The sequence below is a fragment of the Rhinolophus sinicus genome, linkage group LG06 (genome assembly GCF_036562045.2).
Source record: "Rhinolophus sinicus isolate RSC01 linkage group LG06, ASM3656204v1, whole genome shotgun sequence".
Lineage (NCBI taxonomy): Eukaryota > Metazoa > Chordata > Mammalia > Chiroptera > Rhinolophidae > Rhinolophus > Rhinolophus sinicus.
In genome coordinates this window covers 64,285,441-64,429,619 of record NC_133756.1, presented here as the reverse complement: position 1 = coordinate 64,429,619, position 144,179 = coordinate 64,285,441, and the positions used below count along the sequence as shown (strand labels likewise).

General features: G+C 42.0%; 1 long non-coding RNA gene and 1 other non-coding gene across 2 annotated transcripts; both read right to left on the bottom strand.

Moving 5' to 3' along the window:
- Positions 1-34,927: 34,927 nt before the first annotated feature.
- Positions 34,928-122,207, bottom strand: LOC141572399 (uncharacterized). The gene is made up of 3 exons (XR_012497762.1): positions 122,083-122,207; positions 48,485-48,628; positions 34,928-35,074 (listed from the first exon to the last, which is right to left on the bottom strand). It is a non-coding gene; the product is annotated as an uncharacterized LOC141572399 (long non-coding RNA).
- Positions 122,208-131,244: 9,037 nt separating this feature from the next.
- On the bottom strand, positions 131,245-131,353 carry LOC141572524 (U6 spliceosomal RNA). The gene has a single exon (XR_012497849.1). It is a non-coding gene; the product is annotated as a U6 spliceosomal RNA (small nuclear RNA).
- Between the last annotated feature and the right edge of the window lie 12,826 nt (positions 131,354-144,179).

Here is a 144,179-nt window from a genome sequence, read left to right as displayed (position 1 = left end):
CAGCAGCACCCCCACACCTCCCGGAGCCCCAGCAGCCAGCAGCCAGATTACATTACCAGCCCATATTCCAAGTCCAGAATGAGCGGGAGAGGGATTTATTCAAGGTCTTCCAGCAGCTGGAGGCCAAACCTTGGGTAACACTAAATCCTAACCTTGCGTCTCGTCTTTCACGGCACTATTTATCTCGACTTGTGGCTTCCAGGGAAGTAACAAAACAGAAAAACAAACAAACAAAACAAAAAAAAGCAGTTTTTTTCCAAGAGCAGTCAAGGCCCTCCTTTGTGGGAGCAATCTGGAGTTCTCAGAGGATCTAACACAAGAGTTAAGAGAAAAAGATCACATTTTTCAAACCTAATGGCTCAGGTTTCTCACACCCCACCCTCTAGCTGAATAGAATAAACTCTGGATTCCTGGAGACACTACGAATCGAACACGATGTGTGAACCGGAGATGTTTCTGAGGAATGTGAGACTCCATCAACCCTCAGCTTTGGGTACCTCCAGATTTCAAGGATCAACTCTCCAACGAAGGGCTGCTAGACTTCACACCAAAGATCCCCTCAGAACCACTACAGTTCACTGGAGATTCAGGACCTCCCCCTCCAGCTCTCTCTGTTCCATTCAGTAATCAGGAGGTCCTACAGAAACACAAACAAGTGAATCTCCTGCTCGCAGGAGCACAGCTCTGTTGGTAGAAGAGGAAATGAGGCCAGACTATCATCCAGCAGGGATTTGGGGATGACTTGTCTCAGGCTTGGCACAGATGCTGGTTTCCAGAACAGAGGGTTCCTATTGAGCAAGTCACGAACTCTGTCTGACTCACCTGCCTGGCGCATGTTTGCTCTGTGTGGTCAAATAACTATTGGATGAAGTCCCAAGAAACAAACATATTCTATTTGATTCTCTCCTGGTAAGAACACAGCTGAATGAGGGAGAGAATGGGCAGAAGGTGAGGGCAGGTGTCTGCACTCACCTGGATGTTCCACCTATTGTTTGCTCTGCTCTGTCTCTGTCGGGTGTTTGCTCCTGACAGTCAACCAGAAGCCATGTGTGGGGACAGAGTCCGAAAGAGCAGTTTCCAGGCTCTCAGCCTCACGTGGAAAGGTGTTGGCTCGGGTAGTAGATGGCTGTCAGCTGTGGCTAGTTGGCCGTCAGCTATAACCAGTGAGCCATTGGCCACTAATATAACTGCCGTAGCTACGCTAGCAGAAAAATGAGGACTAGCAAGAAGATGGTGGCTGGCAAGCGCGGACTGCAGTTAGCACAGCGGAGTGCGGGTTGCAGATTGCAGAGAAGTGGATGGCGGGTTGCAGATAGTGTGGCTCCTGCTTCCTGTGTCTGTGGGGACAGAGCCAGGAGTTCAGTTTCCAGGCTCTCGGCTTCACATGGAAAGGTGCTGGCTCAGCTACTAAATGGCCATCAACTGTGATTGGATGGCCATCAGCTGTGGCTAGCTGGCCACCAGCTGTAATCAGTGAGCCATTGGCCACTAATATAACTGCTGTGGCTACGCTAGCAAGAAAAATGGGGGCTAGCAAGAAGATGGTGGCTGAGCTAGCAAGAGTGAATTGCAACTAGCAAGGGGTCGGTTGGCAGGCAGAAAAGTGGACAGCAGGTCGCACGTCGTGTGAATCCAGCCGCCAGCGAGACTATAGTGGTATGACTCCCCTACCTATGGCTCTGTGGGTGTTCCTTTTTGGCCTCACCACATCCTGAGTTCTTATGTGGGGAGCGGGAGCTGAGACCCCGCAGGCCGCTCCGCGTGACAAGCTCTCTGCCCTTCTGGGTTTCTTCCTACCTTGCTGTTTCTCTTCTGTCTCCTTCATGGATCCACTTCCAAAGGTGGAAGCAGGGGGATGATCCACTCCCAGGCCTCATCCTTGTATTTTCTTCATCATTCGCCTGCTCTGAAATAGCACATTGGTCCTCATTGCTGATAGAACAACATACTGATTCATGTTCCTTGCCTTTGAGGTCTTCCTCATGACCTTACCCCAACCTTATCTCTCCCTCTTCCGTTTCGCTCCAGCCAGGCTGCTGGCCTCCTTCCTGGATCACAGATGTGAATTCACTGGTTAACTCCAAGGCTCTACTTGAACCACATCCCTTCTACTTTCCTCCTCTCTATCTAAATCCTACTCTTATTTCAAAGTCTAGCTAAACTCTCATCTTGTCTCACTTGTATTATTAATACACAGAAAACCAGGAAGGTGTCTTATACTCTTGTATATCCCCTAAAAGCCTATGGAAGATACATGGAAGCCAAACAAAGCCAAATATATCAAAGATATTAAACAAATTCACTTAATAAATATACTTTATATATCTTTTTGTCTTGATCATCAGAGCAACAAGCAAAACGTAAGACATCGTTTTTGTTCAAATATTGCTTACTTTACAGACATTGGTGACCACAAAGTCTATTACTGTACATTAAAGTTTTTATTTCATAAGTTTAGGGCAACAAGCCCAGTACTAAATAGACCTATTTTTTTCCTCCTACTTATTGGCAGGGATTAGGGTAAGTTGTCATGACCTAGCAATAGCGTGTCACACTTGGCTACGTGGCCTAAACAGGATGGCTTATGCCATCGACATAGTTTCACTGAAATGGCGATAAACAGACTTTTCCTATTTTATAAAATAGAGCACCTTGTTAAAGCAGCTAAATTTAAACACCCAATAACGTCATACCAAATACTGTTTTAAAGACAACACTGCTGCTGTAGCTTACTATTTGAGAAAATAAGCACCTAGGGGGGAAAATTAGTATCTTTCTTATACATATTTAATTGTTAATAACTTAATCTAAGCTTTTTATTTCACATATTGTTTAAAATATCCCTCCACAAACCAGATCTGCTGTATCAGAAACAGCGAATTGTTCAACATTGTGCATTCCCTTCTTCAGTACTAGAACACTAATTTTTAGCTGCAGATTTCCCAGCCTGGCTTTCAGCTAGATATGGCCTGTAACTATGTCTGGCCATTGAGATATCAGCAGAAATGTCATGTGCAACTTCTGGAAAACATCTAAAGGAAAGGCGTGTTCCCTTCTTTCTCTTTTCTTCCTTCCTGATGATTAAATATAGACAAAACCTTGGACCCTACAAGCCTGTTGGGCCATGAATGGAAGCACCTGTTGAGTATCGTGGAGTAACCAAACAGAAGTAGCCTAGTCCTGATTTTTATAGAGCAGACACACTAGCCCTGCAATACCTGCCTCCAGAGTTCATTTCATGAAAGAGAAATAAGTATCTATGCTATTTAAGTCACTGTTACTGGGGGTTTTTCTGCTATATGCAGCTAGACCTCATCTTAACTGACTTAACTACCTGAGAATCAAAACTTATAACTCAATTTATAACTTCCAGAAACTCCAAAATCCTACCATACACACACGCGCATACACACAGCTTTGCTTCCGAAGTCCATGTATATGCCAATCCTTTTCTTTGTATATTAAATGGATTCATGACTCATTTCAATGAAATGGACTAAAAAAAGCATTATTGTTTTTCCTCATCTTTGTTCCTTTGTGGCTTTCTTTACACAGATAAAAGAGAAGCTGAGTGGTGTCGTGGAACGCGCATGCAATTTGCAGTATGGGAAGCTTAAGTTGAGTCTCATATCTGCCCTTTATTAGCCATGTGACCCCGAGTAAATGATGTTCTGCATTCAAAAAATGGGGTGAATACTTTCCGTTTGAATCATCAAAATCCCCACCGAGGTTGCTGTGAGAATTAAGTGACATAAATATGTTAGAGCCTGGCCAGTATCTGACATGTAGGCGGGGTTCAGTAAATGCTTGTGGAATCTAAATATATATATATATATATATATATATATATATATATATATATATATATCACAGAACATACAGCTCCCAAGTGATTGGCTTCAAATCAATAAGTATTTCCTTTTTTAAGTGGAGAGAAAAACTGTGTTGCTCACAACTGACATACCAACCTGAGAATCAAAACTTATAACTCAGTTCATTACTTCCAGAAACTCCAAAACAAAATCCTGGGGTTAGGGTCTTCTATACAGAGCTGCATACTGAGACTGTCAGCCTTGAAATGTTAGGGTTGTGAAGTCCAGCTCCCCGATAGACAGTAAAGATTCGTGGGGAGCCCATGACGAGAACGATCATTTCATGCAAGTTAAAGGGTGCCACAGAGCGCCTGCAAAGATGGCAGCTAACCACCCTCTCAACTCCACACATACACTTGCACAACAGTCCTTACAGCAAGAGGACTCTTTTTACCCTCCCCTTGAAACTTGCTTTCACCAATAGAGTGCAGCAGAATGGCATCCTGGGAATTACAGGCCTAGGCCTCAAGAGGCCTTACAGCTTCTTTTTGTTCTCTTGGAAGCCAGCCACTAAGTAAAGAAGCTTAGGCTAGACTACTTGCTGAATGATGAGAGACCTTCTGGAAAGAACCAAGGCCTCCTAATCGACAGCCAGCACTAAGACACCAGATAACCACCCTCATGGATGTCCTAGCCCCAACCAAGTCCCGGACACGTGCACCACAAATAGTTCCAGCTAACATCAGGAGGAGCAGAGCAGCCTAGCTGGCCCACAGAATTGTGAGAAATAACAAATCACTATTGGTTTAAGTCACTATGTTTAGGGAGGGTTTGTTACACCGCGATAAGTAGCTGATACAAAAGATGAAAGCTGTCCGCCAGGGTTTAAAGACACAGAACACAGGACCCACCACCTCAATGCCTCCTTCCAATGAACCCCCAAGCCTGTGACCTCAGAGAAGACGTCTACCTATAAACTCAGCAGCCCCTACTTAAAGGCACTTACTTATCCTCACGTACCCACACTGTTTGAGGTAACTGCTTTACTAAGTCCTTTGAGCTCATTTTTATTATTCTCTATCTCTTGTGTATTATCATTAAATGGTAGCTAAGAAATAATGCAAAGGGAAGAACTATGAGGATAACCCAGACCCCAACAAAGAAGTTTAGTGAATTTCTCCCCACTAGTTGGCTCTGCCAATTTGCCATAGTTAAATTCCTATTTTCCACTGTGAAGTGAATTTCTTGTTATTAAACTCTGCAGTAAAAATAATAACAGCTAACATTGATTGCATTCTTACCATGCACAGGCCACTGTGTCAAGCATTTCAGAAGCAGTATCATTTCATTTTTTAAACAACTCTATGAGGCAGATCCTATCCATTTATTTATCAAATGTTAATCAACCAGGCTCTGTTCCAGGTACAGGGGATAAAGAAATAAACAATATAAGCAAAGCACCTGCCCTCATGGAACTTGCATTCCAGGGTTGGAAAGAGACAGTAAATGCATAGTGAGGAGAATGGTGAGAAATGCAAAGTAAGGAAAAAATAAAGCCAAATAAGAGCCTAACTGATCAGGTGACCTTTGAGCAGAAAATGAGGGTATTTGCCCTGGGGATAAATATGTGGGAAGAGTATTCCAGGCCAGAACACTTCCCTGAGCCAGGCACGGGCTTAGGGTGATCTGAGAATAGCAAAGAGGTCTGAACGGCTGGATCAAGACAAGAGCATTTAAGGGTGAGGACAGAGAAGGAAGGAGGAGACAAGTCAAGCGGGGGGAGGGGGCTTCGACGCCATGGCAAGGACTTCGGCTGTGTCCTGAATGGGGATGGAATGCACAGGAGGGTTTTGAGCTCACGTATCTAAAGAATCATTCTGTCTACTACATGTATGGCCAGAGAAGGGGGGGGGGGTTGCGGGTTAAGAGACTAATAGAATAATCCAGGTGGAATGCAATGGTGTCTTGCACCAACGTGGCAGCAGAGGAAGTGGTGAGAAGCAGCTTCCAGAAGCATTTGGAAGGCAGGGTTCTCTCTATTACTGTTAGCATTATTATGTCCATTTTACAAAAGAGGTAACTAAAGGTAGAGTAACTTGCCCAAGATGATACAGCTAATAAATGCAGAGCCAGGACTCAAATCAGAGTTTGATTCGAGAGCTCATCCTCTTTGTCACTCTGCCCTACTGCCTTACTTTCAAAACCTCTGATCTTCATAAGTCAGAAATTCCACGGGTCAAACTGTCCCAACTCGACCCTGCCCCATCCACATGTAAACCAGAAATAGGCCAAACCCCAGTGTCAATTCAGCAGATTACTGAAGGAGCACTGTGCCCTTATGACTTGAATAATCCCTCCCCTTTACGTGACATAAGACCCAAAGCCACATTCTGGGTCGTGGACAAGCCCAGCCACAGCAGGCTTTACCAATCACCCGCAGGTACCTCAAAGATCTGGATGAACGGCTTTCTCTCACAGGGAGGTTGCCAAATGGGTCCTCTTAATGATTACCTAAAGACATCACAGCAACAATGTTATCAATTACAGAGAGGACTTACGAAGCAGTAATTTTTTACATGTTAAAATGATTTTATCACAACCTGCCACTCAGTAAAATTAAATGTGATGTTGGAAAATGAAGGTTTCTGCTCACAATTTCCAGGAAGTGAAGAGATTTGATTCTCTTACTCTGTTTGGAATTTTATTGCTCATGAACTTTCACAATGACACAAAGATAATCCAAATGTGTTTGTGTGGGTGCTTCTTAGAAGAGATGTGTGTACACAACGGCCCTTACATCAAAGAACATGGCACTGTAAATAATCAGACAGTCATGACCTGAGGGACTCCATTTTGAAATTTAAAAAACATATATTCTTAGTAGTTTAAAGCCTTGTGGAAAATTATTTAACATAAAATATATTTAATAAAAGGAGCCTAATTCCCTTCCCCAACTTTCAAATTTCCTATCACCAAAGTTGAAAACACCAAAGTATCAACAAAGTTGAAAAAAATATATTTTATTAAATAAAATATATTTAATAAAAGGAGCCCAATTCCCTTCCCCAACTTTCAAATTTCCTATCACCAAAGTTGAAAACAAAAGGGCCTTTTCTGAACTTCTCTCTCTCTCTCATTCTCTCCCCTCCCCCAACCCCCTCTTTCCAAGGCAGAGGACTCCAAGATTTTCAGCTGCAAAACCTTGGAGACTCCAGAGGTTCAACTGTTAAGAACACCAATTTCCGACTAAGGAATCACTCGCAAAGAGAGTGAAGGAGATAACTGACATTACAATTTATTGCCCAAAAACAACCTTCTCAACTCAAAGCAAAACCACAATTATTAGTGAGAAAGATACTGCCTGTTAACTGGCGGTAAAAGAGTGATTTACAACCATTCTCCCTCCCAGTAGAAGGCCTTTTGGCAATCACAAATACAGGTTTTGTGTATTGAGAAGCAAAGCTCAGAGGAGCGAAAGAGAGTAAAAAGGATACAGCATGGGGAATGTGCCCTTTTCCCCACATTTATTCCATAAAGTCACAGCACTAAGCTTTTGGAAAATTCCCCATTAGGAAAACAAACTTGTACCATGATAAGAACACAGACTAAGCACTTTCTTTTTTTCTTTTTCTTTTCCTCTTTTAAGTAGTTTCATATCCACTGAAATCTCCCTCTCGGTATTTATGGCTTACAGGAAGACAGCACTTGCACTGATGAGGAAAATGCTAATACAACTTTCAGTCACAGAATGACACAACCTAACCTTGCCAGAGATACACGACTTAAAATAGTATTAAATTCTTGTATCTGGGGGCTGTCGAGCATTAAAGGTAAAACAACAATACGAGATAAGCAGGCATGTAAGAGTACACTTTCCTGATGTTACCAGGAGAGTCTAGTTAAAAGAAATTGCAGGAAGGTTTGGAAAATGAAAAGGGCGGGAGAAAGGAAAGGAGTCTGGAGGAAGGAGAAACCAGCCCAGGGAGCAGAGCTTCAGAGGAAGTGCCTGGAAAAAAGAAACTGCTTGGCAGTGGGACCCTTGTTTCCTACCATTCCCATTCCAGGTAGCATATTTCCAGAGAGCACTGGATCAGGAACCCACTGAGACTTCTCCCAAAACCTGGAAAGCTTCTTACATGTTTGTCCTAGTTTTTCCAGTCAAAACAAATGCCCCCCAATGCAGGAACACAGGACTCATTTCCCTCCTAAGACAGACATGGTCTCCCAATAGGATGAATCTTTGGAAATTCCCTCCAGGGGATTGGGAATTAGTCCATTTTAGGACTAGTAGGAAATGGGTGTATATAATAAGAAAGAAATGAGTATGGATTACAATCATCTTTTCAGAGTTTTCTTTAGCAGATATGAATGCCTATACCCGCAGAGTGAGAAAGGATGGAATTCAGAACAAAAGGAAACCTAGGGTTCAAATCCAGTCTGTCTTCAAGGAAGTAGTAACTTAAACTCTGGTCTTATCTGTCCCATGGGGTTGGATTAACTATGTGAAGGAGATGCTGGTAATAGGCCGAGGAGATTTATCCAAAGTGCCTGACACAGGGCCGCCACTAAGTTGATGCTCAGTGTGGGGAATATCCGTCCTGTGCTGCAGTATCAGAGTTAATCACCCTAAAACCACACACGTGGCTTTGTAGGATCACAGAGGGCTAAGGATCAGTTGGCTGTGTTGGCTGTGCTGAGGCTAAAAATGAGAAGAAAATGAAATATCTAAGGCAAAGAAATAGATTGTCCCCTGTCAAGAAGACTCGATTGTATAGAGAAAGGGAGAGGACAATACCTGATATCCTATCAGCACACCAGCCACAGGCCTTGGATCATGGCTGGGGTTGTCAGAGAAAGCACAGGACACCCAGGTGCCTTTGAGTTGCAAGTACGCAAGGAATAACTTCAGTATCCGTATGTCGCAATTATTGCATGGGCACACTTGCACTCAAAATTGTATTTGCTATTTATCTGAAATTCACACGTAACAGGGCATCCTCCATTTTCACTTGCTAATCTAGCAACCCTGCTCATGGGTTCACCAAAGCAATTCAGAAAGAGATCCAAAAACTGTTTGGGCAATCAGAAAAAGAGAAATTCAGGGAGCCCATCATCCACTTTGCACTCACTGACTACAGAATGTCACCCCCAGTTCTTAGGCAGGATCAAGTGGCTGGGGAAGAGTCAAAAGGAGTAAAGGCGTAGGGAAGAACAGAGCCAGGTTTGGGAGGAAGGCACGGGATGAAGAAGGAAGGGAAAGGGAAAGCAAGAAAGAGAGAGCAGGATAGGAGGAAGGGCAGTGGGACAGAGGAAAGCAAGCAACACACACAAGAGAATTCCTTAGCTAGTTTGCAACGATACCTGAATACATGGCACAGCATACTCTTTTCTTACAATTTAACAATGGATGTGAAACTCATTTCCTGCCACCAGGTGCCGGGGTGGGCTGAGGTTGGGGTCTGTCTTCTACTAGTCCTTTCCCGCACACAGAGAGTTAAAGTCCAAGGTTTCATCATCATTGCAGCATCCCTAAGCCTCTCAAGGAACAGGGCCACTGCTCAGGTTCCACAACAAGAGCCTGGGCTTTCTGCACTCACATGATTGCTTTTCTCTAGACACCTTCTTGCATTTGCCATAATTGCTATGTCTCTCCCTACCTGAGGAAATAAGCCTCCCCCCGCACATCGGGTCTTGCCATCATCCAAGATATAAATCACACCTGCAAGTTGTCAACAGAGATTCCCCTTTCCCCAAAGCCTGTACTGCAGACGAAGCTGGGTGTGAGAGGTGAAGAAAATAACATTGGCGTAATGAGAACTTTCCTCAGGGGTCCATGGTCTTGGGCTGGGTGGACACACAGAAGAAGGCCTGGAAACCTTGAGAGGGTAAAGTGCAAATGCATACAAGACAGACACAGTAGATTTGAAGAAACACAGCCTTCAGTTCCTCTAGGCCACAGGGAATGTTCAGCACTTTGTGACATGTTCAGGCTTTCCCCACTCAATAAACATAAAGGAAGCTGGGACCAGGACTAGTGCAAGACAAAGAAATCCAGGGGCCCCAGCAGCAAGCTAAAAGATGGTTTGTTAGCTGTGAAGAAAAGACCAGCTCTTGCATTTCCTCCTTCCTGCTGTGGAAATGCACAGTTGATGAAGCCCATTCCATCACCCACAACCCACACACATCATGGAGCGGAAAACACAAGTCTGAAAGTCAAAGGAGGAAGGTAGGGGAGGAAATTGCAAGGTCAAAGTGACCTCCTGGGGAAGTCTGATTACTCGACATGCTTAAAGCATTATTAGATGGTCTGGAAGTAGTAGGCGCAGAGTGAAAGGGGGAGGGGGCCCAAAAGCTTAGCAAAAGAGGGGGCTGTAAACTTGAGAGTCCCTCCTGGAGTTTTACTGAACAGGCTGCAACACTCCCCGGGTGCAAATTAAGAGAGGGCAAATGAGTAAGGATTCAGCCAGCCAAACACAAAAGGAAAGGAGTGTGGAGTTGAGGTTAATTGTGGCCGTCAGAGATGAGCGGTTACATGGGGAGATTCATTTAAAATTAACGAGGCGTTGGTTGCGTTTTATAGGTCTTCCTGGGTAGGAAGATCATAAGCCAAAGGGGCAGAATGGAATGGTTCCTTGGAAACTTTTCCCAACCTTTCAGGCCAAATAGATAGACATGGAGTCTCCACACCAGAGAATCACAAAGGTGCATGGAGTCCAATAGCCAAGGATAGAAGAGGGTCCCACCCAGCGTGCACGGGTCAGAGCCAGTCCAGAAGAAGGCATGGCAGTCCTGGGGAAAGGCGAAGCCACGGGCCCTGAGGACGGACATGCGTGACACTTGAAGCTGGACCGTTTGCTCTGCCCTGAGATCCCATGAAAGAAAGAAAATCTCAGTCCCACCGTGTTTGAACTTCATCTTACTCTCACCACCCTCAGACCTAGAAGGAGGATGAACAGGGGGTTTCTTTCACTCATCCAGGCAGTGCCAATAACTGGTTGGCACAGATGCTTCTAGAATCTGACTTGGTATGGGGGCGAAGATGGACTAGCCAGACTCTTGACTCTTGGTGTCTCTATCAGCGTGATCCTGAATCAGAAAACAGTCTCAAAGTTGCCTCCTCTGAGAAGCTTCCACTGAAGCCCAGGCTCAGTGAATTATTTCCTCCTTTGTGCATTTTGTTCAAATTTCTATTATCTTGTTTCCCTGATTTTTTTTTTTTTTTTTTACTGTTTGATTCAGGAGAACTCTGTCTCATTTATCTTTATCCCCACCACACGGCATAATGAAAGCTTAATAAAATTGTCCGTAGGTAAAGGAATGAAAAGACAGAGTGAGTGTCTAACTATAGTAACTAACCAGAGATGAGAATGAACCAGAAAAAGAGGGAGGATGCAGGGGAAGACATGTCCTAAAGCTGCAAGCTCAGAAGGAAAGGGGATCATGTTAGCGGGCAAGACATCCAGAAATATTCCAGGTGGACTGGGAACATGAGCCTGCAAGCACTGTACTGGTGAGTGAGTAAAGAGAAGAAATTAAAACAGAAAGACAAAGTGCCTATCTCTTCTTGGAGGATCCAATTTTCCCAATGCCAGGAAACAGACTCGTACGACTTCAGGAACCAGAAATCATTCAAATGGTCAAAATTTCACCTAGCCCCAAATGCTGTGGCGCTGAAGGGGACCACAGTTTTGCCTTTGGGAATATCGATTTTAAGCTGATTATCAAGAAACAAAAGACTCAGAAAGAACCTTTCATCCCTCCCCTCTTTCCTGCCTAAGAGATTCAGAGGGAAATCTTAGAATGCTCTCCTTAGCCTAATTTGAAGTAAGTATGTTTACTAGATGCCCCCCTCTGTCTTATTGTTTCTGGGTTGCCTAGAAAAAATTTACCCACCCTTTGCTTTCTGCTCTTCCTCAACTATCTGTAAATTGCCTACTTCCTTTGAAATATCAGACCCCTAGGCCCCCCTTACTCTTTTGTTCAAAGTGACATACACCCAATTTCACCTCACTGTCTTTGGAATTTTCATGCTCATGGGAAGTCCCTGTGTGCATGTGTTAAAATTTTATTTTCTCCTGTTAATCTGTCTCTGTCTGTTTGATTATTAGCCCAACTAGAAGAACTTGGAAGATGGGAGGAAAAGTTATTATTTTTTTAACCCCCACAGCCCTAATGCTGAGATGTCTAAAATTGTAATTGACTGTTCACCAGTCGATTTCTCATCAAATCCACCCTGTGAAGAAATCTGAAATAGTGGACGAAGAATCCTGACATGAATCGACAAGCTCCCCTTTTTCCTCTCTAAAGAAGCGTACCTACAGAGTGTGCAGGTAATACCCAAAGTCAAGAAAATAGAAATGAGTTGTTCAGATGAGACACCAGGATTCAAAGTAATAAATTATAAATTCAAGGAACTAAATTCCAAGCTGCATACTGGTCAACACTTCCTTCCCCTAGGAAGGCCTCACCAGGACTGCTTTGGAAATTTCAAGCACAGACTCAGTAGCCAAAATGCCTTCTTCCTCTTTATTTAATTCTTATCCCACTCGCACAAAAATGTACACATTTTGAACCTCCAGGGTAGAGAAAGAATGTCTTGTATGTCTTTTGCAAGCTTCCCTTCCTCTTCAAAAGAGTAGGCTCATGGTAGCTATTCCAGGCCACATGACCAAAGCATAATGGGTACTAGGGAAGAAAAGTGGTTTAGGACTATTATTCTGAACAGAAAGCTGAAAGCCAGTAGAAATTGGATGGTGAAGAACCATACAGCCCACTTAAAAAGCTTTATCTTAACTCTGTCAAAAATGGGGAGACATTAAGGAGTATCAGGGAGGGAGTCATGAGGCCTTCATCTCAGATAGATGACCCTGCAGAGGTAGATTTGAGGGCAGCAAGCCTGGAAGCCATTGTAGTTGAATAGGCAAGGGCTGACAAGAGCCTCACCTGGGCCCTGCAGTGTGAGGAAAGAGGAAGGGTGTGAAGGTGGTGTAAGCCAGACACTGCAGGGGGTACAATGGCAGATCACATAGTCCCTCCCTTTGGACTCTTGGGAGGGGCCAGAGTATGAGTTGTTTGTGGATCCAAAGGGCTTCATTGAGATGGGTGGTTGACCTTGGGGGCCAGACTCACCCTGGGGGTAAAGGTGCCACTTTCTTCTTAAGGAAACAAATGTGTCCATTGTCAACCATGCGAGCAACAGAGAATGAGTGGGCTTTGAACTTGGAGAAGGTATCAAAGAGAAATTGTACCCAAGATTTGTTTAAAAATAGCTTGACAGATTTTATTCCAACTACTGCAGTAGGGGACAGAGGCTTCAGTATAGAAATGAGCTGAACTCCAACCACAGCACAGACAGCTGCGGATGTGTAGCCAATGAATAGAACGATGGGTCAATAGATGGAAAATTACTCAGAGGAAATTGATTAGATATCCAGTGGGCAGGAGGGGGGATTCTCACCAAACTGGGTTCAGCAGGCCAAGGCCAAGGCCCGGCCCAGAAGAAGGTCCAAAGGAGCCTAGTTAAAGTTTGGTCAAAGAGAGTCCTTGTAAGAAGGGAAGAAAACCATCTCTGCTCTACAGCCAGGGCCCAGGAAAGGGGCCTGGAGAGCTCTCCACAGATACATAAAAGCAGCAGGGAAGAGGTATAAGGGAATCTGCCGGAAGCCAGGCAAGGACCTGAAGCCAGGTTTGAGGCCTCTAAGACCCGAGAGAACCCACTGCAGGGGTGAAAGAAAAACAAGTGAGCAGGCAACCTAGAAAATTCCATGACTGAGGGAAAGGGAGATCAGCAGCGCATACTGGCAGAAGCAACAAGGGTTGATCCATACATCAGATTTAAATGACAGGATTCTACCAGGATGGATTTGTGGAACAAACTGGCATCCATCCGGAGAGCCAGAACCTGTAAGGGAAACCCTTAAAGAAACACTAAACTTCTTCCATCTGGATATAACATAATAGAGCTCTCAGCGTGATAGTGTTTTGAACATTACAAAAAAATGTGACCTTACTTTATACTCTAAACAGTGAGGTAGGGCATTCTGGCTACCACAGATTTTATCTTTGTAAATGTCCTATGTTCTAGGGACCAACTCTGCTGACACAGATTGGTAATGATTTTTGTTTGCGGGGTAGGAGAGAGCAAAGTCAACCTGAACTCAGAGAAATATTTCACCTGGGGACTCAAATTTCTTTGTCCACCCGGGCCCTGAGATCAACAACACAGTCCTTGCACAAGTGAGGTAGAATCTTCCAGCATGCTGCCAAAGAAAGCTAAATTTACAAGCTAAACTCGGCTCGATTCAATTCAGCATGTTACAATCCCTTTCCCAGCCCCCACAGCCGATTTTCTTGGCTTTATTATATATGATCAAGTGAGTTTGAATGAAACTGCCTCCAAGTCCTCATTTTTATTTCATACTGACAATATTATTTTTATCAAGCTCATATTTCAAGAAGCTTTATTCTACTCTGACTTTCCTGAACCAAGGGAAATTATCTTGTTCCTTCCCTTGGGTTTGAAAGAAAACCTTTCCATAACTAATGTTTATCAGTAGCACAATTTCTTTTGCAAGAAATTGAAATCTCCTTGACATAGCAAGGAAAACACCAGGGCTGGGATGACAGACACCAAGAAAAGCTTTAGAGAAAGGGAAGTCCATCTTCCAAAAGCTCTGCGCTCTGTGCTTCTTCCTGGGCAATGTACTCTCAGAGTCTAGCCAAGAGTGGTTTCAAAACAGGTAATAACCAGTGCAGCCTGGAAGCTGACCAATCAGAACAGCAAAAGGTCCCTGGCTGAATTCCTGCTGGGCAGGCTTTAACTCTTTCACTTCTGGATCATGGGGAAATCTCTGGGAAAGGGCAGCAAAGGGGGTGTATTATTCAGGGTTCTCCAGAAAAAGAGAACTAATAGGAGAGACAGAGACAGAGAGAGATTGAGATTTTAAGGAATTGGCTCATGCAATTATAGGAAATGACTAATTCAAAATTGGTAGAACAGGCCAATAGCCTGAAAACTCAGGCAGGATTTGATTGATGCTGAAGCCTCGAGGCAAAATTTCTTCCCTGGAAAACCTGTTTTCACTCGTAAGGCTTTCAACTGATTGCATGAAGCCCACCACCTTATCAAGGGAAATCTCCTTTACTTAAAAGCAACTGATAGCAGATGTTAGAGGCACATCTACAAAACGCTTACACAGTAGCACGTAGATGACTGTTTGACTGAGTAACTGGATACTAACTAAACCAAGTTGAAACATAAGACTAACCATCACCGTGGGGTGGGGTTGGGGGGAGTAGAAAAAAGAGGGGAGGAGAAGGGGGAGGGGTCACTCAGGAGATTTGAGGCAGCTGCTATCCATCACCACATACAAGAGTACTTCAACATTTTAAATAGTAGCCCTGGTGTCCTGCCTAAATGGGGTTTCTGTAAAAGCTCACCGCCCTTTAGTGGTTGTAGCTACAACTTTTTATCATGGTTCTGTGCATGTGACCTCACAAGGGCTGCTGGTGGGGAAAGCAGGGCAAACTGGGGCAACCCAAAAGGGGCCTCCAGGAGCAGTTTCTAGGAGGAGCTGCTCTGTAGTGACAATGGAATTTCAAAATGTCATTGATCTTCAGGACAAAATTCTGCCTCCAAACTTCATACCCACTTGGAGGAAACTATCACCCTCACCCTAAGAGGAAAGGCAAATTCACTGCCATTCTCACAGCAGTAACAGCTGTGAGATGCCATGAAAGCTTCAATAATAACATTTAAAAGGTAAGGGTTATTATACCCCCTCTACAGATGGAAAAACTGAGGCTTCAAAACATCAAGCATCTTGTCTAGCACCATCCAGGTAATAAGTGGCAGAGCTGGGATTAAATCCAGCTCTGCTCATTTCAAAGTCCATGCTTTTGCCACAATATTATGGAAGCAAATGGATGTGCTAACTGGAGATTGGTGTGAGGTTGTGGGTTGCTCTAGTTTTGGTCATCTGATAAAAGATGCCCAAGGTTAAAGACCAGCAGTTTTAACCAGAGTAGATGAGTAGTTTTCATTGTTGCTTGTTCATCTCTGGTAACCAAACCTCACATTATTGGTAGAGCTAATTTTCAAGAAGATCCACTAATCCTTTGTTTTGCTTTGGGCTTGCCAAACATTTACATTTTCTTCCAGTTCCATAAGTCTAATGAGAAAGAATGCAAGCCATGGTTGATACTCTAACACACATAACTTTCTATTAACAATGTGGTAAGTAACTAAAAAATTTATCAGCATATTTTGCTGCTGTATTATTCTGAATGGCATCCTCCTTGCCCCCAAAGCAATAATACTTTGATTGCAAACTATTTCCCTAACCAAATATACTCTTTCCCGCAGAGAACCACTACCATGGAAATCTATGCAATAAATTCATTTTTGTGGCATTGCATATCAAATTTGACAACATAATTTTGACATTTGGTAAAAGTACATCTTTGTCTACATCCTCATAAGAAGACATGCTTAATAGCATTTTCCACAAATGTTTCTACAGTACATATTTTATGCTGACATCAAACATGGGGGCAAAGTTATCTTGTTTTTGGTTTTGCTTTTGCTTTTTGGTTTATGTTTTTCAGACATCTGAAGAAGAAGTTTGCACAAAGTTAAAAAGGTACATGAAAATCAGGGTGTGATGAAAAATGATTTGCAACTACACAGAGTATTCACTGTTATGAATTCAGTACTAATGGCCAATCCCCCTTTTGCAACACCCCTAACCACATGCGTTCCTCGGCATTCTTCCTGATGCCAAACTCCTTTGGAAAGATTACTCTGAATCGGATTCATAGGAAACAAATTGGACTTATTTCACTCCAAGAAATTGGAACCACATCTAATAAAATAATGCCAAATTATGCTTGGAACTAGGATATGCTTGATTCCGATTTCTCAAGACAAAAGAGTTCCAGATTACAGTGAATGTGTACAATGTGGAATAAATCCTTTCTTATTTTTAGATATAAATGTCCCTACCATTGTGCAAAAGAAATTCTTAATTTTATTCCGCCTTCACCATATTACTGCTCCTTAAAGAGCGGGATTTTATACAAAAGCGTGAGTTAGATACCATCCAAAAGTGTTTATTTATTGAGGTTGCAAAAAAGGGCTTATTACGAAATGGTCTCATAGTTGGTTTGAAAGCATGAAGCTCAGGTAATGTTTCATAATGAGGCTCCAGTGAATTCCTTTTAAGTATCTACTGAACTCAATGTTAACAGCTTACCATTGACAAAATAATCTGTCATTTCATTCTCTCCCCAAATGAAAAGTGCCACAAGGTTACTTCTCTTTTAACCTCATGTATAAAGAAAAACGGAGAGGGAAGACCTACTTTCTGGTATGTAGATGAACTCTTCATGCCTCCAAAAGCATATTTCAATCAATGACTTTTTAAAAGATTTTTATTAAAATATAGCTAACATACAATATTGTGTTAGTTTCAGGTGTACACAGTAGTCATTCAACGTTTATATACCCAAAGAAGTGATCAATGTGATAAGTTCAGCAATCATCTGACACCGTACCATAGTATAATAATATTATTGACTACATTCTTTATGCTGTATATTATATCCCCGTGACTTATTTTGTTTCATAACTGGAAATTTGGACCTCTTATTCCCCTTCATCTTTCTCCCTCCTTTTAAAATTTTTAATTACACTTGACGTTAAATATTATTTTATATTAATTTCGGGTGTACAGCATAGAGGTTAGACATTTATGTAACTTAAGAAGTGATCCCCCTGACTAGTCTAGTATCCACTTGGCACTATGCATAGTTATTACCATATTATTGATTATATTCCCTATGCTTTACTTGACTATTTTGACATGACTATTTTGTAACTACCAATCTGTATTTCTTAATCCCTTTACCTTTTACACTCTGCCCCCCAAACCCCTTCCACATATCACCCCAATAAATCTAGTACCCATCTGACACCATAGTCATTACAATATTATTGACTGTATTCCTTATGCTATACCCTACATCCCCATGACTACTGTGTAACAACCAATTTGTACTTCTTAATCCCTTCCCCTTATTCATCTACCCACAACCCCTCTCCCCTCTGGCAACAATCAAAATGTTCTCTGTATCTATGAGTTTTTTTCTGTTTCATTTGTTTGTTTATTTTGTTCTTTAGATTTTGCATATAAGTGAAATCGTATGACATTTGTCTTTCTCTGTCTGAGTTACTCCACTCAGCACAGTACCCTCTAGGTTCATCTATGTTGTTGCAGATGGCAAAATTTAATCCTTTTTTATGGCTGAGTAATATCTCATTGCATATATGTACCACCTCTTCTTTATCCAGTCATTTATTGATGGACACCCAGCTTTGACTTCATATCTTGGCTGTTGTAAATAATGCTGCAATGAACATATGGATGCACATGTCCCTTTGAAGTAGCATTTTGGGTTTCTTCCGATAAATGCCCAGAAGTGGGATTACTGGATTCTTTTTTGTCTCGTTATAGCCTTTGTTTTAAAGTCTATTTTGTCGGGTATAAGTATTACTATCCCAGCTTTTTTTCCTTACATTTCAATTTTCATGAAATATATTTTCCATCCCTTTACTTTCCATCTGTGTGTCTTTCGATCTGAAGTGAGTCTCTTGTAAGCAACATATGTAAGGATCTTTTTTCTTATCCATCCTGCCACACCATGTCTTTTGGTTGGAGCATTAATCCATTTACATTTAAAGTAATTGTTGATATATATGTAGTTATTGCCATTTTATTATTCATGTTTTTTGTCTTTTTTTTTTTTTTTGTCTTAAAGAAGTCCCTGTCACATTTCTTGTAATACTGGTTTGGGGGTGATGAGCTCCTTTAGCTTTTTCTTGTCTAGGAAGCTCTTTATCTGTCCTTCAATTCTAAATGACAGCCTTGCTGGATAGAGCAATCTTGGTTGTAGTTCCTTGCTTTTCATCATTTTGGATATCTCATGCCAATCCCTTTTGGCCTGCAAAGTTTCTGTTGAGAAATCAGTTGACAGTCTTATGGAAGCTCCCTTATAAGTCAGTAGTTGCCATTCTCTTGCTGCTTTTAGGATTCACTCTTTGTCTTTAACCTTTGTCATTTTAATTATGGTGTGCTTTGCTATGGGCCTCTGTGGTTTCATCTTGTTTGAGATTCTCTGTTCTTCCTGGGCTGGAATGTCCATTTCCTTCACCAGGTTAGGGAAGTTTTTCATAATTTATTCAAATAGAGTTTCAATTCCTTGCTATCTGTCTTTACCTTCTGGTACCCCTGTGATGCAAACATTGGTATGGTTGATGCTATCCCACAGGCCTCTTAAACTGTTTTCATTTTTCTGTGCTGATTGAATGTTTTATGCTACCTTATCTTCTAAATTGCTGATTCAATCCTCTGCTTCATCTAATCTACTGTTGATTCCCTCTAATGTATTCTTAATTTCAGTCATTGTATTCTTTATTTCTAACTGGTTTTTTTTTAAATGTTTTCTATCTCCATATTTATGTTTTCTATTTCTTTGTTGAAGTTCTTCCTGAGATCACAGAACATCCTTATAGCCAGTGTTTTGAACTCTGTGTCTGGTAGGTTACTTGTCTCCATTTTGTTTAGCTCTTTTTCTGGAGCTTTGTTCTGTTCTTTTCTTTGGGATACATTTCTTGGTCTCCCTATTTTGGCTGGTTCCCTGTGTTTGTTTCTATGTATTAAGTAAAGCTGCTATGTCTCTTGATCTTAGTAGAGTGGCCTTATGTATTAGGTGTCCTGTGGGACCACAATCTCTCTGGTCACCAGAGCTGGGGGCTCCAGGTGTGTCCCTTGTGTGGGTTGTGTGTGCCCTCCTGTTGTAGTTGAGCCTTGGTTGCTGTCTGCATATCAGTGGGAGGGACTGACTCTCAGACTCATTGGTTGTGAGGACCAGCCATGACTGCAGTGAAGGGGCTGTGGTGCAAGAGCTGACCCTGTAGAGCAGGATTTGCTTTAACAAAACTCTGGTGACTACTCAGTCTGCTCTTTCAGTGTGTCATCCTTGGAAGCAGCTGTGTGATGCTCTGGCTCAATCTGAAGCTGAACACTGGATGTGCCAGCCCTGGAGCCTCCTGGGATGGGACCTGCTGCAGGCCAAGTTCAGTCACAGCCTGTGCCTTGCCAGGGGCCACCTGGCATGAGCAATCCACAGATGGCCACCACTCACATTATGCTTGGAGGTGCCTGAAGAGGCCATGCCATGAACCAAAGCCAGCTGTCATTAGTGCCAGGCTGAGGGCTGCTCAGCCAGAGGTATGGGACACACCAAAACCAGATGCTGCTTGTTTGGGTTTTGTGAACCTTTGAGACATTTTAGGAAAGTCCGCAGCATGAGCCAAGGCAGGCCTTTTGTACAGAAAAGCCAACAGAAGTGGCTTGGGTATGCTCCCAAGTTAGAGGGGTGGGGTCTCTGAATCACCAGGGTGGGACCAATGATAGAGACTCAGATATAATGGCCTCCAGTGTCTGTACCTGGATGGGGGAGGGCTCAACAAAGAATCAATAGCTTTTGCCAGCTCCTCTGTCCTGGAGAAAGCCGCCTTCCAGCCCTTGCCCTGAAGCCAGACAATTCAGTTCCTCCCCGTGTGTCCCTGGTGCCTTGGAGCTGCTGCCCCAGTGCTGGAGCTCAGAGCAAGTGAGTCTATCAGCAAGTAAGTCCATGCACAGGCCCTCTAAGAGGATCCTCTGAAACTGCAGCCACTCTCCATCTCACTCAGCTACCATCTCTGCTGGTTTTCACAACCAGAGTTATGGGGACTTCACTCCCTGGCACTAAAAGCCTGGGCTAGGTAACCTGGTGTGGGGGTAAGACCTCTCACTTCTCTGAGGTGGAGAACTCAACAGCCAAGATATCTCTCCTGATTTTTAATGGTCACACACAGGTATGGAACCAGCCTGTTCTACCAATCTTAAAGTGGCTTCTTCTGTATGTTTTTATTTGTAGGGCTTTGGTTCAGCTAGACTTCAGGCAGTTCTAAGTGATGGTTGTTCTGTAGTTTAGTTGTAATTTTGATGTGGTCATGAGAGGAGGTAAGCACAGCATTTATCTACTCCACCATCTTGACCAGAAATCCCTAATCGATGATTATTAAAAACCTGCATAATTGAAGGTATTGGTATGTTCAGTTTATAAATTCCTGGTTCATTCTTCAGTATATCTTGTTGCTATTTGAGCTTAGACAAAAGGCCAAATAGAAATGATATCTTCCATTTGTTTCTACCAAGACATTGGCAAAAAAGTTCTTTCGCCCAATACCTGTGTTAGGAGCAACAAGGGATACAGAAGTGCATTATGATGGCCCAGTTCTTGAGAAGCTTAAATGCCATTATAAGATGGTATATACATTTGCTTAACAATTATCAACAATGCAGAACAAAAACAGGACAATGAACACTCTAGTTTATTACACATCTATCCGTTTATCAGTCTCTTGATCCATCCATCAATCCATCTTATTTTTTTGTTGGATTTCAAAGTAAATTGCAGACTTCCCCCTAAACACATCAACATGCATAACACTAACTAGAGTTCAATACAATAAAGAATGTTGAACATGATCAAATTTGGGGGTGAGACAGAACCCACTATTGCCAGTGGGGAGGATGGTGTGCAAGGGAAAGGCTCAGAGGCTGGGGGCAGTCAGGGAGGCCATTGCCAAAGACCCAGAGAGAGAGGATGAGGGCCTGGACCAGGGAAAGTGTAATGAGGTTAGAGAAGAGGGATAAGCTAATAGCTCTTGAACTAAGAGCTCTTGAAAATTAGTTAAACATGGTGGGGGGTGGGGGGACTGGATAGGATGAGGGAATGGGAGGATTTTACAGTAACTCCCAAATTTCTACCTTGAGCAATAGTTAGGAACTGATTTTAGGAAGGTGAAACATATTTGGGGGGAAAAGTTGAAAGTTGAATTTTGGATGTAATTTTGGGATACCTATGAGACATCCAGATAATTGGCCAGTAAATAATAGGATAGAAAGTTCTCAGTTAGAGAGGCAGATTGGAGAGTTAGCAGCATTTATGTGGTGTTAAAAGCTTTCATATATAAAGGGAGAGGGTGCAGCCAGAACTAAGAACAGAGCTTAAGGCAGCACATGGATTTAAAGGGCTGGCAGTGGGGAGGTGCCTGTAAAAGAAACTGAGAAGAAGCAGTTGGTGAGGAAAGAGGAGAAACAGAGAGAATAGGATCTTGGGTTTAAAGAAAGGGGACAGTTTCAAGAAGGTGAACTTGTCAATGGTATAAAATGCAGAGAAGTCCAGAAAGATGGGACTTAAGAGTCTATGGGATTTGGCCACTTGAGGGTTGATGGTGACCTCTGTAGAAAAGAATTTTCATAGAGCTGGGGAAATGAAAGTCAAATTTCAGTGGGTTGAGAATTAAATGAAAAGTGAAGTTATTGAAACAGTACATGAAGACTAATTTTTCTAAAAGTTTAGCCATGAGAGGAAGAAGAGAGGTAAGGCATACGCATTGAGAGGAGGATGAGGGTCATGGAGGACCTGCCTTACAAGCAGAGCACCTTGGTCATATAAAAATGAATGCCTGTACTATTCAACTGATATCAAAAATACATGGCGTTACACTGAGAATTTTTATTGTGCACCTGTATTATCTGCCTGTCAGCCTTAAACTTCCCTAAGCAAGTGGACCATGTTCTGCACTCAGAGTCTTATGGAACATAAAAGCTTGACTATGTCAGAGATCATTTACTCAGCCTGTCATCTTATGGTTGAAGAATCTAAGGCCAAGAGCGTGAGTCACTCAAGGTCATGCACAGAGTAGTTTGTGAAGAACTACCCAGGCCCTTTACATTGCATTTTGCAGGAAGGAGAAAGGTTTTGTTTCCCAACACAATTATCTGGAAGTACCAGTCTGGGAACCATCTCAAAGGCATAGCCCCTGATCACATGGATTTCCTTCCTGTGTCTCATACCAATGTGGTCATCTTTACTTGGATAAAACAAAGTCAACCTCTACTCATGTCCCCAAATTCGAATTGATGTGTTGGTACAAAATTTCCAGGCAATGCGCTCTTGCAATTCCTATCACCTCTCCATCTTGCTCATCTCGGTCGCATTTAATACTAAATAGGAGCATTTTCACATTGCAAGACAGAGACTGTTCCTGGTTTTTCTGGCCTGTCAATAGCAGGTGGATAGCAACGTTTTCAAAGGAACACCTGCCTTCAGAACCCCACATATGTTCAGGAATAATATTCTATGAGTTAATTTTGGATTTCAACTAATAAAATGAATTTGGCCAAAAGTGAGTGAGTCAAAGGTTTGGGCCAGACTTTTGAACCTTTTCCATTTTCCATTCCTGCTTCTCCAGCTCCCTCTTCAAGTTCCTTTCATTAGCTAAACTTCAAGCCCTTTTAAGTTCCCTAATATTGGGCAAATGTAGTTGCCTTATGCAGAGAAAGAGAAGGATGAGATAACCCACTTTCAGGGCAACTGATTTATTACATGCAGAGAAACTTCTTGTTAGGTTCCCAAAAGTTATCTCTCCTCTTGTAATTTGGTAAGCACAGTAATTTTCCACTTATTCTCTGATGTAAAATAGATTGTTTGAATCTTAGAGGAAGCTCCTTTGTGTGTGTGTGTGTGTGTGTGTGTGTGTGTGTGTGTGTGTGTTTTCCTGGAAGACCACCACAATCACTTGGCTGTGCAGGAGTTGGTTACTGCACTCTACCACACGTGTGGGGAAAAAAAAAAAAAAAAGTTATTTTCTAGAAATGGCAAGAAAAAGCCTCTACAAGCTGAACTTATAACATCTGCCTCTCCAAAATACGTTAATTTTATTGGCAAAAAGAGCATTTTGTATTTGTTAAAGCCGACTTTAACTAAGTTGTTGGAACAACACCATTAAAAGGATGATGACAATATTAGACTCAAATAGATTTCCTTAAAAGAATTGCTCTCCCCCACTGAGTGCTGGCATGACACTAGTGATGCTCTGAATGGGTCATGAGGCCCAACAGAAGAGTGTCTCTTTCTGACCCATTCTCTTTTTCTTTTTCTCATCCTTACTTGCCCCAATTGTACGATCTATTGAATCTTGTTTTCATACCTGCATCACAGCCAATTACTTTTTGGTTGTTGTTGTTACAGTAAATATGTAGCTTCCTCAATAGTCCAGCGGTTACTGCTTCTTTATATTGTCTTGATGAAAATCTTTTTATTCTGGGAGTCAAACATTCATTCTGGGAGTCAAACAAAATTAAGACACTGATTTTGAGAGCTTCACCATTACAGAAATTGATTGGTCGGCCATGAAATCACAGGTCTGCATATTGTGCCTCTTATCTTAGGTGAACGTAAGAAGGGTGGCAATGACCTACATGAAATAGAGGGCATCCAATGCTTGCTGGGAAGAGACTGAGTCAGGACTGGTCGCAGTGCCTACCTGTGCTGTTTGGCTGGGGTTGGGGCGTGGAGAACAACCTGGTTTGTGTAGGAGAGGCTGGCATAAGGCTGTGAATATGAACCAATAGGGAACTCAAGACTGTGTCTCTGAACAAGAAAGCCACTAGAACCAAGGGGAAATCTAAAATGTGAAGTGAAAGGTATCTGGAAAAGAACTGAGGAGAGGCAAGACAGAGAGAGACAGAATTTAAAGAGATTCCTGGAGACATATGCATGTAGATGGAGAGGGCATTTTATAGTTGCTCCTTGCTCTCATTGGGCAAGGAGGAACTTGTTTCAAAAATCAACTTATAGGGCCGGCCCAGTGGCTCAGGCAGTTGGAGCTCCATGCTCCTAACTCCGAAGGCTACTGGTTCGATTCCCACATGGGCCAGTGGGCTCTCAACCACAAGGTTGCCGGTTCAATTCCTCGAGTTCCGCAAGGGATGGTGGGCTCCGCCCCCTGCAACTAAAATTGAACACAGCACCTTGAGCTGAGCTACCTCCCGGATGGCTCAGTTGGTCAGAGTGTGTCCTCTCAACCACAAGGTTGCCGGTTCGACTCCCGCAAGGGATGGTTGGCTGCGCCCCCTGTAACTAGCAACTGGCAACTGGACCTGGAGCTGAGCTGCGCCCTCCACAACTAAGATTGAAAGGACAACAACTTGACTTGGAAAAAAGTCCTGGAAGTACACACTGTTCCCCAATAAAGTCCTGTTCCCCTTCCCCAATTTAAAAAAAAAAATCAACTTATACAGGAGAAAAATCAGACTACGTATTCATTGTTTTATGTCCAACTCAAACAGAGGCAGTTCGTAAACTAATGCAGAATATACTTAATCTCTGTGTGAATGCAGTAGCTCAATAGTGGTACATATGAAGTCAGAGGGTAGAAAGCATTAGCTTAATTTTGTTGATGTTGAATTTCCGTTCAGCCAGTGTCACTGGATTGACAGATCACTTTGGCAAACCTATCCAGAGTTATTAAACTAATAGTTTAAATCATGTCATCTAAAGATCTTCTCTCTTTTCCTCCATTTAGAATTGTATTCTAGATATACAATCAAGCTGTGAGTACTTGGTTTTTTCCCTAAGTGATGCATGGAGGATGGATGAAGGAAAATTGAAACACTTTTCCGCTATGTTACCTTTTCAACCCATTTGTTTACAATTTATCAACTACTTACGAGTAACAAAGAAAATTCACCATGATTTATTGCTTGGAAAAATGATGCAGAGAATTTGAGAGAGAATCTCTAATAAATTGGTGGTGAAGTGCTTTGTTAATATAGAGTGCAATTGAAATGTATAATGAGGAGGCCCCTACAAGGCCACGCACTGAACAAGAGGGAGAACTCTAGGTGCCTTACTCTTCACCTAACAGACCCTGGCATACAAAGTCTAAATATAGCACATCTTTAACCCCACTTGGGTACTTCCGAAAGGGGTCCCCACTTATTTCTACCCAATAATCTGGGCAAAGTTAACAAAGTAAACAAGGCATAGAGCAGTGCTTCTCAAGCTTTAATGTGCAAACAAATCACCTGGGATCTTACTAAAATGAAAGTCGTGAATCAGTAAGTCTGGGGTGGGGTCTGAGATTCTGCATTTCGAATAAGCTTCCAGGTGATGCTAATGCTATTCATCCAAGATGGTACTCCAATCTAAAATGTTTGGAGAGATACACAGATTCTTTTAGTCATTAGGATTTCAATGTGCTGTAAAAGACCATTTCCAAAGGAAGATAAAGGGTTTTTTGTTTTTGTTTGTTTTATTGTTCAAGATACAAAAACAAAAGCAACCAGGTAGAAATGCCCAGAGGGCAGCTGGAAATGTAGAAGTGGAGTTTAGGAAGACAGTAGAGCTGTGGATAATATTTTGGGAACCATCCACACAAATGTTTCAATTGATAACATGAGTATAGATAACTCCATTGATAGATAAACAGATGACATGGAGGCAGTTCATGGCACGTTATCATCAAGGGCACATGGAAAGCCCCATTTTGGTTTGATGTTTTATAATTAATTATTTCATGCATTCATTCATTCATTTCCTTTTATCCCCATCCTCCCTACCACAATTTTCTAATGTGTTTGATGGTACCTTTTTATTTTCGTACCTGTTTTTATATAACGTATCTTATTTTTAGTGCATTTTTTTAATTGAGGTATAACTACATACAGTAAAGTGAAATAACTAATTATACAGCTTGTTGAGTTTACACACATATATATACCTATGTAACCAGCACCCAGATCAAGACATAGAGTATTTTCCGCAACTCTGTACACATATTTTTAATTTACATAAGTGACATTATAGAATAGATACCATTTTGTTTCTTACCTCATTCCACAGCACAACATTTTCAAGGTTGATGAATGCATCCATGTTTCTATATTTGCTTCCAACTACTTCAGAGTATCCCCCTTGTGCATCTGCCACAATTTATTTAACATTTCCCAATGAAGGACATCTAGATTGCCTCCAACTCCTTTGACACCCCCCCCCCACACACACACACACAAAATGCTAGAATGACCATCTTCATTTATGTTTTCTTATGGACCCAGATGAGATTTTTTTTTTCTTCTGGAAATATAGCCATGAAAGTGATTACTGAATCATGATGTGTACACATAATTATCTTAACTAAAAGTTGAGATTGCTTTCCAGAATGGTTCCACCAATCTGCACTTACAAATACTTTCTTCCTAGAATCAAATTTATGTTTCTTTTGAATGTTCACTATGTTAAACTGGACTCAAAACAGCCAAGTTTTATTAGGGTTATATTTAGATTTTGCCTATGAATGCCAATTCATTCATTCACTGAATATTTATCGAACACCCACAATATGCCATGTACTCTTCGAGGAGGCTGGGAATACAGATGTGAAGAAGATAATTTTCCACCCACATGGAATTTGTGTTCTATTCATCATAACATTAAATGGGTGAGATCATTTAGGAAGAGAATATAGAATGCGTAGGAAAGAAAACCAAGAGCAGAACTCTGAGAAACATCAAAAGATTAAGGGGGACAGAGAAAAAAACAAAAGCTAGAGGGAGATTAAAAATGTTCTCAGAAATAGCAAGAGAACCAAGAGAAAATGATGACATAACCAAAAGACAAGACAGTTTCAAGGAAGCACAGCCTACAAATGGCATATAATTAGGAGGTGAATGGTCACCAAGAAGGCTTTGGCACCATTATTGGTGGAGAATTGGACAATAATAGGCAAGTACACATCCTGTGGTCCTCAGTCAGGTCCCTTCTGACATGGTAACAGTGTCCGTAGACCAAACCCATAACCTCCATTTTTCTGAAAACATTGAGACCTTCTCTTCTCCCTTCAATGTACATTCTTTTCTAAGAAACTCCTTCCTCCCTCAGTAAAGAGACCTGGCTCTTGCATCCCTCTAGGCCACAGCATAAATTTTGAATTCTGGTGTACACACCACTTAGTGATCAAGGATAAAATTTTGCTGATTATTCCAAAAAGTGGGACCCTTGTCCTATCCAAGAATTTTGCAAATCCAATGACAAGTCTCTTCTTACAAGAGAGAGGGAGAGAGAGACTTCAGACAAATCGAAGAGGAGAAGACATAGAGACACAAAGATGTGAAAACAATGTGAAGGTGGCAACAGAGATTGGAGTGATGCTGCCCAAAGCCAAGGAACTCCGAGGCATGCCACCAGAAAGTAGAGACGCAAGGAACAGATTCTTTCCCAGAGCCTCCAGAACGAATGTGGCCCTGCCAACATCTTGATTTTGGACTTCTGGCCTCTGGCACTGTAAGAGAATACATTTCTGTTCTTTTAAACCAGGCTATGGTAGTGTGTTAAGGCAGCCCTAGGAAACTAATAGTCATTCTTTCAAGTGAAAATTGATGTTCCATGACAAAAGCTGCTATGTTAGCTGGCAACTCAGTCACACAGTACTTTTCCTCAAAGTGGTCATTATATTTCAATATGGAGCAAGTGCTTTATGCACACTCCTCATTTCATCATTCAAAATATTTCAAAAATATGCACTCAAGAATTAAGATCTAATTAAATTAGTCATTTGTAATGCATCACCAGGGACACTTTTAATTGAAGCTGACATTTTTTATACTATGACTGAGTGGCAGTAAAGAATATTGTGACTACTGGTATAGTGGGTGCCACTGCCTCAGTTCACGCTAAGGCACCAGAGTTTTACATGCTCTCACTTTTGTCCCATCCATGCAAAATCAACACAGAAAGAAAGGCAAATCACATTTTAGCATAATTATTAAAATTGTTCTGATCCCAAGGATCCTCTGAAAGTGTCATGTCGCCTCCAGGGCCTGCAGACTACATTTTGGGAACTACTGAAGCAAATATAGCAAGAGGCTGATTATAAAATCAGAAGGTAGATCTACTGGTGTTCACTGTACTCGTCTTTATATTTTTCTATTATTTTCAATTTTCATAATAAAATTTTGGGGGCGGGAGGTGTATGTATGAAAAAAAAAACAAAAAAACACCTTGTTAGCTTGCTATGTGTTTCCAAAACTGAAGGGTGAAATTACTATTCTTGGCCTGTTGTGTTCTGGCTCTGCATTCCCTGACTAGTCTCATCTCTTTTTAACTTGTCTTCTTAACTACCTAATGATCTACAAACACTGGCCTGCTGGGAGCCATCCAAATGTGCCACAGTCTTTTCTGTCACCACTTTTTTTCACATGCAATTCCCTAAGTCAAAATGCTAATCTCGCCACTTCCACCCCTCTTTGTCTTCCAGGAAACTTTTAATTTAGCCTTCAAGTTCAGGCTCCAATACTTCCTCCCCCTAGGAAACTTCCCTGTCTCCTTTCCGCCTGACTTTGGGGCATCTGCTCCTAGAGTTGCATTAAAGAGCAGGGCAGCTGGGCATCTGCCCAGGACACCAACAAACATGAGATGCTAAAACCACTGGAATAAATTTGATGGATGATGCCACTTAACTCAGGTTTCTACAGATGACTGTTTATATAATAGGTGAAATATAAATTAATAATGACTGTTAAAGTACACAGTGATCCAAAATGGACCCATTCTACTTCTTCACTGACCTGTCTCTCATAAGCATTTTTGCCCTGGACATGAGAAATTGTTTAAACAAACGCAGGCCATTTCTGAGACATTTACCTTAAGTCATAGTTGGAAGTTACAAAAACTCTGAAATCAAACAACACATGGTAGGACAGTATTTACCAGGAATAGGTGGGTTGTATTACTATAGAAATCTTAAACACTTCAGTATTCCTCCCCAAAAGTTGCCTGATTTCAAAAATTGTAGTTTCGAAAAGGTTAAACTGTTCTGGATTATTCAGTGTCTGTCATAAATCTCTTATTTTGAACGAAAAGAAAAAGTTATTATTAATAGAGAATATTTTTCTTTACCTCCATTCTGATTATAGGTTGAATATACACGAAAAAGTATCAGCTTGAAGAATGTCAAATGAGTCGTCTGCCTGGGATACACATATGTTTTTAGCCAGTCTTTTATCTTCCATTCTTTCATCATAGCATGATCTCATTGTAACTTAGTTATTTGGCATTCCATCTCCGAAGGTGATTACAAACTCCTTGAAGCCAGGGACTGTTTAACAATCTTTGTGTCCCAGGGTGTAGCCCAGTGCCTGGTACCTAGGACATGCTCAATAATTATTTGTTAATTAAGTGAATCATGACAGTGGGGGTAGGCCTTGGCACATTCAATAATTCAGGCATCCATTATACAAATCCCATCTATAGTACCTGCATTGATAATAAAAGCTGAGGTCCCAAGGAGAAAACCCAGCTCCTTTGGTGATCCACTCAATCAATCAAGTATTTGATGAATGACAAACACCAGCAACTCTCCAGCCTCACAGCTGAATGCTGGGGGAATGCAGAACAAAACAAGGTCCCTGCCCTTCTGGAGTGAATAATGCCAACTCTACAGACAGCCACGAAACAATTTGAGAAAGATTAAGCGTGTGGAATTCCATAAACAAAAGCTGGCAGAAGCCCTTCAGGGGACCCAGAATTTGAATGAAGGATGCTACAGAAACCTGTTCTTTTATTGTACAACAACTGAATGCACATAATGGAACTAGGGAATCTGAGGCCCAGATTTCCAAGTAAGCTAATAGGCCATGCAGTATATGTCAAAAAAAAAAAAAAAAAAAAATCAAGTTAACAAGAGAGAAAAGAATTCTAAACAGCATCTATATACAGCATATCCAAATGTCTACTCAAAAATGAAAATTAGAAAATTTTAATCCTGTTTTGGTTAACCAACCCATGGGCTAACCGATTGTTTTTCAGGTCCTAAGGTAAATTTACCATTCACCTTACCCAGAAGAGATTAACAATAATAATAGCAACCACTGATCAAATAATTTTATATTTGTTATCTAATTAAAACCTCACACATCTCTAAGCATCAAAGTCCTTAGACCTGGTACCCAGGGTCCCTGTTCTGGGCCTCACATTCCAGAGCCCCTTTCCTGCTGTCCTCCAGTCACGCCCTTCCCAGGGAGCCAGACGCCAATCATTTTTTTATAAATAATGTCTCATAATTTATATATATACATTTATACACAGACATACACACACGCACACACACACACACACACACACACGAAGGTGGAAAGTTCATGAACTTAATTGTCCTACCTAGTTATGTATGTATATATATGTATATATGTGTGTGTGTATATATATATGTGCACATATATGTATATATGTATGTGTATACATATATATTATATATGTATATGTATGTGTGTGTATATACACACACACACACAAACATATAGGAGGTGCCAAAAAAATGTATACAAGTGGGCACTTTGGTCAACGTTGCTCAAGCAGTAATTCACCATAATCAGACGTTTCTAGACTCTGATGGTAACCACTTTGAGGACCTCTAGTAATTACAGAAGTCAAACGTGACTTGTATTCTTCATCGTTTATTATTGGTATATATTATTACAATTTTAATACAGTTTTCTTTTCTTAAAATGTGTATACATTCTTTTGGCACCCGCTGTATATGTCTCATACTAGTGAATTCCACCCCAACTGTATGACTGAGCCAAATGCCACCAGCCCCATGCCCTCATTCCCTCCCACTCTGCGCATGGCTGGGAACAATCGCTCCCACTCTCTGCACTTTCTCTGTACCTCTGCACTGCTTTCCTTCCTATCCCACAGCACAGGACGGTCACCCCTGTGCATGTCTCACCTTCCCTAGATGAAAGCTATTCGCTGACAGAGACCTGTTGTAGGACAGTGCCCTGAAATCACATGTTCCTTAAACTAAGGTGTTTGAGACTTGCCTGTTGAAACCTCGACCTTCCTCATATGCTGGGGTTCATGTTAAGCCAGAGTGAGATCTGTGCTTGGGAACCCCGTGACTCACGGCTGCATGACACATTCTTCCTCAGTGTCGGTGAGTCACGGAGGAGCACTTGAGGGGCCCTCCCTGTACCTCACTCTCCCAACCCCCAGCACAGCTCTTCAGAGAGCATCACTGAGGAAGGTGAGGCATGACAAGTAGCTGCTTCCCTTTTCTCTTCCCTCATTGTGATTGATAAAATTAATCTCATTAGGGAACATCTATCCCTACAGATCTGTCTCATTTTTCTCCCTGAAATTACATCAAAAATCAATATATTTAAATTATAACAATCTTAAAAGTTAGTTACAAACCAATAAGAAAAAGACAAAAGACACTCCAGGAGGTCAGGCCATACTTCACAATATTCACAAAATAGGCAAAAGGGCATTTAAAGAAAACTCAGGCTCATTATTATTCAGATAAATGGCAACTACTTTTCCTTTAAAGTTGCAAAAAACACATTTAAACTTATAAGACAAGTTTTTGGCAAGAGTGCGTTGAAACGGGCACGCTTCTGTACTGACAAAGGAAGTGTAAACTTGAAAACGTCTCTGGAGAGAAGTTTCTCAGTTTGTACCCAGAGCCTTGAAAACATTTATATTTTTCTGACCTAACAATTCCATTTATAAAAATTTCTCGTGAGAATACATCAGATAAGCACTTGAGAGTTTTCACAGCTGCGTTATTTAAAAACAAAGAAAAAAGTGTGAAACAAATAAATGCCTAACAATAGGGGGATGACAAAATAAAATTTAAAATATGCATATAATGAAAAATTGTTGTTGTCATTGGAAATCAAGTTTTTAAGAGAATTCCCGACATAAGAAAATATTGTATTAACCAGGATAAACTAAGTTATACTATACTAACAACTTCAAAATTTCAGTAGTTTAGCACAACAAAAAATGTTCTTGCTCACATTCCACATCCAAATGAGATTAGGCCGGCAGGACGGGGGAAGCTCTCTCTCTCAGGCCCCAAACTCTCAGGCCCCAAACTCTGAGAGGAACATATGACGACCCTCTTAACAGGGAAAGATACAAGTATAACCCCACAGATATTATATGTTCAGTCCAGAAGCAACACACATTACTTTTGCTGGCATCCCTTTGGCCAGACTAATCATAGCTCCACTTACCTCCAAGATGGGTGAAAAAATGTAATCCTACTATGTGCCCAGGAGGAGAGGAGAGCCAGATATGGGCAGTGCTAAAAGTTTCTACCATTATATTGATGATATACTAGTAAAAAAAAAAGTGAAATACAAAATTGCATATTTAACACAACCTAATTTTAAAGAAGTATTTATGGTAGTTTCATATTTGTATGTATAAATGAAGGAAATCCACTATACTAATACAGGGATCTGGGTTGTGAGATTATAGAGGTTCTTATTTTCTTCTTTGAACATGTTTGAATTTTCCAAATTTTCTATAAAGAACACATAATAAGAGGGAAACAAGTTTTATGTTTCAGTACTAATCGTGATATCCTGGGTTTTCTTGCCTCCCAAAAACAAATTTTTCTTCTCCCTAGTTCAGCAAATTTTTTTCTCTCAGCTCCATCCATAAAATGGGTACCATATTACTTGCTCTTCTAGCCATAAGGGAGCTAAATGAGAAGTAACCAATAAATGTTCCTTTATTTCAACATTTGGTTCAACAGTATTTGAATAAAAAAATACATTTGCATCAGGGGGGAAAATATGCTCATTAGACACAAAACATTATAATGTTTCCCTCAAAACTGGTAATTAAATTGTATCACTCTACATAAGAGATTAGATAATATCTTGCTGCCATTTACCCCAAAGATATGCCCAATTCATTTGACTAATCCCTAAGGAAATATGATCTTTGCCAAATAGTTCAAATATATGGAAAAAAAGTAGCTCAGCATATTCACTCTCATAAATGAATCCAAGTGAATGGATTTTATCTCTTGGTTACCAAGTTCATTGCTGCTATCCCTTAAGTCTTCCTGGCTAACTTGGACTCCAGGAGCTTTTGCCTATCTCTGAATCCTTATTGTACTGTATCAGACAACCAACTGAAACACCTTGTTTCAAATACTAATTTCCAGAGTCGGGGTTCATTTCCCTAGCAGGGCAGAGACCCTCTTGGTTCCTCTCCATACCTCTTTTTGTACCCCGGACCATCCAGCTCAACACCAGCATAGCTCAGCTCTGCTTGATATAGACTTGTCAAGTTGATCTGAACCCTCCAGGGGGGAAAGTAAGTTGTGGGTATGATCCTGGCCCCTTCCTCACAATGCACCTCATCCAATGCCTTTATGCTAATACTGGCCATGCATATAAATTAGAAATGGGAGCAGAACAAAGCATAACCCTCAGGAACCAAATGGAGAGTCTGTTATTAAACAAACAAACAAAACAAAACAAACAAACAAAAAAAATCACATGCTCTATCTATTCAAAGAGAAAAGATGTAGTTTTACAAGGCCTGTCAGCCCACCTCTTCCAGTGAAGAATGAAAAGAAAATGTAACTGAAGGAAATCCCAGTGCATCAGGGACAGATGGAAGGCTGGCATTTGGGGTCTTTTGTATTTTTAATACACCCCACTAGCCAAAGGTCTCCATCGATGTGACAAGAAATTAATTAGTGCAGCATCACCATTGCAGCATAGTTTAATTGCTGATGTGACAGTGATGGGGAAGAAAAAAGAAGAAGAATGGGTTTATCTCAAAACAGATGAAGTTTTAATTAACAGTGTCTTGAGATGTCACTTCTTCTGGAACAAAGTAAGAATGACCTCTTGTCAGGTAACGGATCCAACGCCACATTCACTGTACAAACATAATACTCACTTTATCCATTTAGTTCCCAACTTGGAAGGAGAAGAGTGGAGGAAAATGTTAAGGTGGCAGGAATATTCTCTGAGCCTCATCACGTACCATCTCTGCAGGCCCAGGGACACAGAGCCCCAGGGGGGCCTTTCTGGGTGACACATGGGTATGGGGTACAGTTTTACCAAAGCATTCACATTGGCTTCAGGTTGTGCAAAATCATGCATTTGTGACCCAGGAATCACAGTCCGACATTTAAAATGATTACCAACCCCTTTTGACTTCTTAGCTGTAAGTACAAGATTTAATCATAACATTTGGCTCTGTGATTTATGGATATCATAAATCACCTTGTGTTTTTAGTCTAGTAGTATCTGTCACAGTGCTATGAGACCAGAGCAACTGGCATTTTAGGAAGCGATAAAAACAAGACTATTTATAAAGATATTTTGGAGTAAATGACTTACTGGAAGCTAGAGGAAATGGTACTAGCCACAAATCTTCCACCATTCCCTTTTCACTGTGGTGTGGGTGGGAGCTGTTATTGGTCTTCCTCCACCGTCATCTGATCCACTCTCTCCAGCCAAACACTGGCACCGATCATCACCTCCTCCCTTGATGGGGACACAGATAGCACCGCTTACAAAATCAATATCGCTCCGTTTTTGCCTAACATGAATTATTACTCTCCAAAGATAAGAAGAAAAGTTATGAAAAGGAAGACTGACTTATATTACCTCCTGGGGCTGTACTGATTTGTGAAAAGTATGGAGAAGAAAGTTCAAGTTCACCTAATAAGTTAATCAAGTAGCACGGATTAGAGCTATCGCCAAGTCTTACACGAACTATTATACAGTACACCCGGCTCCTTTGTTTTTGATTGACATTATACCAATAGCTCACTTCTGGACCTCTGCAACTATTGGCTTCATCCTAATGTTTAATAATCCAGATAAGATTTGCTTGCTGTATTAGTTTGCTAGGGCTACCATAACAAAATACCACCAACTGGGTGGCTTAAACAACAGAATTTTTATTTTCTCATTTATTTCCAGTTCTGGAGGCTAGAAGTCCAAGATAAGATGAGAGCAGGGTTAATTTCACCTGAGGCCTCTTTTCTGGGCCTGCAGATATCCAGTGTCCTCACATGGTTATCCATTGGTGTGTGTGTCTGTGTCCTAATCTCCTCTTTCTATAAGGACACCAGACATATTGGATTAGGGCCCACCCACATGACTTCACTTTAATCTTACCTTCTTCAAGACCCTAGCTCCAAACAAGGTCACATGTTGAAATAGTGGGGTTAGGACTTCAACACATGAGTGGGGAGGAGGGACACAATTCAGCCCATAACATTTGTTTTTCCCATAGTATCACCTAAGGTCAACATTTACATATACACACACTTTATGTTTTTCTACAATATGCTCAGAAATTCCTATTCTAACTATTACGGTGGAGCTGGGAGGGGTGGGGTGAAGAACTCAGTTTCTTGTGGTTCCAAACAGTCTCACTGGAATATACCCAATCACTTCCAGTAACTGCTCAGTTGTACAGGGTGTCTCCCTTTCTCACAGACTCCCACATCCCCGTTGGCAGGTGTGAGGTGGCAGGGAGGCCAGGTGTCACACTCTCCTCTGGGTACATGTCTGCCTTTGCCATCACTGCTGCTGTTGCTGAAGTGCCCAAGGCCAGCATGACTCGGTGTCTGTTCTGGTGGGGGCCCCACAGAGTAGATGATCCCAGAAACCTCAGCCTCCCCATTCCCTGCTGACTAGCACCCACCCACCCCCCGCCCCCCCAGTTCTCACAGGCCCCACAAGTGCCCCATGGTCTGGCTACAGCTCCCTTTTGATCCTCAACTCTGGCAATCAGCCTCTTTTTAACCTTGGGGACCTCCGCCAGCAAGCTCACTGAGCCAGGCCCTCAGCCATCATCCACGTCTCCCAAAACACACAGTGGCAGCAGCAGGGGTCAGAGCACAAGGCTCCTTTGACTAACACATGTGCCCTTTTCTTCTCTGGGGAGCTGCCCCACCTCAGCCTGTGGCACCACAGGAGGTGAGCTCCTTTGGGTTCTGAACGTGGAGTGGGAATCCCGGTGCCTCTATGTCAAGTCCTCCTCAGCTTCTCTGGGATGTGTTTACTACCTTCCACTTCCTCACCTTCACGTTCCTCCCTTCACCAAGAGGTCTAAACTCTGAGGAAGGAACTAGAACATACCTACTATTCCCTTTCTCTCACTCTCTCCTCAGCTCTACCTCCCTGGCCTGGACAAATTTTCTATTTCCAGCAGTATGGAAACTTTCCGTATGTGATATTCTCTCTTCTCCACCTCATGGTTCAAAATAACACTCCATCTCAGGCCTCCCAGGTTTACTCTTGATATACAGATGGAAGCTTTTTGGAATTTGGGAAACACTGTTCTGTCTCAGCAAAGCATGAATTTGAAGACTCTCTCACTTTTCACATAACAATTCTAACATGAAACACAAAGCTGAGCCAAGACTCTTTATTCTGGGTGGTCTCCCCTCTTCCGCGGAATTAATAGAATCAGTGCCAGAACAACCTGATAGCAAGGAATAAAAATACATGGAGATGTTGAGAATAGGGTTCCTGCTGCAACAGCAACTATGAAACAAATATTCTAGTACATCCCCCAGAATAAGCTGATTTGTGTTATGGACATTTATTGATCTAGTTACCACTGGCATTATTTTCCTTAGTAGATGGACAGCGAGGGAGGCAACAGAGAGAACCATTAAATGCAATCATTGAGAATTTACTAGCAGGCACCTTTCTCTGGTCCATAGTCAAAAAACCTTTGTCATCCAAAGAGCTAAGGCAACAACAAGAACAGCCATTGTCTTCCCAGGAACATGAAGGTGCCCACCTCCCTTACTATTTGCTCGTATCTCCCTTGGGACCACTAAGAGCTATGGAAACTGGCAGAAGAAAATCTTTGGGAAACTTCCAGTATAGACAGATCAGATTGGCTGGATTCCTGATAACTACATTAAAACAGAAAACCTGTCTTGGAAGCAATGCAACCTGGTGGTTAACACGAGAACAAAAGTCAGGCTGCTTAACTTCATGTCCTGTTCCCTCTTCCTACCTGTGTCGCTCCAACCAAGTTACTAACCTTCTCTATGTCTGTTTTCTCATCTGTAAAATGAGGGTTAGAAAAGATCTATGTTCAGTGCTGTTGCGAAGCTTATAGGAGTTAATGCAAGTAAAATGCCAGAACATGTTTGACACAGAGTAGACTCTCAGTAAATGGTAGTGTTGTTTTACTATCAGGTTGTGGGAAAGCGATTATTATGAATAATAGTAATAGCCAAAATTTATTGAGTGCTTATAATATGCCAAGCAATATTATAAATCCTTACATGTGTAACAGGAGCTAAAAATTATTATTATAAGAATATTTTTAAAACCTTTTTTCCATCCTTTCCTACATCTGGTCACCCCCACTTCCACTAGTAAAATTCCGACGGTTCATTTGGCATTTCCCCATATCCTCAGCTCGTGTGCTTTAACCCACAGATTGGGGGGAAATAATGTGTAGCCTGAGAGGCAAGGAGATTTATATGTGAAATGGAGAAAATGCCTGGCAGAAACAAAGAGTAGCTCCAAGAAAGTATGGCAGGGTGAGCATGAGAAGTTTTAGTTGGCAGTTGGGAGTGGAATAAGCAAAGACTGTCAAGTACAGCTACTCTCTGTTGAAAGTGAGGGTTGGACAAGTTGAAGACAGACCATTTTTTTAAAGTCTAGCTATTCGTTTGCATGTACTACCCTCTCGGAATTTTTTAAAGAAACTACAAGACACATTTGAATTGCTTTTGATTGAGCTTCTCTATTGGCATCTTTTTTCTTTGAATGTGATTCTAAGCTAAGACAGGATCACACGGGAACCCACCTTTATGCAGGCTATACACACAATCTTTCATTTTATTTTCACAGCAATCCTGTGAGTTGGATACTAGTATTATTCCTTATTTGAAAAGAAAACTGAAGCTTACAGAGATAACCTGCCCGCAGTCACACAGAAAGTACCAGAGCTTGAATTCCAGTCTAAGTCGTTTGACCTCAGAGCCTGCACACTGACCACTGTGCTATACTGATCAATGACCCCTTTCAGCCAGCAGTAAGTCACGCTTCCTCAATCGTCCTCCTGAGACAGATGTCTAAGGAAACTTATGCCAGGTTTCTTCCCAAGGCATAAAAATGTTTCCTTTCAATTAAAAATAAAAATCAAGGTATGTTTGTGTATATATACCTTTTAATTTAATTAAATATTCACATTGTTTAAAATCGAAAAGGTACAGATGGTATAAAGCAAAGTCTCCCTCCTAACCTTGTTCCCCTAGCCATCTGGTTTCCCTCCTCAGAGGCAAATAATGTTATTAGTTTTTACTGTATATTTTTGGATAAAAGCATCACAAATAAATACATTCTCTCTCTCTCTCTCTCTCTCTCTCTCTCTCTCTCTCTCTCACACACACACACACACACACACACTAGATATGTTTTGTACTTTGAGTGTTTATATTTATCAATATTGGAAACAATCTTGGAACTCATTCCATATTGGTATACAAGGAGTGTCCTCATTTTTCTTTACAGCTAGAAATAATCCATTAGGATGCGTTATCATTTATTTAATAGGTTCTCTAGCTGTTGGACATTCGAATATTTCTAAATCTGTGTTAGTGTAAGTGAGGTGACAATGAATACCCTTGAACGTAACATCATTTTGCATGTTAGTATGTCTATAACATACATTCCCAGAAACAGAATTGCATGGATTATTTTTAACAAAGTACATGCCTACCAGCAACATATGAGATTGTTTATTTTCTCTCACCTTCTCCAGTACAGTAGATTATTAAACTTTCTGGGTTTTGCCCATCTGATAGATGAAAATTGAAAATCCATTTCTTCTCTTGCCTCAGGTTACTTGAGTTTAAACTATAACTTGCTGCCCACAAACCCCTTTATTCATTCATTTAAATAGTATGAGACATTTCCCACAGACAGGCTCTATCCCAGTTACCCATTTGCCCTGTAAAGCAGAACCTCTCTCCAAAATCACATGTGTGTGGCTCAAGGTTCCTCCAGATGGCTGGGATTTGAGTAACTCCTGATATTGTTATTGTAGAATAATAGAATAATTAGTGGGGTTTTGGAGGAGCAAATAAACAATATTCTTGTCTCAATTCTCTCCTCAATCCCCATTCTACCAGCTTCAAGTTGGAACCAATCAAGAGAGTCACAGGACTCGAACAGATGGAGATGAAAGTCTGCTTTATGTCTGATAAAGCCGATTGGAATCCAAAGCTTACACCAGGAAACAGATGGGTTTTCTAATATCTGCCCTGAACCCCCACGCCCTACCCCACCCCCAAAAAACAGTCATAGGCAGGCCTGGACAAAGGCAGGCTTCTCTGCAGAAATGGCCACTTATCATAGGGCCTCAGAGGAGCATAGATTTCTTGAGGACAGCCAATCCCAATGAGAGCCTGCAGAAAGGGCCAGCCATGTAGTCTCCGAAACCAGACCAGCCGTATGAGTTACATGCGAATATAGCCACAGAACTGTCCATCCCTATAGCTTTACTTCCAGAGACAAGGAAGTTCTCAGCCCTCTATGCAAAGGTACAGAGGGGGGATAAGAATACTACACTAATTGTTTCACCTTCAGGGATGAAGTTATCAAGAAAATGGGATCTTTCTGGGGGAAATTTTTTTTTTTAATGTGAGAAGAATGAAAGGTACTGATGACCTCGCTCAACAAATATTGCTTGAGAATTTACCTTGTGCTAGGCTCTGTGCTAGGATCGGGGACTATGAAGATGAAAACCGCTCAGATCCCACCTTGTATAGAATTTATATTATACAAGAGTGATAACTACATAAATAAATCATCTTATACAAACTCTCATTGAAGCATGGAAAAGGAACCGACAAGGCTTAGCAGGGAAAGTACCTTGAGCTGTGCGAGAAAGGATGAGTAGGGCAGTGAATACCCTTGTACATGACGTTATTTTGCATAAGGGGCTTGTGGATGGGGCATGAGGGAAGTCCATGTCAGAAAAAATAGCAGTTGCAAAAGTAGAGAATGAAATTAGGTTATATCTGGGGCATGGAAATATTTCTGTGCAGATGGAGAGCTATGTAAAGGGTAAGACAGGGACACAGCTGATATAAGATGAGGCTGGAAAGGTACCTAGGGTCAGACTGAGAAGCCTTTGTAAGCCACACTCAGGAACTTGTGCTTAATCCTTAGGCAAGGGGGTACTTTTAATGCTTTTTAAGAAAAACCGACATGATTCTATTTGTTTCAGGAAGATCACTCTGGCAGCAAATGAGGAGGATAGGCTAAAGAAAGGGGACGGGAAAGGAAAAGGCAGGTGGGAGGGGTGGATAAAAAGCAGGACGGCCAGTTAAGAGTTAACAAGCTGGTCCAAAAGAAAGAAATTAAGAGACAAAATTAGCATAAGGATGACAAGGAAAAGTTAAGAGACTCAGCAGACATTTCACAGGTCGCATGATCAAGATGTGATGATTGACTAGACGTGAGTGGGGAGAAGTCCAAGGCAAGTAAGTGTTCTTTTTGAATGGTGGGGACATAACCAACACTGGGAACAAAAGAGAAGCAGGTCCTATGGGAGAAGAAAATGAGTTTAGTCTTGGACATGTTGTGTTAGAAATGCCTGAAACATACCTCGCAGGAAGTCTGGCTGGAGCCTGGAAATAAAAGTTTGAGCTCAGGAGAGAAGTCAGGGTGTGGATATGCTTGGCAGCTATTGGTATAAGGTCTACACGGGAAGCTATGGGAATACCGTAAGAGAAGTATGCTGAGAAGCAACGAGGCAAATGAGAGAAACGAGATGATGCAGGAGAGCCAAACAGGCAATGGGGGTCTGGAACAGAGCACAGGTCAACGGAGGACATTGCCACGGTGTATGAGCAGGTTTGGGAGGTAAAAAGGAGGGAAACGCTTCAACAAATCACGGAGGAGATCAAATTCTGCCTTCTCCTAGTTTCTCAAGACCACACTGTATCTTTAGAGGGGGCAGTTTTCTCATCCATGCTTGTCCTGGAACATTTACTTCTCTAAGGCTGTCTGGAAAACTGGATGAAAGACAGACGGATGAGGATGATGGCTGGACAGAGAGCTCCAGCGCCTGAAAGACGACAGAGCAGGGTGGGTCTTTCGGATCATCGTCCACAAAACTTTGCAAAAGCTGTGTTTACAAACATCAGAAGGAAATCGAATATCCTTGTTTGTGGGTTTCTCCCCAGTGAAGCCTGATCTATCTAACATGGAACCCCGCCAGGATCCCTTCTGCCCACACCATCTGCTCCAGCCAACCTGGTCACCCTCCATGCTCACTTTTCTTTAGCCATCAGATCTTGGCACAAGCTAATCTATGTGCCTGGAACATCTCATTCATTCTATAAATTTCTATTGATTTCTTCAAAATCATGCTTAAGTCTTACGCAGTCTATGAAGCTTCCCTTCATTTTCTTAGTCTGAACTCAACATATGACTCACACTTATTGTGTTTATAGACTTGGTTTGTGTTCCTCTCCTCCTTTTTTTCTTTTTACAAAAATTATATTATTTGTCATAATTATTTGGGGAAATAAGCAGACTTTTCTAGATAATCAAAGCTCTACTTCTAAGAATCAATATGTTACTTACTTAATTCAACAAACCAGTTTTATTTATTGAGCACTTACTTGTTATTTGCCAACTACTGTGCTACATGACAGATTTTAAATAAAGGAAAGTAAACAAAGAGAAAGCATTCATTACATAGGCCAAGAAATAAGCCTGGGCCTCCTTTAAGGGGTGAAAATTTTACATCTTAACTATTCCCACTGCCTGGTTTGGTAATTCTTGCTAAAGTAGATTATCTTCTTCCCTGCTTTCTTAAACAGACACAAATGAACAAAATCTGAAACATGTGTGTTGACTTAGGTACATCATTTTGGACATCCTGTTCTAATAGCTTTTCTTTTTTAATTAGAAAAACAATATGTTGCTTGTGAAAAGTTGAAAAAAAATTTCTAATCACCCATGGTCATACCAATGAAAAAGCAACCACCACTAACATATTTGTGCATCTCTTTCTAGGCTTTTATCCCATCCATTTTTAGGAAGTTTTGCCTTAATAAAAATATAATATATTGAACATAAAAGTTCATAGCTTCCTCTCTTACAAGTTCACATTATAGTACAGACAGTTTTCTAGTAAGTATCCTTTGTTGAGCAATGTCTCTGGCTGGGTAAACTGAGACTTCTCCCCTCCCATTTGACTCCTCCATGGTCCCCACACAGCCCTACACCCAGGAGATAAATCGTGGGCCTCCACTCTTTCCCTCACTTCTTTTCCCCTCCTGCCCCCTGTGTGGGAGCAGAGCCCACCCCTCCTCTGCTGTGACAGCAGAAGCTCGAAAGAGCAGAAAAGTGGTGCAGACTAAACAAATGCCGAGGTTCTGGAATTTGTAGGACCCAAGAATGAACTAAGAGACAGAGTCCTCTTATTTCTGTAGAGAGGAAGTACAAGTCCCAGGGAGCACGAGGTTCTAAACATTGAAATGGGAAGAAATAAAAGGGAGAAATTGTAGGAAGTGAAAAGAGATGTGGGGAGGGGGGGGCTGTGACATTCACGTGAGATACCTTCTGACTAGTGGTGGTGTCTGTTCTCCCTATCATGACAGCCTGTTGGGGACTATTGCGTATACTAGCTGAGAAGAAACACCCATCTGAAGACTATCGTCCAAGTGGAAAAGACTATAATATGCTCCATCTTGAAGGCCCACAAGTTTCTATAATACCTTTTCCATTTCCAGAGGATTCTTTGGGCACAAACCCTGTGAGACAGGAAAAGAAACTTTTATTTGTGTTATATTTGTAATACAGTAATGTCTCCCAGGACCACCGATGACTAGGAAAGGAAAGCCTATCTGGGTACCTATTTAGCACATTGTCTGACTTTCATGCACCCCAAGGAAGATACTGCTTATTGAAATGTGAAGAGTAATTGTCTCTACATAAAATGGCCCCAGGATACCAGGCAATTAAACATCCATTGTTCTGCCTTAACCTTCAGTGCAGTGACTCCCAACCTTGTTGGCACTTTGGAATCACCTAAGCAGCTCCCAAAACTACTAATGCTCGTGTTGTACCTCAGGAGCTTGTGCTTTAATCTATCTTGGGTGTGGCCCAGACTTACAAATTATTAAAAGATGCTCAGGTAATGCTAATGTGTGTCGGACAAGTCTGAAAACTACTGCTTTAAGGTCAGGTTCTCAGAAGACACTTCTTTTCCTAGGTAGTGTGGGGACAAAGCCAGCAGTGCAGTTTCCAGGCTCTCGCCCTCATGTGGAAAGGTGCTCACTCAGGTAGTAAATGGCCATCAACTGTGATTGGATGGCCATCAGCTGTGGCTAGTTGGCCGTCAGCTGTAACCAGTGAGCCATTGGCCACTAATATAACTGCCGTAGCTATGCTAGCAGGAAATGGGGGCTAGCAAGAAGATGGTGGCGGAGCGCGGAGTGTGGATTGCGGCTTGCAGAGAGACGGATTGCAGTTAGCAAGTGAGGTTGGTTGGCAGAGAAGCGGACGGAAGGTTGTGGATTGTGTGGCTCCTGCTTCCTGTGTCTCCAACACAGCTGCCAGTGAGACTATAGTAGTGTGACTCCCCTATCTATGGCTCCGAGGATGTTCCTTTTTGGCCTCACCATGTCCTGCGTTCTTATATGGGGAGTGGGACCAGAGACGCCACATGACACCCTGCATGATAGTAGTCTATGGCCATTCCTGGGGACAAACCATCTCCACAACTCTAACCTGGCATGTTCTGGAAAATCTATCGAGAATATGTCCAAAATAAGGGAAAATGAATTTGGAAAAATGCAAGTAAAATGCATGCATTATAGACTAACATTTAAAAAAAAAAAAACATTTTAAAATGTCTGCTTAGAGACCTCAGCATTTTCTGAGCTGGCTGAAGCAGCCACCAGATAAGCAAAGTTTTATGGCATCTGTTATGCAGGGTCTTTGGTCCCGCTCTCGCTGGGTGGACACAGAGTATGGTGAGGCCAAAAAGGAACAACAACAGAGCCATAGATAGAGGAGTCATACCACTATATTCTCGATGGCGGCTGGTCCAGACACAAAAGCAAACATCTGCCAGTACCCCCACAAGGGGTCTTCCTGCACCCCAATCTCACTGGCGGCCTGGCAAGACACAGGAAGTAGGATCCACACAATCTGCCATCCACAATCCTCTTGCTAACCGTGCTTGCTAGCCGCAACCTGCCCTCTGCTTCTCTGTCGCTCAACCAACCAACCCCCTTGCCAGCATAGCCACGGTAGTTATATTAGTGGCCAATGGCTAACTAGCTACAGCTGATGGCCAACTAGTTACAGCTGGTGGCCATCTAATAACCGAGCCAACACCTTTCCACATGAGGTTGAGAGCTTGGAAACTGCTCTCTGGGACTCTGTACCCACAACATCTCTATATGTGTGATGGGTTATGTGTTTATATATACATATTCTTATAGATATTTAGCCTAAAAGTGATGAATTCAAACTATAATGTCTTCCCCAAGAGTTCAAGCAATTTGAGAGCAGGTATCATATCTTCAATGCGTCACTGTGTGGCATCTTGAAGAGAAACTTAACACCTTAACATTCCCAGTAAATGTTCAGAGGCATCTTTAACACTCCTGTTGCTGTTGATTCTCCCAGAGATGACTAATGAACGAAGGAACAGCCTCGACTCTTACGTGACAAGGCAGTCCTTACCAAAGTGATGTCTGGGGTCCTTCTTGGGGATATCAAATAAGGTTTCCTCCCAACTAAAATATTCCAGACAAGAACAGTGCCTTCCCCAGGGAGGGCACTGACAATTAGAGAGCTAAAAGCAATGCGTTCACCTCACAGCTTCCGACTCAACTGCCCTTTAAATGTGAAAACAATTATTTAAATCATTTTGAGCAGGAAGCTGCTCAGAACGAGCACAGGTTCTCTGAGCATCCTTGAGAGACCTGGACCAGGGAGAGAGCTGCTCCTCAGAGCTCCCGGCTGATGCAATCTGAGGACATTCCCCAGAAGATAGGCTCCTCTCTTCTTAGTTTAACAAAATGAATTAAACGTTTAGGAAAGCCACCCTAAACATCACACTAATCGGCTTCAGAGACAAAAGGCGATCTAGCCCACAACAGCTCAGCTCAGCGTCCATCAAAACCCAAGAGTCCCTGAGAGTCTGGGTCCCACCAGCGGAGGGTAACTATGTTCTGTTGGTGCCACTGCCACAAGCACATGGGCAAACCAAAGCATTCTTGCTCTCTGCCTTGCCTTGCTTTTTTAACCTTCTTTAAAAACATTTTTTTCCTCTTATAGCAGAGCCCTTCATAGAGACTGTCTAATAATGTATTTAATTAACAGAGCACAGAATCCAGTCTCAGTTGTGTTGTACCTCTGTGTGCTACAGAGGATTCCTCCAAACTCTTTATAAAGAAATAACTTAAAACGAATATTGAATACATTTGGGTTCACTTTGATCTTAAAATATATCATTTGACACATTTGGAGAGATAGATCAATTGTTGGAGGAGGGAATTTTCTTCAAAAAATGAAACAAATAACAGAATATTGCAAGACTCCAAAGGAATCACAAGTACAGTGGTGTCATGGAAAGATCATTCTGAGAATAGCCTTTTTGTAAAAGGAAGGAATCCTCTGACCGTTTTCTTCCTGAATCTTCTCTTCTGATTCCTAAGTACTTCCTAACTGGGCATTAGGAAATACTCTGTCTTCTGAATGTTTTTGATTTCCATGATACCATTCTCTCCCAGACCTACCCCTAACTTTCTCGGTGCTTCTTCCCTGGTCTGTTCACGGGCACCTCAATATCACATGTCGGGGCTCTTAGGGCTCCGTTCTTGGCCCTTTTCTATTATGCTCTCCCCCAGTGACCCAACACACTCCCATGACTCCCCCTGTTACCTGAAAGGTGATGATTTCCAGATGTCTGTCTCTAGTCAAGGTCTATATCCCATTATTTCCTAGACACAGACTGGCCATCATAAAGATTCCTCAAACTCAAGCAACATTTAAAAAATGAAATGTGTAGCAGTTCCTAAATTCCGCTTCCATTCCTTATTTTTGCAACTAGCATCATCGTCTATCCCATCTATCAGTGAAGCAATAAATTAGACTCCTTCCTCAAATCCTTTTTCTCACCACCTACACCCAGTTTGTCTACATTTGTCTCAGTTAGGAATTGCTTTTGGCTGCTAAATGGAAATGGATGGAAATTACAGTGACTTAAACAAGAAAGGAGTTTTTTCTTTTACTCATATAGCATGAGGTTCAGATGTAGAGCATCTAAAGCTGGTACTTTGGGTCTACCATGTCATCAGGCCTCTGGATTCCCATCTTTTCTGCCATGCTTTCACAAGGCTTCAATCCTTCAGAGCACATCATGGTTATAAGATGGCTGTTTCCACGTTCCGGGCGGAAAGAAAAAGAGGGAAGAGGCAATTAAGTCACTTCATTTTGTTTATATCTCATTAGCCATAAAGACAAAGGGTAGAATGATTATTAATAAGGCAAGATAGAAATCAGTGCCACCCATTCTACATATGTTCTAGTATATATTTGGTTCAGACCCTATCATTTTTCCTGTGGATTATTTCCATAGCCTCCTAATTAGACTCCTTGCCCACAAACGTGCCCTTCACTGTTACTATAACTTTTTAAATGTTAATCTGGTCCCCACTTAAAATGTTTCAGGTGTTCCCCTTTAGCCTTCAAGAAAAATCCCAAACACACACACACACAAAAAAAAGAAAAGAAAAATCCCAAACTGCTTTGCATGGATTTAAGCCCTTTTCATTTGGCTCAAAACCACCTGTGAGCCTTCTCCCTCCCCTCTTCCAAGCTTCACACCAGCTATTTTTTCATCCCAGAACATCTCAGTTCTCTCCTGCCATCCCATCTTTATGAGCGCTTCCACTGTCTGCAACAAAGACATTTTCATGTGTATTCAACAATTAAAGATTGGAGGAAATGCTCACACAGCATGACCACCTGTTCATACAGTGAAAAATAGTCAGCAAAATATGTTCTTTGTTACACGTGTATAAATATCACTCTTCAAACACAACAGGCCTGCCTCCTGTCTCCAGATATAATGTAAAGCTACCTCTCCAGGAAGAAAGATGTGGGAGATTGTTACCCATCACTTACTCATAGTCTAATTAGTCTAGACTTCCACATGTCTAAGAAAAGAAGGGAGAAAACTTCTCAGGTAAGAATCCACCTTGTCAGCCAAGACACCCCTGTGTAGATGAAAGCAGACCAAAGAAAAAGTGAATCATGATGAAAGAAAAGGTAAATAATGATGAAAGGAGAGCTGTACCCTAGATACATAGAAACTTCTGCAAAATACATTCAACAGCCTGGATTCAGACCTGAGATGTGTGGCTTGTGTGCAAGCATGGAAGAAATTTAAGGGGAAAAAAAAAAAAAAAAGAGGCCATTTGAAACCCAATGTAATAGTGCTTTCCCCATTTTTCTCAAAACCGAGCCTCTTCCTGAAAATGCAAGGAAAAAGAACACAGTCAAAAGTTACCACTGAGTAGACAAGGATAAAAGTAAAACAAGGTGACGTGTGTGCGCGTGTGTGTGGTGCCCTGGGCACAGCTATTTGGAGAGCCCTGTGGAAAATGGGACCCTGAGTGCATTTTGCCATCTGTTGACTGGCTCCTTCCTGGGCGCTTTCCTTGGGCCTTGTTCACGTTAGTTCAATGTTGTCTCCTTTACTGTAAATAAATGCTGCTGGCAGGGAACTAGCCCAACTGGTACTAACACTTGGCTGTTTTTTTCTAGCACACACGTCACCAGGAATGAGATTGGTAAATGAGTCAAGCATTCTTGAGAAAGAAATAGTATGATTACCAAGGCTGCCCAATGACAGGAACTGCTAAGGACACTTACATGCTCTCAGTCGATTTATGTTACTGTAGCTCTGTGGGGAAATTCTTCTTAGAGATGATAGCAAGGAAAACACCAAACTATCGGGGATCTTAGTGTTTCAGTGACATTTCCTCTTAACCAGTTACTGCTTCTTCACTCTGTACTCTTAAAGAAAAAAAACAAACAAAAAAAATCTTTTAGGCACAAATGATTAAAGAAAAATATAAGGCAAGGAAGGCAAATTCCAAAATGGTCTTCTATTGCAACCCAAAGCAATGTTGTGAGAGGGATTGGATAATTTATGAAAGGAAAACGAAATAAGTGTTTGGAGAAAGGGAGGTTGAGTCACAATATAAGAAAAAAAGCACTACCATACCTTAAACTTTCCTGATATTCACAGAGCCTTTGTAGTCAAGGATTGCAGACATCTTTTAGCATAGCAAGAAAACTGGACATCAAGACTAGAATACGTTGGTGTGATCTGAAATTAGGGTTATCCTCAAAGCACCACCCAGCAGAGCCCCTGATGAGTGGATGCAGCCCTGGAATTGTCCATCCCTTTATATTATTACCAAGGCTCAGTAACAGCATGGGGTTGGCCAGCTCCAATGCACCGGCCATATTACTGGCTTCCCACCCTTCCTTTCTTCTTGGCATCTCTAGTTCCCCAATGTTCATTGATAAATAACACGGCACCATTAGAGAGCTCTAGTGGTCTACTGGATCTAGCCCACAATTGGCTCATTTGACATCTTATTTGCAAAGAACTGCCTATGGCTGTGAAGACAGCTCTCCAGTCCACTATCATTTGCTTGGAGACTCTTTGCTGAGTAGTAAGGACTTGGAAGCGTCTTCATTAATCTTTAGCTATGCCAAGGTCAGCAATGAAACTACAGTAAAAAAAGGACTTGGAGTGAGTAACAGCAGTCAGTGGTATAGTTAATCATGTAGCATCTAACAACAATTTTGGAACAAAACCAGGTACAAATCAATAAAATACAGTAGATCTTGGGTTTTTCTCTCTCTTCTGCAAGCCATTCCCTGCTCCATAGAGAGGAAGTTTGCTTTAAGTGAAGTGTTATAGAGATTGCATGTGTTTGAAAGAAAAACACGAAGGCAAAGAGAAAATTTGTTACACTTAGGTGTTTCTTAATTTTCAAGTTCCACCTTTGTCTTTCACACATTTAATCCAGTAAACGTAAACTAGACAAGTGCTACCATCCCAAACTAGACAAATGGTCCTGTCTGTGTCCGTCCTGAAGCTGAGGCACCTATGGAAGGCCACCATTCTCTTGATTCCCAGTTCAAAGGTGGCAGGCCAGCTCAAAGGTGAGAGGCAGCTGACTGAGAGCAGAGGAGGTGACCAACATAATAATTTGTCTCCCCTTTCCCTACTCAGTGACAAGTAACTGATTATCCTCTCAATTTCTTTGCGTCTCCTGGAAAGATTATAATCTGCTCACTAATAATCCTCCCCATATGCTTTTATTTGCTGTTTTAAAAGCAAAGAGTTCATGGGTGAAGGAAAATGGGGAATTACGTCAGCCACACAATTTTCTTGATTTTCTTCCGAAATTGTGAAAAGGAGAGTAGATACCCACCAGTATCACAAATACGGTATCATAGCTACAGCACTCCCAGAATTTTACATTTACATTTCAATTTGTTTTCTGGTACCAGTTGCACAAACTTCCCCAGGGAGCCATTTATTAATACTTCATTCACCAGAGAGAATACAAACAAAGCAGGCAAAAGTTGCCATGTCTGATGCAACTTCTTTTAGGATTGAATCAAGTGCTGATGTAAAACTCAGGGGACTATCACAGTTAAAACCACCTAGGAAACCGAATGAAGGGAGAAGCTCTTGCCTTTTGCCACCCGCCTTCTATCTTTGCTTTGAAATCCCTAGGCCTCTCTTTAACTTGGCTTCCCCCTGCTTACCACACTTAAATTAGAAAACCAAAGGAGAAGAGAGAGTGTCAGACGTCTGTGCAGCAAAGCCCAGAACACTTTGGGGACAAATGGATGTTTGAAGAAAGTGACACATGCCCATCTCTTGAGCCTTCTTCTCTGAGACTTGCGGTGACAGCTATGCATCATATTATTTGGGAGTCCTAAGGTGCTTTCTTTGCGTGGATACAGTAAAGGATGGGGAAGGGACCATAGTCAGGGATATTAATTCAAACACTTAGGAAATTGCTAAAGCTGATTTGCTCCCTTGCACAATCCAAAGAGAAAGGTTAGGTGCATATATATATCCCCATGCCCTCTGACATGACTGGGAAGTTACGTAAAGACTCCTGAGATGACTGGACACCAGATATGACGCTGCCAGTGTTTTTCACAAAATCGTTTCTCCCCCTCCTTCTGATGAAAAGGCTGAGACACAGAGAAACATCACCACTCTATAAAAAGGTCATTTTATCCTTGACGTCCCCAGCCTTCCCGGTGAGAAAAAAAACAGCAGTAGCAATTCATTCTGAGTATTGTTTTTACTCAGCCACATCTTCTAGGCTTTCTTGAAACTGATGTGGATTGCTTGCCTGGAAAGTTCCAGACTTAGGGTTTGTTTTCAAAAGAAACCAGATCTCTAGGCTAAGTAGTCAAGTGTTGGGCCACAAAATACATCATCTCCCAGGAAAGCCCCTTAAACTCAAGCAAAATTCTTTCTTTACTCACCTGTGGTATTTCACCAGAACTTGTAAGCATTGAAAGTTTCTAACCAATAGACAAATGTCAGGGTGGACAGAAAAGAGAAAATGTATGAACCTTTATGGCAGGCCAGGTGAATAATGGGGGTTTTTTGTGGTTGTTTCCATAAATGTAGCCAACAGATCATACCTTCCTTTTCTTTTCCTTTTAAAAGCCAATTCCAAGTTTTATCTCCATAGCATCCTGTCACCTAAAGAATGATAAAGATTTAAGGAAAAATGTCCTCTTCAGATTGATTTTTTTTTTCAAATTGGTTTTCTAAATGCAAGTGATAATGACCAAAGACTTTAAAAATCTCATTTCTAAATGATCTCATCTTCCACCTTGAACACATATCACTTAATTCAATACTCTCAAACAGGACTGCATATTTGTTCACACTCCCACATTTCCTCTATTGATTACCATGGGCCATCCTATTAAAAGGAAATGGATGAGCCAGGATATCTCACTTTAATTTTTAAATCATAATAGTTTGTGCTGAGAGTGAAGTGGAGGCCCATCTAAGAAAGGAGTAATCCCAGTAAGTGGCAATTAGAAGAGCAAAAAAGAAAACAAAAAAGAATCTCTCTTGCTGATCTTATTTCTATTATATTGAGGGGAAGATCTCTCTCTCTCCCTCTCTCTCTCTCTCTCTCTCTTTTTTCTCTCTACCCCCACTACACAACTCCCCCTACAAGACCTAACAAGGCTGGTAGATAGAAAAGCCAAAGAAACTTAAATTGCTCTTGAATGTTTAGCTGAGGACAGTTCTTTTCAATAACATGCATGACAAGAGTTAGACGACAAGGTCCCCCCCCCCTCCATCCAGGCTTCCCCAGGGAGACATAAAAAGGCCCTTGAAATCTCTCCCTGGGTGCCCTCTTACCCCACCGCACCAACCTCCAGGGCAAGGTCATTCTGGGGAGGCCCAATCATTGAGATATTGAGAAATACACCATTTTGTGCTTTTTAAAAATACGGATATGAAAAACAGACCACAGTCATTCTTTGACAAGTTGTGTAACTTTTCTACACAAATCAGGGCTTTAAAACCCTTGGAGGGGATAAATGGGAGCACGGGGCAAGGGTGACAGGACTGAGTGAGTCATCTCAGCTTCCTGCTAATCACAAGAACCCTACAAAAGCTCAATGTGTCTCAGATTTTGCTGAGGGGGTTTCCTTCTCAATTCAGCCTCAGATGTCTATGGCTTGCCCCTTCCTTCTTTTTATTTCTCCCCATGCATCACATTTGTCTGAGATCCTTATTGGTCTATAAATAACATCATTGTGTTATGCTGGACATTGGGGTTTTAAATGTCAGCATCCTGTGCACAGCCTTACATGGGGAGATAACACAGTTTTTCTAACTATATTCCTATGACACTGAACTAAGTGAGGTGTTCAGCTGCTAAAAAAAATTTTTAATGGTGACATATTCATAAGCCAGGTGGGGGTGTGGGGCCATGGGAGGGAAAGGGCAGGATTAAACTAATGGATAGAATTTTCCCAACTTTAGGTTTTTCTCCAGATTTTCCTTTAACTTGTAGCTCTTGTAACTTTTTGACTAAAAGAATGAACAAAAAGGAAAACTGGGGAGAAATCTGCAACAAGCAAGAATAATAGGATTTTTCAGTTGTCTGAATCAAATTTACTCTATTTCCAGTCCCCACCTGCCCAGCTGGTGGGAAATGTGGTCTCCGTCATCACTGGGGCTTCTTCCCACCTCTGTGGCCTCGTGAGTACTACATGGTACCAGGACATGGAGGAGGGAGGGGATGAAGGGAAGGTACCAGGAGGCAGTGCTGCGGAGGCTGCTGTCATGACCAGCACGCCTTCCCTTTCTGCTGCTGGTGAGAAACTGGTGCTGAAGAAAAGTTATCCTGACGCTTATTAAAGACGTCAAGGAAGACTTGATTCAAGAGTCTTCTGCAGTGGAGTTTTGCACTAAGGGAGAGAGCTTGAATTCAGTTCTGAATACAACAAGGAGAAGTAGGGATTTATAGCCAGGGAGTAGGATGAGGGGGTTGGTGGGTGGAAAATTACTAAGAGGAGCCATCAGGGGTAAGGGGGGAGTCTGACTGAACCCATTTGACAGGATTCTCGCTGACGACAGCCCGTGGATCAGATACCAAGGGTAGGGATGAGGACTTGATCAGATATCAAGGATGATTAGATAGTGAAGGTAGAGGTTCTCTCTAAACTGACTTCACAGGATTCTTGTAAAACTGGGCCACGCAGGTCGAACAAGGACAGACACTGAAGACTAAGGTCAAAGTCTCATCGGCTTAGAGGAGCCTGCCTAAAGCTTAATCAAGAAGCATCTTTGTCACTGGCTGCCTGGCATGGTCTGGACATTCTTCCTCTGAATGACTCAGACATGCCCTCTTGGAGTCACTGTGTCCACACACCTAACCATGGGACCCTCAACACTGCTCCACAGGCCACAGTCCTTAGAAGGTACTTGGCAGGAAAGGCGCCTGGACCTTCCGTGCTTGCAAACCCCAAAGCCAGCCCCTTCTCTTAGTTTTACAGAATCCTCCACTCCCCACCCACCAACACCAAGCCTATTCAGCTCTTCAACTGCAAACATTTTCTTCATCTCCTTCCTCTTCTAGACACCAAGTTTAACCTTACTTCAAGGGTCTTTAAAACAAAGCATTAGGTAGGACTGACTTCTGGATACCAACATTTCATGCTTTGGGCTCATTACACAAAGGCTTGATTTCTTGGGATAGAAGTAGTGAAAATACAACAGGGAGAACAAAAATAAATATCTCAATAACTTGTCCTTCACAATGACCAGTGGAAAGACTTACAAATATAATGGTTCTAATTCAAACGTGTGTGTTCGTCTATTGTAACATTTTTATTGCACACCAGCAAATACCACGGTATCGTCTAGATTGCTGGTGAAATTATTTCAAGTGCTGTATACCCTGAGCAGGTTGCAAACCACTGATATTGTATGTGTGAAAATGCCTTGTGCCCTGTCAGACACGTGGTGGGTGTACAATTATTTATTGATTCTAAATTCCATCATCTGATTCAATGGAAAAGAAGGAAAAAAGAGAATGAATTGTGCCTTGGGAAAGGTGCCTCTACGCTAAGAAAAGGTGTGATTATGGCCCTTTCAGTGCTGAAGAAAGAAAATTCATCAAGAGATAGGAAAACTGCAAGATAAAATACAGCAGACCTAGTTAAATTTGAATTTCAGATAAACAATAACAATTTTCATATACGTTTATACCATACAGTATCTGGGATATCTTATACTAAAAAATTTTCCATTGTTTATCCGTAATTCAAATTTAACTGGGCGTCCTATATGTTTATTTGCTAAATCTGACAACCCTAATTACAGGGTCCTTTTTTAAGCATCAGCTTAAGCAATTGATAACATGGACATTAAGCTTGACAGAGGGCGCCATGTTTAAAATTGCGCCCTAAACTGGACACCAAAGTGGGTAGGTCAAATAATGTAGCAAATCTCTCTGGCTTCCAGTCCTGCATTGCTTCTCTCAGTAGCGAGCTGGTACTGTCACTGTCCTTGCCCTGAGCGGCAGGCAGCAAGACATCCTACAGGATGAGGGCACATTGACTGGAAACATTTGTTTTTCCTTCATAGGTTCCTCTTCAACGTCCAGTTGCAGGCCGCATCTCAGAACCCTGCTCTTCTTTCTTCGTGCTCTCTTTCAGAAAACATGTTTCCATGATCACAGATTCAGTCATCACCTCTGAGCAGATCTCTGCCTCTGGGGATTCAGGCAGAAGCCCACCTTGAGTTGCACTTGGATTTCACATCACTTTCCTCAACAGCCAAAGCAAAGCTCTTAAGCCGGCCTCCAGACCACCTCCTGGTCACAGCTGTGGCACACTGGTCTCCACTGGACCAAACCCTGGTGGACTCTTCACCATCACTTTCTCTCCCTTCCCATTACAGTCAATCTCCAAGTCTCGGCACGTTCTCTCTGTAAATTATCGCTCACACAGAGCCCTTCTCAATGGGACCACATTCACCTAGGCCTATCCCTCATGTCTCAAATTACAACACCCCTAAACCCAGGCTTTTCTTCCATCTCATTATCATTTCCATGGCTTCCAGCTTCTTGCAGGGTTAAATCTAAGCTGCTTTTCTTGGTTTTCATGGCCCTTTGTAATAAAGCCCCACTCTGCCTAGAAATGTAGGTTCCTGTTTCCCAACACATACCTTCCTCAATAACAAGGCCCTGACCTCAGTGTCTCAGGAACCCATCATTCTCATTTTCACCCCCACCTCACTTGTCCCCACTGAGAATGTGCTTAAGCCTGGCTATCTAAATCCTGCCCATCCTTCGGACACAAGGGCAATTTCCTTTTCCCTTGTGGAGATTTCCTTGTCTACTCTGGCCTGCCTGGATCACTTTCTACAATCAATCTTAACCTCACAACTAAGTACTCTACAGATCAAATGATGCCATTGTCTTTGTTTTATAAAGGGGATGGAAGTGGCCTCCTTCATGAAACCCTGGCTTCCCTCTATTTGAGCAATACCTCCCATGAGGGGTTCAGAACATGCTACCCCCAAATATGGCCCCTTGGCATATTGTGCATTTTAAGTTAAAGGATTTTGAGAAAATGGCAGAAGCAGTAAGGTCTCTTTGACCTTCCCCACTCTTTTCCCCTGAGGCAGATCATAAAACCCTCTGTGAGAGGTGCCCTCACCATACCCGAAGGAGGGCAGCATCCTTCTCTCCAAGACAGAGGGACACTGAGAAGAACCTAGACACACAGACCTTGTTAAATCTGCCCCAGTTCGCTTAACCTGTCATATTCCTCCGCAACTGTGCCCTCCTCACTAAACCTGGCGCAAAAACACTCAAGTTTAACCATTTCTTCAAATCTTCATTTCCTTATGAAGGCTACTGCATCACATAAAATCTTTATAAATAAATCTGAATGCTTTTCTCCTATTAATTGTCTTTGTCAGTTTAAGTTTTAAACCAACCCTAAGAGGGTTGAAGAAAACTTTTTCCTCCCGTGCATCTTGGTTTGGGGTGATTGACTCAAGAGAACTATTCCCCAGCTCGCAGGCCATGTCCCCTCTAGACCCAGGCCTCCAACATCTCACGTGCGAGGGCCCATATCTGAGTCCCATATCTGGTATAACATACACTAAGAGCTTCAAGAAGTCCATTCTTCCCTACAAAATGAAAACAATCATCAAAATCTAAATTGCATGCGTTATGATAAAATTTTCCTAAGTGTTAATTTAATACATAAGAAATACTTATGGCTCCTTCTGGTCTTAGCGAAACATTTGTTAAATGTTCATATTGTTGTAGTTTTTTGTACCGGTCAATGCTAAAAATCAACTCCTTCAAAAGTCTGTTTCCTGATTTTTTTATATCACAGCCTGGTTCATTCCACGCTGCCTGATTAATATACTGCCTTTTTGTACCTCACCATTCTGTGTGTCCAGTGGTTTCCATCAATATATAAACATGATATAGCAGGGCAGGATAGCATTCTCCAGAAAACCCATTTCAGATACAGGCCTTAAAATCCATGGTGAATAGAGTTATGGTTGGCCTAAATCCGATCTTTCTTTTCGAAATTTGATGAGGATTAATTTCTCCATAGGAATTCTAATCCTTTCAAATTTTAGAAATATCCAGGTGGAACAAATAAAGATGTTATTATAAATGGCCATTTCCCTTTGATACTGATGGGTTAGGAATAACTAGAATGATTAATGAAAACTGCTTCAAATTCTGTTTGAAAGTGGGTAAAGTAAAAATCATATATGTAAAAATATTTAATAGGTCAATAACTAGCAATGGGATTTTAATGATGTCCTGGGAACTTGCTCTAACTAACAAGAGGAATTTCTGTACATGGCAGATTCTGACCAGACCCCATCCAAGGACAGTCACTTACTGAAATAACTCTGTGTACAGGATGGAAGGGAGCAGAGACCAGAGGCAGTGACATCAATTAGGAAACTATGACGACGATTCAGGGGAGGTAATGAGGGTCCGGAATAAAATGGTGAGAGCAGGAAGAAAAGGAAATGCTTAAAAGGAAAGCAGCCTGGGCATATCTGAGAACTGATGACCATCTGTTTAAGGAGGTGATGCATGGTGGGAAAGGGAGTGAGAGAAAGGGACGTGTGCAGCTGATGCAGTGGGGGCGACGACAGCAAGTAGGTGCTATGTACTGTATTTCTCGGAGACTTTGGTCCCCGGACCTGACCCCATGGATTTATGCCCAAGTTCTGCCAAATGAGATGCCGCAGGCAGAAGCCAAAGCAGCTGTTTTCTGAAAAGATGGTGTGAGACACAGAAGCACAAACCACGCTCCTTAGTGCTCAGGTGACAAAAAATATGACTCAAAGTAGAGAGCAGTGTTCTCTCCTCTCAAGCCCAGAAGACAGGGTGACTCAGCTCAGGAAAGTTGGGGTGGAAAGTGGCACCAGTCGGCTGAAGCCTGGGGGCAACGGCAGGCAGAACTTTGGCAGAATATGAGCAGCAGAAAGCAAGTCCAGAAGTGGATCTGGAGACAAGGGACATCAGAGGGGCGGGCCGAGCCAAAGAAAATGAGAAAGACCTCAGGGACTCAATGAAGTAACTGTCTCAGGGTCTGTGTTCTGGGGAGGAGCATAGGCCGGTGAAATTCGAGTTCTGTCAGTGAATTTGACCTCATATGTACCACATCCTGGCAGGGCCTGGAAACATTTATGTTGCAAATAGACACCCCCTCACACTTATCAAATTACATGGCAATTCACAGTTTACACAACTTTCTCCGTCACTGCTCTGTGAGCTTCTCACGCCTAAGGAACATGTCATTCATCTTTATGTGCTCAGTACGGAGCACATGTACGTAGTAGGTGCTTGGTTTGTACTGGCCTATGAACAGCTGATACGCCAAGAGGGATCTCACTGTAATAGGACCATGGAACTTAGTCTCTCCCGACGCTAAAACAGCATTATGGAAAAACTCCAGCTTAAGAAATAAAAATCACTATGCCTCCAATGGAAACCATGAATGCCCGGATATCATGGATATCAGGAAGTGTCTGGTCTCTTTCATTACTGCCAGCAAATTGTCTCTATGTGTCCATTCCTTACAAGACAGAGATGCATTTAAACTTAATTAAATGGACTGCTTGGCCAAGAATAGCCAGCAAATTCAGAGTCCAAAAAAAAAAAAAAAAAAGATTTATTTTCCTTTCTGTATGTGGGGGCATGTTAATTATTTTGGAAACCAAAAATTTAAACAACAATGCACGCTTACACATATGTCCACTCCAACTCCAATCCCATGATCTGAGAGGTGGCTCTTTCCAGAGTCACGTGGGCCAGGAAGAGGTAACTAGAGATTTGTTTAAAATGAGGGTCTAAGATGCACTAAGGAAGAAGCTAGGAAAAGAAGGACTGCTACAGAAAGGTCACATGTCAGCAACCAGAGCCACCAATTAAATCTGCTGCCTAAACTCCACGCAGGGAAGCAAAGTTTGACGGGAGGGCGATGAGCAGACAACATGGAGAACTGTTTCCTGCAGAAGGTCAGCCAACTGCCCTGAAATAGAAACTCTGGGAGTCACTAAGACAACCCCAAACCCACAATGTGATATGAAACCGGTGCAGCTGACAAGAGTGCAGGGCAATTTTAGTGTCGGCGGGCAGTGGACGCGGAGACGGCTCCCCAATCAGTTTGCGCAACAGGGTAATCCCATTAACTTGGAGCTGCTGCGCCCCAACCCATGATTTACCGCCATGCTGGAGCTGGGGCTTTACCAGTTACGGCAAATGTAAACCAGCCCTGGGTGGTGATCCTGTGTGGGAGCTGGCCTGGGGCGGGGAGGGAGTAGGAAGCAGTGACTTAAAGAAATGCTCTCATTTATGATCCATATTGTCCTTCCTCCCTGCCCTTCTTATTTTTCTGCCAGAGTCATTGATTTTTCTAACTGCTCTAACGGAGGCCCACACTTCCGGCCCCTCGGCTCCTCCCACAATTGATAAGCAGGAACAGAACAACTCCCAGACCCAGGCAGGTTGACCTTTCCAACACTCACTGGCCACAGTGGCCTGAGCCCGCAGCCAGGATCAGAAGCTCTTTTCAGACTCTGCAGAGGATTGTTTCCAAACCAAGAAAAATAAGAAATGTCAATTATAATGTTTAAGGAATTTTAAAATAAGTGTTTGGCATTCCAGCTTGCTTTTTTAGCCCTAGCGTTTGAGAAAAATCCTGTATTTCCAGATACTAAACTATCTGGCTTTTGACTTTAAAAATGACCTGGTGACATTTTGCCTAGGATCTGGGTGGTGTATCTGTCCATCACAACTGCACAAAAAGATTCAAGAGTCTGTGGTAGCTGGAACTAGACAAAGATGGCACAAGAATATCAATCCCAGATCTAAATGAGACTGACTTAATGTGACTGATATGGCTTAAAAGCATTCCAATTTTCCAGTCACCTCTGAATAGGTATTTTGGAACACTATCAATGCAAATGATCTAAAGCTTGCTCAGGCATGAATCCTGCCCTCAAGGACAATCCATCCTAGTCTTCGAAATAATACATGTGTATAAAGGACCAGACTGGAAAGCAGAGCTGATACCTGCAGTAGTAAGAGAAGTTCAGAAGACAGACATGCTTCAGGACGTGGAGAGCGAGAGGGAGTTCCCAACAGGCAGGCCTAAGCTGAGTACCACCTGCAAGGGGACATACTTGTAAGAGCTACTCTGTAGGTAAGAGCAACTGAGAAGCTTCACGGGAAGAGCAAATGGTTGCCCATTTGGACACCAACAACTAGTCCCTTTGCAAAGATGGTCTCACAGTAGAACAGGGTCACACAGAGAACTGAAAGATCAACTCTCTTAGGCCAGCTCCCTTTGGTCCCCTGCCAGCTTCCTGAGAAGGAGAAGCTAAACTAAAACCCAGGTCAGTTGAAAGCTCTGTCATTGTCCTAATGTAGTAGGGTGTGACCTGCTGTGGGGGGAAGGGAGAATGGTAATTCCCCACCCACTCACCCACTCAGGGCCTGAGGGAATGGACCTGAGAGACAACCACACAGGATCTTCCCTCATGAGGCCTCCTTGAAGAAACAGATGCTGCTGGAGCAGCCAGCTCAGCTGTGTAGGTTCTGTTTGGGTAGCTGCACTGCTGCCTCCATCATCGTTACAGCCATTTCCAAACACTGTGGGACTCCCCACTGGTCCCCAGATGCCCAATCAGAAGGAGAGCCTGGCGGTACTAGAGTCCAGCAGTGAGTGATGGTGACTCTGGCAGCCATGGCCGTCCTGTCACTAGGGATGCCTTACACCGAGTTGGATTGCTTGGAGCAACCCGTTAGTTACCCTTTAATCAGCAGGTTAACTAAGGCCTACGTGAAGGAAGTGGCGTCTGAGCTGGGCCTCGAGAAGGAGTGGGATTTGAACATCTGCATTAAGGACAGGCACGCATCCAAAGGTTTCACACAGAAGCATTCAGTGAGGAAAAACTTTAAAAAGGAGAAGAAAAGGTGCATTTCCAGGAATGAAAACCAGTAAAACACAAACACACACACCCATCCTCATTGTGTTCTGCCCTCCCTCTTGCAAATTTCCATACTTTCTATCAGCTCGGAGTCAGAGCCTTGACCTCACTCCAAATTTTTTCCACATCCCAGCTCTCTAGGGCTCATTCATCATAAATTTCAAAAACCGTTCAAGTTCTTAAAACGTCCTAAATAGATGTAGTGGCACTCACACACCTACTTCTGCTGAATACCTGTCACTGCATCTATCCTGTTCATTGTTCTCATTTTAAATTCACTGCCACACACGGCCATGTTTCCTTTCTTCCTCTGTGAAGATGAGAGTTGTTTCCTGTGTAAGTCCCCCTGGGTTATGAGAGTCAGGGCCATGTCTCCTGACGGGCTGGACAGAGAAGCAGGAACGGGCAGGCCAGGAGTCTGGCCTCCCTCCTGGATAAAGGCAGGAGATAGAGGCTGCAGGTGCTTAGAAGGGAGTCAATGTCAATGTCATGTCCTTCCATTCCAAGTGTGGTCTGGGGTCCAGCAGCATCAGCATCCCATGGGAGTTTGTTAAACAGGCAGAATTTCAGGCCCAGCCCCAAAGTGACTGACACAGAATCTGTACTTGACATCATTTCAGTGAATGGATTTGAGTATTGTAATAAAAACAGACCCTCTACTTATGTTCTCTAAATCCTCAGAACCTCCCCATACCTTACTGTGTTTTTACAGATAAAGAAACTGTGGGCTCAGCAAGGTTAAATAATTTGCCCAACACCACACAGCTACCTTGTGACAAATCATATATTTGAGCCCCAAACTGGGGGATTTCAAAGTTATTACCTTTCTACTGTGTACTTGAAGTCCAATTCAGAAGGAAGAAAAAACCTAGCAATAGGCCACACTGGGAGATGTGGGAAGGCAGGCAGATAGGCTGTTATCTTAACATCTGTCAGCAGGTAACTAAGTCCAGTGGGCTAGGAACCAGAGAGGCAGGAATCCATTTCTGAAGGCCATGGGGAGACTGGCATGAGCAAGCCTGATCCCCAGTTCTAGTGGTTTATCACACTGACAGTGTCCCCAGAGACAGGCCTGTGTCACCCTGCATAAAGAAAAAGGCACAAGTCCAGTAGCCAGCATGGAACCCAAGTCAGCAGGCAGGCAGTATACTAAAACCTGGAGCTGCATGCCAGGGCATCAAACTAGAGTCCTTAAATCCTTTCTGCCTAAAATCAAACCTGGGCCTAGAAGGAAGAGGCAAGGGACAGCAGCCTGCGGAAAAGCACTTGGGATGGGGGGAGCGGGAGGGTGGTCTAAGAAGATGCTGGCTAGAGTCACTGCTTTGCTGGGGGATAAGAGGTTTGCAAAGTCACAGACAGCTATTGTTCCACTGTGGGGAAACCACCCCAGTGTCTGCCGGAACAGGCCAGGGAAGGCTGGGCAGGGCTTGTACTGCCCTGTGAGGAGGGGTGGACCCGAGGTGCTGTAGGAGCCCTCCCCACCCTCCAGGGTAGTCTCCATGGAGTCCAACAGCCTTCCCCACTTACTGAAAATGCATAGTCTCAGTTTTAAAGCAAGCCCTCCAAGCATATCTGTTTGTCGTTGAGAAAAGGTTACTGAAAAACTATTTCTTCATTTCTGCTAGACATCCAGAAAGCAACAGAGGGATGGTGGAAAGCCACATGACAGTCATTTGGCAAAGCTTTTCAAAATTGCTTTCCTATTTTTCTCTTTTGCATGCTCTGGAGGTCCATTGAGACTTCCGCAATCAAGCAAGGATCCCATTTCTTAACATTTTGCAAGTCTTCCTTACAAAGGCCAGAAAACGTGCCTTGGGCCAAGCCACCGCAGTTCAGACACTGTTCTCTAAGGCACGGATTGCAACAGCCCAGAGCTGGTCTTTCTGTCCTGTGTGTCCTTCCTATGGTTTCCAAGTCTGTCTCCTTAAATCACCACTTTCACCCTGTTATCCCCTTGCTAAAGACTTCTGCTGCTGGTGGGAGCGAGCCTAAACTTGAATTTGCATCCGATCCCCTCCGTCAGCAGGCCCACTTCATCCATGAACACTTGGCACTCACTTCCCTCACCCAGGGCAGATTTTAGCCGGGCCAGGCTCCTGGGTGCCACGAGCTTTTCCATTGCAACTGCCCCCACCAAAGTCTACAAAGTGGTGAAACCAAGCCAAGGCCAAAGTCATATTGCAACACACCCATGAACTGGGTGGCCTCTGCTCAACTGTGGGGGCTGCATGGAGGTTGGGGGAAGTGGTATGCTGGTAAATGTTCAACAACTGGCTCTCCAGAGGAGAAAATGTGTGCACATGTATACACACATAAGTTTATTACAAACTTTACCAATAAACAACACATACAAATAAATTCCACATAACCGATTAATTCTCATAAATGCTCCCATTGATTTTTGACAAACTCTCGTGTCTGTAGCCAAGCTATGGTTGCAATTGATGAACAAGTATAGTTCTGACCTGAATGTTGGCTGGTATTTTTATTTATATAAACAAGGAAGAGGAAAGCAAAATGACAAAGATCTGTGTCAGAATTTTACTCATTTGTCCATAATAAGAGCAACTTCTTTGCAGAATCAAATAATAGTTTTCCAATACTGGAAGAATAGTTTCTCAATTTTTGGTGCTATAGCAACGTAATGGACCGAGTAGGTTTGCTCTGCATTTTCAACATCGTCTCCACCACTCTCTGAAGTCGAGGCCAAGGGTCAGCAAACTTTCACTCTAAAGAGCCAGATAATAAATATTGTCAACGGCGTGAGCCATAGCGTCTCTGTCACAACACCTCGACTGTGCCGTTGTAGTGTGAAAGCAGCCTTGGACAATCCCTTAACGAATGAGCACAGCTGTGTTCTAATAAAACTTTCACAAGAAAAGGCGGGGGCCCAGACTTGGCCCACAGGCTGTAGTTTGCCAACCCCTTGTCTAGACAATCAACAAAACAATTAATCAAGCCCTGATTTGTGACGTTTGTTTACAATTCAGCCCCCCTGGGGCTGATTTCAAGCTTTCAACACAAAGTTAAAGAGTGAGGAGTGGGGTGGGGGATGTGAAACACTGCACAGTTTCCACCAGTGTCCATTTCCTGGGACTGCCTTTCTGAAACACCATCAATGGGGGGCTGTAAGCCACAGAAATTCATTGTCTCACAGTTCAGAGGGCTAGAAGTCCCGGATGAAGGTGTCAGCAGGGCTGGTTCCTTCTGAGGCTCTGAGGGAGAGAGCAGGGTTCTCTCCTGCTTCTGGGGCTTTGCTGTCCATCTTCGGCATTCCTTGATTAATGCAGCCTCACCTCGGTCTGTCTTCCTGTTCACATGGTTCCCTGCCTGAGTCCAAACTTTTCCTTTTCATAAAGACTCTAGGCATATTGGATGAGGGACCTACTCTAATGACCTCATCTTAACTAATTACCTCTGCAACAACCCTATTTCCATATAAAGTCACATTCTGAGACTGGGGATTAGAACTTCCACATATGAATTTGAGGCGGGAAGGGGATACAATTCTCCTCATAAGACCACTATACATCTACGATAATTGTAAGTAACCTCTAGAGCATAAATAATAGCAAAATGCAGCAAATACCAGGGGAAGTGATGGATTGATTATCTTTGTTTTAATTTAATTTGTTTAATTGTAAGTGCATATGAGACATATATAGCTTAATTTATAATAATAATAGATGTGTCTAACAATTGGCTCACAAAATTTCTGAAAATTTGTCAGTCAACCCTCTTAAGCCAATACGAGCCAACTTCGGCACGCACCACCAGTTGAGAGGTGTGTGTGCTATGAACACGGTCCCCAGAGAAGGGGGCGGTATCCGTACTATACTATATATATACTATAATGTTTGTCCTCCAAGGCCTAGAAAAAGAGAAACCAGCCCACAGGGTCATCTCTCTCCAGCCTGTACTACTTCCCCAGAAGCCCTGTGAGAGAGTATTAGTCACTTTCCCCACCCCTCTGGCCCTCTCTAGTTACCTCAGACCCTCTGCTTTGCTTGGCCAAACCTGACTCCCCTGCTCCACGGAGAAGGGGATAGGTTCTTTTGTGCTAAGCAGGGCATATGAGACTTTGTATCAGGACCCATTCTTACTCATCAAACTCTGGTGCCCAGACTCTCTCAAAACCAAGAAGAATTCTTCTATCTACTGGAAGCTTCTCCAACCAAGCCCAGTCCATGTGCATCTTTCCTTTTGCTGAATTCCTACAGAATCTGTTCACATATGGAATCACATTATCCTCTAGTTGCTTTCTGTATAAATGTCTTGCTTCTCTGTTTAATTTATAAAATCTTTGGGACAAGAAATTGCTCTTTGCTATCTCTTTCAGTCCCAGCCAGGGCCAGAAAGATAACAAGGGCTTAATAAATGTTTGTCACTTACATAGAGCACAGCAAAGAGTCATCAAAGAGCAATTTTGTCTTAGGCCCAGGTTAGAAAGAACCAGGCCTTGGTTCAGAGGAAGGCAGAAAGGAAACTAACAGATATCAATCATTTCTCGTCACAAGCTTTAGCAAGTTTCAAAAGGGAAGAGCAGCTTAGAGTAAGGAGAGATCTCAGTGAGTGTTCCTTCTCGGGGTTTCCTGACTTTTCCTCATGGGGGTGTGCCCAAGGCGGAAGTAATGGTTAGCAGCCCACGAAGGACAAGAAATCCATTGTATGTTAGTTCAGCTAATGCTCTCTGTCAAATTGTTGGAGGCTAATGCACTACAAATTCTCAGAGGCTGAACAAAATATGGAGTTATTTAATTTTTCTCACATACAGCCCAATGGTAGAGATGAGTGGTAGGGAGACAGGAGATGGGTGGGGAACAGAGGAGTCAGAACTCAGTTTATCACAGCCATTGTGGACCCCGTTGACTGAGGCTCTGCCATCTTTCACACATGGCTCCTGTGCCCTGGCCCAGGGAGATGACATCAGCTGGCATCCCTGGGGGAGAGAATGCACATACAGGATCACTCAAAAGGGTTTGGGAGCCAGATCTTAAATGGCTTCATCACTTCTCATCATGTGCCATTGGCCAGAATTCGGTTGGTTGGTCTGATAGCCCCACCTAGATCTATGTAGACTGAGAAAGCAACAAGTATACACTGTGAAACAGGAGCATAAATCATTGAAGGGCTAGTGTAAAATTGTCCATAGAAGTGGGCCTGGCCAGAGCCTCCTACAACCCCCAACAAGGACAGACTATGTGGAGACTTTATCAACTCTGATGTAAAAGATTTGGCTTAGATGTCCAAAAGAGATGGGTAAATCCTACGAAAGTTGGAAATTATCCAGGGAAATTGTTCTAAGCCAAGAAAGAATCTCATTTAGCTGGAAAGCATCATTTAATAAATGAGAATACACATATTTCAAATTGCTTTCTGCCCTGGGAGCATCCATATCCTAATTCCATGCAGCTGGAATACCCTTCCTTGCTTTGTTCAAATGAGGCAAAGTCTCTAAATAATCTCACATCATCATGTCATCTTCTGCCCTTCAAATAGTTCTCAACTGCACTGAGCCAGAAACCAAACACCTCACTGAAGTTGGTAGCAGTATATAGGTTGTTATAGCCTCAGGCCTTAGTGAACACTCAGGAAACTCATTCTGTAGCCCCAGAGATGCCAAAAGCAATAAGTATTTTAATGCATTCTCCAAGCTAAAAGGGGAACTTGATACCTAATTTTTATTTTCTAGACTAGGATGGAAATTTAACTCACTGTTTGCAAATAGTCTGGAAATCTACTGGAAGGAGCCATCATTTGACTTCAAAACATTGACCACTGAAAGTCACCAGAAATGCCATGCTCTCAAATTGTTTCTTCTTTATGAGCCATGAAACAAGAGAAAAAACAGCTGAAGTGGGGTGGACACATCAATAGAATACATTCCTCCAAAAAGCTAAGCTAGAAGATGAAAGAGCAAAACTCAGATATTTAAAATGAGAGGAGATAATAAAATACTAAGCTTAAAACAGCATCCATATGTGGTAAGAGTGGAGTTGAATTAAGAAAACTCTTGTGCCATGTTCTTTGAAGGGAAACAAAATAAAAATACATATTCTCACACCCCCTCAAAAAAAAAGTATATGATGTTAAGAATACTGGGCTTGAAAAATTTAACTCTGCAGTTTAGAAATTTGTATACATTCGAGCTGATTTTCCACTAGAAAGGGAGAAGGGAAGAAACATAATAATGAAGATAATTTTATATATATATATATATATATATATATATATATATATATATATATACACATATATATACGTATATATATGTATACATACATACACATACACACACACACACACACACACACACACACACACATATATATAAAGGTACCAATTTTAAACTTGCTATATTTACCAAAAGACGAAATGGAATACCCACAATGGGTCAAAGGCAGACATATCATCCAGGTCTTTGGGGAAGTAGCGATTCAACATTGATTAAACAGCACACAACACCCTTATAGGGGACCAAACAGCCTCCCCTCTGAAACACTTTCATCTTTTTTCCCCCAGAAGAATACCAGAAGTAAAACATATGCTTTGGGTGACTGAAAAGATGATAAAATGTATGGTGTCCACCACAGTTTTAGATATAAGAAGCTCTCAAAATAAAACCTAAGGGGGGAAAACTCAGGTCAAACAACTTAAAGTTCAGCCTATGTTTAAAAAATAAAACCAAATAAAAATAAAACTCCATACTCCAAAGTGCACATCTGGGACAATTTATATTGTGGAAACCAGGATGTAATGAAAACTACAAATGCCATTAGCTGCAGAGCTGCCAGCCAACACGGCTGTAAGATGGCCCTTTAGCCACACCCCGCAGTGGTCCTCTGATGGCCCAGTGATGGGACCTCCAGTGGGACACTGCATCCTTGATTGGATTAATTAGAAACAGCAATTTCCTTCAAAGAATAGAGAAGTTAAAAAAAGATGTGTCGACTCTTTGCCTTATGACAGACAGTTTCTACATTGGTGGAAGTGAAAAAAATTACGCAACTGTGGTCATTACGTTGGGTGGCCTCCGATCACCTATGCTTTCTGATATTCACAATCTTGTGTAGTTTCCACCCACACTGACTCAGTGCTTGGCCATGTGACTTGCCTTGACCAGTGAAAATTGACAAGGATGACATAGCAGAGGCTTATCCTTTTGGAAGGAATGCTTGTTCTTAGAGGCCTTGGCCACCAGGTGAAGAAGTCTATCTATCCTACTGGTGAGCCAGGGTGTGATGAAAACTATAAATGCCATTAGCTGCAGAGTTGTCAGCAGACATTGCTGTAAAACGGCCCTTTAGCCACACATCCCAGTGGTCCTCTGATGGTCCACTGATGGGACCTCCAGTGGGACACAGCATGTGTCTAACAGCATCCATCTCTCCCAGTCATCCCAGCAGAGGCACCAGACATGTGAGTGAAAAAGTCATCTTGGATGTTCCAGCCCCAGCAGATACCCATGGAACAGAACAGCTGTCCAAATTAGCTCAGCCCAGATTGCTGAGCAGTGATTTGTTATTGTTTTAAGCTACTATGCTTGGATAGTGTGTAATTCAGCAATAGACACCAGGTACAGCCTTGTATTGAGGAATTCTAGTCTGATGCTTGGGTGTCCTGACCCTTGGGGAACAGGGAGACTTTAGTTCAAATCTTATAACTACCATTTATTAGGTGTGTGATTTGGGGTAGTTTCTTTCATCTCTGTTCATCTTTGTAATGATAAAGTGGTTCCCTGTTTGTTGCTCCCACACTCTAGCACCCATACTTTCCCTTTTGGAAAGCCAGGTCTACAATAGCTCCAGTGGTTGACCAAGTGGCCTGGGAAAGGACAATTAGTGTATTCCATCATTTGACCACAACAAAATGGGTCACAGCTAGGATTGTGACCTAACCCCCTCCACTCAGAATGAATCTCAGGACTTCAGTTGAAGACATGAGTAATATTTCTTGTTCTGGAAACTAGCCTGAGAATGAAACCAACAAACACAGCAGGAAAAAAAAAGCATCCAACAGATGGAAATCATGGAGAAAATGAACTTGAACCTGATCAAAATGCTCCTGCCTCAAGGACCTACCTTGAACTTTTTAAGTAACATGAGTCAACAAATTGCTTTTATTATTGAAATTAGTTCAAGTTAGGATTCGTTTCTTGCAACCCAAAGCATCTTAGGTAAAACAGTGGATATCTACTGTTTTTCTCTGCTTGACACCCCTTTCTTCTTCTGGAAATACTACTCCCCTTCTTTGAAGGAACTGTTCCTCCCCACCAAAAAATCGTAGTTCTGAATGAGGCTGCCAATTAAAGCATGGCCCACCATCCCCTCCCAAGCCAAAGAGGGAAGTGGAAAGTCCAACCAGAACAATCAGAGCCTTTCTATGGTGTTAGGGACTGAGAAAGAGAGACGGTCCCTCTCTGGTAGAAGAGCTGATGCCCAGAGCCACCAGCAACACTACTTCCAGCTTTGTGAAGAAAGTTTCTGGGAGGAAAAATCCATCTGAGAGACGAAAGGAGAGCCCTGGAATAGTCAGGAACCTGGTTCCAAATGACGCTGAGGCCACCGCACCCCAACCTTCAACAAACTTTGTGAACCAATCAATCCCACACCCCTCATCCGGGCATCTTTGGATAAGGTGTGCTTCTTTTGATCACCAGGACTCCTGGTCTCGTCTGTCCAAGCTGAAGCAGTCGTTCTGAGGTGCCCAGAGACAAACCATAGAACTCTCTAGGCCTCTGTGTGCTCATCGCAAAAATGAAGGGGTTGAACAGAATTTTCTATAGAGTTGCACTTGGCTCTGTTCTGTGTCTGAAGGCGCCCCTTCCTCCGAGTCTGCTGTGGCCTCCAGTGAGGATGATAACAGACCTGCATTGACTACATATGACTTTTCACACACCTTTCTCTTTCTTGTTACCATGTTCCTTTTTTTACATATAAAGATTGATTCATAACATTCACAGTGGCTCTTCAGCATGTGTGTAACAGTATACACAGCTTCCATTTATCAGGCGCCTACTTGGTGCTTGGTGAGGTGTTTCATATATTGTTTCCAATCCTTATAACCCACACGTAGCAGTCTTCTCCAGGTGGTGACTACAAGTGAAAGCAAATTTACAGTCAACCCCTCACATTCAGTACTTCGGGTTCTTGTTTGTGCTTTCCAGTGGTCCTCTTCTCAAAATATTTCTGAGAATCCCCTGTTGTGAGTCCTAAGGTGATTGTCATATGAGTTGGCCTCCAGTTCCACCAGCAAAAGGTTCACGACCTTCTCCCTCCTTGTATCTTTCTGTGAGTCCTCCAAGGGCAGGGTGTCCCAAACTGGAAACTATTGCCCCAATACTCATCAACAATGGAATGGATGAAAATGGTATGGTATATTTATTTACTCAATGGAATAATAATAAGCTGCAATGAGAGTGAATGAATGGCATCTATCCACAACGATATGGATAAATAGCACAAACACCAAGTTGTACAAAAAGAGTAAGATACAAAAGAATATATAAGAATGATTCTCTTTATATAAAAATCAAAATCATATGATCCAGCCATCCCACTACTGGGTATATATCCAAAGGAAATGAAATCACTATCTCAAAGAAATATCTGCACCCCATGTTCACTGCAGCATTATTTACAATAGCCAAGATATGGAAACAATCTAAGTTTTCATTGACAGATGAACAGATAAGGAAAACATGGTACCTATACAATGAAATATTATTCAGCCATAAAAAACAAGGAAATCCTTCCACCTGCGACAACATGGATGGGCCTTAAGGACATTAAGCTAAATGAAATAAGTCAGACAGAGAAAGACAAGTGTATGATCTCACTTCTGTGTGGAATCTGAAAAAGCCAGACTCATAGGAAAGAATAGAACAGTGGTTGCAGGAGACTGGGAGGTGGGGAAAATGGGGAGATGTTGGTCAAAGGGTACAGACATCCATTTACAAAAGGAATTACGTCCAGGGATCTCATGTACAGCATGGTGTTGTATGCTTGAAAGTTGTTATGAGAGTAGATTTTAAATGCTGTAACCATAATAACAAAAACAAAATGGCACCTATGTCACGGGAAGTTTGTGTTAACTAACCTTACTGTGGTAAACATTTTTCAATGTATACATGCATCAAATTATCACATTGCATGCCTTAAATTTATATACTGTCATGTACCAATTACATCTCAAAAAAGTTGGGTGAGGGGAAGTCTGTTAAAGTGGTTAATCATTCAAAATGATATACATATTAACATTTTGTTTTATATTAAAACCTTGAAAAGTACGCATATATGCCAATATTTTGATGTTGGGTTAAGTTTTATTTTTTTAAAATGTGAATCCACTCACTAATATTCTGAGTTGTTGTTTTTGTTTTGTTTTGTTTTTTTGTGAGTTTTTTTGTTTGCTTTTTTGTTTGGTTAGGTTTTTTTGTTTTATTTGCCTTTTGATTTAACCATAACAATAATGCATTATTTCTGGCTTCTTAAAAGCTGAACAAAAGTTTAAGGATACTTGCAAAGCAATTGTAGTATAGTATTCCTTGAGATTTTTATTCTTCTTCCCAATCTTTTATGCTGGTCTCACCTACGCTTATTGTGACAGCAATTTTTCAGCAACTGCCTTTATCTTAAACTTCATAATAAACTATATCTCTCTTTTTTCTCACACATACTTCATTAGTTGACAAAAAAATTAACTCAATACTTCTGGGTGCTGATAGCATTTTGATTCTTGACACTGGTCATGGGTTGGGATCAGTTTATAAATGTTCATTAAACTTGACATTCACAGCTTGGGCATTTTCCTGTTCCTTTGATGTACTCCAATACAGAAGTTTTAAAAGGAAAGAAAGGGGATGAGCTATCTGGTGTCTGAGCTGCAGTTCTCAGCTGCTGGTATCCTGAGTTCCTCACAACTATCTACAGAGCTTTCATAAGGAGGCCAACGCTGCATTCGGGCCAGCTGGTCTACCCGACCACAGGGGTGCTGGTCCACTGTGCCCAAGGCCTCTGCTTCTGCTGCTTTCTGAAGGCCTCACCCTCCCTGCCTGCTGCTCTCCAGGACTTAGCTCTCTCTCCACCCATCAGGGTGAAGCCCCTTCCTCTTCACACGTCCAGTTCTTTTCATACAGGGGCATGCAGGAGGCCTCTCATGCTACAGTGACTTCAGTTTTACCACCAACTCTCTGAGAAAGCTTTCCTCGAGAGAGTTTATTATGTTTCCAGTAATAAAGAGCTCTATTTTCACCACCGCTTCTCCTGCCCCAGGTTGTTGGCACTATGGCTAGGAGTTAGTTCAATGAGAGCCATATGGTGTAATGGTTAAAAGCATGGCTCCAGACTGCTCTGCTCACTATCCCAGCTCCATCACCTACTAGCTGTATAACCCCGAACAAGTTACTTCGATTGCCTGTGCCTTGGTTTCCTAATTGAAAATCTGACTTCCTTCACAGAGATTAGGAAGATTAAGGGAGTCTATACATGTTAATTGCTTAGAAGGTGTCTGGCATATAGTAAAATCGTTTCAACCTATTTTAGCAATAGTAATTATTTATCCCTACCTGTAACCTGGCTTTTATTGCTTGTCCCGCTCTGTAGTCCATCAGCCATGTCTGTTTATTTCTGATCCCTGATTGTGGGTGGAGTACATGTTCTTTCTCAAGAAACTCCTCAAGCCCATGTAGATCAGAGGATGGGCTAACCTCCATCTAAGTGTCCCCTAACATTCCACGCCAGTTACAGAGGCTTTATCCACATAAAGCACACAAACAACCTGCACAAGTGGGCCACCTAACTCTGAATGCTGGAATAGCCCTGTCATAGGTCTGAGCCAGCCAGGATACCATCAAACTCTCAATAACCCTGTGGAATAGGTCATAGGAGTCCTGCTGTGCAAATGTGGAAGCTGGAGCTCAGAGAGGTTAAGCGACTTGTCCAAGATGGTGTGGCAGGTAAATAACAAGAGTTGCATTCCAGCCCAGCTTTTCCTGACTCGAAAACCCAGACCCTCCCAATGAATTCACATTGTCATCTCAAGCACCAGACACTGTGGATGGCAAGGCAATAACAGGCACTATATACTTCACACGAATTATAATCTAGTGCGTGTGGGTGGGTAGAGGGGTAAGACACAGACATGCATGAGAAGTAAAGATCAGCATAGGTCATAGATTATTAGGCCAGAACAAGCAGGGACCTTTAGGAGAGCCAACCATCCGAGGTTGGATATTTTGTTCTTCGGAACAAAGCCTCCTGAGAACAATCCTTAGGTCCAGCAGAGAAAGCAGCAGCAGTCAGTGAGTCCAGAGGGTCATAACAGGGCTGGCAAGGATGGACAGGCCAAGGACCGGAAGAAGTGAGGCAAAGATGGAACCAAATTGACTCTATGCCAGGTATAGACATTACAGACTTTATCCTCCACTGGGGACCCCCACAACCACCCTCAGGTTCAGTGATTCTCCAAAAGGACTCACAGAACTCAGAATCGCTGTTTCACTCACAGTGACTATTCATTCCAGTAAAAGGATCCAGATTAAAATTAGCAAAGATAAAAGACACATAGGAGAGAGTCCAGGAGAGACCAGTCGTGAGCCTCTAATTGCCCTTCCCTATTGAAATTGTACAGACCATGATTAATTACCCCACAACAATGTGTGACAACATGTAGTGTATTGTCATCTAGGGAAGTCACCTGAGGCTCAGAGTCCAGAGTTTTCATTGGTGGTCATTCATGTAGGCATGGAGTCCCAGTAACTGGCCTTAGTTATTCAGTCTGCATCCCCTCCAGAATTCACACCGACACGCAGTGACTCAATGCCTCCATCATCAATCACATTATTAGCATAGACTATATGGAATGGCCTAAGGAAGGCCCCAAAATAAGTGATGCTTTTAAAAGGGAGATTATTTTAAGGCTTAGAGATCATCTCCCAAGAGCCAGTGAAGGGCCAGTTACTTTGGAATGTGCAGGGCTTGAACACCCCAAACCTGCTGAGTCAATCCTTTCTTGTAAGTCTCATTTAATCTTCATGGTAATCTTATCTATAGATTTGTCCCCATTTGACAGATGAGAAAACTGAGTCTGAGACAGTTGAACCAAATTGCAAGGTTATACACTGGAAAATGGATGAGCCAGGATTCCATTCCAAGTTTATCTGGCTTCAGAGCCCATATTCATGCACTTTACTCTGCTACTGCCCTATCTGTATGCTACTGGTCTCAAGAAGGACACAGGAAAGCTTGTGAATGATTCTGTGCTCCTTCCTCTAATGAAGAGAGAACTTAAAGCCAGGCTGAGTTAGATGGATCTAGACTGTACAACTGGTGCAAATCTCTGACTCTACACTCAGCACACTGCATTGCTTATCTGTCTCTCCTACCAGGCTGTGAAGACTCCAGAGGAAGGTAGAAGCATGCCTCACTTACCTCGGTAGCCCCTATACCTGGCACATATTGTATGAACACAGTTATTGTCTAGCTACACTAAAAGTCTTGCTGAGGGGTCAGTTTGAAAACCCACCTCCAGAGGTGAAGGACAGAATATTTAATTCATATAACTGACAATCAAATTTAGAAAATAGCAAAATTTAGGGCCAAAATTAATTTACATACATAAACAACATGGTTAACTTTGGGCCACTGAAGAAAAAAGAAACAAGATAGACAATTTTCAAAAAGTTAAAAACATGAAACTTCTACACATCTAAAGCATGTATCAAAAACATATGTAATCCATTAATATTCATCCAATTCAGTAGGATGGTAATGATTCTTTAGAAGAGAATTCAAGGAACAGAGGTTTATATGGTTCATCAAGAAAAGTATGCCATAAGATTTCTAAGTTAGAGACCAAACTGATTAATTACCTACAGGACAATAAAATTATAAGCACTGGGGTTATCTTCTCTACCAATCAGAAACCACGTGTACCTCTAATAAACAAAAGTCTCCAAGTTAATATGTACCTTCACATCATTTATGCCCTAATCAAGAGTAAATAGTAATTCAAGCAAAAGTACATTCTCTAGAGTATTAAATAATCCTTGAGTGCGCTTGTTAGACAATGTCTCACGATGACACCGAAAGTTTTGGATCATTTTTTTATACAATAGACAAAAAATTTCTTTAAATGTAAAACTAACTTAGAGTCTTACATCAGCAAATAACAATTAAGTTGGTATCTCCAGATTCTCTATCTTAGGTCTAAAGCAATGGGCAAGCAAGGATTTTGTCAGTTCCCAAGCTTACCTGATAGAATTATAAACAGAATTTCATTTTCTGTACCGTGGGTATAATGTTGAAATGCAACATATTAAAAGACTATTTCCAAAGCAAATACAGGCATGCCAGGGAAAAACAGGGATTATCAAAAGAATATCAGCTAAAGCTCTATCAAAAATAGAGCCCTCTAAAAATACTAATCCCCTAGTATTATAGTTAACTATTTGTTTAAACACATTTAATCCATCAAAGATACTGTTTTGATTGAGCCACTTGTCCTGATGAATAAATGGTAATGGGCTTGAATTTCCACAACACATTTCAGACTCTTTAGAGTCCAATAATTGGTATTTTTTGAAAATTCAGCAGAGGCTGTTCAGAAGTTTGTTTTTCACTATGTATGAAAAATAGTTTGATAAGAAGCTGAGGAGCAGCAATCAAGTTTAGAGAGAGAACTTAGAAAAGAGTATTATAACTACTTATTAACTTTTAAAATATTGCAAACCCTTCAGAAACATCTATTTACATAAAATCAATGCAGTAATTAGAGACTATTCTTATCTCTTCATTAAGATAAGTCCCTGAGAATCTCTATTCATCACTTACTGCTCGTCCCTCATCTGGCTTCATCTGGAACACCTGGAAAATGTTTTAAAAATAGAAACATGAGCCCAGCCCACCCCAGAGATTCTGAGGCAGGGGAGACAGTCCAAGATCACACACAGGAAAACTCCACCAGTGATTCTGATGCACACCCACACATGGGGGCCGCAAAGCAGCAAGGACACGTTCCTCTGCTGGCCTATTTCACATTAAAGTGTAGCCTTAGAAGTACTGGTTCTTGGAGCCCAAAAAAACTTAGAAAACATGTAGCCTGGTATAGAAATTCTCTCTCAATCTCTCTTTAAGAAATACACACACACACACACACACACACACACGGTGCCAAAAAATATATATACACATTTTAACACGTTGCGTACGGATCACGAGAATCTTCGTTTTTTTCTGAGCCATGCGTTAAGGACGGATAACGAGAATTCTCGTTTTTACTGTTGACTCTTTTTACTTTGCACATTTTATTGAATTATTTGTGTTTCGTTAATAACAAAGGAAGCTGCTTTCTGCAGTATCACACCAGGAGGGATTACTAACATCATAGGTGAGTAAATCCTAAAAAATTCCATAGAAAAATAATAAATGACATAGAAGTATTTACACTTTAAAGAGAAGAGTGCATTTTAAAGTAGTTTCTTTTAAAAACCTGCCGGAACAGAGGGGTATGAGGGATTTAAACTCCGCCGTACGCAACATGTTAAGAAAGGAAAAAACTGTATTGAAATTGCAATACTCAGTATATACCTAGAACAAAAGATGAATACAAGTCATGTGTATACATTTTTTTTGGCACCCCGGTATATATACTTGTGTGTGTGTGTGTGTGTGTGTGTGTGTGTTTCTCACCTTTAAGTGAAGTAGGCTGCACTTAGCCCCCAGATAGTTCTCATTAATGAGCATTTGCTCTGTATTTTAATCTCACATTTCACAACAGGAACCCAGACTCAGTCAACCCTATTAAGTGCTGAAAACTAAAGCCTAAACCACGAGTTGGCAAATGATGGTCCATGGGCCAAATCCATATCTCTGCCTGTTTTATAAATAAAGTTTTATTGGAACACAGCCGTACTCATTCATTGACATATTGACTTGGCTGCTTTCACACCAAAAGTGTAGAACAAGTAACTGGAACAGGGTCCATGTAATCTGCAGGGCCTAAAATATTTACTTTCTGGCCCTGTACAGAAAAAGTTTGCTGACTCCTGGCTTAAGTCTTCACTTAAATTGATGAATATATTATTTTTCTCTACAATAAAATATAAAGAACTTGAATTGAAAAATTTTTTTAATGCACAAAAGATTTAAACACATATTTTATCACAGAAGATATATGAGTGGTAAATAAGGACATGAAAAGACATTCAACATCATGAGTCATCGGGAAAATGAAATTAAAACTACAATGAAATGCCACTGCACACTTATTAAAAGGGCTAAAAGTGAAAAGGCTGACCATACCAAATGTTGGCAAGGATGCAGAGCAACTAGAATTCTCATACATTGGTATGGGAATGCACAATAGCACAAGCCCTTCGGAAAACAGTTTGGACTATTTTTTTTTTTAAGTTAAACATACACCTAATATATGATCCAGCCATTCTTCTTAAAATATTTACTTATAAGAAATGAAAGCGTATGTCCATACAAAAAGACTTGTACACAAATGTTATAGCAGCTTTGTTTTTAATAGCCAAAAACTGGAAAAAGCCCAAATTTTTATCATCAGGTGAATGGATAAACACACTGTGGTATATCCATACCATGGAGTGCTACTACTCAGCAATATACATGAATGAACTAGTGATAAATGCAACAACATGAATGGATCTCAAAATAATTATGCTTGATGAAAGAAGCCAAACAAAAACACATTCTGGGGCCGGGCCGGTGGCTCAGATGGTTGGAGTGCCATGCTCCTAACGCCAAGGTCGCTTCCCATATGGGCCAGTCTGCAGCTAAGATTGCGAACCATGCCTCTCCCTGGAGCTGGGCTGCCTTGAGCAGCTGGAGGTCAGCATGAGCTGCCGTGGGCTGCTATGTGCTGCCATGGGCTGTGTCGTGTAGGGAGGCCTGCGGGGTCTCTGCTCCCGCTCCCCACACAAGAACGCAGGATATGGTGAGGCCAAAAAGGAACACCCACGGAGCCATAGGTAGGGGAGTCATACCACTATATTCTCTCTGGCGGCACTATACTCTCACTGGAGGCTGGATCCACACTGTCCGCAAACCGCCATCCACACTTGCCAGCCCAGCCACCATCTTCTTGCTAGCCCCCATTCTTCTCTTTCTTCTCTCCCTCTCCTCTGCTAGCGTAGCCACAGCACTTATATTAGTGGCCAATGGCTCACTGGTGCTGACGGCCAACTAGCCACAGCTGATGGCCATCCAGTCACATTGATGGCCATTTACTACCTGAGCCAGCACCTGTCTATGTGAGGCCGAGAGCCTGGAAACTGCTTTCTGGGGCTCTGTCCCCACAGGCTGCTATGTGCTGCCATGAGTGGCCGGCAGCTGGCGAAAGCTGCTGTGAGCTGCTGACCGACAACTGGTGACCGACTGCCTCAGCCAGGGGAAGTGTAAAGCTTATAATACTAGCATGAGCCAGGTAGCTGTGTCCTACACAACTAGACTGAGAAACAACAGCTTGAACCAGAGTGGCAGGGGAGGCAGAAGAAGGGGGGCAACGGGAAAGAAAGTTTAAAAAAAAACAACAACACACATTTTGAAAAGGCAAACTATAGAGAAAAAAAATCAAAGCAGTGATATTCAGGAACTGGGAGTGGAGAAAGAGGATTGATACAAAGAAGCAGGAGAGAACTTTCTCAGGTGATGGAAATGTTCTATCAATATACCTTGACTGTAGTGGTGGTTACACAACTACCCTGTTTCCCCAAAAATAAGACCTAGCTGGACAATCAGCTGTAATGCATCTTTTGGAGCAAAAATTAATATATAAGACCCAATCTTATTTTACTATAAGGTAAGACCCAGTCTTACATCATAGTAAAATAGGACCGGATCTTATCTAATATATCTAACATAATATCTAATATTACATTATTAGATATTATTGTATTTGACTCCCATCAGTCAAATCTGGGACAATTTGAATATCAAAATAAATAATAATAATAATAATAATGGACAACAACCTGTTGAATAAAAAAAGGAATCTGTAGTCCATATGGGGATGGATGGATAAATAAATAAGTGGGGGAAATTCATGTTTACAGGAAAAGGTCAATTCATAAAGGTGAAAAAGAAAGTTGGAAAACAAGCACCTGATTACTACTATAATAAAAATTAATACACTCAAGAATCATCAGTGAATGCTAAAATTGACACATAAGTTTGTTGAGAAACTAAATACTTGTATAGTTTCACAAGTATTAACTACTCACAAGATACTTATTAATTGCAAAGGGAAAATAACAACTTTACAGTAGAGAAACCTGGTAAACAAATGCCTTAACAAAGTGATTAAAATGTATCACCTATAAGAAGACAAACTGGTGTCCTATACGTCTGATGTAAAACACCAGGAAGGACAGAAAATCACTTTTGCAGTTTTCCTACCAAATATGCAAAACCCAAATAGAAGCATGAAAAAACAGCAAACAAACAATAACTGGCCTGTACAATTCAAAATTGTCAGAATAGTAAAAAAAATAAAAATAAAAATAAGAATTAAAGAAAAACTACTCCAGATTAAAGGATGTAAGGAGACATGAGAACTTAATAAAATGAGTGATCCTGAACTACATCTTGGATAAGAAAAGACATTATTAGGACAACTGGCAAATTTTCAATAAGCTCAGTAATTACATAATACTATTATATTAATGTGCATTTTCTGGGTTTGATGACTTACTAAAGTTGTGTATGTGTCATTTTTCTAAGAAAATGTATTCTGAAGTATTTAGAGATAAAAGGGCAATATATTTGCAACTTACTCTTAGAAAAAAATAATCCATATATATAGTCCTCTGCTGGTAAGTGGTTTAATAACTAGCTCTCCAAAACCGTGTATATATAAGTACACACATAAGTTCAGTATAAATTTTACTGATATAAAGACTGTGCTACCCACAATTTACAAAATAATTAAGCATGCAACACACGTTATTGTAAATTCTATATAATCAATCGATTCTCACAGAATGATTGTGGTGATTTTTGCCAAACTCTTACATCTGTAGCCAACCTGAGCTGCTATTCACGAGGTAACAGCTGCAGACACAACACATTTTAGTCTGCGTTATTAGCACAGTCTCATCACTTCCTTAAGTCTAGACCAACAATAAGGCAATAAATTAAGCCCTGATTTGTTTCTATCAAAGTTCACTGAATGCGGAGCTGGGAAGAGATACACGGTAGCACTCTGTGATACAGTATTTTCATCATAGATAGAATAGAATAGAAAGAAATCACCTCCAGAGCATAAATAATAGTAAAATAATGAAGAGATGAATTTTAAGTATTGAGTATTCATTTGAGTTTGGAATCTGGAGGAGGCATTAGTCACTGTGGCATTTGCCTCTTTACTTTTAATATAACTTAATTGTAAGCTAAAATAATTACATGTTTAACAATGGCCAAGTTAAACAACTAGTTCACAAAGTCCCAGAAATGTTAGCAATCAGCTCTCCTAAGGCAGAACAAACTTCGGTATACAACTGTGAGAGAGAGCAAATATGGTGAAACTTTAATATTTAGCGCATCTTGGTAGAGGGTATATGAGAATTCTTTCTACTATTTCTACAACTTTTCTGTAAATCTGAAATTATTTCAAAATTTAAAAGCTTTTAAAATACATCAACTGAACCCTGTTTGACGCATTTTTGGTTCTCTTCCTGCATAGACATGACACAAATTAGGTACATCTTTATAGCAGCACTAAAAGATTGAAGGGGAAAAAAGTGCATTCAGGGAAAGTGAGCACCAACATTTCAGGGATGTTTCCAAGTTCCCCAGCCATTTCATTAATGGCCTGTTTTTTTTTCCAGTAAAGTCAATGACAACTTGTCTATGTTTCAGTTTTCCCACAATGGAAGCAGAGTGTCATAAAACAGGTATAAACAGAGTACCACAGGAGCACGGTGGAGATTCCTGAGCTTTTTCTCCCCTGCTCCTTCACACATCCTTTAGCTCTTCATTCCTGCCCTCTGTGAAAATAGCAAAACGATAAGAAAGCATGCATGATATATGACAACCAGTTAGTATGCAGCAAGCAGGTCTCGTCACCCTACAGGAGTCTGTGCTTCATCTGTAAAATTGGAATGGTGGGTCCGGTCTCTTTGCAATCCAACTTTTTATATATATATATATAAATTTTATTGGGGAATATTGGGGAACAGAATTTTTCTCCAGGGCCCATCAGCTCCAAGTCGTTGTCCTTCAATCTAGTTGTGGAGGGCGCAGCTCAGCTCCAAGTCCAGTTGCCGTTTTCAATTTTCAGTTGCAGGGGGTGCAGCCCACCATCCCTTGCAGGGAATTGAACCAGCAACTTTGTTGTTGAGAGCTCGTGCTCTGACCAACTGAGCCATCCGGCCATCCCACAACCCAACATTTTAATGTCATACTTTAGACACTAGTATCCAGATAGCGTATGAGTGAAGACTTAAGAGTCTATTCCACGTCTAAAAGTCATCCCTACATCACTGTGGCACAACAAATGGCACCCCTCGTTCCCAGTTGGAATTGGCCAACCCTTGATGTGAAGCAGCTGTTGCATGGCACAACAATGCAGAGCAGTTTGGGACAGGAAGTGAAAGATACTACATCCTCTTGAAACAGCAAGGAAAATTTATTAGGCCTATTATCATGGCTTCACAGTTGTTAAGAAGTGGCAGTCAGGCTCTCCTATTACGAAGGAGTTTGGAGGAGGCATCAGTCACTGTGGTGTCTGCCTCTTGACTTTAATCTGGAGAAGAATGTCACTGCCCACCCCAATGCTTGACCAGAAAACTTCTAAGACAGTTACTCTGAATGCCTCAGGTGGGTGGTAATTATAAACGTATTCAATGCCTGCTATGCTGTTAGGGGTCTACGTGTACAAAAAGATGAAGTCACCAAGATTCTGTCAGAGCACTTAAAAAATTCTTAGAATCAGAGAACTCTAGAGCTGCTTGGAAGTAGTCTTGGAGCTCATTTCATCCGATCTGACAATCTGGTTGGAGACAAAATACACACACTGGCAAAGATCCCTTGTTGTTCAAAGCTATAAATTAAAGGCGTCAGATGCATGTGAGACAGAATAAATGCAGGAGGGCACAGGGGAAGGTGTGATTATTGAAATCTTCAGGACACCCTGTTCTACCCAAAGAGAGGAAGCCAAAGAACCTCCTGCCCAAAACCTTAATTTCCAGAACAAGCCCTCCACCTGACGAAACAGGAATTAACAGGCAAAAAAGATAAAAGGGAAAATGGGCTCAGGGTCTTAGGGCCAGGGAAAGAGAGGAACAGGTGGCAAGTTGAGAGGAAAGGTTTAATAACATGAGATTCCATTGGTTCAACAAAGAAGGTCCTAATCTTACAGCTGAATTCTACACATATGGGTTTATAATCAGAGGCCCCAAAACAGTAATCAATCTTCAGCCTCCAGCAACACAAATTAGGTGCATGGACGGAAGGAAGTAGGAAAGAAGTTGTTTGTCTTTGTTTTTGGCTTTTTCTGTTTTTCTTTTCTGGTCTACCTAAATCTGTTTGTGTGCTTAGCCCCATCACCCATTGCCTGAGGAATTGTTGGCACCATCTCTCCTCTAGCTCTTCCCGGCCCCCCATCCCCATCCCCGCCCACTACAGTCTCTTTCATTTCTCATCCAGGACTCTGGAAGTGAGGTTCAATAGGTAGATGGCAACCAACATTTACACTAGATCAGACATAAGGAGTAGAGCCTGTTTGGCAAGCCACCAAGCTTGGCTCTCTTGGAGGTTCTGGAAAGGGAGATAAAATGTGCCTTATGCAGTGAAATGTTTGCGGACTTTGTATCAAATTCACATTGCAGACAACTCTGTGAAGCAGCTGGACACAAAGCAGAATCCCAAGTCCCGCTCGCTGCCAAGCCCTGCCTCCCACTGTGGCGTGAGGAACTGTGCAGCCCTGGTCTCCAGTGGTCTCCAGAGAAAGAGGGAGTCAGCAGGAGGTCTGGAGATGGCAGCCTGATACCCACCCACAGTGGTCACACAAGTGACATCTGACAGAGATCTATGGGTGTGGCCTGCAGGACGCCCACCTCTACAATAGCCCACGCTATGATAATTGGCCAGCCCAAGCAGTTCGGGGCCCTACAGTTTTCAGCCAGCAGTGACTTGTAAACAAATCTTCCTCATTTCTGAAGTTTAGTTAACAGACTCCTGCTGGAGTAGGCTGAGGTTCCTGCAACCACCGTAGTTCAAGGGTAAAACCCTCCCAAAGTCAAGCCTATAGGAAGCTCTAAGGTTACAAAGGGTCATTGAGAGACCAATATCAATTACAGCTCCAGGCTTCCTGAGACCTTGTGACAACCCACTCAAAGGCAGGTCTGAGGTCAACTCCTGGGGCACCTTTAGTAATGCAGCTGCTTTGCCTCAAAGGCCAGCATGTCAGGTTGCCTCCAAGTCATCTGACCCCTGGCTTCTCTGTCCACTGAGAGCAGGTCCAGGTCTAGGCGAAACCCAAACATCACTTTCCCTCCCAGTCTGTGGGTTCCTGAAACCACCAGGGTTAGATTGATTCATGTCATCCTGCTCAGATCAAGATGTTGTCACCTTGTAAAATGTGAAGACTTCACCTGTTCTTGCTTTGCAAGAGTTAATTTTTCAGATAAAGCTTGCTTTTGCCCAACAAAGACCTGAGGGAATCACAGTGGAATGGTTACATTTTGTTACAAAAGCTGAGGAAAGGGATCTTGGAAAAAAAGAGTGAGCCAGGGAGATAACCGGATAACGGAAACAAGATAAAAGAATACAAAGATCAAAGTAGAATTAGGTGAGGAGATGGCACAGCTAAGAACACACTGTTTACCTCTTGAGATTTTTACTGGAGTCAAACTTTAAAAATTGAATAGCCTCCCAACAGCTGCTACATTTCTCTTCCCTTTGCTTGAAGTAGTATTTGGAGGAAAGTTATAGTACGCACTTATGCTCTGAATAAAGCACGTTAGATAATATGTCTGTAAGGCTCAGACCTTGAACAACCTCAGGTCCACACTAAATCAGCCCTGACTCCCTCCTTCTGCAGAGGCAGAATTGTAGCCACTTCCTAGGGCAAAGGTGACCCTCTGGGTGGTCTACACTCTCATCCTAATTAGTATCAGCCGGTCTTTCAGAAAGGGAGAGTGGAATGGAAGGAGAAGAACCATCACGGAAGGCAAAGGTGTCTGCTTTTATTAAGAAAACAATTCTATCTATAATAGTATCAAAAAGAATAAAATACTTTTAAAATGTTAACCAAGGATGTCAAAGACTTGTACACTGAAAACTATAAAATATTGCTAAAAGAAATTAAAGAAGACACAAATAAATGGAAAATACCGTTTATGAATTGTAAGACCTAAAATTGTTAAGATACAAATACTACCCAATGTATAGATTCAATGAAATTCCTATCAAATCCCAATGACATTTCTTGCAGAAATAGAAAATTCCATCCTAAAATTCATACAGAATCTCAAGGGCCCCCGAATAGTCAAAACAGAACAAAGTTGGAGGTCTCACAATTCCTGATTTTAAAACATATTACAAAGCTACAAAATCAAAACAATGAGGTACTGGCATTGGTAAAGATAGACATGTAAACCAGTAGAATAGACTAAAGAGCCCAGAAATAAACCTTTACATATATGGTTAAATAATTTTCAGCAAGGGTGTCAAGATCATTCAGTAGGGCAAACACAACAGTTGGTGTTGGCAAAACTGGCTAGCCACACATGCAAAAGAACGAAGTTAGATCCTTACCTTATACAATATACAAAACTTAACTCAAAGGGGATCAAACACCTAAATATAAGACCTGAAATTACAAAATTCTTATAAAAAACATAAAAGAAAAGCTTCATGACATTGGATTTGGCAATGATTTCTTGAATATGACAACAAAGACACAGACAACAAAAGAAAAAAATAGACAAATTGTACACATTTTTGCATCAAAGGACACTATCAACAGAGTAAAAAGGCAACTCCCAGAATGGCAGAAAATATCCGCAATTCATATATCCGATAAAGGTCTAGTTTCTAGAATATATAAAGAACTCTTAGAACTCAACAACAAAAACAACTTGATTCAAAAAATGGACAAAGGACACCTGAAACTAAGAAGAAGAAAAAAAGAACAAAGGACTCAAATATTTGCAAAACACATACCTGATAAGGGGCTTATAGGCAGACTATACAAAGAACTCCTAAAACTCAACACAACAACAAAAAAAACCTAATTCAAAAATGGGCAAGGACTTGAATAGACATTTCTCCAAAGAAGACATACAAATGGACGACATGCACATACAGAGATGCTCAACATCACTAGTCATCAGGGAAATGCAAATCAAAACCACAATGACGTACGACCTCTTACTCATGTGTGGCTACTATAAAACAAAATTTAAAACAAAACCAGAAAATAACAAGTGTTAGCAAAACTATGGAGAAGTTGAAACCCTTATGTACTGTTGGGGGGAATGTAAAATGCAGCCACTAGGGAAAATAGTATGGGGGTTCCTCAAAAAGAAGAATTACCATATGATCAAGCAATTTCACTTCTTGGTTTTTATCCAAAAGAATTGAAGGCAGGGTCTAAAAAGATAGCTGTGCGCCCATGTTCATAGCAGCATTATTCACAATGCCAAAGGTGGGAAGAAACTCAAATGTCCGTTAAGAGATGAGTGAATAAACAAAATGTAGTATGTACATACAATGGAATACTTTATTCTGACACATGTTACCGTGTGAATGAACCTGCGGACATTATGCTAAGTGAAATAAGCCAGTCACAAAAGGACAATACAGTATGATTTTACTTACAGGAGGTAACTAGAGTAGTAAAAATTCATAGAAACAGAAAGTAGAATGGCCGTTGCCCATGTCTAGCAGAGGGGGATTGGGGAGCTTTTGTTTAATGGTTATAGAGGTTTGGGAAGGTGAAAAGAGTTCTGGAGCTAGAGGGTGGTGGTGATGGCTGCACAACGTGAATATAGTTACCGTTACTGAACACTTAAAAATCATTAAGATGGTAAATTTCATGTCATGTGTATTTTACCACAATTAAAATATTTTTAATTTTAAAAGCTTTTTAATTTAAAAAAATATTTTTAACTGTCTGCTTTGCTGCATTTGATTCAGGGCAATGAGTTTTGCTTCACCCTAAGAAACTTACTCCCTCCAAACCCACAAGAGCTCCCTCAGAATTTTATTAACTTGGCTAATCCAAGTCTCAACTCTAGCTGATTTTCAACCCCTCTGCAATTACAGTTGACCTTGAACAATACGAGTTTGAACTACACAGGTCCACTTATATGTGGATTTTTTCAATAAATACATGTAACACTGTAAATATATTTTCTCATTATGATTTTCATAATAACTTTTCCTTTTCTCTAGCTTAGTTTACTGTTAAGACTATAGTATATAATACGCACACTGTACAAAGTATTATGTTAATTGACTGTTCATGTTATAGGTAAGCCTTCCGGTCAGCAGTAGGCTACTAGTAGTTAAGTTTTGGGGGAGTCAAAAATTATATGTATATATCTGACTGCATAGGGGGTTGGTGCCCCTAACCCCCGAGTTGTTCAACGGTCACCTATAATCTCTTCTCATCTCACTGGTCCTCACTTAGTGCATATCCTTTGCATTAAAGTCCAACCAAGATATTATTCCCTGGGTTTCTTCTCCAGTTGTCCCAACTATCTACACTATCCTCATTCTAACCCTCATTCTATCCTCATTCAACCTCTTTCCATCGTCTTTCCATGAGACCTGGCTCATGCCCCCACCTCCTCCACATAGACTACACCAACTATTGGCAACCCACATTTTCTCCCCGTTCCCTGAGGTCCAACTGCACTAATGTCCGAACACCACAATTTTGCACTTTGTCAGACTAACAGCAACTGAGCTCTTTTCATGTGCAGAGCACTAAACTAGAGCTTATAACAGGGTCCATCCAATATTGCTCTCCAATCAATTCATTTGTAAGTCTTGCTTGCTAGATAATAAGCTTCTTTTCTTTTCTTTTTGATAGTAAGTTTCTTAAGGATGAGACTATGCATACTCCTATCTTTCCAGGCCTCTGCACATGAGATAGTGCCAAGTCCAACAGAAGGGATTCACTGGTTTTCACTGCAAACTTAATAACAAAGTGGATATAATAATGAAAGGACTTTAAAGTCTTAGTTTGAACAAAGGTTCAAGAGTTTGATTTTGTCAGATATTAACTAGACTTATTGTGGTGATTATTTTGTAAAACTAATATAATGTTATATATCAGTTGTATCCCAATTTAAAAGGGAGTTTGAGAGTGTGAGCATAAGTATTTATTTATACAGAATTCCTCCTGGTACTTCTTCCAGTCCCCATTCTAAACAACCAAACCAAATAAAAACCCTTAAAATAGGTAATATAGGGGAGAGACGTGGGTTCAGGATAGGTGTGTGGAGGAGAAATTGCTTGGAGTTTGTCATATTTTATTTGAATTGAGTCTGGAGGCAGAATGTTGACAGTCTTGGCAAAGGAAGGGAGGTTGAGGATAGAAAAAATGGGCTAAGAAGGCTTCCTTCCAGGTTCACCATACTTCAGCTCATCTCTTGCAGCAGTAACGAGACGTGCTGTTTTTAATCCAACCATCCACCAACAAGCTCACAAGTGCATCTTCACAACTTGAAAACCAGCTCGAGACCCAACAGGCTTCTGCTTCCAATCTGTCCCATTTTAAACATTTGATTGAATGTGGGATTTCCAAGTAGAGCAGTCCCCTTTCGGTTCCAGTGAGTGCATACATTAAGCAGAGTCTGAGTAAATATAATTAGTGTGATTTAAGATTTCGTTTTTCAAAAGAAACCAACTCACGAAAATTTCTTCAAAAGGAAATAGACAGTCAAGGGCAGGATGTAAAATGTGAAGAATCACGGAAGCAAATGTGTTAAGTGGGAACTTCCTAAAGGGTTTTTACTGTCTCTGGTTATACATTCTACTTATCACCAAAATTGAGACTAACAAGCTTCTGTTTTCCTTAGCAGATCTCCTGGACGAAGGAACCAAAGGAAGCAGTGTTCAGTGTACCCCTTCTGGAAGCTGCTTTGGGCACATTTACCCCTCTCCAGCCCACCTCAAAGGACAGCTAATGCTGGATCAATCCTGGAGGGTCTGGCAGCAACAAGAGGTGTTGATTACTGCAATGAAAGGTCTACTTAACCCAAGCACTACACACATAGAGATGCTTGTGCCCCTGCTTCTGTTTGCCTGGCATCCATGCCAGGTCAGGCCCTGTAAACAAGCTCCTTATGTCCCCAGGAAAAAAGCAGGGTGAACCCAAGTGGGAAAGGGCCCATGTTTAGACATCCACAATCCATCATGCCAAAGGGAAAGCAAGGAAAATATTTAACCAACAACTAAACCAGGGCAACTGGGCCAGAAGGCAAACAGCTGAGGTGTGCTGAGGGATGTGAGGAACCTTTCTACACTCCGGTAGCTGTTGGAAGATTAACTTTCCTTCTCTGTCTTTCTTCCTTCGGACTCCTGCCTCACTAACTCTGGCTCAGAGAGATCTTCTAAAAGCAGTTGTGCTGATAATATTGAGTCCATACAGACCTCAGAGCTTGCACAGATTGTTGAAAGGCAAATGAGCTGAACGTGAAAGGCAGATTAGGCGCTTTTTACAGCATCGACAGCTTCTGTGGTTTCTATTTTATCTCCCAGGACTTGGAAGGAAAAAAAAAAAAGCAGAATACGCATTCATATTTTACTTCCTAAAGATGAGTGAACTTTTCAACCAGGAGGATCCCTTTTAAGTCAAATAATGTCCTCAGCTACCATGTGATAGTAATTGTATTTTAATTTCCTTTGATGGAGAAAACACATGATGACAAAAGGCTATTATAAATTATGTAACTCTTTTATAATAAATATGTATAATATCACAGCAGCCTCTACAGACTCCTGAAAAACTTATGCAGCAGACATTATTCATTCACAAACCACCAGCCCCACCTCACCAAGACCTCCCCTCTGTTCCCTGTCCTGTCTTTGAGGATTAATCTCCCAGGTTGTCCCAGGGCCAGAGCTCACAAATCCCAGAACTAGTTCTCAGGGCAGACAAAGGTTTCAGGGAAGGGAATTTTATTTCACCCGTAACTCATCCCCACCTGTCACCTCCTTTCCTCTTCTTAACAGTAGACACCAGAAGTACATCAGACACTAGAGGTACCAGGGCTGGGGGTGTCTGTCCTAAATGCACGTGGTTTCCTAGTGCCCTCCAAGGAAGTGATGGCTAAGAGGCTGAGGAGATAAAAGGTTGGGGTTTTCATTGTTGGTTTCTCAAGCACAGAGTGACCCACTGAAAGATGAGATTCTCCATTTATAAAACTAGGAATTATGTGTGATTTTTCTATGGTGGTCTGGTACAATAGCTGGCATCCTCTATTGGAAAAGCCAAAGCGTTGAGCTGGATGTTAGCCACCCCCAAAGGATAAAGTAAGATCCAAAACAAGTCCCCTTCTTTTCTGCAGAACCGAGCAATCTCTTTGATATCCATCAACACCAAATGTTAGCTATTGAAAAAAAATAGGATGACGATGCAGCTTTTTCTCCAGTCTGAAGCAGGCAATCAATTAATATTTGATGAAAGAATAAAAAGAAAAAAGTCGCCATGGCCACCACACTGAGACAGCATGGCGATGTCTGAGCTTCTCCGCATAGATTGTGGTACTCCCTGCTTCAGGGGACCCGGGGCCTCTGGACAAATTAGGTCTGGAGGTGGGATGAGTAAGGGGCCACGCCTACGCTCACTTCCCATCTTTCACCCAGGCAGCTCCCCAAACACCTGTCAGCTAAGCTGATTGATAGGCCTGGAATGGCCTTGTTTGCCGCCAGGGTGAGGGGCAGCAGCTGGTTAACAGCCCTGCAAGTGACCCTGGTCAGTTCTTTCAAGGCAGGAAGTGCAGAAGAATAGAGTGTCCACTTAACACTACCACAAAGGCAGTGGGAGGAGGAACTTCCTCCCCTTGTAAGCAGGCCAGTGCCTAATCACTCACACACACACACACAGACACACACACACACACACACACACACACACACACGGAGAGGGAGGAGCTTAGGCAAGGGAGGGGAAATGGATCAAAATTGCTCCCAAGCCATCCCAGCTTGGCCCTCGTTCCCCCAGAAGACATTGGAACTTGTGGTCGTGTGTGCTGGACAGAGATAATATAACATCAAAGCTCCACCCCACGGCTTGTGTAACAACATCCCAGGCTTTGCTAGTCTCTGGTTTTAGGAGCCCTCAAGGCTCCCTCACTAGTCCTCTTCTGGGGAGCTATCAGGTGTTCTGTACGTCCACAGTCCACGAAGGCGCCACAGCCTGGAACCTCTTCCTGGGCCCCGCTCCTCCTGGGCGCCCCACTCCGTCGGTTTCTCCCCACATCCCCAGCTGTCACCATTGAAAGAAGGAAAAAAGGAAGCCAAATTCAAGTTGACTCTCATCGCCTTCACCGGTATTTGTTTAAACGGGGTGGAGGGTGGGGCGGTCCCACGCAGAACTGTTGGGCAGCTTTTCTGCAATACCCTTCAACCCCCGACCTGGCCTTAAGGCCCCCCTGAGTCTTGTGCCTCTTCCCAGCCAGGCTTAGTGAAAACATAAGAGACACTGGCCTACCGAAAGCTGTGGTTTCCTACTGCAGAGGCAAATGGAGGCAGGTCCACATTTTGCACAACCTGAAGCATGTACAATTTTTAAAATGCAAAGCTTATACAAAATTATATATGCAAATTAGGTGCAGCCTCTCGAAAGAGGTCATGCCAGTGAAGGGCCTCGAAGCTTAAGTTTCCTTAGCTGCCTGGTAAAGTGCACCTGGATGGATGTATGTGCATGAAACCACTTCTCAAGTTTTGGCTTTCTGAGAAGGGGCGAAGTAAATCTGACCCAAGTACCAAGTGCGTGCTAGGGAACCACTCACAGAGTGAGGAGGAACCACCCTCTGAGTATCACGCTTCATCTTGCTTCCTCCTTCCCACCTACATGCTGCACAAATGGGTATAGATATTTGTTGAGTCTGCGCCGGGGATTGTCATCCTAAGAGCAGCTCTAATGGGTCCACATTGCCTGGCTTCATTCCTGATGAGTTTCTGGCTAGAGGAGGCGGCCTAATGCTGTGTCACTCACCCAGGTAGGCACTGCACAAGTATGTGTCCAGGGCCTACTAAATGCACTGCTCCAAGAAGCTATGAAAGGAAAGTAAAAGCAGAAGTAGTCGGCAGCCCTGTTCCTCTCCATGGGAGCTAAAACTCTTGGCCCACGGACCATGGAACTGTGCAACCCTTGGTCATGTTGCATTCTGCTAGAGTTGGAGAAAAGAACATGGACTGGGGCCAAAAGGAGTTAAGTGCCCAGTGTTGGAACTAACTGTGGTGTGGGCAAGTCAGAGGGCATTCTGAGCCCTTGATTGCTTCACCTATGATTGCAGAAATGAGCATGTCTGCAGTCCCCCCTCATCCTGTGAACTCACAGGATTTCCATCTTGGATTCACTGTATTTATTGGAGCCATCACCTTCCTCATATAGTCACCAGGGCCGCTACCTCACTTGTCCCCCCCCACTCCGCCTTCCCTGGCTCCCACCACCCTGTCCTGCCCCAAACAAGACTTCTGAAATCTGATCAAACTGCAAACAATTTTTTAATGAAATTGAAAAACAACTGTTAGTGCACCAACTTTCAAAAAGGCAAATTGAGACATGATAAAGAGATAGGCATGAAGGAACAGGTGAGAAAAGAAGACCAAGTTCCCACCTCTTTGGAGGAACTTGTCCTATCGGTGCCATGACAGCTATGTACAAAAATAATATGAAAGCAAAGAAGCCCATGCCCCATGAGGCCAGTGCCAAGCTCTTCTCAAGGAGTTTTAACTTCTACCAAACCAAGTGGGCAGGCTCCTATGATACCAACCAACCAAGCGAAACTGTGCAGGGCAGAGTCGGCCACAGCTAGCTAGTCTCTTTCTTCCAAACCAATGTTAACCCAGGTGTTCCCGATTCTCTAGGGCAAGTGCTTAATTGCCCCTAGAGTGGCACCTCTACTTGACCACTGCCCATATATCATACAAGGAGTAAGGAAGACCAGTTCGTTTTTGCTCCTAGACTCCCAAAGTCAGCCTCCCTCCTAGAAACCCCATTCTCCCACCAAGCCCATTCGTGTCTCATGAGCTCCAAAATGGCCCTTCTACTGTATGACCCCAGTGGGAGTCTTTGTTTCTCACAGCCCGGGACGTGTAAAACTATCTGGCCCCCACTTTCCTCTCAAATATTCTTATATGTTTTTGACTCCATTCTCAGGTTCGCTCTAGCTCATTCTCTGGCTCTCCTTGCCTTCACACCCACCCCTCCTCCCCAGCCAGCTGCCTCAAATAATGCAATTCCTTGCAGAGGACACTTCTCCGGGTGTTTAATAAACAATATAGGTCATGACCCTGTCCTGAGGCCCCTTGTGACCAAGCTTTATACAAATCTGATTTCAGAGGCTTGTATTAGGTTGAACCATATGAAATTGTCATTATTCAACCATGGTGACATCCAAAAACAGTAACAATTTTGTGAGTCTACATCTTATAAAGGAGCCTGGTATTCAAATATTAAAAACTTATCTGACTTCCCAGCTGCTCTCTTCTTAAGCAGTGCATATAAATTTGGAGGTTGGGTGGGGGAGCAGGGCAGTGTTTATTGTTCTCCGTAAAATGTAGTGCTTCTCAGTTGAGGGTAATTTTTCCCTTCCAGGGGACATTTGGCAATGTCTGGAAACATTTTTGGTTGTCACCATGGGGTGGGGAGTGCTCCTGGCATCGAGGAGGTGAGACCAAGAATGCTGCTAAGCATCCTGCAAAGTACAGGCCAGTCACACAACAAAGAATTATCCTGCCCAAATGCCAGTGGCATTAACGGGGTTGAGAAACCATGGCACCAAGTGTTACAAGGGCCCCAGAGCCTAAGCTGTGTAGTTAAACAACTGCATTGAGCACACAGCTTTATAAGCCATAAAGGGGGCCATATGTTAGCCTCCTCTGTTTGGAGGCTACTCAGAGCTGCAGCCACTGGCCCCTATGATCTACCTCTGAGCTACAGCCACTCCCAGGGCCAGCCGCCTCTCAGAAAACTCTTCCTCCTGTTCTGCTCAGTAGGCTGACATCATGGGCATTATCTGAGGATTCCCCAAGCCCCAGCCCAAATCCCTGAGTTAGAAATTAGACTTGATTCCTGAGCCCTTGAGGTTTCCCTGCAAGGGACAGGCAGTCAACCCATTCCTCCCGCCTGCTTCGCTTGGCATTGCGCAAAGCTTACCACAAGGCTGCTGCAGCCAGGCTGCTGAAACCACAACGCAACCCTCCCGACCAGAAGAGAAAGCTCACCCTGGCCAGCTGTGGTGGGCTCACGTTGTTTCCTGGAAGAGATTGTATGTCACTCTCAGTGACGAAGAAGGGAATTTAAGAGGCTCTCCAGAGCGGTATCGCTTACCTACCCCAGCTGCTGCTGCCCACTGTCAGGCAGAGTTGGAGTCGAAAGAGGCTGAGTAAATAAAGCTCATTTTCACTGTACATGAGCTATATTTACCCTTAATATGCAACCACCTCAGCTCTTTCCAGCTCTGTCTATTGGCAGAGAGTCTGTATGAGGCTGAGGCACACATTTATTTATGAACTTGAACCCAAGCTACAGCCACAAGAATCACCCACTCAAAGAAATGGAAGGAATGCTGAGAGTCATCTAAACAAGGCTAAATTGGAATTTCCAAAAATAACACAGTCACAATGTTTTGCTCCAAAAGATTCCTAACAAAAAAGATTCCTTAATCTCCTTGGAAAACCCGCCCTGGTGTCACACGAAAACTCAGAGGCAGAGCCGTCTTCCTGCTGTTCCAGCCTTTCTCCATCCAGCTGCAACTCAACACTCAGCAATAAAATGGGATATTTTTGAAAATAAAAACAGAAGACACATGATCTTGTTCCAATACTTAGCCTGTTCTCTGCTGATCGGAACTTAAAACCTGCCTGCCGCTCACCAAATGACACAGAGTGCTGGCAGATGGAGCTGAGAGGGAAAGCAAAATGTATTTTAATAGGACCATTAGGATTATGTCAAAAGGTGAGAAAAAAGCATTCGCCAGCCAAGAAAATAAGCATTAGCCCAAAAGAACTCTAATGTGTTCCATCTCTCTTCTCTCTACTGCCTTTTTTGCTTTCTATGAGAGTCTAATCCTGTAGGAGAGTCCCTCATTCACGCGTGGCAGGCCAATGCAGATTTCCTTAAGCCAAGCATTTGGGGCAAAACTATACGAAGGCAGAAAGAGGCTAATACATTGATATCGGTTAAGTCAAACGGGATCTGTACAAATTTCTGTCTAAGGTAGATTACAAAGTTATGACCTTACTTTTGACAAACCAACCAACCATCCATATCGTCAATGCTAGCCTTCATAAATAATCTTCACTCTGTGCTTCATAATACTGGCTATTAAACTTGGGGACTACACATAAAAGCTCAGAGCAGAACAGAGATCTTCATTTGAACCAGAAAATGTTCTATTTCTGATAACTTTCTCAGACCATGGTCAACCCCACTGAAGGAAAGGCAGAACTTAAATTTGCTCCTTGATTTTAGCAAGTACTGGTGATTTAGTTATCCATCCCAGGGAAGAGACAATTCCCAGCATTCTTTGCTTCAATTTGGGCCTTCATGGTAATAACAATACCACCTGACATTTATATGACTTTTGACAGCTTACAGGGCAATTTAATCGATGTGTTCTCGTGAGCTCCTCAAAAGGAGAAGAACACCCTTAATTTAAGTGAGCTTATAATCCCCATTTTTACAGATAAGGAAACAAGCCAAGGAATTCACGAGAAGAGCGCGTCTGTGCCTGGCTGGGCTGGCACAAGGCATCACAGCAACACTGTGAAAACACCAAGATGCTGTGAAGGTGTTACTCCTACTCCCTCCAGGGTGCAGGCAGGTGGAACAGCGGCTAAACTCTGGCATCGATCTGCTGACAACATTTTTAAGTCCAAAAATATTACATTGGCTGTGTGGAGACTTCCTCAAAACTATTTCGTATGAACAGGATGATATTTGTGTGTATCTGTTCGTGGTAGTCTAGAGGTGATTAGTCACCACCATCGTCCCCAGTCAAGAAGCCACCAAAGGTGGCTCAGGAGTGCCTCACAAAACCTAATGAAAATGTACACCAAAGGGTTTGTTATAAGTAGGAGATTAAGCTGTGTCTTTCTTTTGAAGCATTCAGTGTGCAATGTATTAGTTGAGAGAAAAATTGCTCAGGCACTACCATCCCTTATGAGTAAGGCCTACGAATCCCGGAAACCCTGATCTTCATATTTTAGAAGCAGCACAGTGAGTCTTCAAGTCTGCAGTGGCCTGTGTCCCTCTCTTCACTGGGGTCACGGTCACCTGGCCCCAAAACAGGGCAACTGTCACTGCAGAGTGAACCTATGATATGAGGTACCTGTCCACTTGCCCGAGCACAGAGAGTACCGGTTCACCTGCCTACAGGAACTGGCTAATAAACGTTTGGTCTCAGACTTGGCTTTCAGCCTTTGGTGAGGTTGTAGGGAACAAGCTTTCTAACCTTCCCCTGTCCTCATGACCTGAAGCTGCCAATACTGACCAAATGGATCTAACAGTTGCTGAAATGCCACATTCATCCTTTTGCCTCCGAGCCCTCCTATGTGCTCACAATAGCCCAGGGTCTCTACTAGATAGCTGGATACCCAGAAGAGAGGAGAAGGCAGAGACCTGGGCAGTGCCTCAGGGGAGGTGCAAGCCACAAGTTAACAATGTTTAAAAAAGGGATGGAGCGTTCCTGCCCTCAGGGATATTGCTGTCCTTGTCACCCAGTCTAGCATTCCACAGCAAACTGCAAGAAGAACGGGCACTGGCTGCATAAAGAAAAAAGAGGAACTTTGTCATAAAGTAAGAATTCATCTCTTTAAGAAAGAAAATCTCCCAGCAGCAGAAACTGATGGTGGAGAGGAAGCTGGTAGCAGTGAAAAATAATCCCCCAAGAATAGGAGGGCCTAAGAGATAAGAGTATATACTACAATCAGAAAAGAATAGAAACAATCTAAGCCACTATTGGCCATCTACAGTCACTAGCATAACACCTTCAAAATTTATGTCACCTCTAAGTTCCACTTGCTACTTAATATCTTTCTTTAAAATCAATTCACGTTTTATCTTTTAAATAAAATTTTTATACCAACCCGTGAATTGAAAACCCCATCTCTTGGGTGAACAGAAGGGAACCACAAAAATAAACACAATGACTACAATGTTTTGAATTCCAGGAAGAGACTGAAGCCTGGGAGCCTGGAGCTGGCTCCCTCTTTGTGTGACAGTGATGATGAAGGAGAGGAATAGGAAGAACATGGAGGAAAAGAACTAGCTGGGGAAGTGTTCAAGACATTTGGGACCACACTGAGACTTGGACTTCAGCAGTGGGCATGAAACAGAATTGAAAAAGCAACGCTTCCTCACCATACAATTCAATAGGTTGTTTAACACCACCTGTGGGTCCCACCCACAACCATCTTCTGCTCTCCAGGAAACACCTAGTCCTCCCACCCCCACCCCCATGTTCAAGGTCAAGAAAGACCTTGAACTGTCCTCAGAGGGAAGGCAATCCACTCCCAACACTCAGAGAAGGTGGATTCATCATCACCCACAATAACCACTATCAAGTTTTGTTTTTTTACGATATGCAAGGCCTATTTAGAAGTAATGACGTTTATCCTTTAAAATAAGTACTAAGTCAACTTTTAACCCTGGAAATCTCTCTTCAAGATGACCTCCAACCCCTTGCAGCTGTAAATTCTTTGATAATATATCTATTGACTCCATAGCCACTGGGGCAGGATAGGAGAAACCCCCATTAAAGTCTCATTTTCCAAAAAATCTGAAAGCAGGCATTATCAAGGAATTGATGCAGGCAGTTAAGCAGAACAAACCCATAAGAAAAAGTTGGCAGAATAAAGAGAAAAGCTCATTTTCTGGGCATGGTCAGTGGCAGAACCAACAGCAGATCATCAGTAAGATTCAAATCACAGGTTCCTGGGGTTAACTGAAAGCCCAAACACTGGAAAATTAGCACTTGGCTTCAAAACCATACAATTCCCTGCTGCCCAATATGAGATAAGGAAAAGGTCTGACTGAGTGCTGGGCCAACAACCATCAGGTTACAGGAAACACACCTAAAATAACAAAATGAGGTGTGCCTCTGATGAATTGCTAAGGAATCGAGCTGGCATTCAACCTAACACCCCCCCCCCCCCCCCGCCCCCGTCTTAAACCCACAACTCAAGACCTGCGCACAGAGACTTGACCCCTCCCTCCAAAATGCCCTTCACCTTCCTCAAAACCCCATCGCCCTCTCCACACTTCTCACCTGAAGCCCTAAATTGGTTAGGGCCATTTGTATTTAAATGATATTACCCAGAATAACATATTTAGTTTTTATTCACCAAATCTTTCTGACAGGCCTATGAGGAGCCAGAAGCTGTGCTTGGGGCTGGCTGATGTCCTCAAAGGTTTCCCAAGCCACTGAGAGGTCTTGGTAAGCACACAGGTGAAGGGGTCTAGAATCATCCACTGTGGCATAAAAATTACTTTGAGCTGAAGGCATTTGAGTTCCTAAAATCCTTTATCTACCTTAAAACAGAGCCTCCCAAGGAACTCAATTGTCATTAAACCCCTCCCTGGAGAAACTCTAATCTTTTCTTCTCCAGAGAGAAGTCTGTATCACACTTAGACAGACTTTGTCACAAACTATCCTGTCTCCCATTTATTCTCCTCAGGGCTCATCTATCTTTCCAAAAAGTTATTTGCTTTTCTATAAGTGACCTTTCTCCAACCCTCCTTCTAAGAAGTTGTTTTTCCCCAGAAGTGCCCTGCCCTATCCGCTATTAAGATGGTATATAAGCCCCAAATTCTAACCCCTCCTGAGTCACATTTCTTTGCAAATTCCAATGCTTACATATATAATTAAATCTGTTTTTTCCCTCTGACCTTTTGTCAGTTTAATTTGCAGGCCCCCAAATACTGAACATAACAGTTCAGTAGAGGAAACATAACAGTGTAGAGGGAAAGTTTTTCTTCACCAGCACAGGCAACAACAACGCAGGGTAGTTGCAGGGAAGGCCAGACACTGCTCACCTTTGGTCCTCTCACAAACACCCCGCAGGCACTGCACACGGGACAGAACTGAACATCACAGCACCTTACAGTAAGTTCAGACTCAAGGAGGACTCCAGGAACTCAGCTAAACGCAGGCAGGGGAAAATGGGGGCGACAAGAGAAAAAAGGCTCCACTTCAACACAATGGACAGAATGCTGAGACACCCTTCTCCCTGGAGAGGCGGTACCATCCATTCACCACAGAGGCACGCATGACCAGGCAGCCCAGTGGGCCACTTGTCCAGGGCTAAACAGAGAAGTTCCACTCTCCAGCCTGTCAAGCCAACACCTTTTGCCAGCAGAAGTTTAATAGACCTTTAAGAAAAAAAGAAAAATGAAGAGGCCACATGCCTGCCCTTCCACCCAGCCTAGGTCGGTCTAGTGGGAGCCCTTTATTCTCCTTATACCAAAATTTGTTTTGCTGGAAGAAGCTTCTTTTCAACAAGGCTCCAGGCTCTTTACCAGCCAGGGTTAAACAAAGAAGCTTAGAGAACCACAGAACAAATAAACCAAAACTACCCAGGAGAGCAAGGAAAGGAAAGCCCCCAGTTGCAAATGGAGTCAACTTCCAGCCAGCTCAGTCTTGTTGGAGGTCCAGCGCAACCCAGCCCAGCCCAGCCCCTAATAAAGCCACGGAAGACAGCTTCGTCCCCTCTTTATTAGCCTCCAAGTCAGCACAGCAAGTGTCAGGCTAAAGAATCCATCCAGAGAACTTGTCTCTTCCCCCCCACACACTCCTTCTTAAAATTATTAACATCCACTTAAAAGAAGGGGGGCAGCAGTGGAATGCAGAGCTTGCCCTCTTTTCAAATATCTTGTGAAGGAAGTATTGCTTATCACAGCAGGTGCAGTGGCCCCTCAAAACACAGAGACAGTGTGAAACGGAAAGGCTAAGAAATCACTCGTTCTTTTTGTCACCTGCTCCCATAGGCCATGCAAAGCCTGCTTAGGAGAAAGATATTGCGTCTCTGTGTGTGTATGTATGTATGTATATATATATATATATTATACATATATAAATTATATATATATATTTTTTTTTTTTTAACAGGGACACAAAATACACACACAGAGAGGAAGGTCTGACAAGTTCGCCGAACTTGTTGCACTGATGTTGCTAACCTTTTTTGATACCAGAGGGATTATTCATTATGACTTTGTACCAACTGGACAAAACAGTTAACCAGGTTTACTATTTGGAAGTGCTGAAAAAGCTGTGTGAAAAAGTTGGATGACCTGAACTTTTTGCCAACAATTCATGGCTCTTGCATCACAACAATGTACCAGCTCACATGGCACTGTCTGTGAGGGAGTTTTTAGCCAGTAAACAAATAACTGTATTGGAACACCCTCCCTACTCACCTGATCTGGCCCCCAATGACTTCTTTCTTTACCCAAAGATAAAGGAAATATTGAAAGGAAGACATTTTGACGACATTCAGGACATCAAGGGTAATACGATGACATCTCTGATGGCCATTCCAGAAAAAGAGTTCCACAATTGCTTTGAAGGGTGGACTAGGTGCTGGCATCAGTGCATAGCTTCCCAAGGGGAGTAATTCAAAGGTGACCGTAGTGATATTCAGCAATGAGCTGTGTAGCACTTTTTCTAGGATGAGTTCATGAACCTAATTGTCCAAACAGACAACAGTGTTCATGGTTGAGGAGGTGAGGTGGTGGAGGGCTTGATAGTCTGAGGCAATTTAGGAAAGGCAATGGGGCCTGGTGGCTGAATTACAAAGCTCCCTCTGGAACTTCATGGAAAACTCTGGCAGCATAACCTGGGGCCCCTAGGGCAGGATGCGGAAAAATAAATGACACTCAGGCTGGCTAAAACATACTCCAGGATGACCAGAGAGCACCCATCTGTGTAGATTATATATATGCTATAGTATAATGTAATATATTATGTATATTAAATCAAATTAAATTTAAAATATTGCTCAGAAACTGCCTTGTACAGCAGGCAGGACAGAGCTAATTTAGTCACTCCTTAGGAGAGAGTATGTCTTCAAAGCTATACTTCAACCAACTCTTTAGTTAAGCAATTGGCTTTTAAACTACAGAGTTGCCTATGTGGTACTGGCCAAGTGACCTCCAGCAAAGTCCTTTAGCCTTCTCATCTTGTGTTCCCAAACCTGCACAGGGAACCCAACCTGACGGGCCCTAGCAGTAAGGGGTAGCTCTCCCCCAGGCCAAGTCTAGATTGAGCTAAGATTTCTAAGATTTGGGGAAATTGAACTTTCTTCCTTTTGGGAAAGTTGCCATTATCATCTGGGAGAGGATTATTTGTGTTGCTTAAAAATAGGACAGTGGCGATAATGACCTAAGAATCTGTCCCATTGCCAGTTCTGCCCCAAGGAAGGGATCAGAAGTCAGAGCCACAGGCTACAAAGTCACTGGGTCTCAAAGTCTTGCCATAATACTGCCATTCAAAGGAATGATGTAGATCTGAATGTAGGATTTGGAAGGGCAGCTATGATAGGTCATTAAGTTCAAATAGAAAGCAGCAAAAGTGTGGTGCGCATGAATTCCATTTTTGCTTACTATATATGGATCTTTTCTTTTTTAATCTTGCAGTAAAATCTGAGAACCAAAACCATTTCCCCCTACATATAGCTTGGGACACTGTGGATTACTCCCTCAATATACCCACCAACCCCGATGTAACATTCTACATCAATATGACTTTACTATTTATTCCATTAACTCCATGAGCATGATTTCATAGTTCCTGTAGACTCTAATCAGGAACATCCTGAAAAATCCATGAACCCTTCAGTGGAAAACAGACAGGAAGAGCCCTAAAATTTTGAATCCCTCACCTCATAATCCTCACCTTGCTGTTTCTACCAATCCTGGACTGTTGGCTCATGAGCGCTACCCAATGCTAACCAAGCCTCACACTGAAACACCCACCTTAAATTAAATTTCTAACTCCAGTCCAATTGTGCAGTTCCCTCTGGAACTTCTGCCAAAGCTCTAAGTGGTGTTTCCTTTAGCGCGGGAAACACAGGTTGTGTGGGTGACATGTGGGAAGCCCCATTCTCTTCATTCTGCTAAAGAGATCTAGAATATAGCACTGTGAGGAGGGCTTTGGGGTTATTGTTCTTGGGCTGTTTGGTGTCTTCCTGAATTCCCTTTATCTGCCTAAAAGCAAAGCTCCCCACAGAATTCAACCTCATAAAACCCCTCCCTGGGAGTTTCACAACCAGCAAAAATTGACTCCTATCACCAGAGACAAGAAGTCTGGCACTCTGATAAGAAATCACCTAAAGAGACATTGTCATAAAGCTCTCCTATCTCCCATCTATTCTCCTAAAGGCTCGTTTATCTTTCCTAAAAGTCATTTGTTTTCCCATGAGTGCCTTTCTATCCCTCCCTTTCTCCTATTATCATGGTATATAAGCCCCAAATTGTAACTGCCATTTTTAGTCACATTTTTCTGAGAAGCCACTTATGTATGGGAATAAAAATCTGTCTTTTCTCTTGCTAATCTCTCTTTTGTCAGTTTAATTTGCAGTACTCCATATACTAAACATAAGAGGGTAGAGGAAAAGTTTTTCCTCTCTGTCATGACAAATCAGAGAAAGGACATATGTAGAAAAAGCCAGTATCCATGAAAAAGTTAATAAGATACTATTAATTATTGACTCACTCAAGTCAAAGTTACTGAACTTTCACTGAACACAGAAAACCTTTGACATTCAAAAGGGATATATTCCCAGATCTTCACCAATCCCCAATATAATTTGTCCCATGAAACTTCTACTGTTTGCTTAAGAACTCTTCACTCCATTGGCAGCACCAGTAGTTACATTTCTTTATAGGAACTATTATTATTATTATTATAATTAATAGACTTTATTTTTTAGAACAGTTTTAGATTTATAGAAAAAATAAATGGTACAGAGAGTTCTATATATCCCCACCCTCACCCCACACACAGTTTCACTTATTATTAACATCTTATACATTTATTAGTAACATACCAATTAGTGAACCAAGATTGATTCATTATTATTAACTAAAGTCCATATTTATTCAGATTTCCTTAGTTTTTGCCAAATGTCTCCCCCACCCTCCAGGATCCCATCCAAGAAACTACATTGCATTCAGTTGTCATGTCTCCTTAAGCTTCTCTTGGCTGTGAGAGTTTCTCAGACTTATCCTGTTTTTGATGACCTTGATAGTTTTGAAGCATACCGGTCAGGTATTTGGTAAGATATCCTTTCATTTGTCTCAAGATTAGGCTAGAGTTATGGGTTTTGAGGAGGAAGATCACAGAGGTGAAATGCCATTTCATCACGTCATCTCAGGGTACACACTATCAACATGACTTATCATTGTTGATGTTGACCTTGATTGCCTGGCTCAGGTTGTGTTTGTCAGGTTTCTCCACTGTAAAGTTACTCTTTTCCCCCCTTTTCCATATTACATTCTGGAAGAAAGTCACTATGCCCAACCCACATTTAAGGAATGAGGAAGTATCCTCCTCTTCCTGGAAGACAGAATATTATTTATATGAATTATTTGGAATTTTCTGCACGGATTTGTCCCTTTACCCCATTTATTGATGTATTTAATCATTTATTTATAGCAGTACGAACTCATAGATATTTATTTTACACTATGGGTTATAATTAAATACGACTTTATTTTGTGGCTCAAATTGTTGCAGCTTTGGCCCTTTGACACACTGCCAATATTGTGGTAGGTTTTGGTCTTTCATTTTGTTTTGTTTTGTTTAGTTTAGCACTTCTTTGCTTGCTAGCACTACAAGATGATCCCAAGTCACTTGTATATTTTCTCACCCAACCCCAGAATCAGCCATTTCTCCTAGGAACTCCAGGGCCATTTTTTCACAAAGAAATTGAGTTTCTATCATACTACAAAAAAGTTAGAACGCAGATAAGACCAGTATAGAACAAAGCTGAATGGGGAGGCTGATGAAGCTGGGTGATCAATCTGTTGGCACCTTCTTGGCGCTGCTTCTTGCTGCCCATACCCCATCCCTGGCCTGCTGACAAGAGTGCGTCAAGTTCATGCCTTAATTTCTATCTTATAAAAGTTCATCATTTTTCTGATTAATGCACTTGTACAGCATTATTTTTAAAACTTATGCCTCAGTAACGTTACAACATGCCACATGTCATGGTCCTTCTAGAATTGTCTGGGAACCGCTATAACCACAAATGTTCATTTCAGAGATACGGAAAAAGCGTGATATCCTAGAGGTTCCACCCTTGGCCGTGGTCTGCCTCCCACTACGAGTCAGCGTCCTTGGGCTTCAGGGCAGCACCATGCTCTTCTGTTGCTCAAGCTTCAACACAGATATTTTCCTTCTCTCATCAGCCCATCTCCAAGTTCAAAGCTACTTTCCCAATGGGTTTTAAACATTTTCAGTTAGTGGAGCCCTTTTCTTATATGAAATAATCATATAAAGAATTTAACACATAAAAGTGATAAAAAGTGGTATTTTATTAATAAACATGTGTTCTATAAACTCAAATTAATGATATTTATCTAATAGAAAGTCAATAAGAAAATGGTGTTTTGGTGAACATAAAATTTTTAAATGGGGAGTTATGGAAAACAGTGGCAATCTTCTGTAAACTTTATCATCCAATTTATTTTTGCATTTTGTTTTAGTTACAAAATACCAAGAAAATGTTGATTAACTAAGATTTGTTTCAAACACCATTTGTTTAAAGACACCATTATGGGTGGCCGGATGGCTCAGTTGGTTAGAGCGCAGTGCTCATAACACCAACGTCACCGGTTCAATTCCCACATGGGCCAGTGAGCTGCGCCCTCCACAACTAGATTGAGAACAACGACTTGACTTGGAGCTGATGGGTCCTGGAAAAACACAATGTTCCCCAATTTAAAAAAAAAAAGACACCATTTGCAACTACTTCCCAGTTTGCCTTACCATCTCAAGATAGGCTTCCATTCCATTAAATAGAAGTTTCAGAAGAAGCTGTATTATAAGACCTACACAGAAATGCATTAATTTGATAGCAAATGATAACATGTGGGTAATCTCCAATTTTTTTTAATATTTGGTACTGTGTATATATTGTTTTTCAGCACATGTTTTTAACAGCTTACATGATTTTTAAATGAAGTGTTATAAAACATTTATAGAACTCCTTAAGGGCCTTTCCAGAACACAAAGTTTGTAAAACACTGCCAAAGTCTGGGCAGTTGTATTTTCCATAAGACCATTCCCCTCCAGATAAGTGACTTATTTAGCTGTATTATTATTAATTCTCTTGACTTGGCACTATATAGCTCATTTCCTCTGGGCTCTATAAGGTAACTGAATTCTTGCGAAAGAGTTAATGACCGATATACCTACAGTTAGTTTCCTAACTACATGTGTATTTTAGTTAAGGCCTTTGAATTTCTTAACAAAGTCTAGCAGAAGAATTTCAGACAGTAGGGCATGTAGTGGGAGTCATTTTTGACAAGACAAGCTTTTCCCTATTTTTGACAGTATACAAATTCTGTAATAACTATTACAATAATACAGGTGATTAAGAACTATAATACCTACTATGAAACTATTCTAAATTGTTAGGGGTTTGCATATACTAACACAATTTAATCACCACAACAAACCTATGAGGTGGGTGCTATGTCATCCATATTTCACAGGTAAGAAAAGTGAGGTCCAGAGAGGTTAAAAAACTTTGCAGGTTGCAGAGCTTGTAACTGGCAAAGCTAGGAATTAAACCAAAATCCATGCTGTTCAATAATATACTGCCTCTGGATACCATAATTTCTGTAGTCAGTGGAACCACAGCATACTTATTCATTTATTCTACAAACACGTCTGTTCTCGGCCAGGTTCTGTTTCAGGCTGATGGCAGAAGAACGCATTATTGCACTGCTCCACACACGTTGCAAGTCTCATGCTCAAAGCACTCTACAATGCCTTCCTTTTCCACCTTCAACCTTCCATCTGCAGCTTACACACATCAGCCACGGTGGCCGAAGGGCCATTCTTTTCATACCCTTGTACTCTCCTGCCTCTGTTTGCTCAGGCTGCTACTAACAAGCCTTTTGTTCTCCTACTGCTCTGGTGAAATTCTTATTCTATCAGCCCGGCCCGATCTTGTCTTCTTCATTAAGCTTCCAGAGCCCCTGGATAAAATTGATCTCTCCTTCCCTTATGTTTCTAGCTACACCTTCTCACAACTTCTATTATAACAGCTCTCATAGATGGCGAGACTCTTAAGAAAAGACAGTATGTCTTCGTCTTCTTCTATATCCCCAGCACTATTATACAACATACATATACTTATATATGTATATATTACATAATATATATACTGTACTAATAGTATATACTATATATACTCACTATTTACTTACATATGTATAACACAACACTCTAATATAATGACTACTTTAAAACTGTCTGTTCGAATGAATAAACCACATATATTAGGTGGCCCCTAGGAACCTAACCATATCCTAGAAAGACACAGTTCCTGTTTTCAAGGAGCTGCAGGTCTAATTATAGAGACACTGGAGAAAAGAACACCCTGTGAGTTAGGCGGATAGGTGGACAGTGAGATGGGGTAGAAACACAGCAACTAGACATCAGAAGACTCAAAATTTAGTCCCAGCTCCAACACCAACTATGTGAACTTGAACAAGTAGTTTTATTCTTCTTAGCCTCCCCTTCATACTCAGGATGAGGAGGATGAATGCTATAAACGTTTCTCCCAATTCTAAGAGCTAGAATGAGTCATGGGCAGATGGGTGGTCCCCTACAATGCTTTCTGAAGGAGTGTATCCTATGAGGAAATGTGGCAAACCCGAACTTATGAGGTGAAAGTGCCTCTCTCTTTGCCATCAAGAAGCAACCAAGTACAATACACAATGAAATCCATAAAATTTGGAAGAGTATCTCATTTGGAAAGTACTGATGTAACAAAGAGTGTTGTAATGACAGATCAAGTAGAGAAGAAAAAGTCTGAATGGAGGCACGAAGTAGAACTGGGAAGGCAGAGATGGTTAGGGTTCACCCATCCGTGAATCTGGCCACAGTCACAGCATCATTAGAATGACACACTCCAGCACAGCAGAAAAAGTACCAGGCCTGCCCTTCACTTAGACTGAAATAGCCCAGAGCCATCCTATTTTCACTCTGATTCCCTGACTACCAAGCAACATTCTAATGACTAGTTTTGCTTTCCAGCTTCTGGTGTAATGAGATAGAGGGCATTTTCCTCTTTTAGCAGCTGAAATAAGACTTCCTCTTGGGTACAGTCCTATACTTACCAGGAAGAAATCAATCCATAGATTAACCGCATAGGCTAAGGAATGAGATCCCATGAAATAAATACTAATGTTGATCTGCCTTCTAAGGAAGTTGGGTCCCGATATCTTAGGGTCCTTTATTGTGTGAGCATTTCAACAGGTCTGGGTCTGTAAACTCGACTATGAGTTTGGTCACAATTGAATTGTTCTGCATGATGAAAATGTAAAGAATTTGAAAATCACAGGAGAAACGGGGCAGAGGGTGGCGAGAGTACCCAAAGAGGTTGGGCACCCAGTGGATTAAAGGCACTTGAAAGAAAACAGAATATTTCATGGGAATTTTAAGTTACTTGCTATGGAGTATATGGTTTAAGAATCTGCCTCCATCTCCCCTACAAAGCACTGCATAAATGTTTTGCTATTTTTCTGAGGAAACCTGAGGAACTTTTAAACTCTGCATCCAGCTTGGCATAGAGACTACATAGGGAGTTGTATGATCCAGGGCAGAGGGGGACAGTGGACATTCGTGTTTCACCAGGAGGGGAAGGGATCCTCTGGGTAGTCACCATAAATATAGTCCCATCCTAAAATAACACCTCAGCTTTCTGTGACATAAATCACCCTGCTGGGAGTTAAATCAGATTGCATCAGCCCCTCAGAGGATGACCAGCCCAGGTGAAGTCATGAAACAAAGCTTCTGCTCTCACCCAGCTAGTGAACAGGCAGTGAAATCCAGTGGCTCTATCATCCTCAGTGCAGTATTGTTTATTATCACTGAAAAGACTCCAGAGACCTACAGGTTTGTCAATGGATGCCACACTCAGACCTCTTGGGTCATGACCTTGGTAAATTGGATCATAGGCTAATAGAAGACTATAACTGGCCTCCATAACACCCAAAACTTTTACGTTCCACCAAGCACTCTTGTTCTCATAAAACTTGCCCATCTTATTCAGAGCAAGTAACCTCCTACAGCTTTCTAACAGGTACTAAATGGATTGGCTCAACAACACGCCCCCCCCCCCATTGGCATAACCAGCAGCAGAAGGAGTGATTATTCCACAAAATGGACACTTCATCCCCAGAAATCACCTCAGAATCCAGGAGTCTGCTCTCTTGTTTTGCACGTAGACAGGAACATCAAAGAAAGAGATCAGAGCTGGAAACTCCCCACCTGCACATACTCATATCCTGTCCCATCTAAATTACTAATTACTTTAAAAGATTAAACAAAATGGCACATAGGGAGAAAAGGCCAAGAGAAAGCCACTCTTAGACACTGGATACCTCAGCAGATTTAAGCATCTGGCTTTGTGTGTCCCTTTGGTGAGAGAAGACGACACCAACCCACGCCGGCAGCAACGGCAGCTGTGAGGAGAGAAGCCAACTTCAAGGAAATGCAACAGGAAAGAGAGAAGGGAAACATAAATCAAAAAATCCCCAGTAAGGATCAGATACTGCTTTCCTGAGCATGCACACATCCCCTGCCCAAGTGCCTGTGAACTAGTCTTAAATACAAGCCATGATAATGTAAACCAGGTGTTTTAACTTCCTACCATAATGGTTGGCAAGGCCATCGATGTAGAATAATAATAACAACAACAGCATCTGAAGTGCATCTGTGTTTAAACACATAACAGGCATAGTTTTCTTTCTTCTCCAAGTAGGTGTCTGTTGCGCATTTATATTGTGATAGCATCAAGGAGACTAGGGACCAAGATCCTTTTTAGAAACAGCTCTTCCAATCTTGAGAGTAACACTGGTGTTTTGTTTGTTTTGTTTTAAAGAAAACACTGATGACAGGAGATGTTGCTTCAGGGAGGCAAATGGAAGTCTTAAATTGTGCGAGATGTGATGCTCAGAGGTAATCCCAGGCAACCATAAAAACTAGAAGCTTAGGAAGCACCAGAAATAATCTTTCCCTGATACATCCTCTCAGGCTGCCCTCTTCCATTAAAAAAGCCCCTGCCCCTGCCCCCAAATGTCTTCCTCAAGAATACAAGCCACCTTTTTCAGAAGTAAGACCTCAGAATTGAATAAAAATCCATTCCCTTTTTGGAGCAGTGTCTTCAATCATCCTATTTGAAGCTGCAAACTGAAATTCTTCAAAGTTGGTTTCGAAGAAAAGAGGAGAGGGCAACGTAAGAATTTGACAGTGAATCACAGCCATTCACATAATTCCACTAAGGTACAATTGGGCCTCACCAGGACCCACACTGGGAACTGAAAAGTAAATCCACACTTTTTGTCTCTCATCCAAGTCTCTATCTCTTTCTATTTCTCTCTCTTTGCATTTCTGCTCCCCTCCCTTTTCTCTAAACAAGTTTCCTACGCTTAGTCATTTTAAGCCTAAGCCAGGATATGGACCCTAGCCTACGTCTCCATAACATTTTAGTTCTGGGGCCCATGGCCAACTAGGATATCTCAGCACAAATTTCCAAGAAATGACCTGACTATGATTTAGGTTGTTTGTTTGAACCAAGCCATACAGGTCATAGGTGACAGGCCATGCCTGCCGGTCAGGTGTCCACCTTGGAGCCAATCAGCTGTGGGCTCCTTCACTTAAGCCATCCTAGGTAGAGAAGGCTTCCTCAGAAGCAGACACTCAGAGGAGGAAAGAATTACCGTCAGCAAAAGCCCTTCATTTTTATTTACTTTATAACTTCCCTATTTATAAAATCAGGGTGATGACATCTTATCACTAATTACAAGCCCCATTGACAGGACCACAGGACATAGAGTTGAAGGAGACTCTTTGTAATTTCAAGGTCTAGGACACAGAACTGAGACCTATAACCCCAAGCTCACCTGGCAAAAGGCAGAAACACTCTCGGCAAAAGCAGGAAGCTCCCCTCTCCTGAGTATGCCCACAAAGCAAGAACATGTCTGGGAAGGAGGCTGATGTTCTCTAGGGGGCCGGAAAGATTCCTAGGGTCCCACAGCCCAGGGACAGAGAGGCACAGGGAAGTGTTTCTTGATAGGGGCACTACTGGGATGTGGGCAGACCAACTTCTCGTGAGATGGACCTAAACGGTGCAGTGTTAGCAGCTCCAGCCTCAGCCTAGGAAATGCCCATCGTGCCCCAGACGTTGTGACAACAGCAGCAACCAATCAGAACCATCCTCCCCATATTTTGAAATGCCCTCTTAGGGAAGAACCACCCCTGGAATAAACCTAGAACCAGAACCCACAAGGGTCACCTTTTAGTTTGAGAATAGCTGTGCTCTGGGGGGAAAAAAATGAAAAGGAAGAGCTTTATGCACGTCCAGAAGAATTTAGGGTAAGCTGGGCAGAAACATTTTGGGAGTCTGTTGTAAAACACTATAGCAAATTGCCAAACAATGGCTATAGACTTTTTGGAATTATGAGGATGTGTGTGTGTGTGTGTGTGTGTGTGTCTTTAATACATAAGATAACCATCTACAATCTTCCTAAAATGGTTTAAATACAACCCCATTCAGACATAAAAGAATAGATGAATTGACTGCTTGGGGCTTAGGACTCTACTTGGAGAATTGGTATTGAAGAGTCTAAGGGACTAGAATTAATGTCCTGTATTTGGTTAAAAGACACGTAATAGTATCACTACTGACACACAAAATTACACATTCTAATGAGGCACTGTCACATGTTAATAGTAGTTATGGTCATTTCAAAATAACTAACACACGTAGGCAATACATCACTCCAGCATGCAAATACATTGTTACCCTGTAAGCATACACGTAATGACGCTGAGGATGTGTTTGGCCCACAGTATCCCTCAGCCTCCTGTTGGTTTCCTTCCACATAGTCCCGACCACAAGTCCCCCTGATAAGAGTAACCAGTAGCCTTCTAAATTTCCCCAGGAACATGGTCAGTTGGATTTTCCAAAGCTGCAAGCAGGAAATGAATACAGGAACCAAACAGGTCTTATTCTGCCTGCTCACCCACTCCAACCCAACCTGATACTTTAATCAACTCAGCGTGTTTAAAAATAAAACTGATTATATCAGAAAGGAGAAGCTGCCCAGGGCTCTCTGGCCACGCAGAATACAAACTCGAAGATATGCCTCATTTTTTCAAAAGTTTAGTTGTTGTGTGTATTTTTTCTCCTTCCTATTCCAAGTCCCAAAATGAGGACTTGGGATAGCGGGGAGCGCTTTGGCACCAGCCAAGAGGGTTTTCTTCTTTATTTCTTCACGGGCCAATTTGTGAATTTGGGTAAATGTTTAACTATCCCCAGGATTCCACAATGTAGTAAAACGGGGCTAATAAAAGCTGCCTTGCCTACTTTGTGAAGTTGTGATGAGCAGATCAAAAGAGCTTATGTATGAAAAATAGCACTGCTCACAGCGAATATGAAACAATAATGACAACTGCCAGCGAAGTAGTGCCACTGAGCCCCACAGTTCTCCTGAGGCCACCCCAATGGTGAGGCTGCTTCCTGGGGAAGTTTGGGATCTTAGGAGCAATACGGTGATTCTAAGCTAAATCTTCCCCATTTATCAAGCACTCACTGCATGCACTCAACCAGGGGTGGGAGGGACACAGCAATGATTGAGTACAAAGTGAGGGGTACGAGAATATGCCACCCTGAAATATGCCTCTTTGTCATATGGATTATTTTGAGCTAAAGGCCGTTGAGAACTAGCAGTCTCAGAAAAATCTCTAGAAATGACAGTTTTTCTATCGTGAAGGAAATTCATATTTACAAAGGAAATTTCCTTTTGTAAAGTTGTTATCCTCTCCCATACCAGGAAGAGGACTCTTAACAACTCTTATCGATGGAGAATGCACCAACTAAAATCTGAACAACAACCCTGACTAAACAACCCTTGTTTACCACACTTCTCCTGGTCACCTTCCCATAACTCACCTCTCTGACCTAGAAGCCCCCCGCCACGTATTCTCTGTTTCAACCTATAGAAACCCAAGTTCTGACCACTCTTTTGGGGAACTCACCACATGTGCTCCCAGTGTGCATGAGGCATGCACATGTTAATAAACGTGTTTGTTTTTCTCTTGTTAATCTTTCTTTGCTTAGTCTCATGTACAGGGCCCCAGCTGCAGAATTTCTAGAGACTTCTAATTTGAGGCACGCTGCCTAACAACGTTTTGGGTGTTTAGTCTGACCATGCAGGGAATCCCAGAAAATCATAACACTTGCCACTGTTGGGACATTTGTTTCTCTGAGTCATTCATATGGCTGCATACTGTCGGAGCTAGAAAGGAATCCAGATTTCTCATTTTAGAGATAATAAGACTGAGGCCCAAGTTAATGAAGAAACTTATTCTTCAAATAAGAATGCTTTCTATTGAAAACTGCCTGCTTTGTAAGTCCTCACAGGAGTAGGTGATATTTGAATGCCGAATGATACCACAAGACAGAGGAGCATCGATTTCAATGCTTCTATCTGACAGGTCCAGCCATCAATCATAAGCTGACATCTCAGGAGGGTCATCCTTTAGAACAGGCCTTGGGAATCGCATGACTAGAGTGTACAGCCGAGCCAGCTCTGCATCGGAGCTGTCCTTTCGCCGGCTGCTAAAGTCCTGGGCTTCCAACTGGGACCTGCCTCAGAATCACCCCGAAGGCTGGCTGGGCCCACCTCACAGCTTGTACTTGAGCAGGTCAGGGGCGGGGAACTAGACTATGCACTTCTAACTGAAGCTGCGGCTTACAGTGGATCTGGTGCCATACCTTGAGAGTTCTGGCCTAAGACAAAGAGGGCTCCTACACATTCAGGACACTTTGCTTAGAACCTCAAGTAGAGAAATACCAAAAGGAGAATAGACCTTTTATCAAAACAGAGTCTGCAATTTTCTAAGGCAAGATTTCTTAACCTCTGATCTTGAGACACCCCCACCCCCCAAGAGGCCTATAGATAGACTTCAGGGCATTTGAAAATTGGGGGGAAATATTTATTCCTAGTCTCAAGCTTATAACTGAAATTTAGCATTTTCTCCTATTCTGAATATAAGCAATAGACCCCAGTAGTACGAATGTAACTATGACTTTGTCACCGATAAAAATCACATATCACATACAGTTGTTTTAGACACCACAAAATATAATTTATACATATTACTATTTGGAGATTGTGGTAGGTATTAGATCTGCCACTAGACCTTGTTGTTTGATGCATGAATCAAGAAGCACATGTATTACTATATGGTAAATTTGGTTTTTAGAAATATTTTTATCAGTGTACTTTAATACAACTGGTTTCCTTTATAATTCAATATATTTTATTTTATGCACTTAAAGATGTTATTCTGAGGAGGCATTATTCTGAGGAGGCATTTCATTCACCTGAGAAAGAACCCATGTTATTAAAAAAAAAAATTAAGAACTCTTGATCTAAAAGAACATTGGTAGATTTCTTAAATTCTCAATATCAATTTCTCAAAGTAATTTTACCTTATTGAAGTTGAATAAGGGAAGACCTTAAAACAAATATCATAGAAGTGAAAGGGTCAAAAGCCCAAAAATAAGTAGGAGTAACTGTAGAAATCAATTAGCTTAAAGGAGCAAGACATGGTAAACGGAAAATAAGTTTTTGTTTTTAGGCTCCTCATTTTTAAATAATTCATTAAACTGAATCCCTTGATTTTGACTTTTAATGTTATTTTCCTCTCTCGTATCTCTTTTCCTCCTTCTCAGGGTGCCTTTTGTGGAAAGCACCTCCTGCAAGCAGCCACCAAGACAAGCCTCAGCAATCAAAACCAGGCGTTTCCAGTTTTCAACCTACCTTGCCTGAGGACCCTCACATTGAAGAATGTTATCTAACCAGTAAGACTCACTGAAGGGCACACACTTGGGTTTTTCCAACATCTTGTCAGCCCTCCCTGTCCCCTACCAAACCCATCTCGGACATCAGGATAAGTACTCACCAATTCAAAGCAAACAGCTCATCCGCTCTATAATAGAGGCATCTCTGCTTTACCTGCCTTGAGTTGGCTTCAGTTTGAACTCTTATATATATAACATACATATAGTTTCTACCCAGGAAAAACTCAACTGGTCAAATAAATGTATAAGGAATAGAAAGAAAGCAATACCGTTTCACCACTGTCTCTTTATGTCAGCTTCTGAATAGGAAGATATGAAGGTCGAATTAAAATTAAATTTTTCCTCATAAATGAAGATAGGCTTTTCTGCATTCAATAAGACAACAACTCCTAATTCCCACGTATATAGAAATTAGTAGCCACGTATAAAGTATCTATATGAAGAGATTGAACTGTGACATAGATGATAAAACATAACGGAAAAGCAGTGGTTGCTGGAGTTGAAGATCCTATTGCATGTGTTACTATTTGGGGAAGGAAGAGGAACTGACCTTTCATGGACATATATCAACCTAAGGCCAAGAAAGACAGCCCAGACGCATGCTGAATTATGGGGAAAGCCAACCAAAAAGCCTCCTCCAAGAAGTATCCATCCATCCTTCTTTGGTGGTGGATTTCAAAATTGGCCCCTCTCCTTTCCGTCACCATGCCCACGGTGTGTGCCCGTCACTTCACACCTGCACCCCAGCATCAGGCTGCTACATAGTCCTGCTGCTACAGCCCCCTCATAGCCTTCCTTCTCCAGCAGTGGTGCTCTTAAAGGAACAGTCCTGTAGATACCCAGCGTGTTTGGGCATCTCAGAAGCAGAGAGAAGCCAGGGCTACTTCCATTTTTTGAGGCTTCCAATATATTATGAAAAAGAGGAAGAAGAACGAGAAGGAGAAGACGAGAAAGAAAAAGAGAAGGAGACTATGCATAAAAGTCAGCAAAGCAAGCTTGATTGCGATCTTTAGAAAGCCTGCTGGCAAGGCTGGCCCTTTGCGGCATCCCGGAACCTGGAGATCCCCAACATTCCGTGATAAGAGCGGCTCATTATGCCTGAACTGTTTACACAAACAATGTGGTATTGTTTCCTTCTAGGAGTCAGGAATTTGGGAACACACTAGTGAAAAGGTGCCTATGTGACCAGCCCCCAGTAAAACCCTGGACACTGAGTTTCTAATGAGCTTCCCTGATAGACATCCATTCACATGTGCTGTCACAACTTGTTGCTGGAGGAATTAAGCACATCCTATGTGACTCCACTGGGAGAGGACTCTAGGAAGCTTGTTCTGGTTTCGCAGACTTCACTCCACACACCTCTTCCTTTTGCTGAGTTTGCTTTGTATCCTTTCACTGCAATAAATCATAGCTGTGAGTATGACTGCATGCTGAGTCTTGTGAGTCCTCCTAGAGAATCATTGAACCTGGAAGGATCTTGGGTAACCCCAACACAGAGAAAAAGAAAAACTAATATGAGAAGAGGAAAGCCAAAGTGTGGGCTATTTGTTAACATTTGTTTATGGTTTTTAAACATTTTACAAATCAATTCATAGAAAGACAGTAAATATAAAATAATTTGGTTATTCATATGATAATTACAACATTTATAAAACATACAAATTAATTCATGGAGTGCTAGAAGTGTGGTCCGTTTATGAGCCTGGTGGGTATCTGGTGCCTGGCTTTCAAACCTTTCTTAGCTGTGGAACCCTTTGTTAAACTGGAACCTTTTATGAAAGTCAGAAGAGCGAAGTTCCTCTGGTTAAAGACTTGCTCAGCTTCCTTTGAGGCCCTCAGGTGACTCCTCAGAACCCCAGAACTTTAAGGACGACCGAGTGAAAATAGCTGATCTGATTCAACCCTCTCCCTTACAGATGACAGACCCCAGGCTCAGACCAAGATGATTTGCCAATGAATTCAACTTTTACCAAAGCATTTTAAATACTAACAACAAACAAATAAATAAATGAAAAGCCCTCTTTATAACCTCTTCTCTTGAACTTCTCTTAATTTTTTTCCCTAGGCTTGCCTCTGCTTCTATGCCCCCTTCCTCTCCTTGTTCTTACAGGACCTCAAAGAATGTAATACCACACGCAACCAAAATATTCCCAGGGCAGACTTCAAGGCCAGCCAAGTGGTTTCCACTCCCGCCTCAGGGACAATGTTTGGTGAACCACTAGGGTGCCCAAGCTATAAAAAATTAGAACTAGCAGAGGGGAGAAGCAAGTGGGAAGAATTCCACAGAGCAACCAGCCCTAAGCGGTGACCACATGAGGGACATAGAACCCACAGATCTAAGACCTAACCATCCTGTGACTACAAAGCAATGTCAAACTTCCTTCTCATACCCAAGCCATCAAACTTGAGCCTCTTTGCATTTGACTACAGGAAAGTGCGTCCATACCAGGTCCCCTTCCCCAAATCTCCTTGGGGATCATCACGGACTTCCCTCATGTTCCATAAATCTGTCCTGCTTATCACTTGCTGCCTCCACCACCCTCTGGCCCTACTAGTGCCCTAAGCCACTACTCTACCTTCCTTGCTGCCCTGAAACCTGACTCTCAAGGCAGCTACTGTTGCTTTGTCTTTACCCCAAACATGGGCACAATCCTTCTCTTATTTCCCCTCAGTGTCAGTTGATAACATACTGTAACATTAATTAAGATGTTAGGAAAGACTAGAGCATGATCAAAGATAACTGCAACTCCAGCACCTAAAAGTAGCTACGCCGCAGAGCTGCTGTGCAAGTCCGCAGACCCTGGGGCGAGAATTTTGCTCTTAAGCTCTGGTCTCAGGCTTATTTTTCAGGAGTCCTTTCTCCGCCATGCCCCACCACCCTCCATAAGTCCAAACCCCAACCTCCTGAAGAACAAAGAGAAGAGAGATTTTCTCAGGGGAAAACAAAAATCTAAGGCAATTTATTTCCACCTATGAAGAAGGCAAACACTGAGATCACTAGCCCTTCTAGTCTCAAACGTCTCCATTTCTGAAGAGGATCATTATTTTACCATCGTTTAAACAAAGGCCTTTAAAATCATTTTCTAAAATACAAACAACCACCTATCCTCAAGGTGAAGTACAGCCCCCACACTAAAGAAGCAGAAGCAAAATAAAACAAAACCATCAAAAACAATTGCTTAAACTTTTAAAATGGCATTCTTCCTACTTTTAAGCATTGATGTTGCACAAAAACATCTTCACCAATGAGAACATAAAAATGTCCTCAACATTACTAATCATTAGGGAAATACAAATCAAAACCATGAGATACCACCCCACACCCATCAGGATGGCTATTATTATTTTTAATTAAAATAATTTTAAAAAAACAGAAAACAAGTGTTTGTGAGGATGTGGAGAAACTGGATCCCTTTTGTTCTGTGGGTGGGAATATAAAATGGTGTAACCACTGTGGAAAACAGTATGGAGGTTCTTCAAAAAATTAAACATGGAATTACCATCTGATCTAGCAATCCCACTTCTGGGTATAGACTCAAAAAAATTGAAAGCAGGTTCATGAAGAGATATCTTTGCTCCCAAGTTCATAGCAGCATTATTCACAATAACGAAAAAGAGGAGGAGAGAACCCAGGTGTCCATCGATGGATGAATGGATAAATAAAAAGTGGTATGTCCATACAATGGAATATTACTCAGTCTTTAAAAAGGAAGGGAGCCCGGGGTTGGGGGTAGAGAGGAATGGGGACGTGCGGTTTAATGGCTATGGAGCTTCAGTTTGGGAAGATGAAAAAGTTCTGGAGATGGATGTTGATGATGCTTGAACAACAGTGAATGCCACTGAGCTGTATGCTTAGAAATGGTTAAGAGGGTAAATTCTATGTTATAAATATTTTGCCACAATTTTTTAATTTTTAACACAATAAATACATGGGGGGGTATTGGAGGAGAACCACCTTGGGATTCAGAACACCTCATAACAGGTACATCGATCCTTCTCATAGAACATGAGGTTTGAGGGGACCTTTAAGCCACTATACCGGGGAGACTCTTTCTGATGGCAAAGAAGACAGGCTTGTCACCTGTGGCCACTGAGCACTTAATGTGACAAGTGTGACTAAGAGCTGAATTTATTTCGTGTTCATTGTTATAATTATAAATAGCTACCTGTGCCTGGTGGGTAGCATGCTGGACAGCACAGGCCCGCAAGGCCACAGACCCCAGGTCCTCTTGGGAACACACAACAGCTCTGATGACTTATGAACAACCATGGTGACTGGCCTCAGGAGTGGGCAACTGCTGCCTGCAGCTCCAGGCTCTGCCATCCTGGTGACTCTACACTCTGCCTCAGCTCTTCCGGGAACTGAGCACACCCTCATTGTCACTTTCAGGGCTTTCTCTATCTTCTTCTGCGCACTGGTTTTCTTGGAGGACCCTCTATAGCATTCCCACACAGCATCACCCAGTATTGACTCCAATGTCTCCAAGTACCCAGCAGCAGCACATCGCTTCCAAAAGCATCCTATTTAAGTCTCAGGACTGTTCTATTAGAAAGGGTGTTCTTGGGGCCGGCCTGGTGGCTCAGGCAGTTGGAGCTCTGTGCTCCTAACGCCAAAGGCTGCCAGTTCGATTTCCACATGGGCCATTGCTCTCTCAACCACAAGGTTGCCAGTTCAATTCCTCAACTCATGCAAGGGACAACAACTTGACTTGGGAAAAGTCCTGGAAGTACACACTGTTCCCCAATAAAGTCCGGTTCCCCTTCCCCCAATAAAATGTTAAAAAAAAAAAAAAAGGTGTTCTTCAGGAGTGACTGAAACCTGTTGAAAAGGAAGATCTTGGAGAGCTGCCTAATAACGAAAGGACCAGGGCCAAGTTCCCCAGCCTTCTGTCCTTCTCTACACTGAGAAGCTAGGTGACTGGTGGCTCCAAGCCAGACCTGGCTTGCAGAGGTGTTTGGGGTTGCCCCACAGTTCCCAACCTTGAAAAATTGATATATTTTACATAAAAAATCCAGATCTCAGACTCCCTTTCAGAAACAGGATGTCCTGGCAATGTTGGGCCTGCACTCCTGCCCGGTAACAGCTGGACCTGAGTCACTGCTCCCACAAAAGATGGAGCACATGCTCTCCATTGGTCCCTAGGGGCCTGTCAATCATTCCCAAGATGGGCCTGGCCCGCAGAAACATTTGTACTTGAGACCCCCATTGGCAAGGTACAATTAAAGAACCACATTGAAAGAATCCGTTATATGCCCCTCTCCCATCCCCAGCTCACCAGAGGGCAGAGAAAGTCATATTCCTCTTAAGTTTTCTAGCACCAAATGTAAAGTCTTGAACATAGTAGGTGCTTGATATACATTCATTAAACTGAAGTGAGTTTTTCTTTTCTTTTAAGAGAGAGAATTCTGAATCACACAATGTTCCTAACTGGTTATCTAACCGAGAAAGGATAAATGATTTGCCCATTGTCATGGTTGGAACATGAACCATGTCCCCAGGACATTGCTTTGCTCTAAACTCTAGCTACCTGTGGTCTCAAAGGACATTGTTATGACAGTGTCATACATCCAGGGCGGCCCGACAGCCTGGACCCCCTAAGGTCAACATGCTAGCAAGGCTCCGTAACACAGCAGCCTTCCCTGCAGGGTGCCGACGTTCTCCAGAGCACACAGCCACAGTCCGTGCAAGGGAAGCCACAAAAGGTTGTGAAAGCTATTTTTAAACTTCCAAAGACCATACTGTACATTAATAATAGGAGCGTCTAAGTGCCCTGGTGTTATGGCCCCAGTCAGCACACCATCTAAATGCCGAAGATAATAATCTTGCCTTTTAATAGTAGCCCCTTGAAAAGCAGCCCTGTTAAATGTAGTGTTGCATTAAATGGAAGTGCTTTTGAATAGGCTAGGCTCCATTTCTTTATGAAGAAAATCTCTGTGAATCACCATCTTCCTGCAGTGACACATTCCTGTTATTCAACTGGATGCTTCACTGGGTTTTTTGTGGAAGCGGAAGCTGAAAATATTTTACTAACTATAAATATCCCTATGTGGTTATAGGTTATTTTCTGCCTATGTTCTCCCTCTTATCCATTCCCTTTCTCTTCTCAAGTTTTCACACCTTCCATTTAGGAGCTAGCTCTTCTTTTTTTACACTTTGTCTAGTCTTCAGTGTTTGTGGAAGACTTAGTGTAACCACTGGGTCCTCTTAATGGTTTGGGGATCCCCAAATAATAAATATCAAATAATACTAATTACCATTGACGGAGTTTCTGCTGGGTGCCAGGTACTAGATTAGGGACATGCCTTTATATGCATGAAAATATTCCATTTTTAATCCGGATGTGTCAATAGAAGTTGTGGCCAAATTATTCGACAATTATCAGTCAAATAATGAGGCAAAGCCAAGAGATATGCAGAAAGAAGGCACATGTTATTTTAATACTTTAAGAGTGGTATGGTCCTAAGACATAAGTATTTTGCGAAAAGAATGCAGGTCTAATTTCAGTTCAAAGGTCCTTTGGAATCAGATGGAAAAGACATTTCTGTTACCTTAAGAGCCAAAGGAATACAAAATCCAATTAATTGATCACCATGGTGGGGTCTCTGTCATGGACTATAACTAGTTCTCCATAGTTTCCATCAGTGTCACAAAAAAAGTCTGAAATTAAACTTAAAAACTTAAGAAGGATGTAGATGTCTGAATCTGTAACTTCAGAACATAAATTGTTAATTTGCAAACTGAAATAAACTATAAAATTGTCTTTCATACTCAAAATAAATAGCCCTTGAGGATATCCAAAAACTTCTCTGTAAAAGATCAATATTTGGAGCCCTGTTCCTGACATCTAAGATGAATGGAGCCTAAGTCGTCCCCGGAAACTACTCCACCTGCATGAGAGACTCCTGTTACCATACAGACTGCCTCATGGCATCATTGCCCACGCCAACACCCCCAACACCCGCCCTGCCCCTGCAACCTCTGAGAGTTCTCAGGCCATAGATCTGAGAGTGAGTCTTCCACTCAAAAACCTGTCAGAGGCTCAAGCAGCAGCATTGCAAGTTCCCAACACCTTCCCAGAAGCAGAATTCCTTCCCCATTCAGTATTTGTGGACCAAAAGTTTTCCTAAGGGCTGGAGATCCTTAAGACACCTAGAGATTAGAGAGACTAAGGACATGACTAAGCTTCTTTACTTGCCTGTCAGGATGGAAAAACTTTTCCTCCACCCTCTTAGGTTCATTATCTGGAGGCCTGCAAATTAACTAAAAAGCGAGATTAACAGGAGGAAAGGAATATAAATTTTATTAATATTTTATTTGCACAGGAGTTCACAGAAAAGAAGTGAAACTAAAAGAAGTAATGAGACTCAGGCTTATACACCATTTTAACAAAGGAAAGGGGGTTTGGGCTTCAAGAGATGATGAATTGTGGGAAAGAGACTAAAAATATCAGGGGGAACTAATGGAAGATAAGGGTTACTTTAGTAAGTTATGTTTATGCAGACTCATTTCCATGCCAGCTCTCTATCTCCAGTGATGAGTGGCTCTCCTCTTCCTAATATGAGAAACTAATGCTACTTTTAGGCAGAGAAGAGGAGGGAAAAGAATTCCTCCTACATCCATTGATTCTCAATTGCCTTCAGCTCAAAACAATCCTTATGCCAAAGCGGCATATTTGGGGTGGCATATCCTGATCCCTTTCACCTGGTACATTGTAAGGGCCTAATAAATGTATATTTATTGAATGTATGAATGAGCTAAAAGTTCCTTTGCCAGTGCCCACAAATGTTAAATGCAATACTGAAACCTGACTCACACCACAGTTACTGACATGTAGAATGTTGAGAAGGCCACAGTGCGTACATGTGGATCTTTGTAAGGGTTAATGAGTGCCTTTCTGAATCTCAGTGTAGCAGCTGCAGATGACATCAGATTTTCTGCCACAGTGGCTTAAATCAAAACAATGAATCCACCAAGGGGAGGGCCAAGGCACCACTGGGGTTTACATGGAAGGACTGGGCAGAGGGGTGCAAACAAATGAGAGTAAGAACGATTTTCCCTGCTGTTTGAGAATACCTCAAAATTGTGCACATTTGGGGCAGTTTTCACAAAAGAGTAACTGCCTGTCTCACTGGGGAAAAGATACACAGGGCAGACGTCAGGAGGTACAGGAGGACTGTGTATTTCGGTGCAGTGTTGGGGCATGACAGAATGTTGGGAATTTGCTTAATTAGTTTGAACAACAAATGCACATGAACTTCCTTTGTTCCCCCAGGGCCTCTTGTCAGGTAAAAGCACTGCCACATCACACATGGTTGTAATCATCACATTCCTAATAAAACACACATTCTGGAATATTTAACAGTCCATTTCCTAGACCCCAAAACCTAAGAAACAACCATAGCCTTCAGAATTGCAGTAGGAACAATCCAGACGCGTGAATTCTTCGGTGAAACCCACGGAGGAACAGCTGACAAGTGGTCTGTACGTTCTTGCCTACCTGTACTCTGTATGCCTCTGTACTCTAGTGTGACCACATTTATACGCGACTGTCTCACAGCCCCACACACCAAAACCCTAGAGAAAGAATGGCAAACTGGAAAAGCACTCTACAGCGTTCTTTTTCAGAAAGTCTCAGGACAGGTATTTTCTTAGCAGTTATGGGCTCATCATATTCAATTAATTCCCTACAGCCAACGACGTCACTTTCTGTAATAACTCTGAAGAGACCAAGGAAGTGATGCAACTCTACCTCCTCCAACAACCATCTGTAAAGCTTTCACTTGCTGCATTCGGGGCCCATTCCCAAGACTCCAGAAAGTGTGAACAGCTCAAGGGTAAGTCCCAAAGGCAGGAAGAGATGCGACGGAGGCAGGGAGCCACGGTGATGGAAGAAAAAAAAAATCACATTTCTCTCACACAGAAGGAAACAGATGCCCAGGTGGTAAACATAACTTCCAATTACTTGCCTTAAACCAACCCTGACATTTAAAGTTACCGTCTTTCATCAACAAACAAGCAGAAGATCCAGTCTGTAAATAACAAGGACTTTATACTCTAAATTTAGGGTTTTTACATGAAACTCTACCTTCATTGCAGCATTTCCTCTTTGTGGTGGAACAAGCAGGCTCCAATCTTTGTGGTTCTACTGCCCTTCTCATGAAACACTGAGCCAGACGGGAACAGACTAAGGACTAGTTTTCTCAAAATGTGAAACTAGGACCACCTGTTTCAGAATCAGCTGCGCAGCTTGTTAAAAATGCAAATTCCTAGGCCACACCCCAGACCTACTGACTCCAGCTCTCCAGGGTCTCTGCCTTTTTCACTAGTGCCCTCAGTTACTGCCCTCAGATGAGTCTTCTGCATAATAAAATTTGAAAACTACTGATACAGAAAGTATATAACGCTAGTGCAAGGGTCACAGAGTTTTCACAAGGAGGAACCAAGACGTGCTATCACCTGTAGGAGTATTCTCAGATGCCGCGGGGAAGCCAGGATACAGCACTGTTTCGCAAACAACAATATAAATGAGAATTCTGATCCACTTGCTCCTGCTCCAGGAGCCTGAGGTTGGCGGAAAGTCCATATTTCCAATAAACTTCCAGGTCCTGGACTACCACCACCAATGCTTTGAGTACAGCTAGACGATTGTTTATAACCCAAGAGCCTGGGTTAGATAAGATATACCAGGAAGTTCCTTATACTCAATAGTCGATCTTACCCACAGCCTACCAAGCAGACTATTTTGGAACACCAACCTCTCTTGTAAAATGCAAATACTCCCCCAGAAGGATGAAGCTTAGTGTGACTTAGTTTAAAATCAGATTGCTATCCTCTTAGCTGAATGCAGCCGCCGCCCCCCCCGCCCCCCCATGGTGGAAGTTTTAACTAGAGGGGAGGGGGTAGGCGGGACTGAATGGTATCTGCCCTGAGGGCCTGAGAGAGAAACGGCCTCCGAGGGTTTGGGCTCCAGCAGGAGAGAGGCCAACGAGTGTGAGAGGGCTGCTAGGTAGAAGGGAGTCAAAGACAAATTTGCGCAGTTGTGATCTTACAGATCATAATAGGGAGCCCGCTGTGTGCTAAGCCCCGGGCTCGGGCCTGGGATACTCTCACAAACAAGATGCAGTCCTGCCCCTGAACATCCGCAGGCCCAGCAAGGTGGCCTCCAGCGCTGAGGGAGGAACCAGCCCCTGACATTCTCTCGAGTTTGGCAAGGTGCCATTGGTTGTTGACACCACCCTAAGCCAAGGTAAGGCAAGATCTTAGTCAATACTGTAATGTTTGCAAACAATAAAGAATACACTAAAATGCACAAGAGGCAGCCTAGATTACTGTCCATTTGACTCCTGCTGATAAAGCCTTTGAAAATTAAATCACTACCTGCCAGCTAACACCGAGGGGTCTGCAGGCTCCATTTTAGTCACTAGAGTTCATTGAATCTCCAGTCCTTCCTTAAGAATTCCACACATGGAATTCTCCATAGAATGATGACTATCAGAAAGTTTAAAACAATTAATGTGGGCCATTTAAATTAAAATCTTAAATTAAGGAAAAGTCATATATGGGAAGAAAACACTTTTCCTCTACCTTCTTAGGTTTAGTGTATGGGGCCTGCAAATTAAATTGACAAATGACAGATTAACAGAAGAAAAGGCACACAACTTTTATAAATGTTAATATTTTTATGCACATGGGGGCTGCAAAGAAAAAAGTCCACTTTAGCAAAGGATGAGGAATTGTGGAGAACTGACTAGACAAAGAAAAGGGATTTAGGCTTCTAGTAGTGATAAATTGTGGGAAGGTGAATAAGAAATATATGGGGGAAACTAATGGAAGGTAAGAGTTATTTTAGTAAGGTCTGTTTATATAAATTCACCTCAGCCTTGACACCCCTTCTCCAGTGATATGACTGCTCCCCCTTCCTGGTACAAGGCAGTCACCTTTCTCACAGGAAATTTATGTCCTGCTTTTAGGTAGATGGCGGAGGGCAGAGAGCTCTTCCTTTGTCTGCTGTTTCTCAATTGTCTTCAGCTCAAAATAATCCTTATGCCAAAGTGGCGTTTTGAGGGGTGGCATATTCTAATCCACTTCAGTCATTAAAATCTTCTCTGTACCCTATAACTCAAGTTCAGAACCCTCAAGCCCAGGTTTAGAGGGTGACTCAGCCTCCCTCCTTCACTCCCAGACAGAACCCATTTGTCCTTCTTCAAGCCCTGGCTTTCTCCCACAATGCACCTGTGCCTCCAACAGCCCCAGCTCAGCCAGTGACTTCCCTGTTTTGTGATCTGTTGCATATCCAATAACCACACAAAGTTTTTCTGAACTTTGTAAGTTGATGTCTTTATGAGGTGATGTCTCTACTCCTAATACCCCGTCACCCCTCCCAGCACCATGACTCACTAATTTCCTTTATAACAGCATCAGCTTCCTTAAACACACTACAGTCCTTGCTGCTTTATAATAGGTTGAAGTCCTACTTCATCCACTAACCTTATGGAAGTCATTTAAACTTATTAAATCTATTTCAATTTACAAATAGGAATAAGAATATGTACTTCACAGAGCTGATGTAAGGAATAGATGAGATAATATTGCAAAGTGTCGCTGCAGTTTTTTACAATACTTACTTAATTTTGTATGGCTGGAAAATGTGTAAGGTCTTTTGTGTCAATTTCTTAAGGCCCTACTATGTTTCCAGGGCTATTTGACATGCTTTCTGTTCCTTCAGCAAGGATTTAGAGCATTTACTATGGTCTAGCCTCTAGACAGTGGCTAGATCAGGAATCAGCAAACTATGCCAGCTGTTGTTGTACAGCCAAAAGCTAAGAATGGTTTTTACGTTTTGCACTGGGTTGAATAGAGTGCCCCTAAAATTCATGTTCACCAGGAATTTCTAATTGTGACCATTTTTGGAAATAGGGTCTTTGCAGATGTAAGGGTGTTGATATAAAATCCTACTATGAGTCTTAAATCCAATGACTGGTGTCGTTTTAAAAAGAAGAGAAGACCCAGGGACACACAGGGAGGCCACACGAAGGCAGGGACAGAGATTGGAGTGATGCAGCTATACACCGAGAAATCACGGATTTCTAGGAGCCAGCAGAAGCCAGCAAAGGGCAAGGAAGGATTCTTCCCTAGAGCCTTCAAAGGGACTATTGCCCTGCCAACATCTTGATTTCAAACTTGCAGACTCCTGAACTGTGAGAAAATAAGGTCTGTTGATTTAAGCCACCAATTATAGCAATTTGTTATGGCAGCCCTAGGAAACAAATACATATTTTTGAATGGTTAAAAAAAGAAAAAGAAAAACAGTATTTCATGACACAGGAAAGTTACATGCAATTAAAACTTCATTATTTATAAATAAAGTATTATTGGAACACAATCATATTCATTTGTCTCTGTGTTCTTTTGTGCTACAGCAGCAGACATAAGCAATTGTGACAAAGACAGTATGGTCAGCAAAATCTAAAATATGCACTACCTGGCCCATTACTTAAAATGTTTGCCAACTCCTGTGCTAGATGCTTGGGAATAAGATAGATATAACCCCTGCCCTCATGCAAAGCATATGATGGTAAGGGAAAATAGACATTAAGCAACTGATTACAAAATTGACAAGTTGCAACAGTGATCTTTACAGTCATGAATGGTATTGTAACTGAAGAATGAAGCAAAAACCATGAGAAGTGTACAGAATCCAATCACATGTCATCTTCACATCTGTAATAGAAACCAATCCATGTAATACCCGTTCAAAAAGGTTTAGGAAAAAATCTGATGGAATGTCATTAATGTGTCATTAATGTGTCTTTGGTGCCCATTCCAATTATCTACTGACACCTGACAACCCTCCCAAACTTATCAGAGTAAAACAACAACCATTTTTATCATGCTCAAGGATTTCGACTCAGGAATTCAGACAGTAAACAGAAAGAATGACTTGTCTCTGCTCCACAGTTTCTGGAGCCTCTGTTACAAAGACTCAGATGATGAGGGGCTGGAATTTCCTGGAGGCTTCTCCGCTCAAATATTTGGCACCTTGACGAATGATTCAAGGTTCAGCTGGGACCTGTTGACGGAAGCACCTACACATGGCCTCTCCATGTACCTTGTGCTTCCTCATAATGGTGGTCTCAGAGTAATCAGACCTCTCTGCATGGTGAATTAGATCTCCAAGAGCAAGTAAGTGTTCAGTGAACAAACTGGAACCTATACGGGCTTCTATGACTTAGCCTTGGAAGTCACATAATGCCACTTCTATGGTATTCTGTTGGCTGGAGCGGTCCCCAGGCCAGCTTAGATCCAAGTGGAGGGTACATAAACCTTGAGTCTTGATGGAAGGTGTGTCAAAGAATATGCAGCCATGTTTAAAAATGACCACAGAGTCAGGTGGGAAGATATTAAGATGTTGCAGGAGAGCCAGAGAAATGCAAAATCCTACCTAATTGAAGAAATTAACCTCAAGCTGAGATGAGCATTGCATATTTAAATCAGACAGAAGAATTGGACAATAAATATTTCAGTTGAAAGACCCTGTCTGTGAAAACAGCACCTTAGCAAGGTATGAAATCCAGGTGATGATGATGATGAAAATGGTTCCCTGAGCCCCTCAATGGCAAGAATCAAACTTTTCGTCTCAGCCAAATATCTCCCTGGTTACAAGGCAACATCAATGTACTGAGACAGCACCCTCAACTTGCTTGGGAAAATCCATTTTTCCTTAGTGGGTAAGTGTCTGTTAACATTGGGAAGGTTTAGAATTAATGAAATAAATCAAACCTGTGGTGTTAACACTTTTATGTTAAATTTAGAAATGATATGGCCATACATGAAGATATTGTGGTATTTAAAAGAATCTGGCAAATGAAGTATTTAGTAGATTGGCCTCATAATTCTGATTTAAGAGGCATAATTGAGGAATTGATTTTGACTTATGATTGCTCACCTCCTTCAAGTCTTTGCTCAAATTTCTCCTTCTTGGTGAGGCCTAACCACTTAATTTAGTAGAATTGCCCCCTCTCCACCCCAATGCTGATCCCCCTAACATTTCTTCTTTCCAAAACACCCCCTTCTAACATACTTCCTAATGTCCATATTTATTATTTATTGTCTTTTCTTCTAACTAGAATGTAAATTTAACAGGAGCAAGAACTTTGTTTTGTTCATAGATGAGGCTCAAGCACCAAGCCCAAGGAGCCCATAGTAGGTGTTCAACAAATATTTGTTAAATTAAATATTAATGTTTATAAACAGTTGCAGAACTTTTGAGAGAAAAAGATTCAGATTCACTATATTTGTAAGTTTAATTTATTTGAATTATAAAAACTATTTAAACACTTGGGAGGGTTTGGTTTGTTGTTCGGATCATTGATATGCTTAAAAAGAAAAGTGAACATATTAAATTTGTACATGTAACTAAGAATGTCTAAGGGAATATAATTAACTAGTTTACAAAAGTCTATTATGAGTGTAAAAATCTGCAGTAGTTATAGCTACAAGAGTAAGATTTATAAGTCAAAGTGAAATGTTTAAGGAAACTAAGTTTTTTTTTAACTTAAACTTTTAACTCTAATACATCAAATATTATTTTTTAAACCCCAAAGTAGTTGCAAAAGGTCATTGCATATAAAATCCCCCATAACACACACACACACACACACACACACACACACACACACACACACACCATTCATGTTATCTAACATTACAAAGGCGAGAGTAAGCTACTCTAGTTGAGGGTGTTTTAAAACTGACCGAAGTAAATTTGGTGAAATATAACTCAGTTTATGAATCATGTAAAGGTTAGTGATGTCCCTACAATCTCACCACCAAATTATAGAGAAAGCCAGTCTTAGACCAAGTTCAGTGATACATACTGACATTTCATAAACTTTTATTAGCAAGTAAGCACACGGCATTTTCTAGAAATCCTTCCGTATGGCCAAAGGGTCCCTGCTCTCTATCCTTTCAGATGAATGAACAGTTCAACAACTGTCATCTTGTAGCTGGTGTCAGGCAGCAGTCAGAAGTCCCCCAGACCTGTGTCTGGGAACAGGACTGTTTAGGAATCAAGACTCAGGAGCCATGCCCACAGGTACCTGCTACAGGCCTCTACATTCTTCCTCTCTGTTCCTGCAGGTTAACGAGTCTCTAAGATATTCTAACCAACATACAAATGCTGAGTACGTGCAGTTTCACCAGGAGCCCATTTGTAGCATTCATCAAGCTCCTCAACACCATTTCTAATATTCACTATGCTAATTAGAAAAGCAACTGGCAGTGGCATAAGCCCTTATCTGGAGCAGCCTCAAAAATGTGGGTGACATGTCACTGTCCCAACCCCATACAGCCTCCTGGCTGACCCCACTCACTCCCTACGGAAGTTTCTCTCTGCTATGCTGCCCTATTCCCTCAAAAGGTGACTGTCCAACACCGTGGAGATCTGTGGATTGAGGTACTGCCAGCATCAACAACAGACTCTGCTTCAAAGTTCTCTGCTAGGTAATTCCATTTGTTTGTCAAAAACTTCCTCTCAAGCTGCATAAATGCCATAGGTTTGTGCATAGTGACGTATCCTCTCTCTCTCTGTTCCAGTTGGTGGTTCCAAAGCTACTCAAAAATTTGTGTGGCTTTTCCAGCTGTTGCTCTTGACAACTGAGGAACATTCTCCAATACTAAACAAGTGACATTACTCTTAAATACACAAATGTTCATTTGTAGAAGATAAGTGCCATGACACGGATTCAGTGACACAGATGCTCAACACTGGCAACTTGGGTGGACATCAAACACAAGACTTGCAAATAGTTTTCCTTTTATAAAATCATTAAGTGAGATGTAATTAAATTTTCAACAAAAAAAATTTTAGTGTGTTTCCTTAAATACTTTTGATTTTAAAACTTTAGACACTTTATAATTTGTATTTTTTCCTTTTGTTTTTAATAATTTTTAATTTTGGGGGAGAAAACTTGATAATGTATAAATAATCTTAAATTTTCAGCTTTTAACATGAGTTTCCATTAGCTCTTGATGAAAATACACTCAAAATGTTAAAAATAGTATCACCATCCATAAAACACAAATTGTGTAAAAATTATGAATATAACAAAACAGAGATTTTGCTGAAAGAAACACAAGAAAAATAAATATTAGAGAATCAATACATTGTGGGACAGGAAGAAACTTCCTCTCTACCCTTCAATGTTTTTTCAATGGGCCTAATAATTAAATCTACATGAGACAAATTAACAAGAGAAAATAACCAAATTTAATTACATATGTATGTGTAGGAATCCCACATACACATGAGACTCAGAGACTCCACATGCATGAGGGGTTCCGAGACAGAAAGTTAAAATGAGGTGTATAAGATATTCTGAGCTAAGGATGAGCTCAGACACGTTGGGGCTTCAGAGGGGAGGAAGGTCATTGCAGGACGATAAGAAAAGTAGCTGTTCAGTAATTAGCAGTTTGTCCTGCCACATAAATAGGTCATAAAAAGTTATTTGTGGTGATAACTCTTATTATGCAAAAGACCCCTAATTTAAATTTAAATTTAAATTCTTCTAAGTAGTGAAGGGAGACAGGGAGCCAAAGATTCTCTTGAGCCCACAGGGTTTCAGTTGCCTTTAGCTCAAAATAATCTGCATACCACAGAGGCACATCTTAGGGTGACTTGCTCTGAACCTCTACAACATAACGTTTATGAATTATATACATCTTTGTGTGATTGCTGATCCAAACACCTCCAGCCCATCAGTAAAACACTGACATGAGCAATCATCATTGAATTCAGTTGCCTTTGATAGATTGCCAACTTTTATTCGTATAAAAACACGGGTTTATAAGTTTGACAATTAATGATGATATATTTCACAAGGTAGAGGATACAAAATTAATTATAAATAAGCAGTTTGTTAGTTATGATCTATAACTTTCAAATATTTAGGTACATGGTCCTTTGGCTTCCATGTATACCCTTGTCCTGGGCCCCTGCAAAGTGTTAGGGGCACCTAAATGTGAGGCCCTGAAGAGAACAGTGGTTGATCTTGTACATTGGTGGTTGGCCTTGACTAAGTGCATTTCTGATTAGAAAGCTAGCTGTGCCGGGGACTTAACTGCAACAGAATACTCTCTGTGCAGAAATTTTAAAAGGAAAAGACAGACATCCTGTGTGGAAAAGTTGAACCTTTGTGATCTTTTGATGGGTGTGTAAAATGGTACAGCCACTGTGTAACACAGAAAGAAGGTTCCTCAAAAAATTAAACAGAATTACCATATGATCGAGCAATCCCACTTCTGGGTATATACCCAAAAGAAGTGAAAGCAGGATGTCTTGAAGAGATATTTGTACACCCATGTTCATAGCAACATTATTTACAATAGACAAGAGGGAAAAGCAACCCACATCCATCCACAGATGAATGGAAAAACAAACTGTGTTATATCCATACAATGAAATATTATTCCGCCTTAAAAAGAAAGAAAATTCTGACACAATGTATAATATAGATTAACCTTGAGGATCTTAAGCTAAGTGAAATAGACCAGTCACAAAAAGACAAATACTGTGTGATGCTACTTATATGAGACACTTAGAGTAGTCAAAGTCTTAAAGAAAGAAAGTAGAGTCATGGTTGCCAGGGGATAAGGAGAGAGAGAAGTGGGGAGTTATTGTTTAATGGGTACAGAGTTTCAGTTTTGCAAAATAAGAAGAGTTCTGTTGACAGGCTGCACAATATGAATATTCTTAACATCGCCGTAATGTACACTTAAAAACGGTTAAAATGGAGACAGAAAAGGAAAAGAGCCATATGATTTCACTCACATGTGGGATATAAAATAGGAAACAACAAACAAACAAGAAAAACAAACAAATACACAGACAGACAACAGAATGGTGTTTGCCAGATGGGAATGGGAGGAGCGGGAGGATGGAGAGTAAAAGGGATCAACTATATGATGATGGAAAGAGACTAGACTTTGGATGGTGAGCACACAAGGCATTATACAGATGATGTTTTATAGAGTTGTATACCTGAAACTTATATAAGGTTACAAACCAATGCTACCCCAATACATTTAATTTAAAAATAGTTAAAATGCTACATTTTGTTATGTACATTTTACCACAATTGTGTTTAAAAAGTAAAGGGCAGACATCCTAACATGGGGATGCGGGGAATGCTTCTCTGAACAACTAACTTTTATTTTATTTTATTTTATTTTATTTTATTTATTTATTTATGTATTTATAGAATGCGTCACGAATTTGCTTGTCATCCTCACACAGGTACCAGAATAATCTTCTCAGTATTGGTCCAGTTTTTTAGTATATGTGCTGCCAAAGCGAGCCCTGCACAAGTAACTTTTAAACTGAGAGATGGAAGATGAGTAAGCAAGGCCAAGAGGAACTGAAAGAAAGCCAGGATGGCTGCAGTGGAGGGGAGAGGATGGGGTGGCCAGAGGCAGCCAGAGTGAAAGAGTGGGGCCTCATGAAAATGTTAGGACTTTGTTTCATCCTAAGAGCAATGAGAAGACAAAGAACACAGGTGTGTAAGGTGTGGTGTCTGTGGGACAGTTAGCAAGCACTTCAGTACACAATATCCAATGACGTGCTCAATGATGTAGTAGGGAATCTCAGTCTGGACAAGTCCTGGAGAGGGCAATGGACCTATGCAGGGAACCCAGCAGGATGTCAGATGTGCAGAACTTGATGAGTTACCAGAAGACCAGGGTTCAGGGCCCAGACTTTGTCACTGTCAGTCAGCCCTTTGCGGTGGATTCAACATGCCCTGGCAATTCATGCTGGGGGAAGGCAAAAGCCCGGATCTGTAGTTTCCAAACAGGATTCAGGAATTAACACTACCTTCTAAGCTCCCTTTTCAGTTCTGCCCTCTGCCCTACACCACCCCTACCTATGTGGCCACTCTAACCCGCCAGCTCTCACCTTTACCTGCCCTGGGCCCAGATCTCAGCCTCTACTGTGCATCACCAGGGAGTGTATCTGGTGCGTCCATCTCTCAACTCTCCTTCAGGAGACGCTATTGTTACCTGCCTTCTGGCCTCCAGGACTCTGACTGTGGAGGTCTGTCTGGTTCCTGGACTATTAGACAACCCCTGATTAGCACTTTGAACTTGGCAAGTCATTTAACCTCTCCAAAACTCAGAGCCCTGCATGAAGTGTGGGGGTGACAAGGCCAGCCCTATCACAGCTCCGGGGATATTTTGAGGACCATGTTGGATGACCCGTGTGGAAATCTCTTGTAAATCATACAGCCCGATAATGAAAGAGAACACTAGTAAGCTGTCCCCAGACAGACCGGTGGCTTCATCTCCGTAAATTGTAGCAAGTACAAGGGAGCTCATACACTGAACCAGCCCAACACAGCACATATAAGAGGTGGGCGTGTTAATGCTGATGATGACAACGAGTGTATTGGTGGAGATCACAGAGAATCTAACCGGACGCCAGATAACAGTTATTGCTATCCTACCCATCCATTCCCAAAACCTCCCACTGGCCAATGGATTTAGTTCCATTTTATAGTACATCAAGAATATTAGACTGCTCTTTGAAAAATGGATTTTTCCCCCATGTATCACCAAATAAAATCAAATACACTCCTCTTTAATTTTACAGCAACCAATTCTGGCTTTGCTAGTCTTCGCAGCAGGGTCTGTAGTTTGTGTCGAGGGCCTGGACAGTCAGCTCACACCTGTGCGACTGCGTACCTTCCCCTGTGCCACTCAGCAAAAAGAGCATACTTGTAAGAACACAGCTCCCTTCGCAATACGACAGCATGCGGGGGTGTATAGGGGGGTGTATCAGCAAGACAGGGAGATGGTTAGAAGGAAGACATTGAGCTTGTCAATCTCTCTAAGCCTCTCAGTGCCTGAGAAACAAATCATTCAACTTTCATATCCATTTCAATGATGCCAGCTCAAATAACACACATTTCCCTAATTTTTCTGTGATGAGAATGGGAAAGTAAATTTATTTGAAGTAAATCCTTTTGATTTTCAAACAAATCCTGTTGCCATAGGGGCTGCCAAGCCAGCCTCTCCTGAGAGTCAGTTCTCATTTCCCAGTGTTGCTACTTATTAATAAAATTGTAATTAATAACTCACATTGATTGAGCAATTACTACACACCAGGCACTACAATGAGAGTTTACTCTTGCATCTCATTTGAGCTTCCCAATAACCCAACAAAGCATGTATCGTTATCTCATTTTCACAGATGAGGAAACTGGGGCTCAGAAAAGTTGTTAGTTTCTTAAATTCACAAAAATTAGAAGTGTCAGAGCTAGGATTCAGAGCTAGGTCACCTGTACCAGTCTCCTAGGGCTGCCACAACAAAATACCACAAGTTGGTTGGCTTCAAACAACAGAAATTTATTTGCTTACAGTTCTGGAGGCTAGAAATCCAAACTCAAGATGTTGGCACAGTTGGTTCCTTGTGGAAGCCTGAGGAAAATCTGTGCCATGCCTCTTGGAGCTCCTGGTGCCTGCTGGCAAAGCTGCCATCCCTTGGCATTCCTCTCTGTCTCCGACTTCACCTGGTATTCTCTCCACGTGTCTCTCTGTCCTTTCCTATAAGGACAGCAGTGATCATATTTAGGTCCCACCTTAATCCAGAATAACCACACATTTGAAGCCCCCCAGCAGATGTCTGAAACCATGGATAGTACAGAACCCTAATTATATTATGTTATTTTCCTATACATACATACCTTTTCCCTTAAAGAAAGTACTTTATGGCTTCTCTTTGGCATATCTGAATTGTCAGTATCCCCACTCTCACACTTTACGCCATTATTAAGTACAATAAGGGTTACTTGAACACAAGCACTGCAATAGTGACAGTGAATCTGCTAACCAAGACAACTGCCGAGTGACTAACAGGTGGGGAGAGTGTACAGTATAGAGAGATGCTGGGCAAAGGGATGATTGACTTCCCGGTTGGGGTGGAGCAGGATGGCACAAGATTTCATCACAGAACAGTGTGCAGTTTCAAACTTATGAATTGTTTATTTCTGGAATTTTCCATTTAATATTTTGGACTACTGTTGATCACGGGTAATTGAAAACCGTGGAATGCGAAACTGTTGATAAGGAGGGACTACCTACTACATAACAAAATTTGTCATTTTAACTGTTTTTAAGTGTATCATTCAATGGCATTTACATTCACAATGTTGTGCAACTGTCAACACTATTTCCAAAGCCCTTTCATCATTCTGAGCAGAAACTGTATACCCATTAAGCAAAAACTCCTCATTCTCCCGTCCTCCCAGCCCCTGCGGATCTCTATTCTACTTTCTGTCTCTGGGAATTTGCCTATTCTAGGTACCTCATATCGCTGGAATCATGCAATACTTGTCCCTTTGTGTCTATCTTATACACTTATTTTCGAGGTTCACCTTTATATGATGCCAAGAATTAACCAAATGCCCCAGCAAAGCTGAGGAAAGTTCCAAAGTGCTTATCAGCCCATGAATAATAAAACTAGTATGCGTATGTACATATACAGAAATACTCAAATATACTGTTAATAACAGACCCATCATTATACAAAGTGGAATGAGGAGTTACTAGACAAAAACTATAAATGGGTTGTATTTCAAGTATTGGGACGGAACTACTTCATAAACTAAAGCAAAGCAATTTTGATCATATCACTTAAAACCCTTCATTAATTCTCCTTCACCTAAAGGAATCAAGTCCAAATATCTTAGTGTGGCTTTATTCTCATCTCCCCCTTTCCATCACGCAATCCAGTCATAGAGTCCCCTAAGCACTGCTTGAAATTCTGTGCCTATAATGTCCTGTTTTGCCCAACTGGTGACTTCCTATCTATCCTTTAAGACCTAGTCCAGAATTACCATCCCCCTGGGCACTTTAACTACATGGTTCTTCCTTTCTGGATAGAGTTATTCTGTGCTTTGTCCGTATTCCAATCACAAATTTCATGTCATCCTATAATCACTTAGAGAACGTGAGGGCAGGAATTCTGTTTTATCTACCTCAGTATTCCCAGTGCTGGATTCATAGTAGCTGCTTGATAAATGTTTATCAGTTTATGAATTGTTCATCTGAATGCCTTACCCCCTTTCTTGAGTTCATTTTGTCTACCTGAAAGTTATCTTTATACAATGCATGCAAATTTGTAAGCCAATTTTTTTTCATTCTCAAATCTTTTTAAATCTCAGAAATACTGGGTATTCTGGCAGTAATGACCTCCCATTTAATCCCCTTTTCAGGGATAATGTGACTGTGTCCCTGTGCTTTTGCAAAAAGAAAGAATTACATTTAACTCTCCAACCTATTTTGCTACCAACCATTCACCTATCATTCTCTGAACACCAACCTTTGTCCTTGCAGTTTCCTCTTGAGTAGCTTAAAGGAAACCGGTCTTCAGAGAGAAAAATAAATAAGACCCAAGCAACAGTTCAAAGACCCTGAAGATTTTGGTGAAAGATGTTGATCAATTCTCCTAACCAATGCTAGATAATCTCCAGAAAATGGAAACACCAATGGAAAAAGAGACACTGGACCTTAGCAAGCCACCATAGGAACATGGCAGTGACAAAGGCAAGGCTGAGACACAATTCTACACTCAAGGAGCATCCACAGCCCCTCATTCCCTTGTCTTAGGTATTTATGTTGACAGGTTTGCCTGGAGGACAAGGACTAGCTCAGATTCCGTCTGTCTCCCTCCCCATAAGCAGCAGATTGTCGTAGGAAATAAGATGCAGTACTCTGTAAACACACGCTATTAAAATGGCAATAGTAAGTTTCGATAGTAGGCTTTTTGGGTAAAGGAAAAAAGCAAGAATATGCAAGAAGATCAAATGGTTTAAGAGGAAAAACTTAACTACTCAACAAAACTGAACAGCAGAAACTACGGAAAGATACTTAAAATGTTTTTTCGTGGTAGTGGTATGTGGATGAAGCTATAAATGAGCCTCTGAACTGACTGTTCATGGAAAATAATTTGATTGTGATATGAATATTAAATTTTTTCTTAAGTCAAGAGCAAAACCTTGACATTGGTGGGGTGAGGGGGAGAAAAACTGGGAAATAGAAAGGATACAGATCTAAAAGAAAGGAAAATGAGGGGTGGGTGCTAGAGAGGACATGAATTTGGGGAGCTATGGGTGGATTATTTCTGACTTCAGAGTGACAAAGTGATTTTCTTATGAGATGGATTCTTTCTGTGAGAGAAGGGAAAAATCGGATCCAGCTATTTTGCCCCAATGGCTGAGTCAACATCTAAACCGTGGCCAGATTAACTCAAACTGACATCAGACCTTGACTGCTTGCAATAATTCTGCTTAGAATCAATATGGCGGCTCAAACCCCTAAGGTTTGGAGGCCAGAATATGAACATTTTCCTCAAAATTTCCCAAAATGAAGAAAGAGTAATTCTAGCAGAGACTTACTTTGGGAATCCTTTCCCAAAGACTCAACAGTCCTTTGATCTCCTTCATAACCCCTGAGCAGTGAGAAGTAGCATGCTACAGTAAACTTGGCACAGAACCCGGGTGTGAAAAGCAACAGGATCACAACTGCCTGAGCAGGTCTATGTGACCTTGGGCAGACTCCAAGTTTAACCAGCTCCCCACTCCGCAAATATAAGTAAAGAAATAAATAAACAGAAGAAAAAAGTAGGACCAAGAGAGAAAAAGAATGAATTAATGATTGTTAAGCACCTTGGAAATGCAAAGTGCTATTTAAATGCAAAATAAACTGGAGGATAACAAGTTGGCTTTGGCTTCAGGGAGAAAGGTTGTCAACTACAGGAGCCATTAAAAGTCACAGGCTATAAAATAGGCAGTAAAGTGGGCTTTGTTTGGCTTTGCCCTGCAGACTCATATAACCTTGTCTGAAATTCACTGTTTATCCCAGCTCAAGAGTGATCAGAAAAGCACAGTTCATCCATGACCAGAAAAACCCAGGCAACTCAAAAGGAGAACATTTCCTGTCCTTCGGAATTTTCCTACCCTTACCCCGTTCTCTGGGCACCTACTTGGTCCCAGGTGCTCCCTGTATGTGACATCATTCCAACTGTGGATGCTAAAGGGGTTCTATGGAAAGTAACCTTACAGGGTGATCTGATCATAAATTCCTAACTGGGCAGATCATGGTGGGTAGTCACGCCCCAGACATACAACTTCTTTAGTAAAAGGCTTATCTTTGCCCTAAATGAGCCCTGTCCATTGTTTCTGTTAACACTCCTTTGAAATACCTCTCTTCAGACCCCTCCTTCTAAAGTGGACCACCCTTAAGAGAGCACATAATCTTAACTATCCTATAATCTAATCCCTTCCTTGCTTTCTCCCACTTCGTGTAATCTTCCTTATGTACCATCCTTAATTCCAAAAGCGTAAAAGAAACTGCAAAACGCTTATTCTCCAGAGCATTTGAAATCTTGCTCCCTGGCATATGTCGTCAGTTTTGGTTCAAATAAACCCTTACAAAAAGCCTCTATAGAATTAGATGTTTCTTACATTGACACAACTGAACAGCCCAGTGAAGGAGGAATGAGCACATCTTATCAAAGGGAGAATCTAAAGCTTAGTTCAGTTCAGTAACTTGCCCAACATCAAACAACTAGTTTAGGGCAGAGGCAGGAAATGAAGGAGGTCTAGCCCTGTTCAGCTGTTCTTCTATGACAATAAGAGCCTTGCATCCCTGCCCCTTGTCCTATGCCCGATCATTCACTCTGGTCCCTTTAAAACGCCAATGCAGCCGATGGTCATTGGGTTATTGGAGCACTTAGAGCAAAGTTCTGCCAAAAACAGAGAGTCACCTTCTTTTAGTTCCATATTTCCATCTGGGATTTTTTTGTTTGCTTAAAGGTCTCTCAACTATAATTTAGGGAAGGTGGATGGTAGAGTAGATTAATATTTTGTCCTCTAGAATGTCATCTTTAATTTCTAATCCTATAGATATTGAAAAGGGCAAAAAAGTATTCCTGAAGTCAGTCTGAAATGTTGGCAGATCATGAATAAATTCCTCCAATCAAGTGAATAGATGGGAATAGTCCCCAGGTAATTTTCAAACTAGTGATAAAATTCAGAATGGGTCAGATGTGTCCTTCAGGCTGCCCCTGGAGACTTCTAGGGGCTTCTTGCCTCTGTAATGAAAAACTAGGATAGCTCAGAACTTTGAAATTCTCTCATTATCGTTGCACAAGACTGCAGGTGCTGTGTTTCAGGAGGGTGTGACCCTTAATGAGCTGGTGAGAGACATCCCCTTTCTACCCAAAGGGGAGCGGGGGTTAGGAGTTAGAGGATGGCATCTGCAGGAGCCAGAGTGGTATTAAAATATCAATGTCAAGTATTTTTCACAGACTGAGGAGGCATCTGTGGGAGTTACTTGGAAAATACAGCCATTTGTTGGTTACCTAGTAAGGGAATAATGTAAAAGGATTAGATGACCTAAAAACAGCTGGACTAGGTGAGGGCAGATGGCAGAGGGGTTCACGGCCCTTGGGGAGGGCAATGAAAACCCAGACAAGAGGACAGACAAAACAAAAAGGTGAGGGGGGGGGTACCGAATGGCTTGAGAGAAGAGCAGAAGAGCAAGCTGAATCCCAACTGGCAGGTCAAAATGCAACAGCTACTACAGTGATAAAGAAAAAGAAAAAAGAAGAAACAATTTTAAACCACATGACAAATGGAGTAGGATCTCCCATAACGGACTAAGAGAATTATGGAAAGCTCCTTTCCCGTTATCATTATCAACAGAGTTCATAGTGGAGGGGGAAGCAACACTACCATGATAAAAGCTCTCATTTATGAATACTGACCCTGAGCCAGACACCATGCTCGCAGCTTTTCCTATGTCCTATCATTTAACCTTCAGAGCAACCTTGTGAGATAGGTATTCTAATATCTGTTATACAGATAAGTGAACTAGTCTTTGGGGGACAAGAGGCTGACTTTCCAAGAACACAATGGTGCCTGAAATAGGAGCTAGTCAGTGAACCACGGAAATAAGGAGGAAAAGCAATGAGAAGGGAGAGGGAAGGGATGTAAATGCTGTGCCCCAGCCTCAGTGAAGACAGAAGGAGCAGGGAGATCTAGACACTGGTGCACGAAGACAAAAGGAGCACTTGTCAGGAATGGCTTCCAAACCTCAGGCAAGCAGCCCGAGCACTCTGATCCTGTGCAGATAGATGATGGTTCACCACTGCGGAAAGTTGTCATAAAATTAGCTCGCCATGAAATGAAGCTTAATTGTTCTACAGAACCACTGGCATGCTCCAGCCAGGAGTAAGAAAGGTTTGTTGTCAAATAACTGACTGGAGTAACAATGATTCCAGAGAAGCAAGGAAGTAAGATAAGAACCAAGAAGAAAAGGCCAAAAAAGGAAGCAAGGGGTTTAGTTGTTGCTGTTGCTGTTTAGATAAAATTTCTAATTACTCTTCTTTCTAACTCTTTGAATATTAGTAATGAGGAGCAGACCCAAGGCCCAGCCCAAGATGTGAACCCCAGACTAGCAGTGCTGTGGCACTGCTACATGATGCCATCCCAGAAGGACTCTCCTAGTGCGGGCCACGACACGTTCCCCCAGAGCCAGAGATTACACTGCCAAGGTCATGCAGTCTAGGAGTTTAGAGCTGTGCACTTGAGATTTAGTGCTTCCACTTATTAGCTTTGTGATTCAGAGCAGCTTATTTTATTTCTGCAAGCATCAATTCGATTATCTGTAAAGTAGGAGTGTGTTAGTTATCCATTGCTGTGTAACAAATTACCTCACAACTGAGTGGCTTAAAACAACACTAGATATTATTTCTCAAAGTTTGTCTGAGTCAGAAAGTTGAGAGCTGGGCCGTTCTGGCTCAAGGTTGCTTATGGGCTTACAGACAAATATTGGCTGGGGCTGCAGTCATCTGATGGCTTGACCTGGGCTGGAGGGTCTGCTTCTAAGATGGCTTGCCGTGGCTGTTGGTGGGAGGCCTCAGTTCTTCTACACATAATGGGAATGGAGAGGTCTCACGTGGCAAGCAAATAACCCACAGACTCCCCATTGCAAAGAGTGACAAGAAAGAAGTCATGAATGGGCTACTGCTTAGGCCTGTCTCAGGGTCCTCACAACATAGCAGCTGGCTTTCCCTACAGTGAGTGATCCAAGACAGAGAGCCACATAGAAGCCGTAACCTTTTTTATGACCCCGCCTCAGAAGTCACACAGCATAACTTTTCCCACATTCTATTCGTTAGAAGAAGGTTGGTAAGCCTGAACCACATTCAAAATTAGGGTGATCAGTCACTATCTTTTGAAGGAAAGAGTGACAAATGACTTGTAGACAAATTTTAAAACTACCACAGGGGAAACACCTTCATTCATGCTACACATCTTTATTGTGCACACACTAAATGTCAAACTTCATATTAAGACTGGAAACACCATAAAGAATAAGAATTATTCTTGTCCTCAAGGACGGTATTTGTCAGTTGAGGAATATACCTAAGATAAGAGTCAAATTACCTCACACTCATTAGGGTGGCTACTACAAAAAATAAATAGTATAACAAGTGTTGGCAAGAATGTGGAGCGATTGGAACCTCTGTGCGCTGTTGGTGGGAATGTAAAAAGATGCAGCCATCATGGAAAACAGCCGGAGGTTCCTCAGATAATTAAACATAGAATTACCGTATGATCCAGCAAACCCACTTCTGGATATATATCCAAAAGAATTGAAAGCAGCGTCTCAAAGAGGTATTTGCACACCCATCCACATTCATAGCAGTACTATTCAAAATAACCAAGAGTTGGAAGCAACCCAAGTGTTCATCAAAGGGTGAAGGAATAAAAAAACTATGGTATATACAATGGAATATTGTTCAGCCTTTAAAAGGAAGGAAATTCTATTACATGCTACAACATCGATGAACCTTGAGGACATTATGCTAAGTGAAATAAGCCAGTCACAAAAAGAAAAATACTGTATGAGTCTATTTATATGAGCTACCTAGAATAGTCAAATTCATAGAGACAAAGTAGACTCGTGGTTGTCAGGGGCTAGGGGGAAGGAGAAAAGGGGAGTTATTGTTCAGTGGGTACAGAGTTTTAGATTTGCAAGACGAAACAGTTCTGGAGATCTATTTCTCAACAACATAAATATGCTTACTACTGAACTATATCATAAAAATAGTTAAGATGGAAAATTTTATGTTATGAGTTTTTTGAGTTTTGTTTTGTTTTTGTTTTTGTTTTTACTACAATTTAAAGAAAGAAAGAAAAGAAGGAAGGAAGGAAGGAAGGGAGGGAGGAGGAGGGAAAAAAGAAAAGAACCAAGTACAAAACAGTGAAGTGGGTGCTGTGGGACCGCTTAGGCCACCCTACAATAGTAAGAGTTTTCCTAAAATAGGTGCCTTCTTAACAGAGCCCTGAAGAACATTTAGGAGTGTGTAAAGGGAAGTGCAAGTTTTTCAATAGGTAGAGCAATGTTTTCCAAATATAGTTGTGACTCACTAATGAGTCATGAAATCAACTTAGTTGGTACTGACCAGCATTTTTACTTAAATGGAAAGAAAAGAATGTATCAGAATGAATTGCATGCAATAAGGATCTTTTCATAGAGCTTTTGTTTATGTATGCATCTATGTATATCAGTGAGGTGAATACCGGGTTATGCTAGAAAATAAATCTCTTACTGTGGGTAGATTCAAAAATGTGTGAAAGCCATGGGATTAGAGTATGAGATGAAAAAGAAAATGGCAAGAGATAAGGTTGCAAAGGTGTGTCAGTCAGGACAGGATAGACTATATTACAGTGACAATGACCCCCAAATCTCAGTGGCTTACAACAAAGATTGCTTTCTCCCTAATGTTGCATGTCCATTGAGAATCAGTGGGAGTTCCGCTTATTTCACATTCATTCCAGAGGACGGTTGGAATAACCTCTATATGGAACATTACGGGTCTTATGAGAGAGGGAAAGTAAACTAACCGCTGGCTATTAAACTTCTGCCTGAAGAGCCATTGCTGCTCACATTTCATTGGCCAAAGTAAGCCGTGTGGTCAAGCTTGATGTTAGTGGGGCAGGAAAGTATAATCTTTTCCCCAAGGAGGAGCAGTAGATTGCTAGAAACAATAACACAGTCTGCCCCAAGAGGAAGGAGGGGGAGGAGAACCCAATCAAGATGCATCTTATAAATGACATCAAGATGTTTGGGATTTATTCTGAGGACAATGATGACTCACTGAAAAAAGTTTTAAGCAAGGTGATCAGATTGGTTCTTTAGAGAACCAGTTGGCTCTGCAGTGGGGGCAGTGGCTTTGGAGGTGGCGAGACTTCGGGCAGGGAACCAGTGGGATTCGTCTACTCCACCAAACCAACCATCTTGCTGAAGAGGCAAATGGTTAGCTCTTTCCTCCCTGGAGCAATAAACCTCAAAGCTCCATCTCAGATATTAAAGGCTAAGAAACATGACATAAGAAAGAAATGTAGGTCCAGCTGGTGGCTCAGGTGGTGGAGCACCGTGCTCCTAACACTGAGGTCGCCAGTTCGATTCCCACATGGCCCAGTGAGCTGCGCTCTCTATAGCTAAGATTGTGAACAACGGCTCTCCCTGGATCTGGGCTGTGTGAGCAGCTGGAGATTGGCGCGAGCTGCAGTGGGCTGCTGAGTGTGGCTGACCAATGACTGGCTACCGATAAACTCAGCCCAGGGGGATAGAAGGCTCATAATACCAGCATGGGCCAGGGAGCTGTGTCCTACACAACTAGACTGAGAAACAATGGCTTGAACTGGAGTGGTGTGGGGGCGGGTGGGATGGGTGAGGGGGAGGGAGGAGGCGGAAGAAGGGGGAGGGAAAGAAAAAAAAAGAAAGAAATGTAGATGCCTCTCCATTTATTATTAGCAAAAATAACACCCTCTTTACAAAATGAAGTATTCAGGAACTGTATGATGATATAATCATACTTGTACAAAATCACATATACATGGTCCCAAAAAAATGTATACACATGACTTGTATTCATCTTTTGTTATCGGTATATATTATTACAATTTTTTTTTAACAGGATTTTATTGGGGAACAGTGTGTACTTTTTTCCAAGTCAAGTTGTTGTCCTTTCAATCTTAGTTGTGGAGGGTGCCGTTCAGCTTCAAGTTGTTGTTCTTTCAGTCTTAGTTGTGGAGGGCACAGCTCAGCTCCAGGTCCAGTTGCCATTGCTAGTTGCAGGGGGCACAGCCCACCATCCCTTGTGGGAGTCGAACCGGCAACCTTGTGGTTGAGAGGATGCGCTCCAACCAACTGAGCCATCTGGGAGCTCAGTGGCAGCTCAGCTCAAGGTGCTGTGTTCAATTTTAGTTGCAGGGGGCGCTGCCCACCATCCCTTGTGGGAGTCGAGGAATTGAACTGGCAGCCTTGTGGTTGAGAGCCCACTGGCCTATGTGGGAATCGAACCAGCAGCCTTTGGAGTTAGGAGCATGGAGCTCTAACTGCCTGAGCCACTGGGCCGGCCCTATTATTACAATTTTAATACAGTTTTTTCCTTCCTTAAAATGTGTACATGTATACATTTTTTGGCACCCTCTGTATATATATTTAAATTTTGAAACTTGGCTAGAAGGTGATGCTGAAGCTTTTGTTCTTATTTTTTGTTTTGTTTTGTTTTTACCTTTCAAATAAAAGAAACTTCAGTTGGTTTTAATTCTGATGGAAATGACACACCAGAAAGGCAAACAGTGGAGGTAATGGGAAGGAACAGACAGTTGGCAGAGCAAAACCTCAGTGAAGGGGCAGAGGGTTGACTGGAGAGAAGCAGAGCACCGGCCTTGGGTAGAAACTGGGGCTTCTGTTTCATTGTACCTGACAGCAGGAGGCAGGGCAGGATGTGGATAGACCAGTACTTAAATTAGGTGGCAGGAAGCTGGGGGTGGGAGTAGGCTACATGCTCTGAATAGTAGAATACAGAACAACTTTGGAGAATGAGGGGTAAATAACTTGGGAGAAAAGCTTTGCTGGGAAAGGGGAAGTACTAGAGAACACAGGATGAGTTCTGGTTGGCGCTGAGGTCCCAGTTGGAGACACTCTGTAAAAGCACTCAGCCGTGGTCAGCACATAGCCTGCACCCAGAGGGCCTAGTGTCCTCTCTCCTCCTTTGTTTTGCCCACTGTTAACCAAGGAACCAATCTAAAGAGTCATTCATCTATACAA